This window comes from Diabrotica virgifera, chromosome 7 (genome assembly GCF_917563875.1).
Source record: "Diabrotica virgifera virgifera chromosome 7, PGI_DIABVI_V3a".
Classification (NCBI taxonomy): Eukaryota; Metazoa; Arthropoda; class Insecta; order Coleoptera; family Chrysomelidae; genus Diabrotica; species Diabrotica virgifera.
This window is the reverse complement of record NC_065449.1, coordinates 81,493,245-81,637,423: the sequence shown is the minus strand read 5'-3', so window position 1 is coordinate 81,637,423 and position 144,179 is coordinate 81,493,245. Positions and strand designations below refer to the sequence as shown.

Genomic DNA, 144,179 nt, shown 5'->3' with positions numbered 1-144,179 from the left:
GGTTTTCGTATTAAATTCCACATAAAAAATTGAATAACATAATCAATAATATCAGAAAAGCTTCATCAAACTTAAATAGAGTTGTTCCTAATAACTCCTAATAGTTAAATGTTAATAAAAACTTTCAATTGAAAACCAAAAGGAAATAAGATTCCCATTTGTAAATGTTATGTTTAAGAATAATAAGAAATAGCAAATATTAAGCATTGATTGCCTTTTTAAAGAAAATAAAAAATATTTTGATTATAATTGTAACCCATATGTGTATTTTTTTTACTCTTTTCTTTTCTATCCCGATTAGGAACCATTAAGAAATATTTAGAAGCCACGGAAGTAAGTAATTAATTTATAATTCGCCCTGAGATTGAAAACATATTGATATGTGATCTGGTTAATTAATTAGATTAGTATTAATACATTGATTAAATTAAGTAACATATAAGAATATTATCTCATATCAATAATCAAGATCACATCAATATATATTGATGTGATCTTGATTATTGATATGAGATAATATTTTTATATGTCATTTAATTTAATCAATGCATTAATAATAATCTAATTAATTTACCAGATCACATATCAATATGTTTTCAATCTCAGGGCTTTTTATAAAATTAATTACTTACATACGTGGCTTCTAAGTATTTCTCAATGGTTCCTAATCGGGATAGGAAAGAAAAGAGTAAAATAATAACACATATGGGTTACAATTGTAATCAAAATATTGTTTATTTTATTTAAATGGCAATCACTGCTTAATATTTGCTATATCTTATTATTCTTAAACATAACATTTACACATGGGAATCTTATTTCCTTTTGGTTTCCAATTGAAAGTTTTTATTAACATTTAACTATTATGATTTATTAGCAACAATTCTATTTAAGTTTGATGAAGCTTTTCTGATATTATTGATTATGTTTCTTCAATTTTAAATGTGGTATTTAATACGAAAAACCCATACATTCATGTCCAAAACAAATGAGACTGACCTTTTTCTGGTGAACTGAGAATGTCTTCACACAAAACCCGTTTCCTGCTATCCTTGGCTGCAATCAAAACCTCGTCCTGGCTTCCAGTAATGTTCTCCTCTGAAACTAGCTCGTATAGCTCTCGTTTCCTGCTTCTGTCGTGATGCTGTGTTCTACCTTTTTCGAAACTGCAATCAGCTACCGGGAACTCTTGGCTCAAGGAGGTTCTTTTACTCTCAACCTGGCCTACCTCTCGTTCCACGAAAGATACTCCACACTCACGGAACTACACCGGCTTTCTCACTCTCCGTACACTACCGTCTACTACTGGACTTCACTTCTCGACAGCTCAAAACATTCTGCTCTCTATTTGTCATTCATTCCCCTACTTTCTAAATATCCCTTCCAGATTCACAAATCAAACTTCCACCACCAACTCTCATTCGCAGTATTCCTCAAAACCAATTTTTAATCTTTCTAAATATGCTTAATGGATTTCAAAAGAAAAATAGTTAATTCCCATTCTAAAATTACTTTCTACTAATTACAAAATTTAATGATCTATTATCTACTTCAACTGAGTCTTATTTAGCATAAGCTAATGATCGAACCTTCCGCGAACTACGATAATGACCTATTATCGATTTCACTTGAGTTTTATTTAGCATAGGCTAATGATCGAACCTTCCGCGAACAACGATAATGGTACGCGCCATTCACTTTGTTTGTTCTAAGCGCATTGTCCCGAGTTTCTTTTAATCACTTCTTAAAATTAAATATAACAATTTGTTGTATACAGGTTGTTCTAAATTTATATGCCCGTGGTTGAGAAAATTGAAAATATTTTATATTAAATTGAATTTTGTTTATAATTATTAAAATTTAATTTTCATATCAAATAGAAATATAACAAATCCCCGCCTTGTATTCGATAAAATTTATCTGCATTTTTAAATAAATTTTCTCGAGGCAAAACCAACTCCCTGTATATTTCCTTACTTTAATCTACGTCTTATATCCTAACTTACTATCTACTTCATGTAATTCTGTCTTTTATTCGTGATATTTGTATACATCGTGAATATTATAAATTCCTCGGATCTTTTCCGAGTTCCTGTGCCTCAACTCATAACTATTTGTCCCATTTTCATTATTTACGATGTACGGGCCTTCGAAAACAGGCATCAACTTTGCGCAAATGCCCCCAGGAAGATTTGATACTCGTAATGCCCTCACGAGTACTTTTTCACCCTTTTGGAAAGTCACTGGTCTTCTTTTTCTATTTTGTTCCTGTCTTTGGATATATTTTTCGTTGCTTCGCCGTAACCTTCTCTGTACGGTTTCAATCACCTGTTGATATTCTTTTGGCTCTTGGTCTTCCCATGGCCTTATCGGCAGTACACCCTTCATGATGTATTCTGGGGTCTCTTTTGTTACTGTGCTCGGAATTGTATTTAGATACCTTTCTATTTCCGCCATTTTCCTGTCCCAGTGGCGATGTTGACCATCTGTTGCAATGCGAAGAAATTTCGTCACTTCCTGTATGAATCGTTCCGACGGATTACTCTGTGGATGCCTGATGCTGACAAAATTTGTCTCTATTCCTCGTTCTCAAAGTTGTCCCTTGAAACGATCATTTCGGAAATACGTTGCATTGTCCAGTAGAATCTTTTTTGGTGTTCCTACTATGGCTATAAAATTGTCGATTTTTCTTAATATTTCTTCCCCCTTTGTGGTGCGGCAACTATATAATTTTACGTATTTTGAAAACACATCCACCATTACCAGAATATGTTTGTTCCTTTTAGTGGTCATAATTAGATCGCTTAACATATCTATTGCTACAATGTCTAGTTTGTTTCGGGCTTCAATATTTTTGGCAACATTTTCGTTTTTGAAATTCCGACTCTTATATTTTTGACATACATCGCACTTCTGGGTAATTTCCTTTGCAATGCGGTAATCCTGTCGGCTGATGTAATTTTCCCTAAAAACGAGCCAAACTTTTCTGCTACCGATATGCCCATTGTCCTCATGTAATTTCTTTATTATCTTTTCGGCCAATGTCTGTGTCACTAAATATAGTTCCTTTCCGTCTATTCTCTTAAAATATATGTTATTTTCTACTTCCGCTCTTCTTTTCTCTCTTTCCTCTAGGTCTTCCTGGTTTGTCCTTATCTCATTTAATGAATATATCCCTTCTTCTTGTATTAATCTATTTAGTCCCACCTGTAGAGTAATTGTTTCCTTTTTTCCGGTGTCCTCATCCCGTGTTAGAGCGTCGGCTATTATGTTGTCTTTTCCTTTTATATATCGGAACTCAAAATCATACTCCTGTAATAATAGAATGCCTCTATGTATTCTATTATTTACTAATCTATTCTTCATGATATGTACTAAAGCTGCATGGTCTGTTTCGATTGTGAATTTTGCTCCCAATAAGTAAAACCTCAATTTGTTTACGCAATATAGTACACTGGCAAACTCCAATTCTGTAACACTATATTTTCTCTCATGTGTTTTAGTCACTCGAGATATAAAACATATCGGCACTTCTTGGTCGTTTTGTATTTGAGACAGAACTCCTGCAAATTTTTGTATGGACGCATCAGTTCGGAGTATAAAAGGTAAATTGTAAATAGGGTGGTATATTTTCGTTCCTTTTGCGAATTCTCGTTTTAATGTTTCGAAAGCTTCCTCCTGTTCTTCTTTCCAATTCCATTTTATTCCTTTTTTAAGCAATTTTATCAGAGGGATTTCCTTTTGGCTCAAATCGGGAATCAGCTTTTTAAAATAATTTATCGTGCCAAGAAAACCTCTCAATGTTTTCAAATTCGTTGGTCTTGGGTATTCATCTATGAGCTTGACTCTGTCTTCGGCTAATCTTACTGTTTTGGTGTCCAATTGAAAACCCAAATACATGATTTCTTTTTGAAAAAATTGACATTTTTCAATGTTTAATTTCAATCCCGCTGTGTCCAATTCTTTCAGAATTATTTCTATGTGTTCCAGATGACTCTGAGTATCTTGTGAAAAAATTAATAAATCATCGATATAATGAACTATGAAATCTTCATGGCGATTCAAAATGGTATGTAGAGCTCGGACGAGTGCAGCACAAGCACTCTGCAATCCAAATGGCACTACCTTAAACCGGTAGACAATACCATCAATAGAAAAAGCGGTGTAGATTCTACACTTTTCAGCTAACGGTATCAACCAAAAACTGTGTTTTAAGTCAATTTTCGAAAATATGTGTGACCCGGTGATTCTTCCAAAAATGGCCTCGATGTTTAGAGGTGATTCATATTGTGATACAGTGTGCTGGTTGATATTCCTGGCATCTAAACATAATCTCAATTCTCCATTGCTTTTCTTTACTATCACAATCGGGTTAACATACGGTGAATCACATCTTTCGATGATTTGATCTTCCAACATTTTATTTATTTCTTCTTTCACCTCTTGTCGATACTTGTATGGAATCGGGTAAGTCTTTGATCGAAAATTTCCCAAGTTTTTCACCTCAAATGAATGTTCGTACTTTTTAGCCACTCTGTTTTCCTCATTGATCAAATTTTCGTAGTTTCTTAACATCAACCGCAATTCTTTTTCTTTCCCTTCTCCACATATCAATTTTCTGTCTTTTTTTTCAGATTCTTCACACATGTTTACCATGCATTCTGCATCCTCGTTTGCATATACCTCCTCTTCAAATACCACTGTTTCAATCATATTCTTTTCACTTTCATTTTTTAGCTTTATTTCTTCTTCTCCTGAGCTCGTCTCTTCTTTTGAGGAATCCCAGGTTTCCTTTGTTTCTGATACTCTCAAATTTTCTTCTTCTGGGCTCAACTCTTCTTTTGAGGAGCCACAGGTTTCATTTTCTTTTATCCTTTTCTGACTTTTTCTCCCTTTTCTTCTTTGTCCTTGCTTCGTTGCCAAATTCATTTCCACTGTTTGTTCTTTACCTGATTCGTCCGTATTTTGTTTCTCCTGTTCCTTGTCCTGTTCCTTTTCTTTTTCTTCTGTTAGTTTCATCGTATTATTTTTAAAATCTATCACTACATGTTTTTCTGCCAATTCGTCAACTCCTACTATCATGTCATGTGACATATTTGGCATTATTACACATTGTAGTGCATACATATTCTTACCCAGTCGTACCATTACTCGTATGCCTTCATTTATAGTTGCCAATGTCCGTTTGTTTGCGCCCACTAAATTTACCCTAGGTATTTTGTAAATTAAATTTGTTAAGTTAACTTCTTCTATTAGTTTTCTGTTGACCAATGTTATTTCCGATCCAGTATCTATCATAATTTTAATTGGTGTCTCGTTGATAAATCCATCCACAAATTTTAAATTAATTCCATTTTTCTTTTCGTTGTTTCCTGCCAATTTAATAAACTCCTTGGGGTGACAAAAGATTCCTGTTTGTTTTTTTGTTTTTAGTGAGCGCCGTCGTGAAAAGACGCCGGTTGCTCATTGTTGTTTATATTTTCGTCATAATTTCTCTCTCCGTCATATTCTTCTGTCTGGGTATTATTTACCTCTCTTCTATTTTCTCTTGGTCTGTCGGATCTGTTTCGGTTTTCTCGATATCCCTGTTCATTTTGTCTACCATTATTTCTATTTTCTTGATTTGAGCGTGTGATGTTTCTACTCTGGTATTCTCGATTTCTGTCCTCATTCCATTGCCTATTTCTTTGTTCATAATTTCCTCTTCCGTTGTCTCTATTTTCGTTTTCCCTTCTGGGATTAAAATCTCGTCTTGTATAGTCCCTCCTATTTTGATTTCTATCTCTGTAATCTTGTGTTTCTCGGGGCCTGTAATCTTCTCGCGACTTTCTTGATTTTCTTTCTCTTAGACGTGATTCTCTTATTTGTAGAAATTGGCATAAACTATATATGTCTTTGTAGTTTTGCAATGTGATATGGTCTTCCAGCGTTTCCTCGAAATGTCTTGCAATCAGTTCGACTAATTGTTCCGATGAGTAATTATATTGTAAATGTTTTGCATTATTGTAAATTTGCAAAGCATATGTCCTTTCTGATACACCCATCCTATCATTGTATTTCCAATTTTGCAATTCCTTGTTAATTTCCAATTGTTGGAATTTTCCCCAGAAATAATTCAAAAATTTTTGTTCAAATTGTTGCCAATTGCCGAATTCTTCTTCTTTGCTATCGAACCATAGGCTTGCTTCATATTTGAGATGGTTTCTGATAGTTTCTTTTGCTGTTTCGAAATTTCCGGTGTGCTGTATTTTCTTTTTCAGGCTATTTATGAACGGCACTGGGTGTAATCTTCTTACATCCCCGCCAAACCTTATCTTCACGTCATCTGTGCTATGTATAACCATTTCTCTTCTTTCTCCGACATTCTGTTGCGTCCTGTTTTCGGTGACTTGTTTTTCTATTTCTGTGATTCTTTTTTCCACTTCTTCTCTGTCTACTTGAATAGCATTTTCTAACTTATTTTCCAAATTTTCTAGTTCCTTTTTCTGGCCATTCGTTAACTCCTCCATTTTGTTTTGAATTATCATTTCTTGTTCTTTCATGTGGTCCTTCATTCTAATTTCTTGTTCTTGCATGTGATCTTTAATTTTCATTTCTTGCTGTTCTATCTCGTTTTTCATTGTTGTCAAACATCCTTTTATTTCCTTTTCATACTTTTCTATGCGTTCCTCTATTTTCTTATTGTTCTCTTCTATTGCTTGTTTTGTTTCCTTTTGATTGTCATCCATTTTTTGCTGTGTTTCATCCATTTTCTTTGATGTTTCTTCCTGATTTTTATCCATTGTCCTTTTTGCTTCATCCATTTTTTGTGACTGGAGTTGCATCAGTTGTAATAGTTTATCTATTCCTGATAATTCTTGCTGTTCTGATGCCATGATTGTCGTGTCTAAAATATCTTCTTGGTCTGAATGTTCTTTTTGTTTTTTGTTGTCTTTGCTTTGGCTTCTTGTCACAGACATTTGTTTTCAAGAAATACTATCCCCGCCAAATATGAAATTTTACTAGTATGTTACCAAGACGACTTTTTCTCACCCAAATATTATAAATTGTCAATAAATATATCAAATGTAAATATCGTAAAAATAAAATATTAAATCAGTTATGTAAAATTTGTACCTAAAGAGATCTAAAATTTTATGTTATCAAATGTAAGTATCTCACTTTTTACCACAGGCATATAAATTTTCAAATACCGGCTTTACTCTTTCTATCCTTCAAATTTGCCACTAGAAATACTTTACAATGCTTTCCACGTTGGACGACAGTTGATGTGATCTTGATTATTGATATGAGATAATATTTTTATATGTCATTTAATTTAATCAATGCATTAATAATAATCTAATTAATTTACCAGATCACATATCAATATGTTTTCAATCTCAGGGCTTTTTATAAAATTAATTACTTACATACGTGGCTTCTAAGTATTTCTCAATGGTTCCTAATCGGGATAGGAAAGAAAAGAGTAAAATAATAACACATATGGGTTACAATTGTAATCAAAATATTGTTTATTTTATTTAAATGGCAATCACTGCTTAATATTTGCTATATCTTATTATTCTTAAACATAACATTTACACATGGGAATCTTATTTCCTTTTGGTTTCCAATTGAAAGTTTTTATTAACATTTAACTATTATGATTTATTAGCAACAATTCTATTTAAGTTTGATGAAGCTTTTCTGATATTATTGATTATGTTTCTTCAATTTTAAATGTGGTATTTAATACGAAAAACCCATACATTCATGTCCAAAACAAATGAGACTGACCTTTTTCTGGTGAACTGAGAATGTCTTCACACAAAACCCGTTTCCTGCTATCCTTGGCTGCAATCAAAACCTCGTCCTGGCTTCCAGTAATGTTCTCCTCTGAAACTAGCTCGTATAGCTCTCGTTTCCTGCTTCTGTCGTGATGCTGTGTTCTACCTTTTTCGAAACTGCAATCAGCTACCGGGAACTCTTGGCTCAAGGAGGTTCTTTTACTCTCAACCTGGCCTACCTCTCGTTCCACGAAAGATACTCCACACTCACGGAACTACACCGGCTTTCTCACTCTCCGTACACTACCGTCTACTACTGGACTTCACTTCTCGACAGCTCAAAACATTCTGCTCTCTATTTGTCATTCATTCCCCTACTTTCTAAATATCCCTTCCAGATTCACAAATCAAACTTCCACCACCAACTCTCATTCGCAGTATTCCTCAAAACCAATTTTTAATCTTTCTAAATATGCTTAATGGATTTCAAAAGAAAAATAGTTAATTCCCATTCTAAAATTACTTTCTACTAATTACAAAATTTAATGATCTATTATCTACTTCAACTGAGTCTTATTTAGCATAAGCTAATGATCGAACCTTCCGCGAACTACGATAATGACCTATTATCGATTTCACTTGAGTTTTATTTAGCATAGGCTAATGATCGAACCTTCCGCGAACAACGATAATGGTACGCGCCATTCACTTTGTTTGTTCTAAGCGCATTGTCCCGAGTTTCTTTTAATCACTTCTTAAAATTAAATATAACAATTTGTTGTATACAGGTTGTTCTAAATTTATATGCCCGTGGTTGAGAAAATTGAAAATATTTTATATTAAATTGAATTTTGTTTATAATTATTAAAATTTAATTTTCATATCAAATAGAAATATAACAATATATATATATATATATATATATATATATATATATATATATATATATATATATATATAACAAAACATCTTGGAGGTATCATAGGTCATAGGCTAATGAACGACAAGAACTTATCCACTAATACTAAACCGAAAATATACAGAGTTGCAATCAGTTTGCAAACTTTTGTTTGCACATCTTGGTATTGCGATGCCTTTTGATAAAGTCCTTATTTTTATCTTTAATTCGATTTCTACTTTTATTTGCGTATTCGCCTGTAGTATGTCTGTTTTTTTATTTTTTTTAGCCTCTAAGTTAGGATAAAATGTATCGACGACATTCTAAAAAATCTACTTTAAAAATGATGATAAAAACAGAAATGTTTTTTGAAACACTCAAAAAGACCATAATAAAAATACAGGTGATCAGTGGCGGCAGTGCCGACCCACACATTTATAGATATAGATTTTTTTAAAATTTTTATCTGTGAAATAAAAAAAATCTATCAGATAATACAGACTAAATTTTATTCATGGTTTTTAAAAGGATTTGATCAATCCGAGCGTTAAGTGATCCCTGTGCATAACAGACTTCTCAAAAAATGAATGATCCGAGCCATTCATCTGACTTTTCGGCTAGCCGTCCCCAACTCCGTAGCTTGAAGATTTACACGTAAAACTCAACGAAATAACAAGTCGATGAGCAAGCGAACATTACATTCTCTCCGTGGGCAATAGCAGATACGGCATGGCAGGTTAGCGGCAGGTACGGCATATTTCGGTCTGCCGGTTGGTGTTTCATTTGGAAGCATGCATCGGCAGAAATTGTCAAAAATAATCACGCAGTTTTACGTCGCGTCGTTTAATTGATATTGTAATTTTTTTAAGTTGTCGGGAATTATCATTTAGTGGACATGATGGATCGAAGCATTTGTTAAAAATCAAAGTAATTATAGAGAATTAATAAAATTGTTTTAGAAATATGTACCTATTTACTTTCTGATTCGAAGTGTATTCGTAATACAGAATGAACTAATACATATAATCACATAGTTACATTTTGAATAACGTTGTTGAATCTGAGATTTAGAAAACCATTTGCTTTTCACTGGAAGTAGATAAACTTCTGATTATCATGTCATTCACAATAATTATCAATTATTGTTGTTCGATACGCGTTACGTGGTAATATTTATGAGACGTTTTTAGCTTTTAGAGATTTGAGTAAAAGCAATAAGGCAGAATATATTTTTGGTGTTTTAAAGAACAGATTCAAATTTTTTATATCAAAAATAAATTGATAGGGCAAACTGGGGCAATCTTATGACGGCGTTGCTGTGATGAGTGGTGAATTGATTGGTCTCCAGACAAAAGTTAAAACTATTGCATCACAAGCTTTATTTACTCACTATTATGCGCATATAATGAATTTAGTTTTACATGATACGTGTAAAAAAATAAAGAATGTCGTCTTTTCTTGCCAGTTTAGCACACCTAAACGGATTACTGCTTTAGAACAAATTTGTTTCGAAAAAAAAGCGAACAGTTTGTCAGACACGATGAAATTTTAAATCTCGGTTAGTTTTTATCTATGCAGATTATCTCTGGTAGTTTTAGTATCTGTAGCAGATTTTCGTGAACAGCTTTTGGAAGTTTTTGATTTTATTATCGAAGGCGATGATTTTGAAAGTGGCGATACCTCGATCTCGATCCGTGAAGTAATCGGTTTGAGAACTTTATTAAATAATAATTACTCTTTTAATATTCTTTTAAATATTTTTAAGATAGGGTTTGCCCAAGATATTCCTTGTTGTTCAAAATCAGTCAACTGACATTATTTATTCCAAAAATAGAATACGAAAGCTGGTGCAAAATCTCAGAGATTTTCGTAATGATAGTAGTTTCCAATATATACGCAGTGACGTTTTGGATTCGCTTGATATTTCCGAACCATCCCAAAAAAGACAACGACATGATACATATCTCGAAAAACGAGTAAGTATATCTTGAAATTTTGGATTCCTACTATTGTATGCAAATAGATACTCGTTTTTCGAATTTTGAAGATTTTCAAATTTTTGACCTCTTTGACGATTCAAAATTTAAAAGTTACCTTCGCCAAAGAATTTTCAAGATATTTATTATTACAAGTTAGGTACTTAAAAATTATGCCGATCCAAATATTTTCAAAAAGTGGGATAAGTTACAACATATGTATGTATAATTCTATGTAGTAAGTACTGCAATTCATTACAACAAACTGTTCATCAATTTTCTTATTACCACCAATTTCTGCCTCAAATAAACGGGATTTACCTTGTCTCAAAAGAATCAACACGTATTGTCGAAACACCATGAATCAAGAAAGAATGTCAAGTACATCAAATAAAAAAAAAAGCAAAAAACAACAAAATCTCCTATGATGATTTAAGCCTTTTAGTTTGATGGTATACCTATATGAGGAGACAAAAAAACCTTGCCGACCCTGTCTCCAAGGCCACGAGCCGCCACTGCGGCCCTGTCACCAAATGATCACCTATTTATCAAATTCTTATTTTACAACCTTTTTTAACTTATTTCTGTACTTTTTAAAGGTCATGAGTGATATTAAATTCCATTATAAGTTCCCAAGTTTCTTTTAATATTTTAAGTCCGTCTTATTTGATGGAAAATCTGAACAATTCCTGGAATTTGCTATGCAGATCCTTGTGAAATCTCTCAGAAATATAGTCGTAAGGGTCGGGACCTTCTTTTCCTCGACATACCGCACTTTTATTATGAGAAAGGACTTACGGAAAGTTATGAAATCAAATTTTCCTTTCAGAATTCAATAAAGCTTATAAGTACGCCCGTATTTTCTCCTTAATGCGATTTTGTCGAATAATAAAGAGAAAAGTGCTTCTTTTTTCAATTCTTATTATTAAGTAAATTGGTCACATCGGCTATATTCTTAAAAACATATTGAGATGTTTAATGTTGTAAATAAATTACCTGGAAAAAATCGAAAATGTCTTTATTTTTTTTAATTTAGCTTAAATGTCTCGATAACTAAGGCCAGTGGCATGGTATCGTTGATTTCGCAATCAGTCTTGTTATTTAGTAAAGTCGATTTCATTGTCTTTACAGAGACGCTAATTGTACCCGAACGTCTGCGGTTCCTCCGGTGATTACCGATCCCACAAGAATGAAAATTTCTTTAAAAAGCAAGACTTCAATTAGATCAATAAATTACTTTTAATGGGAAATAAGCCACAATTTTACCAAAAAACTGATTTTATTAACGTTTTGAAGCCCAAATCGGGTTTCGTTGTCAAAATACAAAATACTACTAAAATAAACAAAAATGTTGTTGCTAAGTAAAAAAATTTGTCTAATAATTTATTTACTTTGTAAAAAACGACAGATTGTAATAAATTGGGATGTCAATAAAAAAAAATAATTTATTTAATCTGACTCATTTATATTGGCAATTCAGACGTATATTATATATTTTAAAGTAGAAGACTTTAAAATGATATCGCCAATATTTATGAGTTGCGTTCCTGGGACGACTTTACTAAAAGATAGTTCATTCGATTACATGAAATCAATCCCAACTCAAGAATATCCGTCACAAAAAAATCATAGCATGTGATCTGTCTTTAAAAAGACAACCAAATGCAACGATGACAGTAAAATTCTCGCGTTAGAGATTCCATAGTAAATCATGAGGGAAACCAGGTAAAAACCTCGCGATACTATCCCGACATCGTAAGTAGTTGGTCTTACATTTAATTTACTTTTCATAAATGTTATTGACTTACTAATCGTGGTATTTTCTTTCTATTGACTTCCTCTCTCAGTATGGGTAACCACATCTTACTGCATTCTACCGAGGAATTTGCGACACAATTGGTTTCATTTTGCATAATTAAAGCCGCTTCTTTGATTTTTCTTTGGTAAAATTGTGGCTTATTTCCCATTAAAAGTATTTTATTATAAAAATGCCACAAGAAAATAGCTTCAGAACAACTTCAATTAGATCAGGGGCTCTCAATCTGTGGTACATGTACCACTGGTGGCACATATCATTATTTGCGATGGCACACAAAACACAAATACACAGCCAAAATCCAGCATATTTGTATTTAATTATATTACCTGGTAACCCGGCAGGCATTGGATTTCCAGGAGCAACTAGACTCTTAAACACTAAGCAACCTTCCTATGAGCAGACCCACCACACGGCTCTCAGGTTGACAGGAGCCTCTTGCACGGAAGGTGGAATTCGAAGCCTGGAAAATCCAAGAAAACCCAGACCCGCGCTCAAGGAATCCGTGTCAACATGAATGAATTTTGACGTAGATTCTCCCCCCACTCCCGAGTACCCCTGAACGCAGACAGCCCAACAAGCCCCGATTTGGGTAGAGTAGGTCGCATGTGAGCTTTGTCTAACGTCCAAAGTTTTTTTTGCGGAAGGTTTTTTAATATCCACATATACAAGGTGAGTTTCGTAGCTTCTTCCCATCCTTTTATCTATTATTTGGGAGATGGAGAATAAATTATCTATCGTACTGTGAATTGCAATTCCTCTATAATTATAATAGTTCGTTTCTTATGATTTGTAGTTATGTAGGAAGTTTTTGGAAACTCTTACTGTAGTATCACCTATACCCAGGCGCCGATCTAGAAATTCTTAATAGGGGGTCAGACGTATCGCAAATATTTTATTGCCCTGATTTAGCCATACGACTCACGCTTACTCTAAGGATAAAATTCAGTCATCTTAGATATTACCTACGGTATCAAAAGAATTGAGCTCTGGTTCACAGAAAAAAATAATAAATAATAAAAAAATACTTGGACTAGACTAAAATACTTAGACTAAAAATACTACTAGACTAAATACAATAGGGGGTTCCATGGACCCGTTGACCCCCCTCTGTATCCGCGCCTGCCTATACCTATATATTTATATAAAATATTTTGTACAGCTGGTTCTAGATCTTGATGAGATGGCCTATTTTCAGTCAAAAGATTAGAGAAGTGATCATCCTATTGTTCTAGCGTTATTGGTGATATTATATCCTTTAATTTTTCTTGTCTTAAGAGTAAACAGTAGCGATCAACAGGTAGCAATAAAATATAACTTCGGGAGATAGTATCATAAACTTTGGCAACATTGGTAATCTTTGACATTATGTAAGATTAATATTATTGACAATTTAACTCATAGGCGCGCTAAATGGAAGTAACCGAAAACAATTTTGTTATTAGTAAATAAATATTTATAAAAATAAACCCAAATGGGTGAAAATTTTATGTTAACATAGGTATTTGTACGAAAAAATAATAATAAATAATAATTTCATTGTGAAGCGAAACGAGAGCAGTCTTATTTTATTTAGTTCATAGAGCGCCAAAGGCACTCTAGAACACCCTTTAACCCTTCTTAGGGTCCCATCAGAGGTGCATATTTCATTCTCTTTGAACTACTAAAATTCGGGCTACCGTTATCGGTTCACAACGAAATGATGGCATGAATGCCGTGGCGGTATCTGCTAAAGACGAACGAAAGTTTTACTTCTAATATTAACAATATCAAAAATAAAATAAAACTTAGAACTAGTCTTCTGGTTAAACCAATCGTGGCTTGTGGCTTCTAAAATTTGCAAGCCAACGAATTGCCGGAGCTAAGAAGGCCGAGGGAAATCTACCAGGTTAAGTCGTACTTCATGGAATGATTATTTATTATTTTGATTAGTTCTACATCGTAATCTGAGTATTCGGAACTAAGCTTTGTTGGAATTTTACCGTGCTGGACAGGCGGGAAGTGAGATGCAGCCTGATAGATCTTCCTCGGCATTGTTAGCTCCTGCACTTTTTATAAAAATACACTTTCTTCAATTTTTTTATCCGATGCCTAGATTTTGTGTCATTTTGGAACTACTAATGAAATAAAAAATTTTAGTAGTTCCAAAATTACACAAAATCTAGGCATTGGATAAAAAAGTTTATTTGAAGAAATTGTATTTTTTTGTTCTTCTTAATGGCGGTACAGGCTCGTTTTTTTAATATTGTATTTAATTACAGAGTAATTTCCACATAATATATTTTTCAAATTGGGCCCTGTACCGCCATTCTTTATTTTATTACGAATACGTGTGCCAAATATCTCGAAAAAATATTCAAAATTACAGCCGCAATCTTGGAACGCGTTTTTGCTACCTGTTGATCGCTACTGTATCACCTTTAGCAAAAATAAATTTTTTCGGGTTCAAAAATTGCAATTTTTCGATTTTATGTTCAACCGCGTTTATCTTGAAAACTATGCATCCTACGAAAAAACTTGTCAGAACAGTTTTTGCTTAGAATGACACAAAAAATACAAAAAAAATGTTTTGTTTTGCGAGAAATCGCTGTTATGTAATTCCTCAAGTTCTTTGTTTATAACAATCTTATCGACATCCGGATCAACTGTTACCCAACAAATTCGTGTTCTACGGGTCAAGATACATAAAAAAATCTTGGGTAAGACCATCTGAATAAAGGAGGCCGTTGTACCCCCTTGGCGACAGGACTATGAATATCTACCTAAAAAAAATTGGCATTTGTACTGTAGTCAGGATTTCTGTACCTAAACATAGATTTATTACGAATTTCATTTTCATGGGAAATAACTTTTCACACTTTTTTTATGTATGACAACAGTAGATTACTTCTCATAGGTATTTACATTGTTAAAATTTGTGGTGGCTCCAATTTCGATGTTCTCATAATTTTGGCACGGCTTTAATGGACTTTTTCTTGGAATTATTCGCTTTATTTGTCGTTTGATTAACTTTTCCCATTTCGTTAAACTATTGATAATATGTTAAAAATAAAATATCCTCCTAAATCTTTATACTCGCATTAGAATTCGAAATGTTTTTACGTAAAATATACTTACCTACCTACATAGAACTGAACTAAAACACAATTAACAACAATCTATTATTTGAAACAGACCAACAACTTATACAACAACAACAAAAATATAATAAATAACTATCAATAAACACTATTTTCCTATGAATCAACTATAACGAATTCTTAAATTAACACACTACTGCACTGGACTGATATCAATAAAGATTACAGAACAAATTAGAGAAAATCTGACGCAGGTTTGTCAAAATGACACTGATAATTCCTCTATGTTGCCTAATTAGTTATTTAGTTATAATATGTTCGATTTCTTGTTAGAAATAAAAAATTTTAGTAGTTCCAAGATTACACAAAATCTAGGCATGAGATAAAAAAGTTTATTTGAAGAAAGTTTATTATTTTTTTCTTCTTAATGGCGGTACAGGCTCCTTTTTTCAATATTTTATTTAGTTATAGAGTAATTTCCACGTACTAACATATTTCTAAAATTGGGCTCTGTACCGCCATTCTTTATTATATTACGAATATGTGTGCCAAATATCTCGACAAAATATTCAAAATTGCAGCCGCAATATTGGAACGCGTTTGCTGCTACCTGTTGCTCGCTACTGTAGCCTCTTAAGGCCTGTAAAACTTTTCAGCTTTCTTCTAGAAGTCAAACAATAAGGAATGCACGTAATTTTCCCCTTGTTGCCATATTCTAAATTTAAAAAAATGTATAGGGAATAATCAGATTTTTTTGACATGCCATTCCTATAGGGCTTTTCATTCACAGTCATTTGTTTCGAGCTTCTGTCATATGTCGTATAATCCGTGTATATGGGAAACCACGTTAAAAATACGCGCTAAGGATGTTACACTACCTTAAAGGTGGTGTGGAAACGTGTGCATATTATGACGATTACAACTTTTTGAATCGTTGTATCTCAAAAACGGTGGCTCTTAGGAATTAAAGTAATGACATTTTTATAGATTATTATCTAATCTACATTTTTTGTTGGAACTAATTTTATGATAAAACTTACCGTTTCGCTGAAAATCGCTAAAACCCCATTTTTGTGACCTTTGACCCCGAGTAATTTTTTTTCCTCGGGTCGTATCGATGAGGACATTTTAGATTTCATTTATGATAATGATCTGAACAATCCTACCAAGTTTCAGCTTGCTGCGAATTGTTGTAACCTCACTCCTCTTTTTGGTTCTAACTTGACCGGTCTATTAGGTCTTCATTTCTCTATCAAGTTTTGCAATGCCTTTCCCGCTTGTGACATTTGCTCCTGAAAAATCTCATTTCGATAGTTTGGATTCATTTTAGAGTTTTCTTTTTGCTTCGTTGCTCAGTTTTTGGTCAGTACTTTTAATAAATCAATTATGTGGACATACGCCAAAAAATTAATACACCGCAGTTTATATAAAGCCATTTTCTGAATTGAAAAACGTTGGTAATTATATTTTTATTTTCTTGTTTCTAAGGATATGCTAAGGATCGACTTTTGTTTAAATGCACCCGCATATGTCGTCTTCGTCTGTCGTCATCACCTGTTGCTTTCTGCCCGCAACAGGCTCTTAGCTCGAGGAGATGCTGAGACCGTACTTCTTATTGCTTGTTTCATTTCTTCAAGACAGGTGTTACTGGGCTAGTTCTACGACTGACTGCCCATCATATGTCTGCCAATTTAGTTATTAGCTAAAAGATGCTGTAAAAAGTTCGACAATTAATTGTGTAGAATGACTTAATTGTTGCAGAAGGTTTATAACCTTAACTTCAGCGGTTATGCTCAAGTGGAACAGGAGCTAGTTATTAAGTACATTTACCAAAAATACTAGAAATTATTATGTTATTAGTTTGCTAGTTGTGATAAAATTGATACAATTTTTATTAAGAAACGACTTACGAAAGATATGTAGAAGTAAAGAAAGCAAACGTTTGCCCTAAGATTTTCTCTGGTAGGCACTGAATAAGAAAAGAATTCAAACTCAAACTGCTTTCGTGAAAATTGTGAAAGATAATAATAATAGTCCCTAGTGCAGCCGATATGTGAAACAATTGTGCATTTAATGATAGAAGCATATAATTTGGACCACATATACTACACATATAAAGGTTCAAATTTAGATATGAGGCTATCTCAGATTTTTCGTTTACGAAAATGGCGGGCATTCAAAATGGCGACTATACATATGTGACTAATAGCACGATAACTTTTGAACGAGACGTCCGATTTTAAATAAATTTGGTATATAGGTTCTTTTTTTGATTTATAAGATCGGACCAGAAGAATCGGTTTACCAAAAGTTTAGTTTTTACTGGTTGTATATGTAAAAATATGTTTTTTTTTCTTCAATTTTTTCCCTCTGTATATATTAACTTTTCAAAAAGGTAATACCCCAATTGAGAAGAGCGTAAAAATATTTTGTAGAAAATATTTTGAACTTTTCAGTTATGTTAATTACCATTTAATAAACGCATAACGTCTCCTCACAGTCACCTATGTGTGGTAGATTCGTGCAAATATTATAATATTTATTGTGCATTGAATGTTAGAAGCATATTATTTGGACCACATATATTACACACATTAAGGTTCAAATTTTGATATAAGGCCATCTCAGATTTTACCTTTTACAAAAATGGCGGGCATTCAAAATGGCGACTATACATAATATGTGACTAATAGCACGATAACTTTTGAACGAAAAGCCCGATTTTAACCAAATTTGGTATATAGGATATCTGTTTGATGTGTAAGACCAAGGTCTTGAACCGGAAGAATATATTTACCAGAAGTTGTGTTTTTCCTGATTTTTATGTAAAAACATGTTGTTTTTTTACCAATTCTTTCACCCTGTATATATTAATTTTTCAAAAATTTAATACCGGCGTTGAAAAGAGCATAAAAATATTTTTTAGGAAATATTTTAAACTCTTTAGTTGTGTTAATTACCAATTAATTAATGCATAACGTATCTTCACATGTACCTATGAACCTATGTGCGCCAGATTCGTGCAAATAATATAAGAATTATTGTGCATTTAATGGTAAAAGCATAAAATTTGGACCACATACACTACACATACAAAGATTCAAATTTAGATATGAGGCCATCTCAGATTTTGTCTTTTCCAAAAATAGCGGACATTCAAAATGAATCTGCCGCATATTAATACATGTGAAGATACGTTATGCATTTATTAAATGGTAATTAACGTAACTAAAAAGTTGAAAATCTTTCCTAAAAAATATTTTTACACTCTTTTCAATGGCGGTATTACCTTTTTAAAAAATTAATATATAAAGGGTAAACGAATTGAAAAAAAACATCAAATTTTTACATAAAAAACAGTAAAAACACAACTTCTGGTAAACCGATTCTTCCGTTTCAAGATCTCGATCTCATTCATTAAAAAAAGAACCTTGATGTCAAATTTGGCTGCAGTCGGACTTTTCATTCAAAAGTTATCATGATATTAGTCACATATGTATAGCCGCCATTTTTAATGCTCGCCATTTTTGTAAAAGGTAAAATCTGAGATGGCCTCATATCTATATTTGAACTTTTGTATGTGTAGTATATGTGTATATGTGGTCCAAATTACGAGTATACGCTTCCACCATTAAATGCACAATAATTCTTATATTTGCATGAATCTGCCACACATATGTACATGTGAAGATACGTTATGCATTTATTAAATGGTAATTAATATAACTAAAAAGTTCAGAATATTTTCTACAACATATTCTTACGCTCTTTTCAATGGTGGTATTACCATTTTGAAAAATTACTATATACAGGGTGAAAAAATTGAAAATAAATTATTTACATAATATAAAATAGTTTTACATAAAAAACGAGGAAAAACACAGCTTCTGGTAAACTGGTTCTTCCAGTTCACGACATCAATCTTGTAAATCACAAAAATAACCTATGTACCAAATTTGGTTGAAATCGGACTTTTCGTTCAAAAGTTATCGTGCTATTAGTCACATATGTATCGTCGCCATTTTGAATGCCCGCCATTTTTGTAAAGGGTAAAATCTGAGATGGCCTCATATCTAAATTTGAACCTTTATATGTGCAGTATATGTGGACCAAATTATATGCTTGTATCATTAAATGTGCAATTCTTATAATATTTGCACGAATCTGCCGCACTATAAAAATATGTTGTTGTTTTTTCAATTCTTATACCCTGTATAATATATTAATTTTTCAAAAAGTTAATACCGCCATTGAAAAGATCATAAAAATATTTTTTGGGAAATATTTTGAACTTTTTATTTATGTTAATTACCATTTAATAAATGCATAACGTATCTTCACATATACCTATACCTATGTGAGGCAGATTCGTGCAAATATTATAAGAATTATTGTGCATTTAATGGTAGAAGCATATAATTTGGACCACATATACTACACATCTCATGGTTCAAATTTAGATATAAGGCCATCTCAACAAACATGGCGGGCATTCAAAATGGCGACTATACATATGTGACTAATAGCACGATAACTTTTGAACGAAAAGTCCGATTTCAGCCAAATTTGCCATCAAGGTTTTTTTTATGACTAAGATCGAGGTCTTGAACCAAAATAATCGATTTATCAGAAGTTGTGTTTTTACTGTTTTTTATGTAAAAAAATGTTGTTTTTTCAATTCTTTCACCCCGTATATATTAATTTTTCAAAAAGGTAGTACCGCCATTGAAAAGAGTGTAAAAATATTTTTAGGAAATATTTTAAACTTTTTAGTTATGTTAATTACCATTTAATAAATGCATAACGTATCTTCACATGTACCTATGTGCGGCAGATTCATTTTGAATGCCCGCCATTTTTGTAAAAGACAAAATATGAGATGGCCTCATATCTAAATTTGAATCTTTATATGTGTAGTGTGTGTGGTCCAAATTATATGCTTCTACCATTAAATGCACAATAATTCTTATATTATTTGCACGAGTCTGCCGCACATAGGTTCATAGGTACATGTGAAGATACGTTATGCATTTATTAATTGGTAATTAACATAACTAAAGTGTTCAAAATATTGTTTACGCTCTTTTCAACGCTGGCATTACCTTTTTGAAAAATTAATATATACAGGGTGAAAGAATTGAAAAAAAAACAACAACCTTTTACATAAAAAATCAGGGAAAATGCAACTTCTGGTAAACCTATTCTTCCGGTTCAAGGGCTTGATCTTATACACCAAAAAGAAAACCCATATACCAAATTTGGTTGAAGTCGGACTTTTCGTTCAAAAGTTATCGTGCTATTAGTCACATATGTATTGTCACCATTTTGAATGCCCGCTATTTTTGTAAAGGGTAAAATCTGAGATGGACTCATATCTAATTTTGAACCTTTATATGTGTAGTATACGCAGTCCAAATTATATGCTTCTATCATTAAATGCACAATTCTTATAATATTTGCACGAATCTGCCGCAGTACCCCGTTTTATACCGCTTACGCGGCTTTGGGATTATAGTAGGTTAGTCTGCTATATCTAGGGTCTACGGTATACAAGGAAGGTAACAGGGCCAGTGCTACGCTTCAACCGCCTATTATTACCCCTGGTTTTACCCAAGGTACTCATTTTATTCAGGCTGAGTCGACCTGGGCCTATAGACATTTTAAAAATGTCTACCTGCGTGGAAGTCAGACATCCACCGCTTGAGCTATCCGGGCAATAAAAAAATTGTGAAAGATGACACCGAAAAATAACGCAACAACTAATGCTAGGACCAGATACTGACTTTGATGTGAAAGGGAAACTGCATCAGACATCAGTACTACGCTATTCTCTAAGTATATATGCCTCTTAGACCATAATGATGTCTTACAGAGTTTATCTAAGCAAATTGCTGGTATATTCAACAAAAAACAAGTCATGTTGTAGTTAATGACCAAGATGAACTAATAATGCACCCCTGCGATATACTTAATACTTGGAAACTATGCACAGTTGATTTGTTCAACGATCAAAGAACACAAGTCACCACATTTGGGAGACCATTTGAATAGCCCAAATATTTTGATAGCCGAGGTTGTAAATTCTATCAAACTATTAAAAAGTAACAAAGCTCCAGGACCAGATGGCATGTATGCAGAAACAATGAAGTTACTTAATGAAGAAAATCTAGACGTTATTGTAAAGCTCTTTAACAATATCTACGATATAGGTCAGTTTCCAAAATATTGGCTTCGCTCTGCGAATTTCTGCAAGGATTACCGGTTAATAAGCCTAATGAGACACTTTTTAAAACTCTTTTTGGGAATACTTCACACAAGATTATTTAAGAAATGTGAAAAGGTAAGTGGTTGGAGTCAGTTTAGTTTCAAAAATTAATTTGGCACAAGAGAGGCGATCTTTAGCATGCAAGTATTAACACACGAAACGGCTGCACGAAAAATTTCTGCGGATGAGCAGTCAAACCATCTGGTCTTTAGGTCATTAGGTCTTTCAGCCACCAGTTCTGGCGTTCCTATTGATCTTTCAATTCAAATCTTTCACCTCTCAACACCTGACCCAAGTTTTCTATTTTTGTTTCTTTTGTTTGTTTTTGTTTGCTATTCTGATGTTCCGTTAATCTTGATTCCACCTTGGACCTCGTCTAATGTTTTCATAAATATGGATTTCGAATACAGCTTAAATAATAGTGCTGCCAAGACGCAACCCTGTCGTACTCCTCGTATTTTATGTGCAAATGGCGTGTCCTTTTTTACGAAATTAGGATACAGGATATACATAGAGGCTGGAAAAAGTTACTGGTAAAAAAATAATTCATATAAAAAATAAAATATCCATTGATTGTAATGATCGGTCGAAAAAAACTTAATTAACTAATACCTAATTTAACTTCTGACTCATTCATATCGGCAATATTCAGATATATATTATACATTTTAAAGTAGAAGACTTTCAAATGATTATATGAGTTGCGTTCCTGGGACGACTTTATTGAAAGATGGTTCATTCGATTACATGAAATCAACTTTAACTCAAGAATATCCGTCACAAAATAATCATAACATGTGATCTGTCTTTAAAAAGACAACCACAAGCAATGGTGACAGTAAAATGTTTAAATTATTAATATTTTGTATTTTGATAACGACGTTTACAACATTTTTCAAGTTAAATTGTGGCTTATTTCCCAACTACCATAGTAAATTACATAAATGCCACAAAGAAATAGCTTCAGAACAATATTAGTTAATTCATATACAATGATAAAAATCTTAACACAACATGATTAGACCACTACATAGTAAAATTACCACGACACTGATTGTAGCTTCGTTGGCAGAGTGTATGCTTTGGTACCTGTATGTTAAACTTTGAACCGGTGTCATTTTACCGACAATTCACGGTGAAAAACGCGCCGCTCCACAGGGATCACAAAATCAGGGTTAAGTATTATCTTAAGGATCATAAATAACTGATTTTGAAGAAATTTCGCTATTTCACGTTGCATTAATTCCTGTCTTTAGTTTTTATCTTTTGCTGTTACATTTTTCTATTTCTCAAAGCGCGCGTCAACACGATACGTCGGAATTCTTTTTAAGAGCGAACCATTTTCTCAGGAGGCAATTCGTAACATTTTCACACTGAATACATAATGGAATGTCTTTGTTCGGATTCATATATATGCATATGTATATTTCCTATTTATAACATTTCCTTATGCGATTAAACCGCTGAATTGAAACAAAATTCCGCAATGCATAATAATTAAATTAATTTACTATCAAGTTAAGATAAATGCCTCGCCTAATTAACATTTTCCTAGTCTGTAACAAGCGGATGTTCTTTATATGGGTAACAATCAAAGATTAATACTCTCCCGACTTTGCTAGTCTTCCCAGAGAACTTGCTTATCGTAGATATAAGCCCTCGATTATAATCCGTAGGTCAAGCTTGCTAGTCTAGTTTGGGTTCGAATAGTTCCTTCGAAATATCCTCATTAAATTTGATGGAGTATTGGCCGTAGGTGTATTTCACATATAAGATGCTAACTTCAAGAACTTCTTGAGAATTCTTGTTTATTACTGTAGTTAACTCTTTGATTAATAAGTGGATAGCTTGGATATAGAAGCTTAAGGACTATCATAGGAATAAAAATATTTAATAAATTTTGTTTTTAATATGTATATTATGTTACAGTTTCAAGTTGATTCTCAGTTAGAGTTGACTATTCCTAGTTCGAGTCAACTCCAACTAAAACGAGCAGTAAAAGTTGATTTGAAAAATTTAATTCAACTTTTACTAGTTTGAGTTGACTATTCCTGGATCGATTCAGTAAATGTCGATTATACGATTTATATGAGTATAATCTCACGTACTTTTTTGATGAGTGTGCGTCTCTTTGTTTTGACCGTTTCAACTACTTATCATGATTTGAACATATAGGTATAACAAGAATAAGAAAACTTCTGTTGGAGTGAAAGTAAAAAGAAAGATATACTCCAACAGAAGTAAGGAAAAGGGGAAGTAACTAGTGGGACAAAATGGGACAAGAATGAAGAGAGATTGGATGTAAAGAAGAGAGTGAAGTGGCTTCTACGTGGAGAAACCGCAGTAGGAAAAAAAATACTACTTTGCAGTAGTACTGAAGAAAGGGAATAATAAGGGATAGAAGTAGAAGTGAAGAGAAGGGGATAACTGTATAGAAGAAGTATGAAGAGACAGAGGCAAACGGAATAGAATTGGCTAGCAAGAGATGCAAGAGAACAACTTGACACTCAAGGATGGATACGGCTCGTTTGCATGCCTGTCGAAGAACAGTAGCTCAAAGTAGATAGTAATGATGACTAAAAGATGAAATAATAAAATAAGAGTAATGTACTGAAAATAAATGAAGATGAATAATTGCTAAAGACGAACAAAATAAATAAAACTAACAAATCATGGGCGCCATGAAAATGATCTTCGATCATTCTCCCAGGTATCTTACACTGCTGTCAAATATTAAATATATTAAACCTGTAATAATGAACATAAAGGAATAATAAAAATAAATGATATACAAAATAAGTAAATATTTATTAAAAATAACTACTAGATTTTTGACAATCTCTGAGTTACACAAAGTGCATATCATGTGACTCTAAAATGACCTAAGTTATACAAAAAGTTATATCTCTCTAAGATAACAACAATAATGTTACCTGTTAAAAAATTACATAAGTACCTCTTACTTACATATAGGGTAGAACTCACATGAGTCTTCTACCAAATGGTTATAGTACGCTTACTACGTAAGCGACTACGCTTACTACAACTAAATTAAAACCGACAAAGATGTAAGAAGATATTGTGTGTGACCTTGATGTAGTCTTTAAATACAGAATATGATATTGAGAACAAAAGATTATAGGATAATTATATTGCCAGTGTGATATGAGCATAGCATTAGATTTTTTTTATTCACAATTTATCAAATATTGGGTGTGGACTAACTTTAAACTTTACTACCCCAAAAAAAATTATGAGTATGAGAATTTTCTCCGAACACATATTACACACAGTGGAGTGATTAAGAGAAACCAAATTAAGAAAGAATATTTTACATGAAAAATGATTGTAATATCCCCTACCTTTATATGTCAAAAAAAATTATTTACCGGATAGGTCAGTTGTTCATTTACTGTCCCTCCAGAAACTCTGGATGGATTCTGGGAAAACCACGGGATACCATTTTTACTTCAGTGGAACGTATTTTTCCAAATAAAATGGCTTAAGAAATGAAACCTTCCGCCATTATGGAACCAAAAGTTCGTCGACCGAATTCCAGCACACTTCACAACCAAGTAACGGACGATCGCTTTGTAAAATTTTCAGAACGATCAGAACGTCAACTACCACGGAACACGAATTAAAGTTACCCACAGAGGCGTAGAATATGTTCTGTATAGAATGTGACGTCACATAAGGAGTCCTTTATGAGAAAATTAAAGAAATTAATTAAGCGATCAAGAGAAAATAATTTTTAAAATAATTACAGTGCTAAAAATGATATTATAACGGGTGGACCGTTACATAGGCCAGGAAATAAAGCTGAAAAAATGGAAAAACATCGCAATTTTTTCGCCCAGCATCCATTTGTACAAAAAATTTGGGATTAGGCTCATTTTACTATCTAGGACATTTTCTATATTGAGCCGTTGTACGCTTTTGGTTTTTTAAGGGTGATAACTACCCCTAATTATTGTAAAAAATTATAAAATAACATTTAAAACTTTAACATGGTCAACATTTAGTTTCTATTAGTTAAATCATCATTGTTTTATGCTTTAGGATATAATATTATAATATTTCAACTCTTAAAACACCCCTTGTTGGAGATATACGAGTATATAAAAAATTATTTATCCTAAAAGAATGATTTCGGCTTGCATCGATTTGCATAAAAATTTGGGATTAGGATCATCTCACCCTGTATTTCATATTCTATCCAAGGGCGTTGATTATTTTTAGGGGTGTAAACTACCCCTTATTGTCAAAAATTATATAAAAACATTGTAAACCTTAATATGGGTAACATTTGGTTTTGATTGGTTAAATAATGACTGCTTTATGCTTTAGGATATAATATCATAATACTTCAAACCTTAAAAATTACCCTTAATAACATTGCAATTTTTTTAAGTAAATTAATAGATCTATACAGAAAAAAAGTAGAATTACGTACAAAAACATTTATTTACACAAAAATACGAATTTACAAATACAGATAGTTTTTAAGTCATCTTCATCGAGATCGATGTCATCTTCGTCTTTTTCTATAACTGGTGGGCTACCTTATAGCTATAAGAGCTATAAGACTTTGTATATTAAATTACGTAAGATCCCTTAGTTTTTAAGTAGGGTGAGTTTAAAGGGCTCGAATAATGAGTTGTTTGCTTGTAAAAATAGAGCTTTTAAGCAGCTATGCCTCGCTTAATGTTCACTGCAAAGAAAATCTTTGCAAAGCTTAATTTTAGTTATTAAAAAAGATACAATTTAATACATACTGTATAATTTTTTTTGTATCTCTAATATTTTCATAGATATTTTGAATAAAAGGGAGATATTTGACGACATTTCAAAAAAAATTTATCTCTCCAATCTCCAATTTTATCTCTTTTAACTCCAATTTTTTTAAATGTTAAATAGGTCAAACTTCTTGGGTGTATTGATAATACATTATATGAAAATAATTACAGAAGGCCGAAGATCAATTTGAATTAGGAGGGTAGTTAGGGGTTGTTTTCACTGATTGTTTCGTAGAAAAAAGTAGGTACCGACCTTATTTTGATCATAAGTCGCTCAATTTTTATGCTAGAAACTTTTTTTTGAAAGGTGTAATTTTATACTTAAAAATATGTTCTATAAGTTTGCCTCGAAAAATGCAGAGTTTTTCCGTTATTTGGCTTTGAATATTTCAAATTATGCATTTGACGAAAAAAGCTAACCTTTAACATGCCGTATCTCAGTTTGTATTGGTTGTAGAAAATTATAAAAAAAGGATTTTATTTCTGTTTCTAAAACAATTTTTAAAGCCACAGTTTTTTTATTCACTGTATATTTTTTGAGTTATTCTCAAAAAACCCTCTAAATAGTCGATTTTTTTGTCGAAAAACTGTTACTTTCAACCGCGAATACCTCGAAAAATATTAGTTTTACGAAGAAAACGTAAGGAACAATTATTTTTAGAAGTGCATTTTCCATCGATTTCCCTGGTTAAAATGTAATGAAAAATTCCCGCCCCCGAGATGGGGTGGCAACCACCTCTAAAATATTGCGAGCCAAAATCCTTCATTTCCTGAACTAATATCCAGTAACATTTAATTTCTAAATAGAATCGGTTGTTTATGTGAATCAACTTTTACTAAATGGCATTGGGAAGAGTATACTTTAACTAGTTGAAGTCTACTTTTACTAGTAAATGTTGAATAAAAATTTCATTTTATATTTATAATCAACTTTTACTGAAACCAGCTGTTTGAGTTGACTCGAACTTAGGAACATATGTAACATATATGTAATAATAATAGCCTCCCTTTTATACCGCTAACGCGGCTTTGGAATTACTCTGACCTATCCGTCCGCCGTTTTTAATAAGTATGTAAACTTGTGATAATCAAGACCAGGTTAAAGATATTCTAGAAAGAAAGGGTTGGAAAATAGCCAATAAAAATTTATGGAGTCAGACAAGGTTGTGTACTCAGCCCCATGCTTTTTAACGTGTAACCCACTTTGGGCTAGTATTCCGAAATGTACTTTCGGAAGAAAATAAAATACAATAATGGTGAATAAAATATTCATAAATAATCTAATTCAATGCGGATGATTTTGATATAATCAGCAATACGTACTTAAATATAAACGTATCGACCAGGGCATTTAGCACAAAATAAATAGATTTTTAAATACAGCACCTAATGACATGTAACTTTTGCATTGTGGTCAGGATGATGTCTGGAAAGAGGCTATATAGAAAGATGGGTGGAATTCATAATTGCATTTTAAAGTGCATAAAATGCTTCCAAAAGTGCATAAACATGCTAAAAGAAGTGTATGGTCAGATTATGTTACTCAGGGCTTTTTGGGGTCGCTAAGACTGCATACTTAATATGTGTTTTAACTGGCGACATGCGATACGTGAGGAGGTCATGTCTTATTATACCTTCTTCTTAACGTGCCCTATCAAGTCCCCTTGACGTTGGCGATTAACATGGCGAAACTGTCTCTGTCTCGAGCTATTCTAAATAGGTGTTCTGCTTTCTTTATTCCTGTCTACTCCCGGATATTCTTCAACCAAGAGGCCTGCTTTCTACCAATTCCTCTGCGTCCTTCGATTTTACCCATCATAATAAGTTAAAGAATATTATACCGGTCTCCCCTTACTACGTGTCCAAAATAGGCCATCTTTCTATATTTGATGTTATCAAGCAGCTCGCGGGTAGCATTTGCTCTCTTAAGGACTGCCACATTTGTCAGCATAGCCGTCCATGGCGTCCATGGTATTTTCAGTATACGTCTGTGCAGCCACATTTCAAGGGCCTCCAAACGGTTAATGGTGGATATTTTTAATGTCCATGCTTCGACACCATACAAGAGGACTGACCAAATGTAGCATTTAATCATGCGCTTTCGAAGTTGAAGTTGCAAGGTATCATTACAGAAGAATGACCTCATTTTTAAAAATGTCGTGCGTGCTATCTCGATTCTACATTTTGTCTCTTTATCTGGATCTAGTTGTTCAGTAATATGGCAACCAAGATATTTAAGACTGGGTACTCTTTGAATTATATGACCATTAACATATAACCGTGAATCTTGATGGGCCAAACGGCTAAATACCATGTATTTTGTTTTTGAACAGTTTATATTTAGGCCAAACTCTCTTCCCACTGTGTCAATGGCATTTAAAAGGTATTGTAATCCATTCATATCATCACTTAAAATAACTGTATCGTCTGCATATCTGATTGTATTTATCAGAATTCCATTAACTTTCACACCCCATTCCAAATTATGCAGCGCTTCCTTAAATATTCTATCTGAATATAAATTGAATAACAGTGGGGACAGTATACAACCCTGTCTGACACCTATTTGTATTTTGCATATTTCTGTTGATTTTCCATTTATGCAAGCTGTCGCTGTTTGACGCCAGTATAATTTTTCTATGATTCGTACATCTTGACTATCAACTCCTGTATCCTTTAATATTTTAATTAATTTGTGATGTTGTACTCGATCAAAGACCTTCTCATAGTCAATAAATACAGCAAAGACGTCTTTCCTTTGATCTCGGCATTTCTGCAATAACACATTTAGTGCCAAAGAGTGCGTTTCGGGTTCCCAGTCCATTTCTGAAGCCAAATTGTGTTTCATCCTGGTCTTCTTCACATTTATCTCTGATTCTACTGTGGATGATACGTAGAAAGATTTTCAAAGTTTGCTCATAAGGCTTATCATTCTATAATCGCTACAGTTTTTCGGACGTTGTTTTTTTGGTAGGGTTATGAATTCGGACTTTAACCAATCTTCAGGGATATCACCAGTCGAATAAACATCATTGAAAAGTTTGACTAGTATTCCAATGTTTTCCTCATTTATGAGCTTTAACATTTATGTAGGTATGTTGTCGGGACCAACGGCTTTCTTGTTTTTTGCCAATTCTATAGCTTGTCATACCACTAAGATGAAATTATTTCCTATATATAGTGCGACCGGAACAGTGTATTTAAAGAGAAAAATCTGTGTAATGTACCTCTCGCTATTTAAAGAGCCTCAACGTAGGCACCAAATCCGTATTACTTTCAGGGAAATTCCACCCCAAAACATCACAGAGCCTCCATTAAACAATCTCGTCTGTCTTATGTTGCGCTCTGCATACCGCTTACCTGATCGACAAATTAATAACTCCTATAGGTGTTGATAAGAACTGTTTACCTTATGTGCCTTTCTGTTTTTAAAGTTTTGTTAACAACTGTTATTTTTTATTTTATTGTTAGTTTACTTTTGTTTCAATTAAAACACATATTAAAGAGTAAAACCACCTGTCTTCTTTGTTTCTAAAGATATCAAGGACATTCAAAAAACAAAATGTTCACAAAATATTAGACTACAATACTATTGAGATGTATACTAACATTTGTACCTCGTCCTCCCTACAGGGTGTCACACACTTAACATAAGACAAACATTTCTTTTCTTCCACCCGGTATAAGTACAAAAAAGAAGTTGAATAAACCTTTGAATAACTGTGTAAATACTAAAGAAAAATCTAAAATAATAAAAAAAATTAGCGGAATCTGTTCACGAAAAAATCAAATATGAAAATGAGCATAATTTTCTATATCCCTAACTTTTGAAGAGTAGTTTATACAAAGTATTATAACCGCCTACTCCCAAATAAGTTATTGCACCACATGAAGAAGTGTGAAACCGCAGAGAAGAAACAAAAACAAAGAAACTATCCCAAATACACCTATTATAATCCGGTCAACTTAGACATCAAAATAGTTGGCAAATAACAAAAATTGCCGGAGAGCCAAATTTTGTTGGAGAACTAGAGTTTACCATAACAAATAAAGTTTTAAAAGTCCCCATCGATACCATGTGTGCAACAAAAGTTATTCGGGGTCAAAGGTCAAAATTTGAGATTTTTTTGATTTATCTCGAAAACGGAAAGTGTTTAAAAAAACATCACACCAAAGTTGTAGATCTTAACATTCTCTACAAAAATAGTCCTTACAATTTTTTTCCTAAGAGTTACCATTCCTGAGATATCGCGATTTTAAAAGTTACTTTATACATTATAATATGCACATATAATAAGTCACGTATATGCATAATGTGACACTTAAGACAAGTATAAATAGTGTCTGTTTTATATAATATATTATACTATTCTGAAAATATTTCTTCAAAAGATAATCAGTCCCAAACTGAATTTCTTCTATCCACGTGGCCTTGAAAAACATTTGGCTATACCATTGTTTAAAAAAGAACAGATTGTCTATTGTAAACAATGGCTACAATATTGTCCGTAGGTCTTGTTCATATTATCTGTTTCTTTTAGTGCTAAAGGTTCAGTTCAAGTGAATATAAGTGCTTATTACAAACGTCTACCATTTAGCAGAAATTACGGGCTTACAGTGACAGTGGTATTTGACGGCTACAGTGACTCGACAAAGACTATTAAAGCTGCAGAACAACGTCGTCGAACTACAAAAACATCATCGGGTTCCGAGATTATCTTTGATGAAAATATAACAGTTCCAGCGAATCAACAACAATTTTTCGCTAACATTAATAATAAATCTCGTTTCATTTCCATGTTAACTGACAAATTAACAGCTACGAATATTGAAGTGAAACAAGCTAAAAATGACGCAGATGTCCTTATAATTGAGACAGCAATTGAAAAATTTAAGGCAACAAACACAACAATTGTAGTTGGTGAAGATGTTGATTTCTTAGTACTGCTTACTGCAAGGACTCCAGTAGATAAAGTTATTTATTTTCTGAAACCTGGAAGGGCTCAACAGCGAACAGAGATATATTCTTCGAAAAGTTTATCGGCTTATCCCATATGCCAAAAGTACATTTTATTTTTACATGCGATAACCGGCTGCGACACTACATCAGCAATGTACAGAAGAGGCAAAACGTCAGTACTTAAATTATTCGAAAAAAAAAAAAAGATTTGACTGACTGCTGTTAAGTTTTTACAGAACTTGATTCCACACCGCAAACAATAATTACGGAAGGAATTCGCTTTCTTCTGGCTGTTTATAGAGCTCCAAAAAAAATTAGTTGTCTTGATAAATACCGATACTTAACTTTTGTAAAAAATACGCGAAACAAGAAACAAGTACAACTATCATGTCTTCCTCCAACATCAGCATCTGCTTTTCAACATTTGTATCGAGTATATTATCAAGTTCAAACATGGCTAGGCAATGAACTGAATTCAGAAGACTGGGGTTGGAAATTAATAGATAATAATCTGGAACCGATTAAAACCTTACTCCCACCTGCTCCAGAAAAACTCCTTAACACTATTTTTTGCAATTGAAAAAAAGGTTATAGTGCCAAATGTGGATGTAAAAACGTCGGGTTGCTGTGTTCTCTAGCGTGTACCAACTGCCAAGGTCAGTCTTGCTCAAATGTCCAGTTTAGTACAACAGAGGAAGACTCCTGTGATTTTAATGAAGAGACCAATGACTCAGTCACATTTGAACAATTTTTGAACATCCAGCAAGAGGAAGAGGAAGAAGATAAAATCGAAGAAGACTTGACTGTTGAAGTAGACTTTCAAGAATATGAATCTGATTAAAATATCTAAAGAAATCAAAACAATAGTTAACCTAATAATCAATAGCAATATCAATAATAAATATCAATAATAAGGTAATATCTAGAACTTGACCGGTATTGTTTCCTTAAATTATCCTAAAATTGTCAAAACAGTTAGTGGAGTAGGCCTACAGGGGAAACCAAGGTAAAAAAACGCAATAAGTACACTACCTCACAGGTGGTGTGGAAACGTGTGCATATCATGTATAATGTGACTCTTAGAATCGCGATATCTCAGGAATGGCTACTCTTAGGAAAAAAAATAGTAAAGACTATTTTTGTAGAGAATTTTAAGATCTACAACTTTGGTTTAAGGTTCTTTTTTGATAAAACTTACCGTTTTCGAAAAAAATACAAAAAATCTCAAATTTTGACTTTTGACCCCGAATAACTTTTGTTGCACACATGGGATCGATGGGGACTTTTAATACTTTATTTGTTATGGTATACCCTAGCTCTCCACCAAAATTTGGCTCTCCGGCAGTTTTTATTATTTCAAATGTCTATATAGACCGGGTTATTAGGAATCATTAGACAGTATACCTACATTCTACATAGAGCAGTTTCAAATATTTATTATTTGCGTACTCCGAAATTAAAGACAATACTAGTTATTTATGTACTAAGTCAGTAAAGTTACTCTTTATCGAACGAGTCTGATATTATGAGCTGAGCGAGCGTAGCGAGCAAGGCGAATAACAGGCGAGTTCGATAAAGAGTCTTTACTGACGTGGTGCATACAAAATTTTATCGCCAATCATAAAAAACATTAACACTTACTTAATTACATCCTAATGAAGAAAGAGTGTGTGTACTTGTTACGCCCGTAAGACGTTATACCTACTTCTATTATTATAATTTCAACGAAATGAATATGTTTTAAACAGTTTAATCGTATTTTTATTTAAATATTAAACAAATTTTAACACATAAAATAAAATACCAAAAATTAAAAATACCGTTAATAGTTACGTTACTGTTTATGAAGTGTAGCCTTCCGAAGCGCAGTTGCTTTTCCCTTGATGAATAGTAGAAAATCTAAATAAGTATATTTGCTAACAAATTATCATTAATATCTGTCGCCGTCCTATATACAGGGTGCTTCATCTTATTCGCCTCGGTCTCTGTACGGAAAACCACAGGATATTTAAAAAAAATTTCTTCACAGAAATATACAGGGCCTTTAATACTACAATCTAAAAATAATGTGAATTATACAGGGTGTTCCAAAAAAGAGTGGTATATCAAAGTTATATTTTTTCTTACGGAATGCCCTATATCTGATGACATTATTAAATTGACCTTAAAAATAAGCTATACTTTCATAAGGGTTCCCTATACCTAAATACAGGGTGTTTTGATTTATTTCGATTTTTATAAAAATGTAAGGTTTTAGAAAAAAATAAATATCTACGAATCTAAGAAGCAGTAACAAATTCTTTCTTGGATCTTAATAATAGACTATTTAGCATACTTAAACAGATGCTTATTGCAACAATATTTCTTACAGGGTGGTCAAAATATGAGATTGTTCTATTAACAAATTCAAGCTGTAATAACTTACTTATTTTAAATGGAACACCCTGTATCTTACTAGTCTATCGCGCAGAAAATATACTTAGATTTCAATTCTTATTAGGCTTTCCTATACCTATCTTTTTACAGGGTGGTCAAAATATTAGATTGTTCTATTAACAAATTCAAGCTGTAATAACTTACTTATTTTAAATGGAACACCCTGTATCATACTAGTCTATCGCGTAGAAAATTTACTTAGCTTTCAATTCTTATTAGGGTTTCCTATACCTATCTTTTTACAGGGTGGTCAAAATATTAGATTGTTCTATTAACAAATTCAAGCTGTAATAACTTACTTATTTTAAATGGAACACACTGTATCTTACTAGTCTATCGCGTAGAAAATTTACTTAGCTTTCAATTCTTATTAGGGTTTCCTATACCTATCTCCCTTCATTTTTTAAATATTTAAAGATTTCCTAATTTGTAAGCTTTAAAAATTAGAATTAAGTACCTATGTCGTGTTTATGTACAACACATCACCAACACCGGCAATATACTTAGACAAGATACTGTCATTAATAAAATTGTCATTGTTATCATGTAATCACACAGAGTGTTGTATTATTTTAGTTGATTTTGGCCTACATGTGACATTGAATAATATGTTTATATTAAACTGCAAACCCTATATTAGATGCTGTATTCTGGAAGATATTTAAATTATATTTCATTCCGTATAAATATTTTCCATATATTAACCCAACGGTTATTAAGTAAATTTAAGAACACCACTTTTTGTTTGAATCTTTGAATCGCAATTACAAACAATTAAATGCAATGGCTACTTTGACGAAAACGAGCCTATTGTACAAAAATATGTAAAAATGGGTATTTACAGAATAACATGGAATTTATATTTACAGAATAACATGTGTATTGAGAATATTTACATGGAATTGTAGAGATTTTAAATATCTTCCATTATAAAGAATAGAATATCGAGTATGTCATTTAAAATAAGAACTAAATGACAATAATGTGAATTTTATTAATGAAACTATCTTGACTAAGATATTAAGTATATTGGCGGTGTTGGTGATGTGTTGTACATAACCACGACATAGGTATTTAATTCTAATTTTTAAAGCTTACAAATTATGAAATCTTTAAATATTTAAAAAATGAAGGGAGATAGGTATAGGAAACTCTAATAAGAATTGAAAGCTAAGTAAATTTTATACGCGATAGACTAGTAAGATACAGGGTGTTCCATTTAAAATAAGTAATTTATTACAGCTTGAATTTGTTAATAGAACAATCTAATATTTTGACCACCCTGTAAAAAATAGGTATAGGAAACCCTAATACAAATTGAAAGCTAAGTAAAGTTTCTACGCGATAGACTAGTAAGATACAGGGTGTTCCATTTAAAATAAGTAAGTTATTACAGCTTGAATTTGTTAATAGAACAATCTCATATTTTGACCACCCTGTAAGAAATTTTGTTGCAATAAGCATCTGTTTAAGTAAGCTAAATAGTCTGTTATTAAGATCCAAGAAATAATTTGTTATTGCTTCTTAGATTCGTAAATATTTATTTTTTTCTAAAACCTTACATTTTTATAAAAATCGAAATAAATCAAAACACCCTGTATTTAGGTATAGGGAACCCTTATGAAAGTATAGCTTATTTTTTAAGGTTAATTCAATAATGTCATCAGATATAGGGCATTCCATAAGAAAAAATATAACTTTGATATACCACTCTTTCTTGGAGCACCCTGTATAATTCACATAATTTTTAGATTATAGTATTAAAGGCCGTGTATATTTCTGTGAAGAAATTTTTTTTAAAATATCAAGTGGTTTTCCGTACAGAGACCGAGGCGAATAAGATGAACCACCCTGTATAATCGAATTAACAAAAACACCATTTCATAATTTGCATTAATACAAAACTTAGAAGATTTAAGAATTTTATTAATTTTAGACGAAATAAAAATTTCGTATGACAGTAATGACGATGACAGAATGCTTTTGCATGATGGCCGATTTCGATGTTTAATCGATAGTTGTTCAAGTAATCAATATTGTACTAAATCTGTAAAGTTTTGATTTATGTTTTATGAATATAATTGCAAAATACTACAGAATTTCACTTTCTGACATAAATTTAATTAATAATAACATTAACGTAAATTTTGTACAATATTTTTAATAATTAAATTTTAGTAAATAAATTTTAAGTTTACTCAAATAAATAATCGATTACTGCCATCGACCGCTTACATTCAATCTCAGTTAATTTGATTAATCGCGACAGGTAAAGTAAAATTCTTCTTTCAGTACAATAAAGTGTTACTTTACTGCCGCAAATGGCGTCAACTGAGTACAATAATGAATGACTCTAATATTCAAATGGTTCAAGTAAGGTAAAAAGTAAGAGTAAAAATCGAATAGGAGCTCTGTGTGTACATTTTAGTAATAGTAATTACCATACTCCTTCTTCCTCGTCTTCTTCTTGATCTTGTCTTATTCTTTTTCTTATTTTTTTATTTTTCTTCTTCTTTTTCTTCTTCTCCTTCGATTTTATTACATATTAGGCAATTCCGTGGTCCCATTCTACCCGACAGCGATTGGTCTCTTTGCCTCGTCATTCTTCTTAATATTCGAATTTCTGTTATCTCTAGCATCATTTATATTTTAGATTTTTAGTCTTATGGCAGCTTTGTAAATTTTTGTCTTAGTTTCCAAGTTTCCATTTTAATATGCTTGTTCCTTTATGTATTATTGTTCCCTTCTGTATTGTTTAGGATAGTGCGATGCTTAAATAGTTGATTTCAATTCCTAAGTATACAATATATTAAAGAGGTAAACAATGTGAGTACAGTATAATTTAGAACAGTAATATAAAAAACATTTTTTTTCTTTTCGAGATTTTACGATTTCATTTTACATCGTGAAAAGGTAAACGAGCTAATCAGCTAACAAGCATTACGTTTGAACATCTCGCAATGCAGATTTCACGAAATCTAAACACATAATGATTCACGTTTCGATATAAAAGATTTTAATGTTTATTTCGGGTGGAACTATAGGGAAATAATGGTCCATTTATCAAGTAAATAATGTTGCAATGGCTCAAAGAAACTAGGTTAACGCAGATTACGTTGGAAAGTTAATTTTGAAATGCCTGTGAAAATAATATTTTGTATTTACATTGTTCAATTTATGATGAGCCTATTTCTGAAAAAATTTCAGAAAACATGTTTAGCAACAAATCTATTTTAAATTTTAATCCTCTGCACTTGGAAGTCATCATTCTTGATTATGAAATAGAATCCAACGACCGTTAATAAACAAAGACCTTTCTTAATATATTTCAAGTGAGTCCCGCACTAGAAGTCTGAAAGTTCTAAGACACAACATGTCCACAGGAAAAAAGAACATACATAAGTTAAGAAATAAGCAAGACGACATTGTGACTGATAAGGAAGAAATAGTGAAAACAGTAGAAGACTTCTACAGACAACTTTATGAAACAAGTGAATCCGATGAAAGACGCCCTTTACCAAAAATAGAGAATCAAGGCTCAGAGTTAATGCCGAACATAACGATTGGCGAAATTAAAAATGCGCTTCAAAAAATGAAGAACAATAAATCCCCAGGTGAAGACAAAATAATGACTGAAAGCATAAAACTAGGAGGAAATACACTTTTACTGGCACTTGCTAAATTATTCAATAAATGTCTGTGCGAAGCGATAACTCCGACGCAGTGCAACAACGCAGAAATCGTCTTACTCCACAAAAAGGGAGATATCAGCGACCTTAGAAACTACCGACCCATTAACTTGCAGTCACAAGTATATATAAGCTATTCACAAGAGTTATTTTTTTGCTTGAACTATAGTCATTCAGCCAGTCTCAATCAAAAGTAAATGTATTAAATTTTTGACTGTTTGGTATCTTTCTTGTCGGATAGTAAAATATTATTGTAATTAGTTCTAGGTATTTGTAAAATATGTTTAAAAAAATATTATTCACAAGAGTTATTACCAACAGACTAGGAAGTAAGTTGGATTTCTATCAGCCAAAAGAGCAAGCAGGTTTTAAAGCAGGATATGGCACGAATGATCATTTACAAGTAATTAAGAACTTAATAGAAAAGAGTGTTGAATATAACAAGCCATTAGTCCTGATATTTGTTGACTACGAAAAAGCTTTTGACACCATAAATCATCAAAAAATGCTAAAAGCCTTAACAGAGTGTCGTGTAGAGCATCGCTATATAAACATGATTAAATATTTCTATCAAAATGCGACAGCAAGCGTGAAACTGGCAGATAAAAAGACCAACGCATTTAAAATAAAACGGGGAGTGCGACAGGGAGACACAATTTCGCCAAAATTGTTTACAACATTATTAGAACATATGTTTAAGAACGCAAATCTGAGTGAAAAAGGAATTAATATCAACGGAGAAATACTAAGTCATTTGAGATTAACTGACGATATTGTTTTTTTTTGACAGCATCGATGATGCAGTATCGCAACTGGAGAAACTATACCTAGCCTCCTTACAAGTTGGATTAAAAATCAACCATACAAAAACACAAATCATAACAAATCTTGTGTTAAGCGAAAAGATTTCAGTAAATGGCATGCCTATTGAAGAAACCGCCTCTTATAAGTACTTAGGACATGAGATACGCATAGGAAGAGATAATCAAACGTGCGAACTAAGCCGCCGCATAGGACTCACTTGGGAGGCATTCGGCAAGCTCAGCTATGTCCTTAAGTCAGAACTGCCTGTGTGTCTCAAAAAGAAGTCTTTGATCAGTGCGTGTTGCCAGTACTTACCTATGGTGCAAAAACTTTAACAATAACCAAGAAAGTAAGAAATAAAATTTGTTACCCACAGAGCCATGGAACGCTCAATGTTAGGCATTTCTCGTCGGGATCGAATTACGAACAGGGAGATAAGACGGAGAACAGTAGTGACGGATGCCATAGAAAGAATTATGATCCTAAAGTGGAATTGGGCTGGAATCATAGCTAGAATGTCGGATAACAGATGGACACAGCGAATAATACACTGGAGACCAAGACAAGAAGCATATCGAAGTAGAGGTCGTCCGCCAACCAGATGGTCTGATGACATAAAACGGATCGACAAAAACTGGATGCAAACAGCACAAAACCGAAATGCATGGAAAAGACTTCGGGAGACCTATATCCAGCAGTGGATAGATCCGGGTTGAATGATGATGATGATGATGATGATGATGATGAGTCCCGCACTTGTTGGATACAATTTGTCACGTAAGATTCGAATCATCCTCAGCCTTCTATAAAGCTGTTATTTCTCTTCTAGACGAGTGGAATCTATCATACATGTTCTCCAGTTTCAAAAAAGGTGACAAAAGATCAACGAATAACTATAGATGCATCAGTGTAATGCCTTCAATAGCGAGAATCTTTTCCACAGTAATAAAAGAAAAAACAGAACAGCACATGGCTCATATTAAGGCGAATAACAAGCCGGATTCCGAAGAGCCAGATCATGTCTAGACAATATTATTCATCGCGAGACAAATGATATCTCTCTCTTGTCGTCTCCCCATTACTGAGGATCGTGATTTCTTCCAATATTCCTAACAATGTTTCTCCATTGGTCTCTATCTTCAGCTGCTCTAAGAGCTTCGCAAAATGAGTTTCCAGCTGAATGCTTTATTTGGTTAGACCATCTAGTTGGTGATCGTCCTCTTGATCTTCTCCCCGGAACGTTTCCAGAAACAATTAATCTCTCCAAACTGTCGTCATCTCTGCGAACCACGTGACCAAAGAATTGCAGAATTCGTTGCAGACATATTGTGGACAGCCTTTTTTTTTAATATTGAGTTGGTTTAGAATGGAAACGTTTGTCCTATGTGCTGTCCAAGGTATGCGCAGCATTCTTCTCCAGCACCAAATCTCAAAGGCATCAATTTTTTGGCGCTCGCATGCGCGAAGAGTCCAAGTCTCTGCTCCGTATAGAAATATTGAGAATACAAGGGCATTCACCAGTCTCATGACTCATCTTGATATTTTGAGAGATAGATCTGTCTTTCCAAACTTTAGTTAGGCGACTTATCGCATTTTTTGCCATACCAATACGTCTCCGAACTTCTGCTTCACAGTTACCATCGTTAGTTATATACTAGACCCGAGATAGACAAAGGTGTTTATTATCTGGTATTCCTGTAACATGTTAGTCAGTTGAATAGTGTCGAATCTGTCGATCACCATTATTTTTGTCTTAGCTTTATTGATTTTTAGACCAACTTTATTGCTTTCGTACTCAACTCTTCGCAAAAGACAATGATACAGACTTCGCAGACAAATGATAGAAAAGAACAAAGAAAAAAATATTCAAGTACATATTGAAAAATATTGACTTTTATCGGTTGGAGAAAGCATATTATGATAGCGTGCCCAGGAAACGACTATTGGAATAAATGAGAAGGATGCACGTTAGAGAGAAATTGGTCAGAAATAACACAAAGACTGTATAAAGAAACACAGGTGCAAATAAGGGTAATGAAATAACAAAAACAATCATCGCAACAAAAGGACTCAAACAGGATTGTGGTCTATCACCTTCACTTTTTAACATATACATACATATATCGATCAGGCTTTGAAAAGATAGTATAGAAAATGTGGAACAATGAGAACAATAGACGGCACAAGCTGCAGATGAATAGTTTGAATACTGAGGAGCCGTGTGATATACGTAGCGTTATTGGGGGACACAGTATCAGCACAGATAGCTAAGGACTGTCCGCAGGATACCCCTGGTAATGAGCATCACTTGACCATCTTAGTCCTCGGAAAATTCAACAGACTCTGACTCTAGTTACAGAATGGACTTCAAATGTAGGACGAAACACAAGGTCCCAGATGTCCAAAATCATGAACTTTAAAAGAAGGGAGAATTTAGAGGTATTGGGTCATCTAAGCCTAAATGGTACACATCTTGATCTAGTGTGTGAAGTAAAATAGCTTTGGGTAATATTAGATTCAAGGCTTACTTCGAATCAACAGATAGAAACAATAACCAAGAGAGCTGTAACTATGTTAATAATAGCAAAACACTCATTGAAAAATGTGGGGTTTAAAACCAGTTATGTTATACTGGATGTATAACATGAAGGTAAAACCAACAATTACATATGCATCAGTGGCGTGGTGGCCAAAGATACCTACAGAAAAATAGTGCCATTTCAAACTAAGTAAGGTTCAAAGACATGCTACCCTCGGAATCACAGGGGCTATGAGGACACACCAACGGTAGCTTTGGAGTCCTACTCGCCCTTCCTCCTTTACATATAATCGTAAACGGGACGGCCAGAATGGGATATCATAGACTGTGAGAAAACATGAACAACGCACCGTTTAGAATAGTTTGGATCATGACATGAAATTAAGGATGACGAATAGATGATGATATTTGACCATATGGCCCCCAGTTACAAGCCTGAAGTACCTGTACAACTGAACATTTGCCCACGAGAGAGAAATACCTCATTAAATAAAATTTTCAGGCAGAGATTTTTTAAATCTTGCAGTGTGCAAGAAACATATAAAGACTTTCGAACGGAAATGGTCTTTGGTCCAAAACCGGCCTGTGGGAGTGCCAAAAAGCATCGTCCGCGACTGGAAAAAGCCTGGATCCGAAGGCAACATAACTCTTACTGTGAAAATATAGACAGTTAGACACATGGCAAATTGTATATTGGACATTATAACAGGCTTCCTTATTGGACATATATTAGTCAAGGGCCACCTGTATGCAATGGGAAATATTTTATGGAGATTTAAATATAGACTCTGTAGCAGAGAACCTGAAACAGTCAACCATATCTTTCAAGACTGCGAGACACACATCGCAGGTGGCAAACAGTTTTTGGTGACTCCAAATATGTATGGTTCCCACCAACTAGACTTGTTTAAGCTGATACATTGTTCCAGAATCCAGGAATGGGTATTGTTACGCGATTGACTCTACTATTTTATTTATTTATATCTTTAGTCACTAAGTTTAATTTAAATAAAGGAAGACTTACTTATATTATTTTATTTACATCACTTATTTATTTTTAATGATTACAAATAACACCAACTAACACATCTAATTTATTTACAACTCAAATTTATGATTTAATTAACTAAACCTAACGATAACTAATATATACATTTCATTAGATCCGAATCGAGTACAATTATATTACGCGTCGCGGCTCATTCGTTGACTGACTGGCCTGTGATCGGATTCCTGTTCTTTATATATACTTCGGCAGCGCTCGCTCCGAACGCCGTGGATAGGAATGGTATTGTCTCGTAACGCCGAGAAGTATCGAGAAGAATTAGGCCGGGTTGTGAGGCGTCACATTGCCCCCTCCTTAAAAGATGGTTCCTCCTGGAACCTTGTCGGGACTGGAACTGGATGCTGGTATCTGCAACTGGACCCTCTTTTACAACTCCCAGTTGTATAAAAGTGACAGGGGACGGTCTTCTCTCCGCACCAGTAACTATGCGGATTGCAACAGACTAACACCTGGACCTCGGTGTCTTTAAAAATTTCTTCTACCATATTTCGGATAACTCTCCAGTCTAATTGGCGGCATTCTAACTTTGGCATGGCTAACTTTTGCACGTCGGACTCCAACACGTGCTCTCTCAATTGAATTAATGCATCCCATACATCTTGGTAGGTAGGTTGGTCATGGACAGTGTCTTTTGTTACCAGATAGAATAGGTAACGTGATGCATCTTGGAGTTTCAATGCTTTGCCAGGAGCTGGCAGTTGGCATTGAAGTTCTGCAACTCGACCAAACTTCCTTCGGAAGGCGGATGCCAACCCTCGTGCGTCTTTGATACTGGCCGGGATGGTATGGGCCAGCGAATAGTCATCGGGAAGTGCGAGAAGATCTCGCTTTTCTTCAGTGGTAACACCATGTCTTGCTTTACCGGTACCTCCGTAGGCACCCATGAACTCTTCAAAGGTAAGGTCAGGTATTTCTCGAACTTGGTTGACTTCCACTTCTTCATCTACGTCGTGGTCTCCCTCGTACGGCGCCAACCGGTTATGGTGGACTATCATCGGCTTTCCCCTAGGAATCTTGCTTATTCGGTAGATAACGTCATTGATTCTCTTGACAATGAGGTACGGACCTTCCCAGAACTGCTGCAACTTGGGAGAACAACCTGTTCGCTTCTTTGGATTATAAAGCCAGACTTTGTCGTTCTCCTTGAAACATCCCTTCTCAGCTTGGGTATCGTATCGTTTCTTCATTCGGTCGCTAGCGATCTGAAGATTAGAACGGACCAACTCATGTATATCGTCCATTCTTCTTCGTAATTCATTCACGTAATCCTCACCAGCAACATCTTCTCCAGGTCGACATCCAAACTCTAGATCACAGGGTAGACGCATCTCACGTCCAAATAGGACTTTTGCTGGTGTTTGGCCAGTTGATTCGTTAACAGCAGATCTATAGGCCATTGCGAAGAACGGAAGGTACTGGTCCCAGTCTCGTTGATGATTGGACACCATCTTTGTCAAATACTTGCCAACTGTCCTATTCATACGCTCCACCATTCCATCCGATTGCGGGTGATAGGCCGTGGTTCTTGTCTTCTTCATGCCTAGTTTATCACAGATTCCTTGAAATAGATCGCTCTCAAAGTTCCTTCCTTGGTCACTATGGATCTCCAGAGGTACTCCAAATCGGCTGATGCAGTCTTTGATTAACACATCTACAATAGTGGCGGCCTTCTGGTCTGGAATTGCGTAGATCTCCACCCACTTCGTGAAGTAATCCATTACCACCAACATGTATTTGCATCCATTGTCACTTTCTGGAAATGGCCCGGCAATATCCAAAGCTATTCTTTCAAACGGACTTCCAACATTGTACTGTCTCATAGGAGCCTTTCTTTTCAGGTAGGGTCCGTTACTTGTAGCACAGGTAGTACATTTCTTACACCAGTCCTTCACATCGTCGGAACTATTCATCCAATAAAATCGTTCCCGAATTCTCTGAAGGGTCTTCTTTACACCAAAATGCCCTCCTGATGGACTGTCGTGTAGCTGACGAAGTACTTCGGCTACTCTGCTCTTTGGAATCACCAACTGTGTTCTCCTCACTGAACCATCATCATTTTCTATTACTCGTTTAAGCAAACTGTCTTCCAAGATAAATGAGTCCCACTGGGCCCAATACGTCGTAACTACTGAGCCTAGGCTTGATATTTCTTGCCAAGATGGTCGACGATTTTCTTCTTTCCATTTTCGAATCTTCTGTAAAACTGGATCTTTTTCTTGTTCTTCCTTGATCTTGGTAGGCGTCCACTCGTCGTTGACCACTGTTGTTCTTAGTACTGCTGCTTCCTTCGACTCTGTTTTGTTGCAATGGGAACATTCTGCTGGACACGGTCTTCTAGATAGAGAATCAGCGTTTCTGTGGCTAACTCCGGCCCGATGCTCGATCTTGAAATCATATTCTTGAAGTCGTTCAATCCATCTGGCTATCTGACCCTCTGGATTCTTAAACTGCATTAACCATTTAAGGGCGGCATGGTCGGTTCGGATTAGAAACTTCCTTCCGTAGAGGTATTGATAGAAGTGTTCCACTGATTTTACTACTGCTAGAAGTTCTCTTCTCGTGACGCAATAATTTCGTTCAGGTTTTGAAAGCACTTTACTAAAATATCCAAGGACTCGTTCCTGTCCTCCTTGGATCTGCGACAGCACTCCTCCAATTCCTACATTACTTGCATCCGTATCTAAGATGAACTCTCCTTCTGGCAGTGGATACCCTAATATTGGCGCTGTAATTAAATGCCTCTTCAAAGTTTCAAAGGCCGTTTGGCAGTCTCCATCCCAACAATAATCTCTTGCTTCCTCTGTAAGTCGCGTTAATGGCTTAGCGATATCTGCAAACTTCTTAATGAACCTCCGGTAGTAAGTACATAGTCCCAGAAAATTTCTCACTTGATTTTTATCAGTTGGTTCAGGCCATTCCTTAATGGAATCGATTTTTCCTTTGTCCACGGCCACTCCTTCTTTGCTGACTATATGGCCTAAATAATTGACTTTACTTTGAAATAGCTGGCATTTCTTGGGATTTAACATTAACTGGGCAGCTTTAAGTCGATTAAAAACGTCTTCTAAATTCTTCAGGTGGTCTTCAAACGTCTCCCCCAAAACGATTATGTCGTCTAAATACACCAGGCATGTTTTCCAAGATAACCCTCTCAACACATTTTCCATCAGCCTCTCAAATGTCGCAGGAGCATTACAGAGTCCAAACGGCATAACGTTGAATTCCCATAATCCAGATCCTGTCGTAAAGGCCGTCTTCTCTTTGTCCACTGGATCCATTTCTACCTGCCAATATCCAGACTTCAAGTCCAACGTAGAAAACAATTTACTTCCAGCTAATGTGTCCAACGTGTCGTCGATCCGAGGCAGAGGATAACTATCTTTCTTGGTAACATTGTTCAACAAACGGTAGTCCACACAGAACCTCGTAGTTCCATCTTTCTTCTTGACCAGGACCACCGGAGAGACCCATGGGCTCGTAGAAGTTTCTATCACCCCGTCTTTCTTCATTTCTTGAACAATCCTTTCAGCTTCCTCTCTCTTCGCCTGTGGTAATCGTCGAGCTGATTGACGAATTGGCCTAGCGGTACCAGTGTCAATTTTATGTTTGACAACTGTCGTTCTTCCTGTCTTTCCTCCTTTCGGTACGAATATGTCACGATATTGCCTAAGAAATTCCCTTAATTTCCTTTTCTTCACTTGATTCAGAGATTGGCCCGCAACTGCAACCATTTGGTCGAACTTGTCGTTGGAATTATCTGATGTTGTTGTCTGACGGATTATGGACGTCACGGGTACACAAGTTCCTACTTTTGTCTCCTTCTTGATGGTCACCGGGTAGTCATTGACATTAATCAATCTCACGGGAATTTCTTTAGCAGAAGTAACCAATTCCTTTCCAATTATGATTCCTCGGCCAACCTCCTCGTCGTGGTTCCATGGCTCCATCATAACAGGCGTTCCTTCTTCTACAGTTCCCTGTAGCCGCGCTACGATGATCGTTTCACTCCTCGCAGGTACAACTGTATCTTCTTTAATGGCTGCTAGCACAGTTCTGTCATCATGTGGATGAAGAAATACCTCCTCGTTGCCAAATTTTATTACCCTATTCTTAAAATCCAATTGAAATCCATGCAAATTCATTACGTCCATTCCTAATATAACATCTTCTTCGATGTCTGCAACTATGACAGTATGGACGAACTTTTCTGCTCCAATCCCTAATTGTATCTGGATTTCTCCATGGGTGTTGGCGTTTTCACCTGTAGCAGTCCGCAGTCGCAACCTCGTTGGTAAGAGTTTCTTACGGCTGTTTAAAACTGACGGTCGTATAATGGTCCTGGTCGCTCCGGTATCCACCAACAATGTATACTTTTTACCATTTATTTCTCCATCCACATATACACTATCTTCACGACATTTCAAAGAAGCTATTAGTATTAGATGATCTTTAGAGGAGTTCTGAGTCGAGGCTGCCCCCCTAGGGTCTGTGCGTTCTCTTATTTCCTGCTGGTGAGTTTCTTGATTTGCGTTCTTCCTTAAACTCCGTGCGTACCCCTTTTCACCACAATTGCAGCAATTCATGGTCTTCGTTTTCTTCGATGTAAAGCCTTTCACCATATTTACCAGCTGGTCAAGTTTGTCTTCATCCTCTTCCTCTTTCACGGTCCTAACTTTACTGTACCCGCCAGAGGCCTGGGTAGCTGATTCGTATTCGAGGGCGGCAGACAAGACATCGACCAGCGTCTTGTGACGAGCTAACCGCAGTGTTCTTTGCATTTCATGATCACGAAGGCCATCAATGAATGTTTGAACAGCCAACTTTTCCATCATGTCTTCGGCAGCTGTTGGATATGCATACCGTACTAACCTGGCAATATCGACCTCGTATTCTTGAAGAGCTTCATCTTTCTTTTGTCGTCGATTTTTAAGCCGCGCCTGATAGACATACTCCAAATGTTCCTGCCCATAGCGCATGTTTAGTCTCTTCATAAGTTGTTCATAATCATTAGCTTCCTCTACTGCTATGGTCTCAAGTACATCTAAAGCCTCTCCTCGAAGAGCAATAACCAGGTTTACAGCTTTGACTTTTTCAGACCATCCGTTCGCTCTTGCACCTGCTTCGAACTGTTTCACATAACTGTTCCAGGAAGACTTTCCGTCGAAATTTGGCACCTTAACACGAGCAAGACTCACACTCCCTTCAACTATCGACTGTGGCTCCAACTTGTATTTGGTTTCATCATCTTTAATATCTGTTAAGATGGGTTCCACCACTTTGTCCACTTTTTCCGTTTCCTCCAGTTTCTTTTCTATTTCCTTGATCTTTTCTTCAAAGGTAGATTTTATGGACGATATCTTGTCGTCAAAATCCGAAGTGACTTTAGAGATCTCGTTAGTCATTTTGCTGTCAAGGGATGAAATATCACCCGAAACTTTCTTCTCTAATGATGCAATGTCTGTCGAAACCTTCAAAACATCCGAGGAAACTTGGGAAATTTCACTAGAAACCTTTTTCTCTAACGATGTGATCTCTGTTGAAACTTTGTTCTCCAGCGATGTAATGTCTGTCGAAACTTGGGATATTTCACTAGAAACTTTGCTCTCTAACGATGTAATGTCTGTCGAAACTTTAGAAACATCGGAGGAAACTTTCGAAATCGACGAGATCACAGCAGCATGCTTGTCTTCAAACAAATAGGTTTCTGGATCTTGACCCTCTTCTTGAAGAGCGTTCTTTAGACGTTCGACTAGATCAGCCTTTTTCCCAGTAGTGTCCATGTCTCTCTCTTCTAACTGGTTGCGGAGCTCCTTAACGATCAATTCAGTGATTTTCTTATGTTGTGAAGACATTGTCACACACTTTATTTATTACGATTTATATTTTATTTATTTTTAAAAGTTCCACACTCTATTTAAACCGAAAATTTACGTTAAATTTATGTATTTCAAGTATCCTCACTTCTGCACCATTTTGTTACGCGATTGACTCTACTATTTTATTTATTTATATCTTTAGTCACTAAGTTTAATTTAAATAAAGGAAGACTTACTTATATTATTTTATTTACATCACTTATTTATTTTTAATGATTACAAATAACACCAACTAACACATCTAATTTATTTACAACTCAAATTTATGATTTAATTAACTAAACCTAACGATAACTAATATATACATTTCATTAGATCCGAATCGAGTACAATTATATTACGCGTCGCGGCTCATTCGTTGACTGACTGGCCTGTGATCGGATTCCTGTTCTTTATATATACTTCGGCAGCGCTCGCTCCGAACGCCGTGGATAGGAATGGTATTGTCTCGTAACGCCGGGAAGTATCGAGAAGAATTAGGCCGGGTTGTGAGGCGTCACAGTATCATGGAGGAATGGAAAATGTACAATAAGCCAGTTGGCTGCAGTGCGACCTGTTTATAACAGACGCCTCCAAAAAAAAAAAATGGTTTAGATGTGCATGTATGTATGCTTAATTGTAACGGTGCCGCCCAAAATCCCGACAGCCAAAATCCTGACAGCCAAAATCCTGACATCCAAAATCCCGACGGCCAAAACACCGACACGCCAGAATCCCGACAGGCCAAAATCCCGACATGTAAATTATTATGTATTTTAAAAGAAAAAATTATTTAAACACTTCATTTTATATCATAAAAGCTATACTTATTGAAATGGAAGGTTGTAAGTGACATGATAATAAATCTATTAAATCGTTGATTGAAATATTACACTCGTACATATTACAGTGTAATATTTCAATCAACGATTATATGAAAGTAAACTTGAATTCAGGATTTGATTATACATATTATTGGACTATAACGTTTGGTAAAGAATGGGCCATAGCTTAACCTTAGATTCCTGAGGTTAAAATATGTCGATTTAAGCTAACTTACCTTAGTACTAAAGTTGATAATAACCTAAATACAGGGTGTCAAAGTTAAACTTTTATTTTATTTATTTTTGAATATTTCCTGACAGGCATGGGACAACAAGACGAAATTTGGTAAGTGGTGCTGGTATTGTAAAATCTACTTAATTATGTTAAACAAACGTTTCTGGCTACTACCAGAGGCGTACGAAGGGGGAACGTGAATGGTTAACCCTTCCCAAATTCTACGCCACTGGCGGAATTGCTATTTTAGTGCAATTTTTTGATTCTCCATTACTTTCTATGCAAAAAACATACTCTTCATTCGTAACGATAAAGCCATTAGTTTTCGAGATATTTGAAGCTAAAAACGAAGGAGCATAATACATTAATCAAAATAAGTGTGCCTTTTCATTTTTAACTTCAAATATCTCGAAAACTAACGACTTTATCGTTATTAATCAAGAGTATATTATTTCCATAAAAAGTATTGGAGATTCTAAAAATTATGCTAAAATAGCAGTTTCATCAGTGGCGTAGAATTTGGGAAGGGTCAACCATTCACTTCCCCTGTCGTACGCCCCCGGTATTAACCACAAACGATTATTTAACATAATTTAGTAGGATGTACAGTACCTACACTTTCTGCCAAGTACCATAAGGATATCTCAAATAGTTTTATAGTACCGGGCACACATAGTTCTTAAAGTTTTAAATAAAGAATAAATTATTTAAAAAAAGAATACTTTAAAATAATTTGACATATCCGTGTGATACTTGGCAGAAAGTGTAGGCACTGTACACTAGTGTACACCCAACTAAATTATGTTAAATAATTGTTTCTGGCTACTACCAGAGGCGTACGACAGGGGAAAGTGAATGTTTGACCCTTCCCAAATTCTACGCCACTGATGAAACTGTTATTTTAGCATAATTTTTAGATTCTCCAATACTTTCTATGCAAATAATATACTCTTTATTCATAACGATAAGGGCATTAGTTTTCGAAATATTTGAAGTTAAAAATGAAAAGGCACACTTATTTTGATTAATTTATTACGCTCCTTTATTTTTAGCTTCAAATATCTCGAAAACTAATGGCTTTATCGTTACGAATGAAGAGTATGTTTTTTACATAGAAAGTATTGGAGAATCAAAAACTTGCACTAAAATAGCAATTCCGCCAGTGGCGTAGAATTTGGGAAGGGTCAATCATTCACGACCCCCGTCGTACGCCTCTGGTAGTAGCCGGAAACGTTTGTTTAACATAATTTAGTAGATTGTACAATACCAGCACCACTTACCAAATTTCGTGTTGTTGTCCCATGCCTGTAAGGAAATTTAAAAAATAAATAAAATAAAAGTTTAACTTTGACAACCTGTATTCCGGTTATTATCAACTTTGGTACTAAGGTAAGTTAGCTTAAATCGACCTATTTGAACCTCAGGAATCTAAGGTTAAGCTATGGCCCATTCTTTACCAAACACCCTGTATATTGGAAAAAAAAATTTAATTCATATACCCATGTTAGAAATTTTGTGAAATATCATGGCCCAAGATAGAATTGTGTGGAGAAATGCAATTAAGGAAGCCGACCCCGCATAGGGATAAGGCAAAGAGAATGATGATGATGATGACCCATGTTAGAAATTTTATTTAGAAAATTAGTTCATATTAAATGGTAAATACTTTTGTTTAGTAACAAAAAATAAAAAACGGTTGGCCATAAACAAAAAACAAGAAATAAATGTAATTACATATATATTATGTTAAAAAGAAACTTATCAAACCTGTCGAGATTCTGGCCTGTCGGGATTTTGGCCGTCGGGATTGTGGCTGTCGGGATTTTGGCTGTCGGGATTTTGGGGTAGACCCAATTGTAATACTTATTTGGGAAAAAGTAAATTTAAAAATCATATTTTGTCGATTTGGAAAGATGGTGTTATCCCACAGTGACTTGTGTGGGGGCGTATAAGTATGTGGCAAACATAATTATTGTTTAAGAAGCGATACCAATTTTTTAAAACTGCATCAACATGGCATTGAGGTGTCGAAACTCGTCTACCTACTCATCAGTTTCTACCCATAACTTTCGACCTCTGTTCTTCGTGGAATATTAAAAAACACAAAAGACAGCAAAAATGAACCGCTTAAATAGAACAATTATCAACTAGTTGAATACTAATTAAAAACAGGAAGTCTGACTAAGCCACCTTTAATTCAATTATTCAATTGATTCAAACGTAGACTGTTTCTATTAATATACTACAATTATTTTAAATACCTCACTTATGCGGGTAGGTACACTTTAAAATATGTTGAGTAATTTTTTTATTTATGAAAGATACGTTTTTAATACAACTAAGTAACCATATTCTTATAAAGTGATGACACAATTAGTTCCTTATTAAAGCACAAGTTCACTAATTAATGAAAATTAACCAATCAACTATAATTGCAAAATTGGAAATACTTCATTAACCTGTCGACTTCGAGAATGTTTTTCAAGTTTTATTATTTTTGAAAAAATTAACAAATTATTTTGTATTTGTTACATTATATAAGTATAACCTCAACATAAAGGCACATATCCATTACGTTGGTGCTCCGTGTAACTGCTCCGATAGATACTGCATGCACTCCTCTACATATAAACCGCCAGCAATTGAATCGCCAATGGTGAGCGCCGCTCCGGGAGCACCAACCAACGTATCTACTATGTGGAGCAGTTACACGGAACACCTTCTTCTTCTTCTTAAAGTCCGTCTCCTATCGGAGGTTGGAAATCATCACAGCTATTCTTATTTTACTGGCGGCCGCCCTAAATAGATCGATGGAACTGCAGCCGAACCCATTCCCTCAGATTCCTTAACCAAGATATTCTGCGCCTACCGATACTTCTCTTACCCCTGATTTTACCCTGGATGCATAAATAATTATGCAAAAGTATCGTCAATTTTTCTTTATAAACTTTTTGAATAACTTTTTCCAAAAAAATAAACGTTTTTACCCTGTTTTAAGTGCACAACTACCAAGTAATGTTATCTATATCATAATTGATAAAAAATTGTAATAAATATGTATAATTTCTTATATAACAAAATAAAAAGTTTATAAGAATTTTTACAACAGTTATTGAGAAAATAATTTTTTTGCAATTCCGACCTTTTTTCGCAATTATATTAACGATAAATGAGTATTTCAAACTTTGTAATACGTTATTTTAAAGCTTTTTCCATAATCTCGAAGATATTTGTACTAAAATACCATAAGTTTCCCTGTTTTCCATTGATTTGAAAAAAAAAGTGAAAAATGCCATTTTGTGACACTTAACTGTTTATAAATAAAAATGGCCGCCAGATCCTACGGATCTGGATAAGGAAATAGTTACAATTTGCTCTTATAGGTATTACCTGTCGAAAAAACGCTTCAGTACCCTGACTGTTCAAGTGTCATGGAAAAAACCTTATTACCCTGAACTAACGTAGCATTCTACGGTAAGACCACATCTCAAAAGCTTCAATGTTTTTAATGCTGCCCATCTTCATGGTCTATGACTCAACTCAATATAATAAAGTGGAGAAGATATAACACCGCAGCATACGCACTCTCAGATCAAGATTTATGTCACGACTACAGAGAAATATTTTCATCTTGTTAAATGCTGATCTAGCTATTTCTATTCTTACTCTTATTTCTTTTAGGAACACGGAACACCAACGTAATGGATATATACGTGCTTTTAGTCTCCCGGTTCACCCATGGAACTCTGAAGCTTTTAAGACGTGTTTGTAATACTATATCGCAAAGGCTTCAAGGTTTTTTAAAGAAGCATCAGAAATCATTCAAACCTCTACTCCTTATAACGAGGTAAAAAGACATCACATCTGAGGATGAAAACTTTGGCTCTGACTGGTAATATTGGGGAGACAAAGGGACTTACGAATAATAACAAACCTTTACTGGAATCAAAGAGCACAAATTCTAATACATAACAAACCCAGTCCAGAAATTGAAATCAGGAGTGTTAGGCAGCAATGTGTTATGTCTCCATTACTATTATGTTATGTACTCCATTAGTGTATATAGTGAAGCCATTTTTTAAGAAGCATTACTATCTCAAAGTGAAAGAATAATAATTAACAGAAGATCTATTAACAACATAAGATATGCAGATGACACCGTGATTATGGCAAGCTCTGCTGAATAACTGCAATTATTACTAAACAAAACAAAAAGTTTCGATGAGAAATATGAATTGAAAATTAATATAAAAAGACCAAATACATGATAATAACATTAATAACTAAGAAAACAAACATACAACCAAGCATACATTTGGGAAATCTACCGATAGAAAGGGTTCTTCTTCTTCATGTACCATGTCCTTTCAGAACGTTGGTTACCATCATAGCTATCTTAATTTTATTCACTGCCACCCTAAATAGCATGCTTGTATCAACACCATACCAATCTCGCAAGTTCTTCAACCATGAGGTTCTTCTTCGTCCTGGACTGCGTTTGCCTGCTATTTTTCCTTGCATGATATTTTGTAGCAACCTATATTTGGGATCTCTCATTACATGTCCGAAATACTCCAGCTTTCTCTGCTTGACGCTTTTTATGATCTCAGTAGTCTTGCTGAGACGTTCTAGTAGGTATTGTGGAGTTTCGAATCTTCTCCACCCAGGCAACTTTTAAAATTCTTCTATAGCACCACATTTCGAAAGCCTCAAGGCGATTTAGATCGATTTTATTCACAGTCCAGGACTCGACACCGTAAAGTAGACCGAGAACACGTAGCAGCGATGTAGGCGGATCCTCAATGCCAATTTTAGGTCTCTGTTACATAACACCTTGGACATCCTCCTAAAAGCGGCTCTAGCCTGCTCTATCCTAGATCTAATTTCGCCGTGACTTTCTGCGTTACAATTTAATTGCTGTCCAAGGTAAACAACTTGCTCAAGTTTGGTATTATTTACATATACATATAGACGGTTTTATATGCTGTTGTTTACTTATTACGAGTATTTTGGTTTTCCGTATGTTCAGATCCAGACCTGCCTCCCTACAACTCTCAACGACACTATCAAGTAGTGTTTGCAGATCTTCTTGAGTAGAAGCTAGGAGTACTGTATCGTTCGCATATCGCAAATTATTGATGTCTTCACCGTTCACAAGTATTCCTTCTTGTTTTTCAGAAAGTGCTTTTCTGAAAATTCTTTCGGAGTAAACGTTGAAAAGCAGGGGTGACAAGAGGCATCCCTGCCGTACTCCTCTTTTAATATTAAGAGCCTGTGATTCCACACCATCTACTAAAACTGATGTTGTTTGATTCCAATATAAATTTGCAATTATTCGAACATCTCTGCCGTCCAAGCCAATGTCTTTTAGAGCTTCGATCAATATAGAGTGCTTAACACGATCAAATGCCTTTTGAAAGTCAATAAAACAACAGTATATGTCTACAGATATATCTCGACATATTTGAGCAAGTACGTTCATTCCAAACAGTGCCTCTCTCGTTCCAAACCCGTTACGGAAACCAAATTGTGTGTCATCCAGGTATTCCTCGCATTTATTGTAGATACGACCATGTATTTATTACCTTCAGAAAAATTTTCAATAAATGGTTTAACAAACTGATGTTCTATAATCAGCACAGGTTTTTGCTGTTGTCTTCTTAGGTAGAGCTATAAACAGTGAATTAGGCCAACCATTAGGTAGTTGTCCGCTGGTATAAATTGTATTGAAAAACGAAGTTATAGCCTCTAAAACATTGCTATCATGTATAAGCTTGTATATTTCAGTTGGAATTTCATTAGGACCAGTCGCTCTGCCATCTTTTGATGATTGTATGGCTTTTATTACCTCAGAGCGTGTTATTAGGGGTCCGTCGCAGTTAGTAATATCGGGAGGCGAACTACTCCTATCGTCTTCGAATAGGTTCGTAACGTAATTTTCCCATTCTTTAAGTTTGTTCTCTACTTCAAATATTACTTTACCATGTTCATTCTGTAGCAATGCAGTTTGTTTCTTATTGAAGATACCAGCCGCTTCTTTCACTTTTTTATACATGTTAAACGTGTCGTATCTGTTTTCAAGTTCTTCAATCGTCAATGTCATGACACTGTTTGGCTAGATGTTGACTCTTTGCTTCTCGTATTTTACGTCGAATTTCTTTTTGTATGCTGTTATAAAGTGTTTCGTTGTTTTTCGCTAGTCGCCGTTGTTCCATCAAATCCAATATATATCTTCTGTCATCCAAGTCTGCTTTTTTAGCTTTGACCTGCCTTGTAAATTTCTCACGTTAACGATAAACGACAGTCAAATATTTGGTCTGCAATTAAACATATCAAAGACAAAGATCATGATAGTGGATGGACTACATAACAATCATCCACAAATAACCACAATTGATCGGTTTGAGGTTGTGAGCTCATACTTATATCTGGGATGATCATTAATCACAAACACAGGGTCACTACAGGAAAAATGACCACAATATGGAAGGACTGTCAAATTTCAAGATCGGTATAGATGAGGTTGATCAACTGCTTGATATTCCCAATACTGACCTACGGATGTGAATCTTGGACCCTGAGAAATTCGGAAAGAAGAAAGATAGACGCCACTGAAATGTTCTGTTGGAGACGAATGCTACGAATTCCTTGGACCGACCACAGAACAAATAATTCAATTTTAAGAGAGCTAAAAGTTAGCCAACGACTCTCCAGTAAAGTCCATCTCCAACAATTAAAATACTTTGGACATGTTATGAGAGCAAACACAGAAAACATGGAAAGGCTCATTATACAAGGAAAGGTGGAAGGCCTAAGATCACGAGGAAGATCCCCAACAAGATGGATCGATCAAATTACAGGAATATGCAAAAGACCTATGCATGAGTTAAAAGAAATGACCAGAGACAGAGATCTTTGGAGACGGACCATACACGACATCACGTCGACCACTACACTCCCTCCGGGAGGTCAGGATTAAAGAGAGTAAATTTCTCACACAGATTTCTTTTACTGTTGAGAATTTCTTTTACATAGAAAGGGTTGATAAATAGAAATACCTAGGAACCTGGATCTCATTCAATAATGATCAAACAGAAATTAGAGCCAGGATAGAAATATGTAGCAAGAAATGCGTTTGTAAAAATGAAAACAATTGTCTGCAACGAAGACCTTAAGGCTGTATGACACTATGCATTTTCTTGTATCATTTCTAATATCGTTTCTGATATCGTTTCTTGTATACATTTTCTTGTATCATTTCTTGTACGTACATTTGTGCCCTGTATGATACTATGCAAGTTCTTGTATCGAAAATTGTATAAAATTCGGCACGTGATTGGTCGAAATTTTGTTTGTCACCCTGTGTCACGTTATGGTAGTACTGCATACTGCATCTACAGCTACAGCTGATTTTGAAGATTTTATAAAATTTATAAACTTTTAATTAACATTTTAATGTTGACCAGAATTTTACGTTGACTGTTTGAGGTTGATTATTTGTGTTTTTATTTTGTTTTGATATTTGTGCTAAAATATTTGCATTAGAATTATCTTCAGTTTGATCCAAATTAGGAACTATTGTATTTTCGTCTATTAAAAAATTATGCACCATGAAACCTAAATTTATAGTATGAACTTTACTAGGAGATAAATATATGGTTATTAGTAGAACAGTAGTCCATACCAAACGGTATATTAAGTATCAATAAAAGATTTATAAATAATACCTACAAAAACACAAATAAATTCATCAATACATTATCCCATTTTCATTTCAGCCGCCATTATGAGTAAGTAATTATGACATTTTAGATGTTTTACCAGCAGGTTTTACGTTTTTGATCTTTGCGCAGAAATTGGCGCAGTTCTTGTACAAGAATCTGTGTCTGACTCAAATTCTTGTATCGTTTCTGATATCGTTTCTTGTATCTGTGTATGACACTATGCATTTTTTTGACATATCAGAAACGATATTAGAAATGATACAAGAAAATGTATAGTGTCATACAGCCTTTAGATTAGAACTGAGATGCTACGGGTTCTAGATACTGCAACATGGACTTGAAAGCTGCGCATTGAAGCAAGAACACATAAGTAAGCTACATTCATTTGAAATGTGGTGTTACTGAAGGTATTACAGAAGGATAGAATAGCATGAACACAGAATAAAACGAACGAAATAATAAACACAATAAAAATAAGAAAGTTAGAATATGTGGGACACGTAATGAGGGGACAGCGATATGAAATGCTAAGACTGATAATACAGGGAAAGATAAGAGGCGGAAGGAGTATAGGAAGAAGGAGAGTGTCACGGTTGAAGAGTTTAAGGGACTGGTTTAAATGAAGTTATGTAGAACTCTTCAGAGCAGCGGTAGATAGAGTAAAAATAGTGATGATAATATCCCAACCTCCGATTGGGAAACTGCACTTAAAGAAGAAGAAGGTAATATTGGCAGTTTATGTTGGAACCATGATATGTGTAGCTATCGGCTTTGTCAATTGGCTATGGTTTAACCAAAAGCTGTGTATTTGGTATTTCACGCTTAATGATATGAGTGGTAACATTGACTGTTTAGGTTGGAACCAAGGTATGTATGTGTATGGTTTAACCAAAAGCTCTGTATTTGGTATTTTACACTTAGTGATCTGAGTGGTTACATTAGTTGTTTTTGGAAACCAAGGTATGTGTAGAGGCTATAACATTATACCTGGGAGGCTTCAAGGTTTTTAAAGAAGCGTCAGAGATTGTCCAAGTCTCGAATTCTGCGCAACAAGGTCGAAAAACATAACATCTGAGGATGACATCGAAACTTTGGTTCTCACTGGTAATATTGGCTATTTACGTTGAAACATCGATATGTGTAGGCTATTCACCTTGTCAATTGGCTATGGTTTAACTACAAACTCCGTATTTGGTATTTCACGCTTAGTGATCACTGTATATGCGCAGTTTCTAGTTTCACACACTAAGAATTTTGAACGTGCGATGGCTAGAAACCTTCGGTGAGGGGCGGTGAAGGGAGAATGGTTCTCGAGTCTCGAGCCACTATTGGAATGTCATCGTGCATTTTAATCATCGCGCGTTCAAAATTCTTAGTGTGTGAAGCGAGCGATCTTTCTTAATATCGTTTTATTAAAGCTAGTTGACTGAACTGAAATCAGAATATTTTTTTAAGTTATAATCTACGATTTATTTTTTTACAATTACTTAAAGACCACCCTGTATACATTCAGGAAAATATAACGAATTATTTCAAATCTAATTATGTATAAAAGAAGCAAAAATATAGAAAATTATAAAATCCAGACGGAGGTACATCGACCGAGTTCCTAAAATAAGGCGGAAAAGAACTGTCGGAAAAACTGATAATACTTTTCAAGGAAATTTTAAATTCGACCGTAATTCCTGACGACTGGCACGAAAATTTCGCTGTTTCTATTCAAAAAGGGCCAAAAAAACAAAACCGGAAAACCATAAATTTGTCCCCACTTAAAAACTATTAGATAAAATGTTTAATGCGATATTATAGCGGTGGTCTGCATGAATCAGCCTACTGGTTGTTTTTTCCTATTATCCTAAGCCAAGCCGCACACCAAAGAAACATGAAACGAAAAACATGAAATATGAAACGAAAAACATGTTTCATGAAAAGAAAACACTGCTAAAAAAATCTCAAAGTCCGCCTACTAATGAAACGAGTGTGATTCATGCTCATGACACATTTTTATTTTCGGAGAGTCTCATAAATGGCCGGATATATATTTGTTTAGCAGTGGTTTATTTCCATGAAACGTAATTTACGTTTCATGTTTCTTTGATGTGCGGCCGGGCTAAGAGTTTTAAAAATCTAAAAACTTCTTTAAACATGGTGCAAAAATGGAAGATAATAATTCTAAAGCCAAAGTATCCAAAGAAAATGGCCAACTTATTTGTTGTCAATGCACGTTGGTGACAAACATAGGCGTAACCAGGATGATCCTAAGGGGGGGGTTACAACTACTGGAAAGGGGGGGGTTACAACTACTGGAAGGTCTCTGAGGGGTATGGTGTTAAGCGTATAGAGCTCAAAGTCTATCCCAATGGGGGGGGTTATAACCCCCAAACCCCCCCCCTGGTTACGCCTATGGTGACAAAAGTTTCTAAATAAGTTGCCAACAAAAGTTGTAAATAAATGACAGTATTTCCGTTTTTTATCCCGTAAACATCAAAATAAATAGCCGTATTGGAATAGTGCATTGTGTACCGGGTAGGAAAAGCTTAACATTCCTGGACGACTGTGAAGATTGCTAAGTCGAGGCGCAAGCCGAGACTTAGCAACACAGAGTCCAGGAATGTGGCTTTTCCTACGAGGTAAACATACTATTTTTCCGCAAATCGTTTAAAATTCGACAGATATTGATTGATTTAAAAAAAACGCGATAATTTTATTCCCAAATAAATGGTGCTTTGAAATTCCTAATAAAATTACTTGGGTTACTATGGAAACGTATTGAGGTTGAATTGTCAAACTTGACAATGTTTTCTATCATTTATGTAGAACAATAACAACTGTACGGAAATATCATTTCCTTACAGTAAGGAAATGACATTTCCTTACAGTAAGGAAGTCCTGACTTTTTCTTCAAGAAATTTTGACAGGAATGTCAAAATTTCCTGGCGATTTGCGGAAAATATTATTATTGATAATACGCTCGGTGTGTACAGTCAATTGGAAACATTAGTTACAATTCAATCATTTTTTGCAAAAAAAAACTGTCGTGTGGACGAACGAATTAACGGAGACGTTAATTGGACGGACGCGGGCGATGACCATGGGGCTCTTGAGCATATTATTCGGTTCAACTATAATATTTAAGTTGGCTCTCTCCTATAGGCCTTCTATAGTCCTACCACATCGGCAGTCTATTTTTTGTATACCTGTTAACGCAAAACCAAGATTAGAAGCAAAACAAAGTAAAAGACGCAGGAGAACATGCTGCCAAATTAAAATGAAGCTTCGCAAGACACAATGCCCGACTGAAGGATAAAAGATGGAATCACGAAATACAACAATGGATACCTTGGTTAGGAAGAAGAAGTAGAGGAGGGCCACAAATGAGATGGGTCGATGACATAAAGAAGTTTGGATGACACAACTGGAAACAGGTGGCGCAAAATAGACAACACTGGATTAAATTGGGGGAGGCCTATGTCCAAAGTTGGATTACTGAAGGCTGAAGAAGAAGAAGAAGAAGTTAACGCAGTTCAGCCACAGGTCCCTTCGCTAAACGATGTTTTATGGATCTGCAGAAGTTGATTCTTCCCTCCGATAGGAGCCTCATCAACTGCTTGTTCCAGTTTATTAACGATCAGGGCCCAGAGCACGCCAAATAGAATTCTATTTTGCTGACGTCACAAAATAGAATTTCATAATGGGAGAATCGACGGTTGCTAGGCAACGTGACGTCACTAAAATAGAATTCTATTTGGCGTGCTCCCGCACCAGGGCCCAGAGCACGTCAAATAGAATTCTATTTTGCTGACGTCACAAAATAGAATTTCATAATGGGAGAATCGACGGTTGCTAGGCAACGTGACGTCACTAAAATAGAATTCTATTTGGCGTGCTCCCGCACCTGGTCTGTTTGAGCCTGGGCTTAGAGCACGCCAAATAGAATTCTATTTTGCTGACGTCAAAAAATAGAATTTCATAATGGGAGAATCGATGGTTGCTAGGCAACGTGACGTCACTAACATAGAATTCTATTTGGCGTGCTCCCGCACCAGATCTAATTGAGTATCAGCAGTGGGAGCACGCAAAATAGAATTCTATTTTAGTGACGTCACGTTGGTCGATTCTTCCATTATGAAATTCTATTTTGTGACGTCACTAAAATAGAATTCTATTTTGCGTGCTCTGAGCCCATGATGGTATCTGTGTGCTACTACCATCCTGAATAGGTACTTTTGCCACATTGCTGTATGACCTAGTCTGCTAATTCGAGCTCCTTGGTTTTTTAGCAGTTCTTTGTTGTAGGGGGGTGGGGTGATCTCTTTTACCCTTAGGTGTTGTCGATACTCCGGCTTTAGTTTTCTTATTTGATATGGTCCATGTTCCAGCAGCCATATTTGCCTCTCTTTTTGTTTGTTGAGCTCCAGGGAGGCGTTTTTTGATACTTCGCTCAGTTCGCTCAGTGTCTGTTCCTTTCGGAACGTCTTCTGACGTATTTGGAGCAGATACAGAATCGGCCACTGGATTCGCCTCTGACCGTTTTCGTTGTCTCGTTATTCATATATATTTCCACGAGTTAGGACGAAAGACTGTCAGGTACCTCTTTGAGCTTATACTCACTGTCAGGCTCGATCTTTACTCACTTTTTCTCTTTGGCCATGCACCCATTCGGCTTAATGGTTTACACCTTGATGTTGGGGTGCCGTTATATGAGAACGATGCGTAGTCGCCTGCCCCATTCGTAAATATTCAGTTTTTCTTAATGGTATCTTTCACTGGCCTTTGTGTCAATAGAGGGTTTCTCCTCGAGTATAGGTTTGAATATAAGGACGGGTATGATGAGTACAGCTGGAAGAGGGCCCAAGAGGAAAAGAGTCTTATGATCGTTAGAAGGAAAAGAGTCTTATGATCGTTAGGAGTATTTACTATCACACAGGAACATGTTAGAAACTCTAATACGGTGACTAAATGTACAGTGGACCGCTGCTCCATTTATAGTGACCTTTTACGACAAGTAGGGGAAGCTGTGAAGGTATTTTACTTGAGCACCTCTACACGTGGGATATATTTCCGATAGAGCTTTTGGAGTTAAACATTAAGAATCTAGTTCAGTAAGTCTCAAAGAAAGGAATGCAAGGGTACCGCAAGATAGTGTATTAGGACCAGTCCTATATCTGTTATATTGGTACACCAGCGACATTCCTGAATTAATACATAATACAATAATAATTGCCACATTTGCAGACGTTAAATTGTCTTGATGGCTAAAGGTAAAGGTGATGCAGAACCAACAAGGAAACTGCAATTTTCCAAGGGAAACAAGAAGAGTCAAAGCATTCCTCTTTTTATGAATAATGATTAAATACCATAAGTCAATACAATAGAATATTTGGGTATTACTTACTTTAGATGCAAACCTGCGTTGGAGAGCCCATGTCAAATAAAAAGATAAGCTCAGCATCAAGTATAAAACAAATATACTGGATTTTGGGAAGACAATCAACACTGTCGATCTACAATAAAATACTTTTGTATAAACGGATAATAAAACCAGTATACCCCAGGCTGTGGGTGAAAAAACGTGATATAATTCAGGAATTTTTGAAACCTATCAGGTGTTGTAAAGGACGATGCCAGGAATAACTTCTACTAAAATGTAACCAAAAATATTGTGCGCTTTTTTTTCTATTGCGATTTTCATTTGTTAAATTTTCAATTTTTAATGATTTTTAATTTTGCAGCTTAGGATATTGATTTTCGAGAAAAACTTTTTAATAGAAAGTTGTAGTAAATTAAGAAACCTACAATTTGAGCTATGGTAAGTTTAATTTCGTTAATTGGTTATTGCAAAACAGCCTGGGAAAGGTCCAAAATGGCCGTTTTTACAATTGCATTATTTATTGTACAAATAATTTTTTTTTATTTTTTAAAGCTTTAAAATGAAAATATTTCAATTCCAAATATAAAAAAAAATTGTAAAGCCAGATTAACGAATTTGTTGCTTAAATATTATAAATTGTTTATCCCAAGAGGTCAAATGTCGAAGGCTATAACTTTTTGAAAAAAAAATCGTAGAGTGTTGGTGAAACATCCAATCTCCTTCTAAAGAGTTATATTTTCATATTCTGATGTAAATAAATGCGTAAAACATTTTTAAACCTCTAATTTTTGGGTTTGAAAATAAGGGGGCAAATTTCGTTAAAAACATTTAGAGTTGAAGCGGCCCTGTACATCCTATGAGTTTTTAACTTACAGATTATTGTTGCTGAAGATAAAATGAAGATTTATAAAAAAATAAAAAATTTCTACGACCAACTGAAGCCGAGATAATTTTTGGGTTTGAAAATAAGGGGGCAAATTTCGTTATAAACATTTAGAGCTGAAGAAACCCTGTACATCCTATGAGTTTCTAGCTTACAGATTATTGTTGCTGAAGACGAAACGAAGGTTTATAAAAAAATAAAAATTTTCAACAACTAACTGAAGCCGAGATAATTGTTTTTGTTTCTTAAATCGTAGTGCCTTTATTTATAACAATTAAGAAATTATCTTACAATCATTGACTAAAGAAAGACTTATATTATCTTAAAATAAAAATTATTATAAAATATAATTACATATAATTATTAAAAATTATTTTTTAAATCGGTGCTTTTGCATGCGGCCGAAGTTTGCAAATCGCCCGGCTCGCTTCAAATCCGCACGCTCGGAAAATTTTTACGTAGCTTGTATTAAATTTTGACAGAAAACAATTTGACAATATTACCATTATAATATACAGTCTATTTACCACTGTATTTGTTTTTCTTGATAAACTTTTATAAGTGAAATCCAATAAATAATCACTACAAGAAGAAAAAGTTTTATATTGTATATTATAGTAAGAAGTAACATTATTATTATTATATTTATATAACAATGAAAAAATTAAAAATATAGTTATATATTTCATATATATGTATCATTTTTGTAATATTATTTCTTCAGAAATGAAATTTCCCATATAAAAGTTTATCAAGAAAAATAAATACAATGGTAAATAGACTGTATATTATAATAGTAATATTATTAAATTGTTTTCTGTCAAAATTTAATACAAGTTACGTAAAAATTTTCCGACGGCGCGGATTTGAAGCGAGCAGGGCGATTTGCAAAATTCGGCCGCTCGCAAAAGCACCGATTTTAAAAATAATTTTTAATAATTAAATGTAATTATATTTTATAATAATTTTTATTGTAAGATAATATAAGTCTTTCTTTAGTCAATGACTGTAAAATAATTTCTTAATTGTTATAAATAAAGGCACTTCGACTTAAGAAAAAAAAACAATTATCTCGGCTTCAGTTGGTTGTAGAAAATTTTAATTTTTTTATAAATCTTCGTTTTGTCTTCAGCAACAATAATCTGTAAGTTAGAAACTCATAGGATGTACAGGGCCGCTTCAGCTCTAAATGTTTTTAACGAAATTTGCCCCCTTATTTTCAAACCCAAAAATTATCTCGGCTTCAGTTGGTCGTAGAAATTTTTTATTTTTTTTTTATAAATCTTCGTTTTATCTTCAGCAACAATAATCTGTAAGGTAGAAACTCATAGGATGTACAAGTCCGCTTCAGCTCTAAATGTTTATAACGAAATTTGCCCCCTTATTTTCAAACCCGAAAATTAGAGGTTTAAAAATGTTTTACGCATTTATTTACATCAGAATATGAAAATATAACTCTTTAGAAGGAGATTAGACGTTTCACCAACTCTCTACGACTTTTTTCAAAAAGTTATAGCCTTCGACATTTGACCTCTTGGGATAAACAATTTATAATATCTAAGCAAAAAATTCGTTAATCTGGCTTTACAATTTTTTTTTTATGTTTGGAATTGAAAGATCTTCGTTTTAAAGCTTTAAAAAATAAAAAAAATTATTCGTACAATAAATAATGCAATTGTAAAAAACGGCCATTTTGGACTTTTCGCTTGTTGTTTTGCAATAACCAATTAACGAAATTAAACTTACTATACCTCAAATTATAGGTTTTTTAATTTACTACAACTTTCTATAAAAAAGTTTTTCTCTAAAATCAATATCCTAAGCTGCAAAATTAAAAATCATTAAAAATTGCAAATTTAACAAATGAAAATCGCAATAGAAAAAAAAGCGCACAATATTTTTGGTTACATTTTAGTAGAAGTTATTCCTGGCATCGTCCTTTACAAGTACCTGATAGGTTTCAAAAATTCCTGAATTATATCCTGAAATCGACCTATTTTTCACCCACAGCCTAGGGTAGTAGGGGTATATGACATCCAGTTCCAGTTGTGGAGTTGTGACAGTAAGACTAATTCCAAAATTAAGTGCTAATATACATTGTCAATGCTCCTTGGGATTACAGAAATAGCTACCTCCATAGGGACTATAGCACAACAGAACCAACGTGTCCTTCACCATGTTAATGTCAAGGCCATCCAGCTCCTTGACAACGAGGATATGAGGCGACTTGATGAAAGGAAGAGACCCTTTAAGTTAGAAAAGTGAGATACTATCCACATAACTTAAGATGATTCAGTTGTGATCAACCGTTTTAAAAGCGTGTAAAGAAAAGGAAACTTGAAATAGATATAGATATCGGAAACTAAGTCATATTACCGACACTTTCATTCTTAATAATAAGTATTGTAAAATTATGATTAGATAATAAATTTACAAGTAAGAAATATAGTATATTGTACAACAAGTGAGAAAAAAGACATGTTTCTCACGAGCGCAGAGGCACGAGGCGAGTGCCGCAAATCAAGCGAGGGAGAAATATGTCATTTTCTCATGTGTTGTACACTGTACTTTTTATATGGATGCGGTTTTGTCAAGAGTTCAAACTTCAAAATTAAATAATCTAGGTGCTTTTAGGTATATTATATTATGCATAAATTGAAATAAAATACATATACATGTAGGTAATAAATACATATTCTTAAAATTTATATACGTTATTTATTTAAAATTCTAATTAACAGTTATTTTTGAACAGTTTTGAAAGGCAATTCCTGATAAGTTTTGCTTCAACACATTTTGTTTGACAACATTAATTGTGTTTGTATTGTGCATGTTACCATGGAAACAGCTATCATAGTATCATATGTATGAAAAACCGGCGGAGAACCAGTCAGAAAAATTATTTCTCACTGCAATGGCCGACTTTTCTCACTGCGTGAGAAATGTTTCGTTTTGAATGTATGTAAGTAGTGAGAGAACTGGCACATTGTATAGCATCCATAGAAAAAATTATTTTCCGAAAATAGGTCAGGAATTTAGACATTTTTGACAACATTTTTGAAAGAAACGTTCGATATTTTCTTATATTTAGCCGTTGCCTGGAAACGAAAAATAACTGTACGGAAATGTTATTTCCTTACTGTAAGGAAATATTTTTTCCTTACTAAGCACATTCAAATCTAATGAAGCATTATTTACTACTTCCATCAGTTCTGGAGGGGTACCAGGTTGAAAATTTTAACACGTTTAGGGAGCGTTCAAGTATTACGTAACGCGATTTTTGAAGATTTTTGACCCCCTACGTAATGCACTCTAATGGGCGTTTAACTATTACGTAACGCAATTTTTGAAGATTTTTGACCCCCTCCCCCAACCTGCGTTACGTAATACTTGAACGGTCCCTTATTTTAATATAATTTAAATGTTCGATTTTCGGAAAAATAGTATGTATACCACCTACCTTGTAGGAAACGCCACATTGCCGGATTCTGTATTGCCTTGTCTCGGCTTGCGCCTCGACGGCAATCTTTACATCGTCCGGGAATGTTAAACTTTTCCTACTAGTTACTAGGTACACAATGTACTATTATTGAAATTAAAAATCAAGATATACGAGCAAAGTTAATCAGATTAACAAAAATGACTATGGATGGATCTCGAGCTAAAGTACCTAATGATAGAAGAAGGTAACACAAAACTAATTGCAATAGAAACAGGAGGGCGACAGGGCGATTCCCTGTCAACTACACTGTTCAACATAGCAGTAGAAGGAACAATCAAGGCCAGCAAAATTAAAGGAACTATAAACTATAACCCACTCCTCAACACAAATACTTGCATACCTATATGCAGATGATATGGTTCTTATGGGAAGAGACAAGGAAAGATTAAAAGGAGCAGTAACAATCCTGGCAAAGGAAGCACGGAAAAGAGGTCTAGAAAGGAGAAACAAAATATCTACTCTGCTCTAGAAGAGAATAAGAGAAGATGACATGACGAGAGAAAGCAAGATAGAAAACTGCACTTTTGAAAGAGTTCAACAATTTAAATATTTGGGAATAATAGTGAATGGTAAAAAATAAGAGAAGTGAAGAAGTAACGTAGCGAATACTAGCAGGCAACAAAACATACTGGAGATATCATAGGCTAATGAAGGACAAGAACGTATCCAGAAATACAAAACTGAAAATATAACGTTGCAATCCGACCAGTAGTTACGTACTCAGCTGAGACAATGTGCATCACAGAAAAAGATGAAGAAACATTGAGAATATTCGAAAGGAAAATCCTCAGACGGATTATGGGCCCGATAAGAATGGACAACGGAGAAATGAGAAGAAGAATTAACCATGAACTAAGAAATTTAATGAAGGGAGAAGATATACCTAGTTAGATTTATTAAAGCACAGAGGCTGAGATGGCTGGGACACATGGACAGAAGGAAAACCGACCTACTGATTAAGAAGATCACCAGATGGAAACCAGAAACTGAAAGACCAAGGGGAAGACCCAGAGTGAGATGGGCGGACCAGGTCATGAGAGATATCAAAATTCTGAAAGTGAGAAACTTGAGTTAACTATGCACATATCGAAATGAGTGGAAGAAAATTGTAACGAAAGCCAAGTCAACAACAAACTTTGACAACACACAAGTGGAATGCGCAGTGATTGACACCGCAATTAGAGAATCAGATAGCTCTAAGTAAGAGCGGCAAACATTTCATCCGGAATGAATAGCCTTGGCCTTGATGAATAAATTTACAGACATAGACTTCTTTTTAGTTTGTCTACTTATCAACGAAGTTATTGTTGTATTCAAAAGATTTGTAAAGATCTGAAGATAAGATCCGTACGAATAATGAATAATATCTGAGTAATAGGTCTGGATCCCGCGTATGAAAAAAAAGTTGATTAATAGCAATCTGAAAATTTGTTAATAGCTTAAGGGTGTCTAGTCGGACAAACTTTGATATATGGGAACACTGGAACAGGGGCAGTTTTAATTGTGGAACAGGTTAAAAATTTGGAACGGTCAGACCACGAAAACGGCACATTTATTTTGTCCGACAGAACATACTTAAACTCTCCGAACAGATATTAAACTCTCATGCAAAAATAAGACTGCTATTCATCACCAAATGGGCGTTTTAATGAGTGGAACATGTAGAATATATCAAATGACAGGAATTATGACAGGTGATGAATAGCAGTCTGCTTTTTGCATGAGAGTTTAATCTCTGTTCGGAGAGTTTAAGTCTGTTCTGTCGGACAAAATAAATGTGCCGTTTTCGTGGTCTGGCCGTTCCAAATGTTTAACCTGTTCCACAATTAAAACTGCCCCTGTTGCAGTGTTCCCATATATCAAAGTTTATCCCACTAGATACCCTTAAGCTATTAACAAATTTTCAGCTTGCTATTAATCAACTTTTTTTTCATACGCGGGATCCAGACCTATAATATAATATGATTAGTGTGACCAACTAGCCCGAAAAATCCGGGACATGGCCCTAATTACGAAGTCGTGTCCCGGCGTCTCGGACAAGGTTTCCGGGCCATCCGAATTTTCAACGTTTTGGTAAAATTCTGTTTTGAAATTTTGAATACATTATTCTTCTAAGAATTCACATCAAATTGAATTGGTTGGACGAAAAAAAGTCGACAATTTCTAGAGTGTAATACTAATATGTACCACATTCAAAACGCATGCATTTTATATCGTGGTACTATAGTTCTACGAAAACTCAAACTCTGGACTTTTCCCGTTTCTGTATTTTAATTATCGTCTTCTTAAACGAAGATTCAAAAACATGAATATCAAATAATGACAATTATATTTTTATATTAACCTAAGGTTCTATTTACATGGAAATTCAATATCAGTTGATTTTCTAATTTGTCCTTTTTGAGAACAATTTCCGTGTTGGAGTCGAAACGTCAAAAATTAACAAAAATGTAATTATCATTACAACCCATCCTGTCATCGTGTTAAAAAATTTTTAATGTTTAAAAATAATAATTATAAAAATGTTAAGTAATCAATAAAATGATGATATCAATAAGTACTATACTATAAGTACTATTTTACTTATGTAAAACAAATGGCCCGATTTTCAATGAAAAGTCCCGGATTTTAGGTATTTTTTTCAGCATTGTCCCGAATTCGACTGAATTGGAGTTGGTCACACTTCTTCTTCTTCTTCTTAGCCTTCTATCGTCCACGTTTGGACATAGGCCTCTCCCAACTCCTTCCATCGGTCTCTATCCTGAGCAACATATTTCCAATTCGTTCTGGCTACTCTTTTAATCGGCGCACATGGGTTCGCTCCCAACCCCTATAAAACCACTTTTATTGTACACGAGTTCGCTCCGAAACTCATACCCGAAAGTTAAGTTATGACCGAAGGGTTAGGTCTTCCTACCTGAAGCCGGGAGCGAATCCATGTGCACATCTCATCTGTGGTCTTCCTCTCGGTCGTTTACTTTGGTCACACTAAATATGATATAAAAATTGTGTCCCTTGGTGATAGAAAAAATAATTCAAATCGTTTCATTGACCCTGTGTTCTACTCTGTTTACATCAGAATATCGAAATCGCCCTAAAATCGAATGCCTATACTTTTCACCAACAGGTAAATAGTTACCTTAGTATTAATACCAGGTACCTAATTCAAGATAGGGTGTCGCATCTGCTAAAGGCGGCTGCTGTTCAAAAGCATACGGCGTGCGTCTCGATTCCCATTGGCCAGTGACTCGTGGCTGCAGATGCTACGCTGCCCCCACCACCCGTTCTTCCGGATACTTTTCTCACTGTCCGTTTCTGAATTTGGCCAGTTTTACGCTCACATCGGTAGGGTTCGTATCGCGTTTTCCTCCAAACTTAGTTTTCTAGTCGTATCTACACGTTCTCATGGAAATTGGACTGTTCTTAATGAACTGTAAGTGTTTTTGAAAAACTTTTGTGCTTGTGACTGATGGGTATATTAGAAAATAACGCGTGCAACTGCAACAGTGTTGAAAATAAAGGAGACAAAAAGTTTTCACCGTTAAAAGGGAAAATGAAGGTTCTGAAGAAAATCAAAAGACGCATGGGACTAGGTTAGTACTTTTTATTTAATCTTTTAATACCAACAAAACAATAAATAAAAAAGATCCTGTCATTTATATATTGTTAATGAGATATGAGACAAAAAATATAAAAACTGTTTATTGACGTACTTGGAGGTAGAATTTTAAAATATCGTATATTTCCAAAAATTACTATTTAGAATATTTGCATATAATTTCGTAACACCACAAATTGTCTAAATCTTTTTTATTGTTAATGTGTAAAAACATTCTACTCCATGGCATCCCTTCAAGTGTACATTTTTTTCGCGCTATTTCTTTCATTAGTTTAAATAAAAAATACCTATATTTTATTATATACCTATTATATAAATTGATTATTTTATAGTTTCAAAAAATAAACATAAATCTGGATAAAAAGTAGGTATAGATTGCATACTGAATATTTTATATAGAATACTTCGTAAGGTTGTTATTTTATTTTAGTGAAAAATCAATCGAAAATATTTAAAAATTCTTTCGTCTCTCGTCTCTACCTATAGCCAATGTTACCTTTGTCTTGATGTATTTGGTAGAGGATGTACTAAGTATACCTCGGACACAAAAGAGGGAGACATATTGGCAACATCGAATAGAATTATTATCGAGGGATCGTTAAAAACTGTTGAAATTAGGCATGGGATGTTTGGAGGATGAATCAATAGGCCAAGTGTCCCATGTGTGGGAATGTGTTAATTTTGGCATTTTTGTGTTTCCCCTAAAAGGTTTATTTTTTGGATCAATGTATTTTTTTCATAGTCCTCTTTTCTCTTCATAATTTTTTTTCATTCATTAAGCATTACAATCCCTAGGATTATAGCTAACGCCATGGGCCATGACTCCATGACGTTCAAAATCCTATTCTTGTGTGAAGTGGATTACTCCTCTGTCATTTATAGCTTGCTGCTGTGGTGACTCTTTTCCATTTCCTCCTGTCCTTCCACTGAACGTTCCAGTCTTTAACATTCATTGCTCTTATGACTTCTTCTACTCTACGTCATCCATCCATCTTCTAGTCCTCTACACCTGGGCCATAGTGGTGTCCAGTTAGTTATGCTTCTCAACATATAACATATCTGAGTGTGGGCGCCTCTGTATATGATGTCCTATCATCCATTCTAAAGGAAGAGATTTTATGTATCTGACTAGGTATATTTTCTCTCAATAATTCTTCGGCATTTGTTTTCATTCTTATTTCTCCCTCTCTTATATCTTTGTTCTCTTACTTAGAGTCTTGCTTCTCAGCAGACTTCTAGTCATTCCATATGTTTTTTTGTCTTTCAGAATTCTTTCCTTTGTTCTCTTAGCTCCTGTTTTCCCTATTGTTACTCCCAAGTAGCTAAAGGCGGATACTGTTTTAAATTTATGGTTCTGTGTTATTAGATATTTCTGAGTTGTTGTGTCGTCCTTCCCGATCGTCATGTATTTTGTTTTATGCTGATTTATCTCTAGCCCTATTCTCTTCGCTTCCTTGTCTAATTTTCAACTGCTTTTATAAGTGTCATCTTCGTCTTCACTATGATGTAGATCATCTGCATATTATGTGAAACAAGGTGACAGAGATAAACAGTAGAATAAATAAAGCTAGAAAATTAATTAAATCTCTGAATGGAATATTATGGAGTACTGAAATAGGAAAACAAAGAAAATTGAGAATATATGACACAATGATAAAAAGCACACTGCTGTACGGATCTGAAACGTGGCGTCTGAAAGAACATCAAATAAGGTAAATAGAAGCCACAGAAATGGATGCACTAAGAAGAGCAGCTAGAAAAACGAAACTTGATAGGGTTCGATACAACACAATTAAGGAAGAAATGGGTCTAAAAGAAACTGTGACCGACTGCATAGATAGAAAACAGCTTATATGGTATGAGCATGTTCTTTGAAAAGAATGCCAGCATTCTTTGAAAAGAATGCCAGAAGAAAGACTACCAAAGAAAGTAGCAAAATGGATACCACCGGAACACAGGAAACGAGGAAGACCAAAGAAATCGTGGATGGAAGGAATTCGAAGATCAATGAGCAAACGAGGATTGACAGAGGACGATTGTAATGATAGGACGCGATGGTAATTGGGCATCGGACAACGTCGCAGGACCATTGGCAGGACGTTCTAACCCGAATCTATATATTATTCTTGTGTAAGAATACATAATGTAATTAACTGCTCTTCAAAAGTTAGGATATAGAAAATTCTGCTGAATTTTTATACATAGTAGATTTTTTCGTGAACAGATTAACGGATTCCGCTAATTTTTTTTATTTTAGAATTTTCTTTAGTATTTACACAGTTATGCACAGGTTTACTCAAACTTTTTTTTTGTACCTATACCGGGTGGAAGAAAAGAAATGTTTTTCTTATGTTAAGTTTGAGACGCCCTGTAGGGAGGACGAGGTACAAATGGGAGTATATATCGAAATCGTATTGTAGTCTTATGTGAACATTTTGTTTTTTGAATGTCCCTGATATCTTTAGAAATAAAAAAATAGACGGTTTTGTAATTTAACATATGTGTTTTAACCGAAACAAAAGTTTGAGACACCTTGTAGGGAGAAAAAGGCACAAAGGTGAGTATACCTCGATGTTTTGTTGTAGTCTCATATTTTGTGAATATTTTATTTTTTTAATTTCTCTGATATCTTTAATAACAAAGAAGCTAGACGATATTACTCTTTAATATGTGTTTTAACTGACGACATGCGTCACATCACACATGTGAAACATAGAAAAACATATGAAACAGTAATACCGTCTAGTTTCTTTGTTATTAAAGATATCAGAGAAATTAAAAAATTAAATATTCAAAAAATATGAGACTACAACATAATATCGGGGTATACTCACCTTTGTGCCTTTTTCTCCCTACAAGGTGTCTCAAACTTTTGTTTCGGTTAAAACACATGTTAAATTACAAAACCGTCTATTTTTTTTGTTTCTAAAGATATCAGGTACATTCAAACAACAGCATGTTCACAAAACATAAGACTACAATATTATTCTGATGTATACTCAGATTTGTACCTCGTTCTCCCTACAGGGTGTCTTAAACTTAACACAAGAAAAACATATTTTTTTCTTCCACCCGGTATAAGTACAAAAAATAAGTTTGAGTAAACCTTTGCACAACTGCGTAAATACTAAAGAAAAGGCTAAAATAAAAAAAAGCGGAATCCGTCTGTTCGCGAAAAAATCAACTATGAAAATCAGCAGAATTTTCTATATCCCTAACTTTTGACGAGCAGTTTATATTATATATTATGCTGTCTTCTAGTGATTTAAGGGTAGACTTTTTTTGTTCAGCTAACATCAATATTGAAGACTTAGACTTATGCCATGTAAAGCTGCATTTTTCATACATTATTGCATTATTTATTTATTGTTATATGAGTAAACCAATTAAACAACTTACTGTTTTTTCCTGGGTAACATAGGTATACCGTTTGTTTGCATTTTGCTATTATTCTCACACTTCAACAATAATGTCGATTTCCCTGCACTTTACCTACATTCATTGTTTCAATGTAAATATTTCGTGTAGGAATTATTCACCCATGAGAAAAGTCAGTCTTGCATACGTGCAGTTTAAAATAGAATGTGATCTATTTTTAAAAAAATTGATCAATATTTCGAATGTCGATTTTGGTGTCGGAGGTCAACTCTAACTCACAACGTTTAAAAGTCATTAACAAAACACTTCAGTATGAACACTCACATACATTTCTCTTTCCTATTATTTCATCTAGTGTGGTCCTTTTTTTGGCTCATTTCTTCTACCCATTTTTCCTACAAAATATCTACATATTTTATGCAGAGATTTAGTTTAAAATTAAGTTTAGTAGTTAAGAATGTCGCTTAAAATCAAGATATGATTGATGATAAAAGCATTGAACAGGTAATACCTACACTCCTACACCATTAGAACCTACTTCAATTCAAGAAGTGGGGACACAATAAAACATCTAAAAAATAACAAAACCCCATGAAGTGGATAGTGGAAGCGATAGTCTTACTAATCAGATACATAAAATAATAATAGTAAGAGAGTAAGAGCTTGGAATGAGAAACAAATGCCGAAAGAGTGGTGTACTTACTGGAATTATTTGTCCGTTATACAAAAAGGGTGATCAATTGAAATGTAGAAACTGTAGGGGTAGTATAACCCTTATTAACACAGTATACAAAATATTTTCGAGTATCCTATATGGTCGCTTAAGTGCATATTCAGAAGAGCTTCTTGGCGAATATCAAAGTGGTTTTAGTTCTGGCTAATCAGCAATGCTTCAGATTATTGTGCTGAGACAAATACTGAAAAAGAAACAAATGAATTCAATATCGATACTTATCTCCTCTTCATAGATTTTAAATCAATATATGATAAGTGTTATACGAAGTATTTTCAAAGTAGAAATACAGGGTAAAGCGTTTGAAATGCTTGTCGCACTGTGGCAGGGGGGTGCCTCCTTTTCAACATAGTAATCGAAGAGGATGTTAGAGACGTCAGAATAGACAACAAAGGAAATATTTTTAACAAATCCCCATAAATTACGGCCTATACAGATGATCTAGACCTAATTGCTCATTTAACAAGCAAGCTAATGCATAAAAAATATGGGCCTATACATATTAATGAATACAAATCCAAAATGATGGCATCAACACCCAATAATGAGCTAGAAACATCGGTCCCCAATTCACTGTTAATAACTCTACCTTTGTAGTGCTGAAAGGTAGAAACTTAAACCAGAAAACAAAAATAGCAATATACAAAATAGACATAACAATATAGTTAAAAACCTTGCTGATATTTAAATGAAGAATCCTGGGAGAAATATTCGGTGGTATCTGTGAAAACGGTATTTGGAGGAGGAAGTACAACTGAGATAATACCGCAAACACAAACAGAAATCTGGTTGTAAAGACTTAATGGCTCTCATAAAATTAGGACTAAGATGGGCAGAATATCTAGCAAGCTCACAGCAGAACAACACTTCTACACGAATCCGTATGGCACAACCAGTGGGAAGTAGACGAAGAGATAGGCCAACATTTCGATGGAAGGATGGTGTAGATGGTAATGCTAGAAAAATACGTGCTGCAAACTGGCAACGGTTGGCAATGGATAGGGCTGTCTAGCAAACTAGATTTGGAAAGTTCTAGGCTCTACCATAGGGATGTAGCACCAATGATGATGATGGTATGTATAAACAAAAGGAAACATGTTGGAATCTCTGAAAAATGTTGTGATTAGACAATTTGGTAACAATTGAAAAAACAGAATACAAACACATACAAAGGGTACTAGCGGAGAATAATGAACTAGAGTAATTAATCTCCGAAAAACAAGAATTGAACATCAAAAAATATGGCTTTGCTATTTGAACAAAATTATCGAATTTTTTTGCTTTGGTACCTATACCATAATACACATCGATTGCAATGTTTCGAGATTTTAGTGTAAATGTTATTGCCACACAACTGAGTATAAAATTTAAATAATCAGATTTATATGTTTTCTACATAACAAAATCTTTTGACCATAATAGGTACATACCTAATTGAACTTATTTTAGACTAAATTACGCAACATGGCAATGTAAAGCAAACAGATAAAAAAGTAGATCAAGTTCAATTACGAAAAATGTGAGCAAAAACACAAAGATTAGGAACAACGATATGATTAATTTATCGCAATTTTCAAAAATGGGGCAGTAGTTTCATCTCCGTTTTAGCTGAAATTGTCGTCTGTATTTTTAATCTCCTTCTAATATCTCAAAAGGCTGTGGTATAGTAGTATGGTCCTACAATATCTAAGAGACTCATTAAAATTCAGTTCAGCGAGGTGTTATTGTTTGAAATATGTACTTACATAAACAAGGGATCATTCCATAACATAAAAAGTATATCCCTTGTTTATGGATTTCACACCTCGAACAATAGCACCCAGCTGAGCTGAATATTAATGAGATTAGATAGATTGTAGTACTATATATCACAATTGAGGCCTATGAGCAGTGGATTATATTCTTGGCATCTTCGCCAATTCGCCAACATTTGTGTAAGTGCAACTATGTCACGATGTAGCTGTAGCCATTTGATTGTCCATATTCTTTTTTAATCCGGAATATCAAAAACCAATCCTTTTTGTTGTTGTCGTTACTTCCTTTGAATTATTAGAGAGATATTGCAAATTTAACACAGCCTACGTTGCGCTATTTAAACCGCGCTATTTTGACAGAATTGACATTTCTCAGACGTGTCATAAATACAGATATTGCTCAACATTTTGGTGGCGGTATTTTTACAGCTCAATTAAGATTAGTTGTTTGTCTAATTTGTATGCAATTTTGGATCAATATTTAGTTAGAAGCTCTCATTTTGGCCAATGCTAATGATGAAGACATCTAGTTTATCATCTTGCATAACATTCTGAAAGATACACCTATTACAACATACACCTATTACATGCTAAAAATAAAGAATTTGATTTAAATGGAAGGAAGGTTTGAATTCTCTTCCAAATATCGAGCATGAGAAACAATTGATCCTTGAGTGTCCTTAAAATAAAAAAAAAATCCTGTTGTACACTTCATGTTTTCCTGAACTAACGTCCAATTTTCTGAATAAGTCAATTGATTTTGACCTAAAACTTATTTTAATAAACACAAATCGTCATCAGATGTAAATCTTTCGTTGGCTACTGTCTGAGGTATTCATTTTAGAAAATTATTACAAATAAACTTGGTTTTAAATGAAAGACAAACAACAAACATAACCTTAAAATAAAATAGCGCATCGAATACCGCACAGCGTAACGACTCCCCTATTAACGGCAGGCACTATTTCCAATAACGCAGCGTAAGCCAAATATCACATCTGCGCATGCTCTACTGTCAAAATAACGCGTGCTGTAATACAGCAAGTGCAAAAGTGACTATGCAATATCTCTCTATTAGCCAATTTTAACAAGTATAACGTATTTACCTATAGTTGCCAACGAATCATTTCAACAAACTTTATCTTAAGGGGCTATCCTAGTGTAAAAGTACGAAATTCATATACTTTTTTGGGAATTTCTAAAATAAAACGTACTGTACGTGAAAATTTACATGAGCATTTACTACAAAAAAAGTACATGTAAAACAATTTTTATTAAAAAATATTGAAAATTAAACGATTTATGCGCCATCTACTGGTACGGTGAAAATAAAAACATAACTCCACTGCTGCAGTGATTGAGACTAATAGAGATCATGAAACATTAAATTTTAAAGTTATTATTGAAATATAAATTATTTTCTATACCATCAACTAGGGTTTTTTAGATTGGATAAAAAATGTCCATTCGGCAGTTTTTGAAACTGAAAATGTTTTAGCTAATTTTAAAAAAAATTTCAACACTTCGTCATTTTTTCAAATTTTAATATTTTTTCATAAATCCTAGTTGATGGTATAGGAAATAAGTTATATTTCAATAATCACTTTGAAATTTTTTGTTTCAGAATTTCTATTAGTCCCAATCACTGCAGCAGTGGGGCCATGTTTTTATTTTCACGGTGACAGTAGATGGCGCAGAAATCGTTTAATTTTCAATATTTTTTTATGAAAGTTGTTTTACATGTACTTCTTTTTATAATAAATGCTCATGCAAATTTTCAAAATATTGGTACAGTACTTTTTATTTTAGAAATTCCCAAAAAAAGTGTATGAATTTCGTACTTTTACACTAGGATAGCCCCTTAAGCTTATTACAAAGTTATTTTATGGAAGCGGTGTTGTTGTTTCGAAAGGTATACATTAGTGGCGGCTCGTCAGAGGAGGCAAGGTAGGCTCAGCCTCCCCATAAATTTTTTACACACTCTACACTGTTTTGTTTATCATGAATCGCGAAAACAACAAGCACTCTCACTATTATACAACGTGTAAATTCCATATTATCACTAATTATCCATACGTACGGAGCATTAGCATTAGAACGCATGATGGCCTCAGTTTTATTACATATTATTGTAGGCAGGACCCTGGGTTATCCCGAGATGCATGAACGGAGCCGATAAGCCCAGCAGTCTCCGTTGCTAATGCTCCGTGCAGCGCAGCAGGCGTTTAAGGAGACCCGGTCTCCTAACAGTGGCATCTGCGGTGCCATCACACGCTGCCCGGAGATATACCAAGGGAGGCAGAGTAGCTTCTCGGCTCGGTTGCGTGGTTGCGTGCGTCTCGGGACAACGAATTTTAGAGTCCTGACTAAAAATAATGAAAAATCTAAAAGTGCTAATTTTGTTATGAAATTTGGTATGTGGGGTTATAATAATATTTGGAACAACTTGCTCAAATAACTTTTTCCGATATCTCTAACTCAAAGCAAAATATCGGTAATTTATCGTGTTTTTGAATTCGCAGTAGGCCGCGTTTCGAATTAAATAAATTCAGTTGAGTATCTTAAAAAATTTGAAGCTTCATTTTGTATGGACTGCAAATAGATGGAATTGTTAACAAATAAACGACACAAACTTTGGTATTAAACTTTTACAATTAGACTAACTATTTTTAAAATGATATGATATCATGAAATTATGAATTAGGATGATATTATGAAATGTAAATAAAAAATGTTCAAAAAATGAGGCCTTAAATTACATTTTTTGGCGCATTTTTTTGCTAGTGCAAATTTGTTTAGATATGTTACAGTTAGGTATAGCCTCCCCTATTGTAAAAATCACGAGCCGCCACTGGTATACATATTGAATAGTAGGTATAATAATTAAACGTATTTAAAATAGATTTGTTGGCAACTATAATCGGTGTTAAATTATTTTGACTGTTTGCTTCGTAATGTCTCTTCTATCCAGTGAAATAATTCTGTGACAGCCCTGTAATCCATAAGGCACAAATAAAAATAACGTTTGATCGCATTAAAAACATCGCGTGTGAGGATATCAAAGTACCCCTTCCAGATGTTTTGAGTTGATTATCCCGTCTGGGATATCGTACAATCTGCTATTTATGAATATTTTACTAACGACTTCTTGCAACTAAAAATAATACTTGCATCTATAATTATTTTTTATAGTCAAGGTGTTTTTAACACTCGAAGTGATTTATTTGGGAGTAAAGAAAACAAGGAAGGAACAGAATGAGCCTAATGTTGTTTGTAGATCATAAATAATGAGTATATGCTTTTTTAGGCTGATCTGGAAAAAAGAGTTAAATATAAGCATTTTCTTGACTAGCAGATATGTTAAATGGTGGTCGTAACTCCGAGTTCGATCCCCACCACAGATAAAAAGTTTTTCAATTTATAATTAATTGAGTTGTCACCGTGCTTCAGAGGGCACGTAGAGCCGTCAGTCTCGGCTACGTAAATTGGCGTTAACATTAAAAAAACTGAGCCAGAAGGTTTAACGAATGTAAAATCTACAATAATTGGCTTCTGAAGAAAAAATTGAGATGGCCTTCTTGCCGAAGAAAGTAGTTACTAAGTATTCCTTTTGTCGAACCAGAATTATTATTCCAGTTATTATTCCAGTCTGTATCCAGAAATTCTCTTAAGGCTTCAGGACACTGAAGTCAGAGTTATTCTCACCGGACACTGCACATTCAGATATCATTTCTGTAAACGACAAAATAAACGTTATTACTGTCCATTCTGTGCTAATTTACAAACTTCAGAATGACGTCTGCGTGAGGCAGGGTTTAGATGCAGCGATAAATCCGAGCAATTTATCGTTATCGATCGAGTTGTTTCAGTTTATCGTCGTGTGTAGGAGTTATCTTCATTCTTGATAAATAAGTAATACATATCGACATATCGATGTTGTATATCTAACGAATCTTCATAGAACAGACACAAAGAAGTGAAATATATCAAACCACGTAGATATTCTTCTTGTTCTTGTAGTGCCTATCCGTTTAGGATGTTGGCGACCATCATGGCAATCTGTACTTTGCACACTGCTGTTTTGAAAAGATTTGTGGTTGTTGTGTTGAACCACGTGGGTAGATTTTTCAGCGAGGAAACCTACACCTTCATTGTCCACGTTTTCCTTCTACTTTTCCCTGTAAAATTAGTTGCAGCAGTCCATATCTCTCGCTGTTTCTCATGATGTGACCGAGGTATTCGATTTTGGCTGCTTTTATTGTGGTTAACAGCTCTTCAGTGGCGGCTCGTGGCTTAGGGACAGGGTCGGCAAGGTTTTGTCTCCTCAGATAGGTATGTCATCTAATTAAAAGGCTTCAATTTCATAGGAGATTTTTGGTTTTTTTTTTTATTTTTATTTTTTTTGTTTTTCTTTTGTTTTTTCCTATAAATTTATAACCTAAACCTGTTTATAAATTAATTCTAGTCTATGTTGTTTCGAAGTAGCAAAATGGGTTATAACGTCATAGTAAAATTTATTATTGTTTTGGAGAGATTTTAAAAGTTTTTTTCTATTGACATTTGAGACAAGCTTGACATTCTATCTTGTTTCATGGTGTTTCGACAATACGTTTTTACTCTTTTGAGACAAGAGAAATCCCGTTCATTTGAGGCAGAATTTGCCCACATTTGAGAACAATAATTTATTAATTTCGGGAACAGTTTGTTGTTTGTACCTAATGAATTGCAGTATATAAAATTATAAATATTTTGTAACTTATTTCACCTTCCGAAAATATTTGAATCAGCATATAAAATTTAATTTGATTACAGAATGATGGATAATTTTTAATGAACTTGTCTAATATGTATTTTGAAAATTCTTTGGCGTAACTTTTAAATTTTGAATCGTCAAAGAGGTAAATGACTTATGACAGTGAGTAAAAAAAGCGTGGGTGTAATAGTTTTAACTTTTGCCTGGAGACCATACATCACCGGACATCAAGGCAGCGCCGTCATAAGTTTGCCTTACCAATTTATTTTTGATATCAAAAAATTTTAATCTGTCGTTTAAAACGCCAAAAATATATTCTGTCTTATGGCTTCTACTCACGTCTGAAAACATAAAAACCTCTCATAAATATTAGACGTAACGCGTATCGAAGAACAATTGATAATTGTGAATGACATGTTACCTCTATCAGTAATTTCGTCTACTTCTACCGAAAAGGATCAAAATGTAACTATTAATTGATTCTTTCATTCTGTGCTGTTTTAGGTACGCCGCTAAATCTCTTCGAGACAGAAAGTAAATTAGAAAATTCCAGATCGTATTTGTTAAACAATTTTATTTGTTATCTATAATTAACTTCCTGTATATGTACTATATAATAAAATTTCTGGCAACTTAAAAAAAAACTACAATATCAATAATTAAACAACGTAAAACTACTTATTTCATAGTTTCATCCCGGGCGCGCTAGCAAGGTACGTGCCTTGCTGCCGTTTGCAGATCACCGATCGGCAGATTGGTATCTGCCGGACTTGCCATTCAAATGAATACGGGGAATGTATAATTGGTTGCCTATCGGCTAATATTGCATAGCTTCTTATTACAAGCAAATCGTCAATCTGGGGACGGCTTGCCGAAGCGGGCCTATCTCAATCGGATGCATGGCTATAGAGGATCATTAATTTGAAAAGTCTCTTACGCACAGCGCACAGGGATCACTTAACGTATCGGATCGATCGAATTCTTTTAAAAACAATGAATAAAATTTAGTCTGTATTATCTCACAGATATTTTTTTATTTCACAGAAACGAATATCATCAACTCTGATTAAATTAAATATTTAAAAAAATCTATAATGTGTCCATAAATGTGTGGGTCGGCACTGCCGACCCTAACCAGCCGCCACTGGCTCTTTTTGGTTTCTAGCGAAGATACAGGGGATTGATTAGTGGAATAAAGCTCAATAGCTCCGCTATAGTAATAGGTACCAATAAAAGTTAAAAACAAAAATTTTAGCCACCTTTGAGCTTCACATTACAAAATTAGTTAGAATGTTACAGGGTGTTCGATAACACAGTGGCGGAACATATTTATGTTTTTTTTTTAAATGGAACACCCTATATTTTATTTTATATTCGAAATTCTGTTAACTTCTCCATCACAAAAATATAAAGGTTTGTTATGTTATACAGGGTATTTACAAAGTTATAACCAATTTTGTATTAAAATCGTAACAAGTTCACCTCTATGTATAAATAAAAATAAGCACAACAGCAATGGTTTATTCATGCTATATTTTTTTATTTATTGTCAAAATTTTCAAGAATTATTCACATTGCTAATTTTCTTTATATCAAATACAGGGTGAGTCAAAACGCAAGTACATTATTTTCTCAGTAATGTTAAATGGAACACCCTGTATTTTATAGCATTATTGAAAAGTAACATTACCGTACTTTAATTTTTGTATAACATTTCCTATGTCCAAATTTATTAGTTTTCGAGATACATATTTTCATTTTTCAGAGCAAATTATTTTAGGTGTCTAAATTTATCTAAATGTTAAGTAAGCCATGACTGAATTGACGATTACTGATTATGAATCCGGTAATCAATGTAACAATATAGCAAATAAAGAAATAAAAATAATTTATTAGTAATCCATTTTACAAAAAAAAACACAACCACAACATGCAACATTTTTGAAACAATTAAAAACTACTTTTTTATATAAATGCAACAAATAAACAAAGAAAATTAGTAATAAATACAAAAAAACACACAAACACAAAATACAACATTTTGTGAAGACAATTAAACACTACTTTTGTATGTAAATGTAACAAATAAAGAACGAAAACATAATTTATCAGTAATACATTTTGCAAAAAAACATGTTTGAAAAAATTAGAAGCTACTTTTAATAAAATATTTTTAATATTTAATTACATAAGGTGTTCAAAATTACCACCTAACACATTTATGCACGCCTAAAAACGATCATTGACTCGAAAACTAATAAATTTAGACATAGGAAATGTTATTTAAAAATTAAAGTACGGTAATGGTACTTTTCAGTAGTGATATAAAATACAGGGTGTTCCATTTAAAATTACTGAGAAAATAATGTACTTGCGTTTTGACTCACCCTGTATTTGATATAAAAAAAATTAGCAATATCAATCATTCTTGAAAATTTTGACAATACGTAAAAAAATATGGCATTAACAAACTATTGCTGTTTTGCTTATTTTTACTTATACATGGAGTTGAACTGGTTACGATTTTCATATAAAATTGGTTATAACTTTGTAAATACCCTGTATAACATAACAAACCTTTATATTTTTGTGATGGAGAAGTTTTACAGGATTTCGAATTTAAAATAAAATATAGGGTGTTCCATTTAAAAATACATAAGTTTGGTCTGCCACTGTGTTATCGAAGGCCCTGTAACATTCTTACTAATTTTGTAATGTGAAGCTCAAAGGTGGCTAAAATGTTTGTTATCAACTTGTTTTGCTATCTATTACTATAGCGGATCTATTGAGCTTTACCCCAGTAATCAATCACCCTGTAGAATATATCCAAAATGACGATATAAAAATTCGTCTAGACCGGAATTCACAATCAATTATTAGAATTCGTAGAGGAATAATACAAATGTTAAAAATGTTCACACATAGTCAACACAAATTAAACCATGTCTGTCAAATCAACCAAGTATGTAAATGTTAAAGCGGAGTGATTCATTTCTTGGCATATTTTATTTTTACATACATGATTTTTTTTATTTATATTTTTCTTTTTGTAGGTATACCATTACGTTTTTAGGTGAATTCATGTAGGTCTATATTAATGTTTCATGGTGTATAAATATTTTGTGGTTCCCAACGATTTGGGAACAACGTTCTATAACAGTCTTCTACCTTATTATAAAACTCTCGAGCAATTTAAAATACATTTGGAAATAAAAATGGGGCCGAAAACGCTCATAAAGTATTCCTCACATGCTTCTTGGATGTTAAACTTCTTCAACAATTAATATTAAGTCTAGTACTAGTGTACCTTGGAGAATCTACGCTTAAGGTTGTCTTTCGATTGTTTCTTCGTGACGTTATTTTCACGTTAACTACTTACGCACGACTTTGGCGTGTTCCCACGGTAGCGAATCGCTGTTGCCAACTCGTACTACATTTCATAAAAGATACAGATATCTGCATAAAATATTTTCATTACTTCTCAGCTGATTAGTACATCCGGTTTTTATTTTGAACTCGGATGCTATCAAAGCATTTTCGTAGCTGTTTCGGCGGATAATTCGTATAAAGGAACTTATTCATCGGAGCCATTATAAACAAAAGACAATTTTGGCCTATTCAGTATCGGTGTTTAATAAAGGTGTATTGATGTATTATCCAACAATAATAAAGATAGGATTTATTCACATTAATATAATATAAAGAAGCCGCCTTGTCGGTTAAGTTTTTGTAATGTAAGATGGATCAAATTTCATACTGGTAGATTGTAGTTTTAAAGATAATTTTCACACTAAACTATGGTGGTATTAAATTATATCAAGCCAAATCATTTTCCCACTTGCTGTGTTGTTCATTTATCAAGATATACTCTATAATATAGTTTATAAAGTATCTTTTTTTCCAGGCATGAGTGGGTGTTGGAGTTCAGAATTATTTATCTCTAAAGGACACTGCACACATCTTATGGAAAATATATGTCACCCAAATGAAATAAAATATACATGAATAGATTGGTCTCGAAATTACAATAATTTCATATCATTGCGCCAACTTTGAATTTTAATTAATAAGGGCGTAAATTGTAAAAAGTTTATCGAAATCACATTTATAAAGTCCATAAAACTGTCATTCTTAAATACTATTAGTCTAGTGGCTATTGAAAAGAGTTTACCCAGCATGAGCTAAGCGGATTAGAGGAACTACATACTTCTGTACGCCTGGCGAAATTATACCTACTTTATTATATATAAGACTCTGCGATAAAGATTTATGATGTGGATTCCGATAATTTTTTTCTCTCTTTGACTGCCGTACAATCCCATTTGATTCAAGATTTATTTATATCAATTTACGCTATTATTATTCAAAATTCAGAGTTAACGCAATGATAGAAATGGTTGTAATTTCAAGACAAATCTATTCATATAAATTTTATTTCATTTGAGTGACATTATATTTTCCATAAGGTGGGTGCTGTGTCCTTTTATATTTTTGTTAATAATTTATTTGTATCTTCTTCCACTTATCTTCAATCATGTTTCGTCCTAGTCTATTATTTCCAGGTTTATTTGCATATCGATGAATACCTATCATTAACTACTAATTCCTTTGTTTAAGTATTTACTTTTATGTTTATTAGTTGAATTAAATGTTCTATTAAAGAACAAATGTAAAATATTTATGTAATACAATAATTCACAGTATGGTACATAATATTCCATGGGATGTGGCCATTACAAGTGAAATGTGATAAGGTTTTTAAGACTGTGGAAATTGATTTTTGCGAAAATCTGCAGCAAGATCGATCTCAAGAGGATAAGGAATGAGAAAATATAAGACTTAAAGGTTTTACACCGAATACTTAAAAGGGTAAGGCGTGTCCAATGAATGAAGAAGAAAAGAATACCTACACAAATGCTGGTGTGGAAACCTAGAGAACATATAGAAAGGAGACGACCAAAAATATATGGATTGAAAAAATCAAGTCAAGAAAAAGTGACAATGATATATTGGAAGACGCAGAGAACTTTTTGAGCCCGATATGCATGTACTGAAATATCAATGAAACTTATCCTAGGTTCTATTGAGTGATATCTTTTTGCAGTAATACTGATTTAGATATATATACTGATATTGTAATTAGAAAAAATAAATTGGGACAAAATCTGTTAATAAAAATAGGAGAATGTCAAATTACAAATGCTGATCAGATAATACAGTAGACTTCCTCTATAGCGAGAACTGAAATGGCAGACTAATTACCTCGTTATAAGCGGATCTCGTTATATCAGACAACAATAATATTGTGCATACATATGAATATATAGTTTTCTAAAACATTAACTTTCTATAGTAAAGCCATTCGGAGCAATATAAGATGCTAAATATTGTTTCCTCGACAATAAGGCTTGGCCATCACAAATTGTAAATTTTCTTACAATGTATTCAATATCAGTCGATACATAAACAGAACAGGAAGATGTTTATTACAGCCGGTGGATTTTATTACAGCGCTATCCTCGATAACCGCACAGATGTTGGGGATTTTTGTATACAGGTAGTTGGGGTATTTATTTATAGCCATTACAGCGCTAAAAACAGATAAAAGACACATATTTTACGATTTCATTTTTTCCTCGTTATAACCAAATATGTCTCGTTATAAAGGTGTTACAGTTCAATAAGAATTTCATGGGACATCTATTGTACCTCGTAATAACCGTGTTCGTTATAGGGAGAGTCTACTGTACATTCTTAAAAATGAACAAATAATATTTCATCAATGGAGTAGATAGAGGAGTCACTTGGTCTCTCAAACCTTTACACTTTACACTCAGACCCGAAAGATATTTTGTGTATAGCCTGTATCTTGTATCTGTTTCTACACTTTTTTCTCTCCTTGTGTACATATATTATGTACCTGCTTGCTGGACTTTTTCAATCCGTGCTGAGCTTCATCTCGATTTTCGTTGGTCATGAATACCGATCAGTTATAGTACCAAGGAATAGTAGAAATCTAGATAATTTGGTTAAAATAAGAAGATGAACGGATGCTATTAATTTTGATTTTATTTTCTTTGAATTGCACCTTGATAAAAGTTAAAATCCGGCAACACAGCCGGATTCTTACCGTGAGTAAAAGTCATCGTTACTTCATCATCTTCAGAGTTTGTATGTATTGAACAAAGATGGTCGAGTACCTATCTGTGGGTTCGCTTTCGTAAACTATTAAGTTTCTATTGATCTTGCATTAAGGCACTCGTAACCTTTCCATAACCAATATATTTGGGAAAATCAAACAAAACTGCGGGAATCCACGTATATCATCGAGTGATGAGACATTCTCACGATACCTAGCTTGCAGTCGTATAGATATTTATTTACAGGTGGATTCAAAAACTGCCTCAAATGCAAATGTGTGGTTGAGAAAGCGTGTGAAAAGGACTAGGTGTAACATTTCACGTTACTTAATTATTATTTTTATTTGTAGACGTTTAATTTCTTGGAACTATTATTCAATAGGTTTTTTAACCCTTTTATACAGGGTGTCCCGAAAAGATTGGTCATAAATTATACCACAAATTCTGGGGTCAAAAATAGTTCGAATGAACCTAACTTACCTTAGTACAAATGTGCTCATAAAAAAAGTTACAGCCCTTTGAACTTACAAAATGAAAATCGATTTTTTTCAATATATCGAAAACTATTAGAGATTTTTTATGGAAAATGGACATAGGGCATTCTTATGGCAGGAACATCTTAAAACAAAATTATAGTAAAATTTGTCCACCCCATAAAAATTTTATGGGGGTTTTGTTCCCTTAAACCCCCCCAAACTTTTGTGTACGTTCCAATTAGTTCATTATTGTGATACCATTAGTTAAACACAACTTTTCTAAAACTTTTTTGACTCTTGGTATTTTTTAGATAAGCCAGGTTTTATCGGGATGCGGCTTCTTTTTTAATATGTTTACATAAAAATTTTATGGGGGTTTTGTTCCTTTAAACCCCCCAAATGTTTGTGTACGTTCCAATTTAAATATTATTGTGGTACCGTTAGCTAAACACAGTGTTTTTAAAACTTTTTTGCCTCTTAGTCTTTTTTTGATAAGTCTCCTTTTATCGAGATGTTGCTTCTTTTTCAAAAGATACCTAATAATGTAAATTATAAATACATTTTCAGATTATTAACAGCTCTCTATTATAATCGTACTTAACCATATACAAATATGTGGTGGATTCGACAAATATTCAAAATATCTCGATAAACACTGGCTTATCGAAAAAGTACTAAGAGGCAAAGAAGTTTTAAAGATATTGTCTTTACCTAATAGTGCATCAATAATAATTTAATTGGAACGTACACAAAAGTTTGGGGGGTTTAAGGGAACAAAACCCACATACAATTATTATGGGGTGCACAAATTTCACTTTAATTTTTTTTTAAGATGTTGCTGCTATAAGAATGCCACATGTCCATTTTCAATAAAAAATCTCTAAGAGTTTTCGATATATGAAAAAAAAAATCGATTTTCAGTTTGTAACTTCAATGGGCTGTAACTTTTTTTGTGTGCACTATTGTATATAGGTAAGTGAGGTTCAATCAACCTATTTTTGACCCCAGAATCTGTGGTATAATTTATGACCAATCTTTTCGGGACACCCTGTATAACTCAGTTCAGTTGGTGTGTTTGTTAATGCCTGCTCTATATTATTATGCACTTCTTCTTCACGTGCCTTGTTCGTTGCGGACGTTGGCTATCATCATAGCAATTTTAATAGGGAACTTACATAAAATTTTAAATACGAAAAATATGCTATAAATCACAACAGAACATTATTTATTAAAACATATATCAAAGAAGAAAAGTTTTTTTTTGGTCTTTCGTTTGGCCCCTAAGTGCGATGTCACATTATGCGTTTTGACCGGATACGGTAAAAACGCATCCGTTTCCAGCGCAACCGGACCGACCTATCACACTATGCGTTTAGTCTGGTGCAGTTTGTAAGCGCGAACGATGTCTCAAAACGCATCCGTTTCCAACGCAACCGGACCAACCTGTCACACTATGCGTTTTGACTGGATGCGGTGGAAACGCATCCGGTCAAAACGCATAATGTGGCATCGCACTATGACCATTAAAATCGAGAGAAAATTCAAATTATAGCAGGCAGCCCAAAACGCTCCCTCATTGGTCGTGACGTCATATCCTTATAGTATTTAATGTCCTCGCCATTATTTCATTAGGTTTGGCATTCGTTATGACACATGACACTCAGTTTTATAAATATTTTGATACTTAAGTAGTTGCTATTTCTGACTAATATTTGAGTGTTTTTATTAAGACATATACATACATTATTACAATGACATACGATAAATGCCATTATAAAATATAATGATGTGACGTCACAAGTGTTCGCGCGTTTTGGGTCATTTGAAATTGTTGAAATACACAGAAGATTTTAAATTTGTACTTTTAAGTTATTATGTGTTTTTGAAGCGTGAAATTTTTGAAATCTCATTCTTAAACAAAACTTAACATTATTATGTAATAAAAAAAATGTGCAAGTTACCTATTTTTGTTTGCGCCGTTTCTGAATATCTCGATCGATGTTAGTCCAAACCAATGGCGTAAGTTTTGAAGCCACGAGTGTCTTCTTCTTCCGGATTCGCGTTTGCTCGCTTATTTTACCCTGTATTATCAGTTGCAGTATACGATATTATTTATCATGTCGCATAATATGACCGAGGTATTCAAGTTTCCGTTTCTTAATTGTGAAAGATATTTCTTTTCGACGCAATACCATTCGACGCAATACCTCTACGTTGGTGGTGTGCGTAATTTCCTGAAGTTCATCAATACTGCTGACAAGTACGACTGTATCGTCCGCATATCGGATATTATTTGTCAATTCTCCATTGACTTTAATGCATCCATTTGCCTCATTGAGTGCTTTTTTTTTAAATTTGTTGGGAGTAAATATTAAAAAGGAGAGGGGAGAGAACACATCCCTGTCGCACACCTTTTCTGATCTCAATGCTCTCTGTAAACGAATTGCCAACTTTTACCCTGGCTGTCTGATTGCAGTAGGGACTTGTCACAATTCGGATGTCCGTATTAGAAATATAAGATAATAAAAGGTACAAATAAAAGATAAAAACTATTTTTATTTTAACCGAACCGAATTATTACAATAATATATGCAAAGAAATTAAGAGAGGTGTTTCTTCTACAAAATATTCTAACAGACTAAATATCAAACACAGAACTAACACAGTTCTCACATTCATATGTAACTTGACACTTTTTCGCAATTTTACGCAAGAGGTATATCGAATTGACTTTTATGCATTCGGAGAAGTGGCCCGCCCCTTGAAGACTGCATGTATTTATTTTAACGCTAACAAAAATTGTAATTTATAGTTGAATATTAAATTCCAACAATCCTTATCATCAACTCCTATGTTTTGGAGAATTTAAATTAGTTGGTCATGTCTTACATCTTTATACACAAATAAGGTTAATGTAATACACCATCTATCTATGTATTATAGTTTTATTTACAAAACTAAAGAGAGGATGTTACCATTTTTTGTTCACAAATATACTTCCGATTAAAGCAGAAATTATGTTTTATGTAATGCTCTTATAAATAAAAGAAAGTACCAAATATAGACCGATAAAAAATAAAATATAGACCGAAGTGATTTATAAGTTCGTAATAGTAACTGTTTTATGACAATTACAGATGAAGTGAAATTCTAAAGGTTTTTTTATTTGAACCTTTTAGTGGTTGTCTACCTTACCAAACAATATTATACACGGTTAAAATAAAACAGTATTTTCTAATTTCAAGTAGGTGTGTGCTTGTAGAGCATAAAATTCTGAAAGCGCAAGGCAGTTTTTTCATCGTTGGTCAAATTTCCAGAACATCTTCCGGTTGCGGTACCGCGGCCTACTGATTACTGAGATTAACGCCTCCTTGAGCAATGTTTCGGAGAATTAACATTTTTTATTTGTAGTTGTACTCTTTGTACAATTAATACAGGATTTTTTACTTCGGTCTTACCAGAAATACCGCATTGACCACTATCTCACAATAATCAATCATAGACTCAATTAACTTGTTTATAATATAAAATTATTTTGTCATCAAAAGATTATGTGTACATAAATCAAAGAAACTCCAGTAATACCCTAATCCCTAAAAGAACACCAAAGAGTACATACAGAGCGGTAATTCTAATTTTTTACTTATTTGTGAACATGAATTAATTAATTCTTACAACTAACAGTTCATTTACTGATATCTAGTTGGATGATTTGATTTACGGCATGGCATAATACACAGGGTGTAACAAAAATACAGGTCATAAATTAAATCGCATATTCTGGGGCCAAAAATAGTTCGATTGAACCTAACTTACCTTAGTAGGTACAAATGTGCACATAAAAAAAGTTACAGCATTTTGAAGTTACAGACATTCTTACGGCAGGAACATCTTAAAAAAAATTATAGTGAAAACGTTCCAATTAAATTATTATTGTGGTACCATTGTTTTTAAACACAATGTTTTTAAAACTTTTTTGCTTCTTAGTACTTTTTCGAAAAGCCAATTTTTATCGAGATATTTTGAATATTTGTCAAATCCACCACATATTTTGTATGTTGTTAAGTGCGATTATATGTAGAGACCTGGTAATAATATGAATGTTTATGTTTATAATTTACATTTTTAAGTATCTTTTGAACCATATTAAAAAAGAAGCCATATCTCGATAAAAGGTGCTGCAAAAAAGTTTCAAAAACACTGTGTTTAACTAATGGTACCGCAATAATAGTTTAATTGGAACGTACAGAAACATTTGAGGGGTTTAACGGAACAAAACCCCATAAAATTTTTATAGAGTGTACAAATTTCAGTTATTTTTTTTAAGATGTTCCTGCCATAAAAATGACACATTTTTAATAAAAAATCTGTAAGAGTTTTCGATATATGCAAAAAAATCGATTTTCATTTTGTAACTTCAAAGGACTGTATTAGCTTTTTTTATGTGCACATTATTTGTACTATGGTAAATTATAGTAGAGGATCCGATATAAGGTCGATTTGCACCGATCTGTTTAATGGATAAAAATGATTGGATATGTACTGTCAGACCAGTAAGGATCTGTGAAAAAACGTCTATTTTTGGATGTGAGAGGTGGCATTCGGATTTTTGCAGATAAACAGAAGCAGATACAGAAGGTGACACCTTCAGTAATAATATTTGACTTATGCTCCTTCTCAAATATGCCCGGAACATTAATAAAAAAATTAAAATATTTAAAAATTTTGGAAACGTTTTGGAACAAAGTCGTAGAGAAATAAAATAAAGAATACTGAATTTTGTATGATATACGACTGGTCAAAAATGTCTTAACGTATTACCTTTTCTGCAATATAGCAATAAATACAAAATAAGGGGGCAAAATACGCTTGTTGTTATTCAATGTTTTTAACCACTTTGGTGGCACTTAAAACCTTAGTCCATAATTCGCTTAGGAAATTCTTTGTAACATACTTAAACCGTGTACCAAATTTCATTAAAATCGACCTAATAGATTTGGCATAATAAATTTGCAATCTAAATGTTTTTAAAAAAGTTCAAATTTTTTAAAATCTTTCTGAACAAAAAGTAGACCATTTAGAAGTTGGCTAATTTCTTTTACATATAAAGAGGTGCTCTACCTATCTAATACACTTTACAGAATTAAAATCGGATTATTTAAGGGGCCTCAGCAATGTTTTAAACTTCTAAACAATTTTTTGGCTTATAAAAAAATAGCTTTGTTTAATAATAAAAAAAATAATTTTTAGCAATGCAAATAATTAAAACCGGTATAATTTGACTTAAACTTTCAAATGCTGTCAGCAGAATTGCTATTTTATTTTTTAATCAAAAGTTATTCGCGTTCAAAAATTTCAATTTTTCGATTTTTTGAAAGTTCCACTGCGTTTATCTCGAAAACTATGCATCCTACGAAAAAACTTGTATTAATAAGAACATTTTTTGCTTAGAATTACCCAAGAAATACAAAAAAATGTTTTATTTTGCGAAACATCGATGTTATGTAATTCCTCAAGTTCTTTGTTTATAACAATCTTATCGACATCCGGATCAACTGTTACCCAAAAAAATCGTGTTCTACGGGTCAAAAAATACATAAAAATCTTTGGTAAGTCCATCTAAATAAAGGAGCGCGTAGCACCCCTCCTGGCCACAGCACTATTAACTAATTTGTTTATAAGCCAAAAAATTGTTTATAATTTTAAAACATTGCTGAGGCTGCTTAAATAATCCGATTTCAATTCTGTAAAGTGAATTAGATAGGTGGAGTGCTTCTTTTTTATATGTAAAAAAATTGACAAATCTTTGTATGTTCTAGTTTTTGTTGTGCAAGATTTTAAAAAAAAATTAATTTTCTAAGCGAATTAGTAAGATTCCAAGTGTAAACAGGCTTGTTTTGCCCCCTTATTTTATATTTATTACTATTTTGCAGCAAGGGTGATAAATTAAGACATTTTTAACCAATCGCATCTGATACAAAATTTAATTATCTTTGTTTTATTCCGATACGACTTTGTTCCAAAATGAATCGTTTTAAAGTTATAAACAAAAAAAAAATAGAAAAAAATCGATGTTATTCGAAATTTTTAAATATATGAATTTTTTTATTAATGTTCCGGGCATATTTGAGAAGGAGCATAAATCAATTACTATTAACGAAGTTATCACCTAACTTTATCCGCAAAAATCTGAATGCCACCTCTCACATCCACCTAAAAACAGATCCTTACTTGTCTATGTAGCATGTTAACAATTACAAAAAACAAGGGTTGCCCGATCTAATCTTGTCCTAACTATAATTAGGTAATAATTAAAAAATTTGACCCAGGCAGATATTATTTCAGATTTTTTGGATCATTCTAAACAAAAAAGTTTTTGTGTAATTTTTCTTTAACCTTTAACTACACGCGCTGGCGTATTTTGTACGCCAGATATAAGAATTCTACTGCAAATATATTTAAAAATTTAATTTTTGACCTTGTTTATGTCTCTAACCTATCAGTGGAATGTGCTTTACAATTTGGTTTTAGTTTCGTTATAATCGGCGTTCTGGGAAGATCGTAATTTACAGTTTATTATTTGTTGTTTCCGGTGGTGCACAATATGCGCCACGATTATATTAATATAAGTAGTAATATAAGCACATATTTCAATTGTTTTTTAGTGATTATGGCACAAAATATATTTTTCTATATAAACAATACTTTTTCTCCCGTAAAAAATCACATTTCAAAAAAATTTTTATTAGCAATTTTATTTATCATGGAATCCAGTTATTCCGTAATTCCAGTTATAAATTCCAATTGGCTTACTGAGAAGGAACTCCCAAGTATTCACTGATGCCAAATAAGGTTTATAACAAACAACTAAGTGTATATTTTCAAAAAAAAGGAAATAAATCCGCTGTTATTGTGTATTTTCTTGTGGCGAATAAAGTACGCCACGCGTGTAGTTATGTCCTAACTTGATGCGCGGGTAGTTAAAGGTTAAAGTTGATCGTTTTCGAATTATAAACAATTTAAAACTGAAAAAAGAACGAAAGATGACAATTTTCAAGGCTCAAAAATACAAGTAAAAAATATCATTTCTGTAATCATCAAGTACATAAATTCAAGTTTAAACCTTTTTCTATCAGATCTCGATAAGAATTTTAGCCATGTTTTATTCTAAAACATATTTTTTTAATTGTTAATGATAAAGGTTTCTTATGGGGAGACGGGCATTAACAACTAAAAAACAATGTTTCATAATGAAATAAGTCCAAAAGACTTATTAAGAACTGATAGAATAAGGTTTGAACTTGAATTTAGGTACTTCGTACATTCAAAAATGATATTTTATACTTATGTTTTTGAGCCTTGAAAATCGTCATCTTTCGTTCTTTTGTCAGTTTTAAATTGTTTATAACTAGAAAACCATCAACTTAAGAGAAAAATTACAAAAGACCTTTTTTGTTTAAAATGACCTAAGAAATCTGAAATAATATCAGCCCGGGTCGAATTTGTTTTTTAATTTATAAAAAATGTAATTTTTTAATTATTAATTAATTATAGTTAGAACAAGATTACATCGGGCAACCCTTGTTTATTGTAATTGTTAACATGCTTAATTACATATCCAATAATTTTTATTCATTAAACAGATCTGTGCAAATCGACCTTATATCGTATCTTAGGTCTTAGACTATAAGGTTCAATCGATCTATTTTTGGCCCCAGGATGTGATTTAATTTATGACCCTTGCATAGCTAAATGCATTCTGCATTTTTGTTACACCCTATGTATTACACCAATTCCGTATAGAAACCCCACTACAAGAAAAAAATACTCATAATTGTATAAAAATAACTAATCAAAACATTCTTCCGGGATATACATGCCGGTGATAATCTCAACTTTAAACCGAAAACACCCCTTGCATCTGTTCTAGTTAAGCTGAGAAGGAAAAATCTCCTGAGAAACATCCCATCTGCCGCTATTTACTACGCCACCCCCATAAACTTGGTCTAGGAAAGGATAGATCTAGTGCCCTCATCCCACTGCACCCTAAGGAAATCTAAAACGGCTATTTATTACCTTGTGGTGACTAGTTCATTGTATTTTCGGTGTCTAGGGGTTATAGAAAAGTCGTTTGTATGCATTGAAAATAGAGGAAAAGTCTCGTAAATGGGGAGACCGAATGGAAAAATATTGCTAACGGTTTTCAAGTAGGGGACCTAAAATACTTAAATTCATATTTATTTTTGTTTTAAGATTGTTTTTTGGTAACTTTAAGGGCGTAGGCGCAAAATTTCGGCTCCAATGGAACGGCTTTTTAAATGGATTCATTTTTTCGTTTCCTGAGAAAACTAATAAATATTTTTGAAAAATTTAAACAGAATAAAAGCAATTTGTTTAATGAAATTAAAAATTTAGTCTTTTGTTCAGAGTTGCGTTGTGTGTTGCATATACATTATAAATATTGGCTATGAGACTTTCGATGATCCGTTCTTCATTCGGCTATTGTTGGTATTTTCTTGTTATTGTCTTTTTCTTTTAGTACTGGTAACCAAAGCCTGCTGAATTCTGCTGATAGATTTACTACACATTTTTCCGTTGAGTAGCATGAGGGCTGCTTCTTTTTTGTTCTTTCATTGTGGTCTGTGCTCTTTGTTCCAGACATGTTCGCATATCTGGGATTTCTCAAAGTCTGTTCTTGATGTATGTTTTATGCTCATTAACCCTGACACTTCCTGGTCTTGTAGTTTCTCCTATGTAGAAGTTGTCGCATTCACAGGGTATTTTGTAGATGCAGTTTTTGGATCTTTCTTGTGCGTTGTTGGGTTTGGATTTGGACAGGATAGATCTCATAGTGTTGGTTGGTCTCCTATCCTTTTTTATTTTTCTGATTTAAGTCCTACATAATATGGTACTGTTGTCACCTTTGAATCCCTTCTTTTGGATGGCTCTGGAATGCTTGTAGTGTTTTGTTGTTTCTTTTCTTCAATCATGTAGAATTCCTTGTTTATAAAAGACAACGGGTACAGTCATTTTTTGTCAAGACCTTTAGTAGCAAGTTTTTTTTATTCCTGGAATGCATTTTCTTTGGAGCAGGTGCTTTGGGCTCTATCATATAGGGATTTGATAATTCCTTTCTTGGTATTTGTGGTAATTTCTAGAAGATAACCCCAAACATTTTACAAACACCCAAACCCAATCTCATTACAAGAAATAATCTAGTAATATACTAAAAAGAATTATTTTTACACTGTAAATTGTGTATTTCTTTCCGTAATTGGCGTAATTCAATACTACATGCAACTCACAGGTGGTTAGTTGGCTTTGAAGAAGTTCCACTCACCGGTTGCGGACGTCACACTCACTAATCATGAAACAAAAATGAAACTAAGTAGGCCGAGATTCCCCAACTTCCTGTTGTTGCAGAAGTGAACAATTTTAGGTGAATGCTCTATTCTGATATTACAGTCTTGTGATTATATCCACTTGAATAATTTAACGAACAGTATAGTCGAATGTGATGGTTTCAGATCAGTTACTTAAATTTTATGTGGGAAGGGAAGTCATATTTCACTTGAATAACGTATTTACCGAAAAATATTCGATCATTTTTATCGCAACGTTCATCCTGTTAAAGCCCCGTCCGTATTATATTTATGTATATCGTCGTTCTATTTTTTGAACATTTGTATGTTTCTTGGGTTACAAAAAATAATGATTTGCAAGTGGTAGTGAAGAGTGATAATGTATTAGAAAAGTAATTCGTATATAAAACAAGTAATTGGACTTGGTTTGGTAAGTCCTAGTTTTTTACCCAAAGTGACCGAAAGTAGAACCGGAAGAATTTGAACTCTTCGTGTAACTTTACCTTGATTTCACTAATTTTGAGCCATTTTTACTAAACTTTCGGTCATAACTGTTTAAACGGAAATTACTTCAAAACCGGAACTAAAGATTCAAGCTTGACTTTTCAATACGCTTCGATTGATATGTCACATGTACTATTTTTGCGACTGTCATATGGCACTTCCGGTTAGAACTTTTTAACCGGACATGATATAAAAACCAAAAGTATACATGAAGGGTACAGAGGAAAAACAGCCAAAGTCACATTTTTTCAAAATTGAGTTTTTCGCGCCATTAAACTACCAGAAGTAACTATTCTAGTTATAAAAAATGCAAAACATAGCCTTAGTCCTTAGGTTATTAACGTTTGAAAATATACTGTACAGGCAGATAATAGCCAGAGTCCACAGGCAGAAATTAAACAACAATCAAAATTAAAAGATAATAAACAAAAATTAATTTAACATTTAATTAAACTAATTTAACATTTAATTAAATGTAATTTAACATTAGTTTTAAATGCTTACTGAAAAAAAAATATTTTCACATTTTAGATCAGTTACTTGTATAATAAGGAGATGCCGTTTTAAAGTTAAAAATTAAGAATTACTCCAAACACCAGATTTGTGACTGTGGCTGTTTTTCCCTTGTACCCTTCACATATTTGTTCTGATCTTTCCAAGCCCCTTCGAATAATATATTTCTTATTATACTATTTCGGTGACTTTAAAACGGTACTTCCGGTTGGAACTCTAAAACCGGAAGTTTGAGGTAAAATTTCTCGTGTTTAAAGCCATCCTTTGGATTACAATTATTATAAGCATTCATTCAACACCTCATTTGTCATTCTTTCTATAATAATAACGGAGGAGATATATTTGAGGGTAAACAGTCATGAAACCGGAAGTATATATTTGTTCTCGTCGCTAAGGCTCGTCGAATAATATATCGCTTGTACTATTTCGGTGACTTTAACAATACTTCCTATTGCATTTCTAAAACCGGAAGTCCTAGATCAAATTTCTCACCTTTAGTACCATCCTAGTCCATAATCGTTCGGTCGACGCCTTATTTCTATCTGGTATAATTACGGAGGAATTGTGTTTCAGACGGACGGACAGACGGACGTGGATAATTCAACAAGAGCTATGAGTCCTCCCGATTCAGTACACAAGTTAACGTGTTATTTAATTAACGGGGCTTAAGCTTTATTAACGGAGCTATAAAGGGGTCGTAGCTCTTGTCAAAACCCATTACCTGTGTTATATTATTCCACTACGAAAAAAAAACTCCCAAGAAGTACCTAATGCATATAAAATAATAAATGATATTTTTAATAAATAATAGGTAATTGGTAATAAATCATAATAAGCTGTTTACTGTTGTATCCACAACGGTATTAACTACAAGGTTGAACTACAACAGAACAATTTTAAATACATTATCTGCAAATATTTGCTTTTACATGCAGGTTAAGCGCTAATGGGCAATAGTTCCTATACATATTGTGAAAACACAAATCTAATCATTCATAAGCACAGTAATCAAGACCTAAAAACTGGTTATTGATTATCATCTTGGCACAGCCCGAAATTATTGGAGGTTTTTCGTAACGAACCGACTTCTCAGGAAATCATGTATTCTCCATCTCTTTCTTTCTTCTCACAGTCGGCGGAAACAAAAAATGCGAAGAACTTTTCCCACGCTCGATACAACAATACCAGGTACCGTTGCGAATAAGGATACTGAGCTTTTTCTACTGATAATTCGTCATCATATTGTCGCTACCGCGAGAGAAACTCCGTAGAACGTTGCCGGATCTTAATTTTTCCGTTGCACTTTTGTGAAAATTTTACATCAATAATACCAAGGGTGAAATACTTACTGTTTACCTTCCGGTATATCATTTATTAGAAATCAGAACTCGATCTGAAGATGGCTTTAACAATGGATAACAAAAGAGTATATACATGACATGTATGTATTCTATATATTCTTTCTCTCGTTCTTCTACACAGGGTTACGTTAAGAGGCCAGCCTGTCCCTGTCAGTCTTCATTGAACTGTTATAGAAACGTGAAATATCCACAAGCGACATTCGATTAAATGGGAACAATTACCTACATGAAAAAAATTGAAAAACTTACTTTTCAAGCATATCGTAGCTTTCAGAGCTTTGTTCTTCTTAGATAGCTCGAATTAACACTTCTTCTTCTTCTTCACCTGTCATATCAGAATTATCCGACGTTGACGATCATCATTGCGAAGGCTTCTTGATCTTCTGCAATATGGAATAGTTGTTCTGCATTTGATACCTGAGTTCATTTTCACGAATGTTTTTTAACCAAGAAACTTGTTTTCCTCCTACACCTCTCCGGCCCTCTATTTTGCCTTAATAGGTCAGTTATAATATTTTATATCGATTTCCCCTCACTATAATATGTCCCAGATAAGACATTTTTCGTGTTTAACAGTCTTTAGCAGTTCTCTTTGTTCACCCTCTTTAGTACTTCTTCATTAGTTTTTCTTGCCGTCCAAGGTATCTTCAGCATCCGTCTATGAATACATATTTGCAATGCCTTAATTCTGTTCATGATCGATACTTTTAGCGTCCATACTTCTGCAGCATACAAAACTATACACCAAACATTTCACTTAACCATTCTTTGTCTTAGTTCTAAACTGAGATGATTATTGCAAAGAAATGATTTCATTTTCATAAAAGTAGTTTTAGTCATTGCTATTCTACGTTTTATTTCTATGTCTGGATCTAGTTGATCTCTTATATCACAGTTCCTAAATATGTTGTTTTGTGAACTTTCTTAACTCCATTTAATTGAAGGTCTGCATCTGGGTCTGGGTCACGACCACGACTACAAACTAAAAAGTTGGGTTTTGTTTGAGTTTATTTTAATGCCCATTTCCTCTTCTACCTCGTGAATACGATCAAGCAGAATTTTGAGATTTTCAATATTATCTGACAGAATGACTGTATCGTCCACGTATATAATCACATTACACGAATATCTTTGTCATATATTCCTATATTTTTAGCATTCTGCATTTATTTTACATGCTGTACTTTATCGAATGCCTTTTCGAAGTCCACGAAGCATGCAAATACACCTTTTCTTTGGTCACGGCATTTTTGTAATAGGATGTTTAGCGCAAAAAGTGCCTCCCTGGTTCCCATATAATTTCTAAAACCAATTGGGTATCTTAGAGATCTTCTCATTTGCATCTAATTCTGTTGTGAAATATTCTTAATTTTCTTTTCCATTTTTTAACACTTTCTCTTAAAGTCTTTTTCTGCTTCATCTAACCATCTATTTCTTGGTCGAACTACTCTTCTTCACCCATCGCTGTATTTACTATTTTTATTATTCTTTCTTTTTTTAATTTTTTTTAATGTTCCAACCATCTCAATCTTGATGCTTTTACTTTAAAAAGACTCATGATCTCGACATTGGTTCTTCTTCCATATATAAGTACCTCCCGCTTTTTAACACCTCCAAAAATTCTTCTTATGTTCTTTTCCCATACATTTATTTTTTCTTCTTGTGTTTGTTAATTTATATATGTTAGTTCCATGGTAAGTGAACTTCTCCACTTAGTCAGTTCTAATTCTAGGGTGTTGTCTGCATTCTCATTGATCTTGAAGATTACCTGTTCTCTTAATCTTGTTTGAGATGCTATAAATTTCATGTACTTTGATTCTTTTCATTAATGACTAGGTTGTGTTTTGCACTCTCTGCTGAGATTTGCAATACAGTCTCTCAATACATCTGCAGATGTAGCCAGAATCACAACATTATCCGCATAAGCCAATATCTGATCTCACTTTGTTCTTAAAGTCCCTGTTCTGTTTAGATCTTAGCACCCATTCTAGACACAGATTAAATAGGGTTAAAGAGGGCCCCTGCTTAAACCTTGTTGTTTTCGAAACTGTCTCACAGTTTGCCGTTATAATTCATCTTGATGCTTACATTGTTTATTGTCATTTTAACTAGGTTAATTAATTTTCTCCCGGTTTGCCTTAATGTAAAAATATGATGTGTGACTGATCTGCTTTTTGAAAGCCGCATTGATACTCTCCTCTATTTGGTTGTTCTCTTGGTTGTTCTCTTCCAATTTTGCTTGGCAATAACGTCTCCACAGCAAGGCCATTTCACTACAGTTTGAGCAATATATTAATCAAGATCTGACGTAACAATTTTCATAGCTAAACACTTGGCAACAACGTAAAGAATCACAGTGAGATAAATAATTGGGTAGAAATTTAATAGTCAGCTATCAACCATTAAGAACGAAAATTAAAATTAAAATTCCGGAAATAAATGGTTCACATTTTTCTGCTTGTGAACAATGTCTAAATTGTTCCTAGTTTAAGGTCTTGAAATTCTTTTGTTCCGGACTTTTTGTCGCTCAACATTCGTGATACAAAAGTCGAAGAAATTGTAAGACGTTAGTCATGGTTAATGCAATTTACTTAATTATTTATCGAAGAAAATCGAGAATTTATTGGGAATTTCTTTTCCCACGCGTTGCTAGTCTGGTATACGGCCTTGTTTATGATCTATTACATAGATGTACATTTGACCTTTTGTTCTACAGTTCTACATGAACGTATTATTTTTTCAAGTCTTTAAAGAAAGTAAAATATTCAACAAATTAAATAAATGGGAGTAATATATCTGTCAATTAACTATTGTGTTTATATGGGATTAGCCACGCTTGATTGTAATGCCAATATGTGACGTTTCAATTTTCAATTTCATTCTGGAAATCGTTTTCAAAAAAGAGATTATTAAAGAATTATACGCTCTGGCACTTATACATTCTTTTTAAGATGTGTTGCAATTCTTTTTCTCTTAAAGTGTCCTCTCCTCAATGAAGGTTGGCTACTACAATTGCCAACTCTTCTCTGTCTTCAGCTGTTCATATTATTAGCTGTTCAAAATTTAGCCCTGTCCATTGTCGGATGTTTCTGAGCCACGACAGTCCTTTCCTTCCTAGTCCTCTCTTTGTCTCGATCTTTCCTTCAGCTATTAGTTGAGAATATTGGTAAACTTTGTTTAGCAGTAAATGGTTGACTTCAATAGTCAATACTTGTACTGGTACTTCAATAGTATAAAAGGCCCGGTTTCAGGTAAAATTTAAATATGTTTGAATGTTTGTTTTTCTATAATTTTAGCAATTAAAATAGATTTAGTTTATTTTAAAACTCATTTGAAAACATTAATTTCGGGTATATAAGGCAAAGCAATATATTTTACATCCGTTTTTTTGTTTTTGTCGTCGTAATTATTGTAAATTTTGTGGATGCTTTGCTTTATTATAGGAGTACCGTCTAGTCAGTGTTAATTGTCAAAAGACCAACTCTGTCCACCTCGGTTGCTTTTCGCTCCGGACCTGTCTTAACAATGGGCCAAGTCAACCATTTACTGCTAAACAAACTTTACTTATTATTTTTCAGTATGTGGCCTAGGTATGATGTTTTTCTAACTTTCACTGTGTGAAAAGTTCTCTTTCCGTGCCTATTCTATGCAGCACTTCTTCGTTTGAGGTATACGATGTCCATGAAATTTTGAGGATTGTCTGGTAGATCCACATTTCAAAGGCCTCCAATTTATTTACGGGTGATGTTTTAAGAACCCATGTCTCAACTGCATAGAGAAGAATCAACCAGACAGACGTAGCATTTTGATAAACGTAGTCGAATTTCGAGTTTTTTATTTTTTCGAAAGATTTTCTGCCCTGTTCTATTCTCGATCTTATTTCTAGATCAGGATTTAGGCTGCTATCGATTTAACATCCCAGGTACCTACTTAAATCTTTTGACCTGTTCTAAAATGTGCCCGTATTGTGCAAAGTTGAGGTACATTGTGATTTTTTCGGATTGACATCACAAATTTCTGACAGGTCGAGTTAGTCTTGTCGATGAGTCGTTGTAGACTTAAGTCGGAATCCCCAGTCAACACCGTATCATCGGCGTATCTGATGCTGTTGATATTTACGCCATTCCTCTTGACTCCATCCTTGGAATCCTTCAGTGCCTCTTTAAATAGAAACTCGGAGTAAATATTAAACAGCAGAGGAGACAGAACACATCCTTGTCTAACTCCCTTCCTAATTTCTACTTCTGCAGATGTGGAAGCTTAGTAGGTATTGCAATTAGTGATTTCTTAAGTTTTGCCGCATTTGCGGAAAGTAAGCCGACCACTAAGAAAAAGATTTTTTATTGGTTGCCCAATGTTTTAATTCATTAGGTTTATTGATATCGTTTATGGACGTACATTTTAATACAAAAGCTATGTTTTTTAAAAATAGATTGACAGATCTAATAAAAACAAATAATAGTTTCGAGAGTTTCAATTCAATTAGGGAAAACTTCTCAGAAAAACAAAATTTATAAATTTCTAAACAAATGTTAAATAAATAAATATTTTAAACAAATTGGATTTAATCTGGCTAGTAAAGAGGAATTCTCAAAATTCCATGGCCATGTTGGGTTAAAGTATCATGTCTTATCTATTTTGAAGTTGAAGACTATTATTATATTTTTCCTTTTGATATAGGTCTTGATAATCCTTTATTGAAATCATCACTCAGAGAAGTATCCACAGTATAAATATGTACTATGAATATAAGTTTCATCCATATGTATAATCGAACTTCTTTCATTTCTATACGTTTTGCTCCAATGTAAACAATACACTCTAACCCCGGTTTCACACTCTAAGTTTCACATTTCGGTACCTGGCGAGGTGGGATGCTCCACTACGTTTCTACATTTAGTGAACGAATTTCACATTTTTCCATTAAAAGTTTCCTGTTTGTTTTTGTTTTCCTCCAACCAAAACTCATTGACGCAACTAACTTCCCGTTCCCAAGTGAATTTATTCATTCTATTCCAAGTGTAGGTATATCCAGTTTCAGTTTTAGGTTTAGCTTCCAAAAAATATCAAAACATATCACAATACAGACGACAATAATTATTATTAGCTAAGAAAAGGGAAGCGCAAAAATAAATATATTGGACTTTAAAAAATCTACTGTGATTCTTGATTCAAAGAATTAACACATACTCAGTTCCGTTCTATTTCCAGAAAATCAACTCCCGGTCATTTATATTTCGTTTAGATCGTTTAGAAACAACAGTTTGCATCAATCTAGTTTCGCAACTTTGAAAGCTTGTTGCATAAAACTCTACATACGAAACAGATCTCCACATTTCGGTATTTATAAGGCGACTGTTTATTATTTAAACAAAACAGATGGCTTCAAAACGATAATAAATACCTTTGCTTTAATAGAAATAGAGAGTGAGCAATATGAATATGAAGAGGTAGGCCGAAGACATAGTGAACGGATTAGATGCCTGTAAACACCTTATTAACGTGAGAGTGTCTATTGTCTATGTATCCGAAGCTTGATGTGAATTATTAAAAAGGTGTATAATATTCATGAATGTTATTCCCACGAAGGTGCGAAAAGTAGCTTATTAGGGGGAATATGGTTTGAAATCAACATTTCAAGTACATTTTTGTGATTTTTTTTTGAAACTATGATACAATAATTTTTATTCTATTTTTAAATTAAGTAAGCTTATTAAGCACACTCCAAAGAATTTTTAAAAAGATTTTCAAGGAAAAATATTGAAAAATCAGCCAACGGTGTCAAATTTTTACAGACAGCTCTAAAAAATGGATTTTGTGGCGAACATCAGAACTCATCACTGGATCATGTTTAACAAAAAATTTAAAAATATTTTATTAGCACATGAGTTTCTCGAAACATCTACAAGATCTAAATGTGCAGAAATCCTTACCTAAACCATTTTTTTTAAATATTGATGAAGATATTTAGATACAGGCTTTACATTCGGCTCGAGTGTAATGTCATATGTTGACTTCGTAAGTCAAAGTTCGATTAATTTCTATTTATTTTTAGACTTAACTTAAAAATAAAGATGCATACTTTATTTTTATACGTTATTGTTATGCTTAGCACTCCGGGAGACCGATTATTATGATTATGACACCAAACATATGTTAGAATCACGTGCACGTGCTGCATGCAGTAAACTATTTGTAAGATAGCGTGCCCCTTTTTTATTCCATTGTGTTGGTGATGTGTGTATACCAACGCTGCGTTTAGAGCGGATGCATTTGTCAGAAAATGTTAACGATATTATGGAGAAAACATTGAAACAATAAATTTTTTAAGGGCGTAGGCGCAAAATTTCGCGCCAATGCATTCATTTTTTTGTAATCCTGAGAAAACAAATTTAACCGCAAAATAAAAGATTGCAATATTACCGAGGCCGAAAGTCCCTTAGAATAACCAAAAAGATTCTTAAAATGGGATATTTGAAAGGGACTTTCTGCCCTCGGAATTTAAATTTTTTTAAAATACCTTAGTTTTCTCAGGATTCGAAAAAAAATTAAATCCAAAAATTAGTGTCAAAACTTCATAACAGTGTATTACTTGCCTGAGGTTGGACCAGTTATAAACAAGCATTACGGCGCGGTAAATTTGACTTACTTCTCATAAAAGGAGGTATAGTACGTTCCTAACAAATTTTTATACCTATTTTTATTTTTTATTGCACATTTATATTGTGACATAAGTTCTGTCTGAAAACACATACACCACATTCAAATTTAAAGAAGGAATTCTATAGTCGCTAAAATCGAAATGAAGTGATATCAATGTAGAATTGGATTATAAAATCCTTTGACATTCTTTCAGTCTGAAAAGACAAATCGCCCTCGTTTGAATAGCCGCACTCTCAAACAGCTCAATTTACCCTCTGGAACTGACGTCCCCTTTAATAAAAACGATGACAGATACACCACGAAGTTTTGTTCTTGTTTAAAAACTTCCTGCATATAGAGAGGATTATGTGAGGGTGGACAAACGGTACATTGGCGTCGGGTCCAGTAGATAGATTTGAGACAAGGTTTTTTTTTAGTTCTTTAAGGGTTATCTTCAGGAAACTATCATCCAGTAACTTTTTTTAATATAAGATGTATCTTGATGTAACTTTTAGTATAAAATGTATCTTTTCTGGAAAAAGCATTTATCATCATTAGTGTGACCAATTCCAATTTAGTCGAATTCGGGACAAGGCTGAAAAAATACCTGAAATCTGGATGTTGTTCTGAAGCTATTTCCTTGTGGCATTTTTATAATCAACTATTTTCAATGGGAAATAAGCCACAATTTTACCAAAAAAATGATTTTATTAACGTTTCGAAGCCCAAATCGGGTTTCGTTGTCAAAATACAAATACATAGTAGTATTTTATATTTTGACAACGAATCCCGATTTGGGCGTCGAAACATTAATAAAATAATTTTTTTGGTAAAATTGTGGCTTATTTCCCATTGAAAATAGTTGATTATGAAATCTGGGACTTTTCAATGAAAATCGGGCCATTTTTTAAATACTTATCATCATTTAATTGATTATTTAACATTTTTATGTGGCCAGTGATATTTTTGATGGAATTAAGCCACAATTGGTTGTAACGATAATTACATTTTTGTTAGTTTTTGACGTTTCGACTTCCAATCCGGAAGTCGTTCTCAAAAAAGAAAAAATTAGAAAATCAAATGATGTTACATTTCCATGTAAATATAACCTTAGGTTAATATAAAAATGCAATTATTATTACAACCAATTGTGGCTTAATCCCATCGAAAATTTAATTGTCAAACATGACACAAGAAAACAGCTTTAGAACATTTTTATTTGATTACTTTTTACTATCAGATTTGTCGAATGATTTGAGAAGAAAACCTTTAAAAATCAATCCATTCATATTTTAAATTGACTTCAATGAACTTGTAAATATCAATTAAGTTGCCAAGTTGCGATTTTCCAACTGTCCATATTTTTCGTCCCACCACCCAAAACAGAATTTTACCAAAACGTTGAAAATTCGGATGGTCCGGAAGCCTTGTCCGGGACGCCGGAACACGACTTTGTAATTTGTAACTAGTAGTAACTAGCCTAACTAGTAGTTGGCCATACTAATCATCATATTGTGTTCTCTTATCTGGGATTACTAGATGGTCGGATAAGTAACCTCTTTTGAAATCACAAACATATTTTTCCAAAAAATCTTTTATTTTCCTCGATAGTCTCCTTTTAGCGCAATACTACGATTCCAGCGATTTTACAACTTATTTATGCCGCGCCGTTTGTTTAATATGAAAATGGAAGCTCTGCAAAGTAACTGTTTGTTTCGTCAATTATCTCTTCGTTCGAGCTGAATTGTTTATTTATGAGCCATCTCTTCATATTTTTGAATACATAATAATCGGGATGGGGACAACTCATGGGAATAAGCCTTGTACAGGATTTATATTAGCATCAAAAGAAATAAGAGTAATCCATATCAATTTAATTTTTAAAGGTCTGACACAAACATTATCTACAAGTATTGTTTATAGTAAATAAATGGGTGACATTGATTTCGCAATGTAGGCCACTCGTTTTCGAGAACACCCAACTTTGTCAACCAACTCGTTACTAACGTATGTAGTGATTAAATAAACATAGTATGAGTATTTAGTGTATTCCTGATATCCAACCTCTAGCAGAGGGACGTTCATCCCCTTACAAAAACCTATTTTATTATATGGCGACCCTGCCAGGAGTTTCCTGATTTTCCTTTATTATAGCCGCATGAGAAAGCAAGTCGAAGCCCAACTCATGATTTTTTGCCATTATCTGCCAATCAGTTTCTCCAAAGAAGAAAAGAAAAAACGTTTCTTATATCTCTCCCTCTTCAGTCATGATCCTCTGGAGGGAGTGTAGTGGTCATTGTTATGTCGTGTACATATTCTCCGTCTTCAAAGATCTCTGTATATCTATCTGTCTCTGGTCATTTCTTTTAACTCATGCTCATGCATAGGCCTTTTGCATATTTCCTGTAATTTAATCGTTCCATGTTGTTGGGGATCTTCCTCGTGATATTCAGCCTTGTACCTTTCCTTGGATAATAAGTCTGTCCATGTTTTCTGTGGCTGATCTCATAACACAACCAAAGTATTTCAATTGTTGGAGATGGGCTTTGCTGGAGAGCCGTTTAGTTCATTTAAAATTGAATTATCTGTCCTGTGGTTGGTTCACGGAATTCGTAACATTCTTCTCCAACAGGACATTTCAGTGACAGTTATCTTTCTTTTTTCCGCTTGTCTTGGAGACCAACATTCACATCATATGTCAGTATTGGGAATATTAAGCAGTTTGTAACGTAAAAGCACCCAAAAGGCACATTCGGAATTAAGATATGAAATGATAATAAATAAACAGAAATGATAAACAATATATGTACATGTCAATAGTACAGTAGTGCTTCAAATAACCTGTATTTACTACCTTGTTGCGTGTGTAAACTAATAGGTCTGGATCCCGCGTATGAAAAAAAAGTTGATTAATAGCAAGCTGAAAATTTGTTAATAGCTTAAGGGTGTCTAGTCGAATAAACTTTGATATGTGTGAACCCTGGAACAGGGGCAGTTTTAATTGTGGAACCGGTTAAAAATTTGGAACGGTCACAGCACGAAAACGGCACATTTATTTTGTCCGACAGAACAGACTTAAACTCTTCGAACAGAGATTAAACTCTCATGTAAAAATCAGACTGCTATTTATCACCAAATGGGCGTTTTAATGAGTGGAATATGTAGAATATGTCAAATGACAGGAATTATGACAGGTAATAAATAGCAGTCTGATTTTTTAATGAGAGTTTTATCTCTGTTCGGAGAGTTTAAGTCTGTTCTGTCGGACAAAATAAATGTGCCGTTTTCGTGCTGTGACCGTTCCAAATTTTTAACCTGTTCCACAATTAAAACTGCCCCTGTTTCAGTGTCCCCATATATCAAAGTTTATTCGACTAGACACCCTTAAGCTATTAACAAATTGTCAGCTTGCTATTAATCAACTTTTTTTTCATACGCGGGATCCAGACCTAAAGTACTGTTACTCAAATGTACATACTACATACCATTCCATAAATTGGAATTAAATAAAAAAATGTTTTCATGTTTTCCATTCATTTTATTTTTGCGTCTTACTGACCTCGGGATAAGAACAAAGAACCCGAAATTCCCCGCCTCTGCGTCATCATACATCTGCATGCTTGCGCATTGAAAATCGCTATTATTAGGGGCTATAGTCAAGTGATAGGCCTGCCATTCAAAATAAATTCCCCTAGGGACTTTTTCACCGCTATTGCTTTAAGTGAAGTTGCAATAATACGTTTCAATTTATGATTAGACGTTACATTTGTTCGATGATGAAAATTTATATTTGAAACGATAGAGACCATTAACATGTTGAAGAAGAAGAAAAGTTGGCTAAAACAAAGTTTAGAATAAGAATGTTGGTAACAAACTATAATCAAAGCTACATAGGAGGCTACCAAAATTGAAGATTTTGGTCACAATTTTTTATTTTGGCCACAATTTGAGGATTTTAGTAAGTAAAGTAAAAAATTCATGTATTGTTTCTCGCCCTACGGAAAGCCTACGATAGCGTTCCACTGAAGAAGCTATGGCAATCATTGGAAATTACGAATATTAATATAGAATTAATAAAACCCCTTAAAGTACCTACTGTAGTACTGTACATTGCAAGAAACAGAGAGTTAATGGAAAATGTGATCGCCAACATCCATTAGTGGATTTGCATTTGAAGAAGAAGAAGTAGTACTGTGCTATCAACCCATAACAAAAATAAAAAGTGGAACACAAAAATCACAACACGATTTGTAACATATTTGTAACATCAAAGGGATTGAACAGAGATGTTGCCTGTACCCCACTTTAGTTAAAATATACCTCGGACCTCGAAAAGATGGAATTAAAATGTAGAACAATGGGGATACCATTCACCAACACGATGATGCTCAATTGTGCAGACGATGAAGTAATAGTGGCTCAAGATTATGACGATTTAAACTATATATCCCGAAAATCCCGAGTAGGAAGTAGCACAGAGCGTACAAAAGAATAAACGAAAAATAAAATAGATTTGAAAGATTAAAGTTTTAAATCTTCAATACTAGAAAAATAAAAGCAAACATTATGAGGGGCATAAAGTATAAGTGCAAATAAAACGGAAAGAATGCAACAGATAGTCATAAAAACGATACAGTTCAAAAAAGATGTGGATATAATCAGCCCTGTGATGGATGACCGAAGTTATCTTTAACGTAAAATTATCCTGTAGTTAAGTTATAATCCTCGAATTGTAGCCTAATAAAATAAAAAAAAGTCAAAATGTAGATTCGTACAGGTTGAAACAAATTTTATATCAAAGTTTAGGTGTATACAAAAGATATTTTCAAAAAAGTATCCAAATCATACAAGGGGATCATTGTTTAAATAATTAAAAAGGGGTCATTTTTGCAAAAAAAATACTTCTTTAACTGCTGAGGTCATTCAATTACTAATTAAAGTCAATAGGATTATTTTCTGTAAAGTTGAATAGTAAATCTTTCACATAAGACTTACTTAATTAAATTTGACCCCCTCTTTATTTAAATAATTGTATATAAAACTTTAAAAACACATTTGCAAAAACTTATTTTTAGCGTTTTAAATAAAACTATAAAATATCTTTTTTTACAGAAGAAGTTGTGCTATGTTACCAGTATTAAGCAAAAAAAATTGGTCAAAAAATATTTAATATTTTTTGAGATATTGAATTTGTTTATTAAATGTTACTATATTTTCAATTGCAAAAACGCGGTTGTTGCCAAAGAAATATTCACCTGAATAAGATCTCGTTATTTTGATTTTTATCGATAATTTCGATAAATGTATTTATAAATTCAAATTTCAACGGAACTCCCCCCTAAAATGGCATTTGAAAATTATTCAAATTTGTTTATATTTTGTTTTTTTAATAACGTCGCGGGGATTAAGTATTTTGAAATACCGTTTCGATAATTGGGTTCCTGGGAATTTTTTACTAATTAACAAAATTTTTTTGTCGTTTTTTCTTCTTCTTTTTTTTTTGGAGATATATTACTACGGGCCCTTTTAGGGTTAAATTTTATTAAGAATATTGAATCTGTGAGTTGTAGATTCTAGACATGAAAATATTAAGATTTAACTAAAATCTCTTAAATAAAATGTGGCTACTTACTGAGTTACAGGGTGTTTTATTTAAAAATTTAAAAATTATTGTTACCAAGTACTTTAAAACTATTTGACGTATCCTTATCATACTTGGCAGAAAGTGTGGCTATTATACACCCTACTAAATTGTGATTAATAATCGTTTCTAGCTAGTGCCAGAGGCGTACGACAGGGGATAGTGAATGATTAACCCTTCCCAAATTCTACGTCACTGAGTGAATTACTATTTTAGCGAAATTTTTCGATTCTCCAATACTTTGTATGTAAATAACTTTATTGGTATCGATAAAGTCATCAGTTTGCGAGATATTGGAAGTTTAAAATGAATGAATTATTAATGAATCAAAATAACTATGCCGTTTCATTTTAAACGTCCAATATCTCGAAAACTAATGACTTAATCGTTACCAGTAAAGAGTATATTATTTACACAAAAAGTATTGGAGAATCAGAAAATTTCGCTAAAATAGTATTTTCCTCAGTGGCGTAGAATTTGGGAAGGGTTAACCATTAACTATCCCCTGTCGTACGCCTCTGGTAGTAGATTGAAACTTTTATTTATCACAATTTAGTAGACTGTAGAGTACTCACACTTTCTGCCAAGTATGATAAAGATACGTTAAATAGTTTGAAAGTACTTGGTAAAAATAATTTTTAAATTTTTAAATAAAACACCCTGTAACTCAGTAAGTAGCCACATTTTATTAAAGTGATTTTAGACCAATCTTAATATTTTTAGGTCTAGAATCTACAACTTGAGATTCAACATTCTTAATGAAACTTAACCCTAAAAGGGCCCGTAGTAGTATAACTTCAAGAAAAAAAAAGAAGACGAAAAAAAGACAAAAAAATTTGTTAATTAGTGAAAAATTCCCAGGCACCCAATTATGGAAACGGCATTTCAAAATATTTAGTCACCGCGACGTTATTAAAAAAAACAAGTTATAAACAAATTTGAATAATTTTCAAATGTCATTTTAGGGGGAAGTTTAATTGAAATTTGAATGTAGCAATACATTTGTCGAAAATATACATAAAAATAAAAATAATAAGATTTAATACAGGTGATTATTTCTTTGGCAACAACCGCGTTTTTGCAATTGAAAATAGAGTAACATTTTTGGACCAATTTTTTTTCAATTAATACTGATACTATAGCGCAACTTCTCCAGTAAAATAATATATTTTATAGTGCTTATTTAAAACGCTAAAAATATTTTTTTGCAAATTTGTTTTTAAAGTTTTATGTATAATTATTTAAATAAATAGGGGGTCAAATTTAATGTAGTAAGTCTTATGTGAAATATTTACCCTTCAACTTTGCAGAAAACAATTCTGTAGATCTTCATCAGTAATTTAATGACTTCAGCAGTTAAAAAAGTAATTTTTTTGCAAAAATGACCCCTTTTTAATTATTTAAACAATGATCCCCTTTTATGATTGGGATACTTTTTTGAAAATATCTTTTGTACCCACCTAAACTTTGATATAAAATTTGTTTCAACCTGTACTAATTTACATTTTGATTTACATGTAGTGTAATTTTATTTTACTAGACTATTGGTGTGATGTATCATATTTAACTTAACTACTTGCGTTATTTCTTGACAGTTCTTGAGTTATCTGATATATCAACTGTCACTTTATAACGCGACGTTAAACCTCAAGTTATCAGATAACTCTGTAGTTATGCAAGGATGTGCAAGGTTAGGTTCATCTTTTGACTTGTTTTTAGATAGAAATCAAGTGAATATTCAACAAATAACGCTGCTTCAGTTTGTCCTAGGATTTTGTGCGGCATGTTATTAATTTAATATCAAATATAAAGCAGTACAAAATTAAAAATATCAAAAAAATAGACCTCAAATAACAATTAAAAGCACGTAGGTAATAATAAGATTAAAACAATAATTAACAATAAAAAGTAAAGCTAATAATTTAAGAATAGAAGAGTAAAACAATTTTAAAAATCATTTAAAAATCAAATCGAGATTAATTGTTAAATATATAAGTTGAAATTTATAAACATATGCAGTGTTGCAAGAGAAATTTTTGTAAATGCACTGGATTGACTGAAATAGTGACACAAAATATACTTAACCATTTTGTACGAAAACTTAAAAAAAACGTCGTTTAATGTTATTTGAAAGAAATTTCTTATATCACAAAAATTGAGGTGTTTACTTTAAGATACTTTAGTATCAAAAGTTTGGTTGCTAATTGTATCAAATTGGTACAATTTTACCAACTCTGTCAACGCTGCTTTTATGGTTATCTTCCCATCCTGTCAAGCCTGTGCCATGTTCCGATCAATCTCTCGCACTCACTCCAACTTGTACTATTTCTACATAAGGTTCTCTTTGTTTTTATTACTTCAACCTTTGTTACTCAAATGTTATTTCTCTTTTTAACGTTTAAGAAATAACTCATAAAGTCTCATAACGCTGACGGATACATCACACCGAATTTAGTTAAATAGTTATGGGCATCGTTATCCCTGAGAGTTATCTTAACTTTAAGGTTATAAGATAACTTCGGTCATTCATCACAGGGCTGAATGTCAAGACCTAGCGAAATATTCGAAACAAAAAAAAAATCTTCCTCTCAATAATTAAGGGAAAAACTAAATAAACTGTCATTCACTAGCATCTTATAAAATATTCGAAAAACTAAATAAACTGTCATTCATTAGCATCTTATAAAAAATATTCGCATTGATACTTATTTTAGTGTACTAAACTTGTTGCATGTCACAGTCACAAAACAACTGTAATATGCAAAACAAGTACCAAATGTTATTTAGTTCCATTCTTTATACCGGATTTTGTACCTGAAAGTTCCCCCTCGCATACAGCTGCGCAGACTATTCGTGCCCTTTACCCTCAACATATTGCTGATAGAAGCAACACCTGGTTCTCACCGTAATCATTAAGGGAAGAGTCTTCTTTTCCTTTTACGCTTCACCCCTCGTATCACTGAAATACGCACATATGCCGTATTCCGACTGTTGGCATTTTCGGCAATTTTAAAAATCTGCGAAGACATCTGGTTCTAATACACGAAAGTACGAAGTAATAATTTTCAAAAATGGTTACTATGACCCAGCAACATTAATATGTTGAAATATGTAATTTTAAATAATAAAGAAGGTTCCCAATGTTTTCATTCTGGTGGGGTTTAGAATAGCATTATGTTGTTTTATATGCCATTAAAGTGAAAACTTAGTCTTAATAAATAATTAATGCGTTAATTTTGTCCATAGAAAAAACTATTTTTGATTTTTTATATTTTTTTATTGTGGATTCTTTGACAGTCGCATCTCTGACGATAATATCTCGCAGCACTCAGTGTACAAAAAGGGGAAGAAGGAATAAAAAATATATATTTTCTAGATAAGATCTAGAAAAGATTTAACATATCTTCGGTTTACTGCCAAAACCAGATAAGTTACATTTTGTTAGTTTTGTGAAAATCAAGTTTAAAAGTTTAAGCCTACAGTAAAACAACTACATGAAAGGAAACATTTAATAACCGATAAAATAACATATATTGTGGTACTGTGAAGATAATTAACGCCAAAAATCAGAAGAAAAAAATTAGGAAATGTTAAAGAATTTAAAAAAATGCAAAAAAATCTGTACTTAACCTATTTTGCCTGAACTGATTGGCGTAATTTGAAACTTGTCTTAAAGTATCTTTAACTTAAATGTCAACTTCAGGATCACTATCTTCAAGTGCTGGTTCAGGAATATTGTCTTGAACATCGTCGGAGGATGGTAAATTATAATAATATGAGTGAAATTCATCTGGAATCACACCAGATTTGCACAACTTCAATAAATCTTGTTTTCTTTTGGAACTTATAGGTCGCATCTTCGTATACGTGTCCTTTAGCGTTATTTCTTTCAAATTAGGTATTTTTCGACTTCTCCCAAAAACGTTTATCTCTTTGTATTCTGATGTATGATCATACCTATACTCAAGGATTCCTGGTTTAGCCTTTTGGTATCGAAAACACTTAATTTTTAACCAGTTTACCTTTTCGTCATTCATGTCTCTCGTTTTATTTTTAATAAGCTTAGAAAGGCCTTCTAAGTCAAGAAAATCTTTATATTTGAGTTCCTGCACAACAAACGGTTTCTTTTTTGATAATGTTGTTATGGCCATGCGAAATATTGTTAGCCAATCATGCATTGTATACACAGGAACATACTTCTGGGCTCGTTCAACGGCACTGTGCATACTGTCCACTTCCATGTAGCTGTGTCCACATTCCAGAAACTTTTGCTCTATAATCATCAAGTTGGGATTTTTTGAACCAAATAGAGTAACAAAGCGCTAACATTTTGGTTCCTATTTTGTCCAGTGCAAGTGTCGGAAACACTGATAATATAAGTAAAGAGGCAGGTGCCAATTTCTAAGCTACCCTTTTTCCCATGAAGCTCTGTCCAGCTATAACAAAACGCATTATTTGGCGGTGCTAGCTCATACACTGTCAAATTATAAGTGCAAATTTTTCGACTGTAGTACATTGGACTCACGTCGCTACTCGGTATTTGAAGCACACATTGCAAGTCAAATGTAGCACATACAAAATTGGATTCTTTCATAGCTTTCTTCAAGTATAACACGATTCTTTTCAGGCACCGATGTGCATACAACGTACACTAATACTTAAGGTTATGTTTACAATGTTTACAGAGCCCTCTGCGATGAAATAATATTGCAGCAAAGACAAGATAAGTGTCGTTTTAATTTAGTTTGGCGGTGTAAGTTTTCGTGAGATAATTCACGTAAAAAAAGTTAAATGACACTTAGGTATCTGGTTTTGCACACTTGGGTATGCTAAAGTAACGATAACATAAACTACAAAAACAAGATAATTGCACTTATCTGTTTTATACGCATAGTCATTCTATAAAAATCTACTACACTTCAACAGCAAAAATAAGTTAAATGGCATCTAACCGGTTTTTCTAGAAGAATTAATTTTCTTTTTGCATATGAAATTTGTACTTTTCGTTAAATGTGCACTTAACTTGTTTCAGTTGTACAGTTTTGACCAAAATGAATAATTGCCAAAACAAACCTACATAATTCACCTCTTTTCCATTTTCCGACACTTATATGTTTTACGCAGTACAGTTATATACGGATTTTGATTACGAAAATGCACTTAACTCAAACATGGTAAAAAAAATGCACTTATCTGGTTTTGGCAGTAAACCGACGATATATATTACCTATTACTCCAGTGAGGAAAATGCTTAAATTACTGCACAGTAGAGAAGTAATCAGGAATAAAAAGTTCCTATAGGACATAGGATATAATATGATCGATAGGATTTATAAGCATTTTGAATTAACATAAAATTGATTTAAATAGGCATATGATTTGGAACGGGTTATTACACTACCCTCCTATTATAAATTATACGTAAATGATATAAATATCTATTGAAAAACATCACGCACAAAAACACAACAATGAAGCAAAGAGAAGATTTTCTTCACAACGTTAATGATCTCTATTCAAAAGATTGAATAAATTATTAATAACAAATTCAAGAAGGAAGTGAAAAAATTATAAAACAATGTTCATATACTTATTTCATACATTATGTATGACGAATATACAATATAGACCAGCATTTGTTTTAAATGGCCCTCATTTCTTGGTCATTCTTATAAATTACTATATTTTGCTTTAATAGCTTCAAAATATTATTAGAAATAATAATTTTACTATGCGGACACTTCAAAAGATGGACAATTTGTGAAAAAAATTAGAAACATTCATTTTTTTCCCTTTTGTTGCTATATTTAGGCAGCTATACATTTAAGAAAAATTTTGTAAAGACAAAAGAGTATTGCAATAATTAAATTTCCTACTAGATAATTATGTATAATTGATTTGCAAATTGAAAAAAAAATAATTATTATTGTAAAATTATCAAAAACCAATCAAATCAGGTCATTCAAAAAAGGGTAAAAAAAAATCAATGTTTTTTCAATAATATTTGGCATACACATAGCTAACATGTTAAAGAAAAAAAGTGATATTGTGCCGATGTGTGCTTTTGCCCTGGCCTGGGGGTGAGTTTCACCCTTCTCGGGGGTGAAAACAATGTATACGTCCGGAATTTGATAAACTAACTAATTCTAAGCAACTTTTGTTTCATATAGTTTTTTTATTAAGTCAATATTTTTTGAGTTAGTTGCGAGTGAATATGTTCAATTTTTAATTGAAAAAAACCCGTTTTTAGACGGTTTTTTCGCAAATAACTCACAAAGTAAGTATTTTATCTAAAAAAAATGTTCTTCGCAAAAATATAGCTTACAAAAAAGTGAAAAACATGGTTTATATAATATAAGAAGTCTGTTGACATTGTATTTTTGAAAAAATTTGGTTTTAAAATAAAATTTTTTGTTTAATTTTGAAAAAAAAACTTTTTTTCAAAATAACTTTTATTAGTGATACCAAATATCTTGAGTAAAAAAATGTTGGTTTTGGGTTTCTGAATATTTTGGATTTTTAAATTATTTTAAATTCTTTTTTGGATGGGCCTAATTTTTTTTGTTTGACGGCTCTCGGTTTTTCTTTTTTTAGGATTATTGAATTGATATTTATTTTATTATACTGCTTTGAACCAATGAAACTTACAAATCATTATAAAAAATACATAAGTAAAGTAACTTGTGTTGAAGCGGTAACGCTTAATTTAACTTGGGATACCAATTAGAGCGTGATTTTCACAATTTTGTTTACCAAAAAAAGGGACCAATTTTATTCTGAGCGTAACTTACTTTTGATGCTAGAAACTTAAAAAAAAAAACAAAAATAAAGCTGTTTTAAACACTTAAAAAAAGTGATGAGTTTTTCCCGAAAAGTGCTTCATTTTTTTATTATTTCACGTTGAAATATTCGATTTGGAGTTTGACGAATAAGAATTTACTTTTCATTAGTTACAACTCTGCTTCTACTGGGTTTGCAGACTTCAGATATATACACCATTTTTTTCACCTTTTTATAAGCCATATTTTTGCTAAGAATATTTTTTTCGATAAAATACTTTTTGAGTTTGCGAAGAACCGTCTCAATACGTGGTCTTTTTGTAGAAAAATTAATATATTCACTCGCAAATAACTTGAAAAGTATGGACTTAGTGAAAAAAACTCTATAAAACAAAAGTTGATAGTCAGTTTATCCAATTCCGGACTTATTTTGAAAGTATGTTTTTGAAACTATATTTTTCACCCCCGAGAAGGGTAAAACTCACCCCCAGTACAAAAGAACACATCGGCACAATATCACTTTTTTTGTTGGGATGTCAATGTAATCGGTTTGTTTAAAATTAGGAGGTTTTGCAATATTTTACCGTGAGTGAATGGACTATATTACCCAGGAAATCGTTTTTAATACAAAAGCATTATATAAGCGTATTTGGGCGAAAATATTCTTTGTAATTTTATTCCTTGGTCAAATTTTCCAGTTCATTTTATTTACATAATATGTTAATCATAATTTTCATCCATATGTACGATCGATTCATCCATTTCTGCATTTTCCTATAATGCTTATATGAAAAATAAAGCTGAAGTACGTACTTAAAGTCTGGAACCGAGAGTCGTTGATATGCATAAAAAGTGAGCTACTTTTAAAAATAATAGGGCGGCGGTTACCGCACCTTATATCCGGTGTAAAAACGGAAACGTGTACCACGTGCAGAAGTGCATATAGCTTAGATCCTGAACGGGGTCCTTAGAACTTATAATATTACACTAGAGTGTGTATCAAATTACCGAATCTTCAGGTAGTTCAATTGTACTATAATGGGAAGCTCGGGAAAATGAGAATTATACTCTTCGGCAAAGCGTAACATACGCACTTAAAACAATCACTAGGAGGAGGTGTTGGAAATGACAGTTTGTTTGTTGTATATTATACTAAAAAAATGGTATATGCGCATATATTTAATCCAATGCTTTCAGGACGTGAATTGGAAGGAGGCAAGTGCTGTGTTGCGTGGCCGAAAAATTGCAATGACACTCTTCTTCTTCTTTTTCTTCTTCTTCTTATTCTTCTTCTTCTTATTCTTCTTCTTTTTATGTAGACATGACTCATGTCTATTTTTCAATGTGCCTCCAGTAAGTTCCCACTGTTCATCTTCCTATTGGGGAACCGTCTCTCGACGTCGTTACTACTCTATTTGGTGTCATTCGGTTTTTTTTTTTATTATTTCATTAATGATCAGGTTAAACAATAGAGGCCTCAAGGAATACACCTATCATAATACAGGTGTCTTATCCCATTGCCAGCTTCAATTGGGTCAGTTAGTTCTTCCCTTACTTTTACTTTTATTCATCTTCTATACATCTACAATGAAACTAAAAGGACAATTTTATAAAAGTGCCATGAGACCTATGATGCAAGTGAAGCTATGATGTAAATGAAGCTATGATGTAGGGGATTTTCGAACATTCTAGAAAAGAATGAAGACATTTAACGAAATTAGACCAGAGACAATGAGGTCTAATCCACCTCAGAATATGATAATACGCGAAAGTGTAAGACATAATCCGAAAGGATTGAAAGGCGACGACGATGATGATCATAAAAACAAAGTAATGGGAAGAAGGCAAATGGGATATGACAGAAAGATGACAATGAAACTGATAAGCAAATTCTATAAAACTGTCACAGTTATGATGTCCATTAGTGCTGAACAGTTACAAAGAAAGGCAAATAATGAGGGCCTGTGATAGAAAGAATGGATGAGTGGCGTGGAAAAAGGATGCCATTAAGGATGAATATATGTATAGGTAACGTCCATCTATGGTACAAATTGATACCACAATGATAGTAGGGCATATTATCTAACATCGAGATTATAACCAGCTAATATGATGAAGTGTTGCAAGTTCTTGGTAGGTGTAGGAGAGAAGACCTGATTGGAGATGCTTAGGCACGTCAGGCAGGTCATGTCCATGAATCAGATTAATAGGAGAGAAGTTGACCCCGCGTAAAAAAAGATAATGATAAATGTAACAAAGATAAATCGTAAATAGTAAAACAACTGCATATAATTCAGAAAAAAACAAACTACAAAACTTTAAAAATTTACAATGTGCTGTTTACGATCTATTTACGATGTAAACAGATCGTAAATCTGTTTACATACAGATTTACTTGGCTTATAATTTTTATTGAACATACTGATTTATTTCCAATTTTTTAATTGGATTCTTGATGATTTTCGTCGGCAATTACTACTGAAGATTTATTGATATAAAAATGAGATATTTTATGTTTCCTTCTGTATAATAACACTGTAACATTTTTAGATAAGTATAACTAAGATGGTTAAATATTACCACTCTAAAACTTTCACACGAACATCTATATTTCTCTCAGTGACTCACTTCTGGTTTATAAATAAGTATGCGTATTGTGTAAAATATCGTTTGGTCTATAATTTTACGAACTGCATTTCACTAGGTGTCAATATTTATTTTATAAAAGTAAGTTAAACATAATCAGATTTGAACAGTGCCTATCAAGGTTTGTTTCCTTCAGGGAAGCTATTCCAGATTGGAATGCGCCTGTTCAATCTTAAATTAATCTCTTAATTTGTAGATAATCTCTCATTTTTTCTTAACTTCCTAAACTTTTATAGTTTCACCGTGTATAATTGAAACATTGGGAAACATCGAGTAATATTTGAATAATTAGAGTCCAGTCAACCTGCAAACTTAATAAATTGCCAAATAATATATTTTCCAATTAAACTTTATAAGTTTTGCAATAGCTTCCTTTAAACTGTAGTTGCAATCTTTCAACATGCAAAGTCCGTAGTTCGGTTGTCATGCAACTTATTGATGAATTGTATATTTTGACGAGATTATAAATTAACCAAAGGGACTATTTTGGGTTGCAGTCTAATTGAAATAGTTACCTCATTAACAAGTGCGTAAGTCGTTGTTAGAAGTTACGCCGAGTGTAATTATTATCAGTAGCTGTCATTAAGGGCAGTCTATCATAGAAAGTTACCTGAACATCATCTATAGTGTAATTATAAGTAGCTGTCAATAAAACCATATATTTTTACTCCACACTCAAACATTTATTTACCATCGTCGATCGAGAAGAAGCGGACAAAGGGACATTACAAAACAATTCGATCCTGAGATTTACGTCGAATTGTCGGACACGCGCCAACTCGTAACTTTTAATGACAAAAATTTTCAAATCAAAATGTACACCGGCCAATTGGTAACTTTTCTATTACCTGACTTGCCAACTCGAAACTTTCTTCAGGTGAATTCGACACCATTGATTAAATCTAATACCTTAAATCTAAATCGAATGTTTCTTGGTTTGCTTAGAAATATTATATTTGTATTTTATTATGCACCCATAAAAAATAGCAAAAATTGAAATATCTTAATAAAATAATTGAAACAATATTATAGTGTTTCATTAACACGTGTTATAAATATTATTTCCATCAAGTATGCTCTACACGAGCTTGGTTTTTATCAAGTAATTGTAAATTCAATATTTAGATAGTCCAGAAAGCCACTGCGCATCCGCTAGGAAAAATATTCTAATTCGGATTTTTTGCACAATCTTACTCAAAAAGGACTCCTTTTAACAAATTTGCATGTTGCCAGGGCCAAAAGGTGGTCAAAAATTTTTTAAACGATTTTTTTTTTGTTTTTTTCCTAAAATTATTTTTTTTGCATGGAACAAAGTTTTTTTAGATTTTTTGGATCATTCCAAACAGAAAAGGTCTTTAGTGACTTTTCTCTAAAAATGATAGTTTTTGACATATAAGCGATTAAAAATTGAAAAATTGCGAAATCGGCCATTTTTAACCCTCAAATACTATGTGAAAAAGTTAAAATTTGAATGTTGCCAAAGTAAGTAGATATTCTTTAAACATCGTTTCATGAAATCCCGAAGAGTTTTTTGCAATACAATATTCAAAACTCCTTTGTTTTTTAATTGATAATCAAGCGTGCGCGACACTATTTTCCACCGACAGTATGGTGCAAATAAAAGGAATAAATTCGTTATTTCGTAAACCGGCGACTTTAAGGAAAAATCCCGAAACAGGTCGATTTGTATTTTTAAGTTATGATATTATGGCATATATGATATACTAGTGACGTCATCCATCTGGCCGTGATGACGTAATCGATGATTTTTTAAAGGAGAATAGAGGTCGTGTGCTAGCTCATTTGAAAGGTTCTTCAATTCTCTATTTAGTAATATAAACATTTATATCATTATTTATACAGGGTGTCCTTCTAATTCTTTTTTGTCAAATAATTTAATTTAATAAAAATTTTTTGGACAACCTGTATAAATAATTATGTAAATGTTTACATTACTGAATAGAGAATTGAAGAACCTTTCAAATGAGCAACCGCACGACCCCTATTCTGATTTAAAAAAATAATCGATTACGTCATCACGCCCAGACGGATGACGTCACTAGTATACCATACTCCATACATGCCACAATATCATAACTTAAAAATAAAAATCGACCTGTTTCGGGTTATTTTCTTAAAGTAGCCGGTTTACGAAATAACGAATTTATTCCTTTCATTTGCACCATACTGTATACACATACAACGGTGGAAAACAGTGTCGCGCACGCGTGATTAGAAATTAAAAACAAAGGAGTTTTGAATATTATATTGCAAAAAACTCTTCGGGATTTCATCAATCGATGTTTAAAGAATATCTACCTACCTTGGCAACATTCAAATTTTCAGTTTTTCACATAGTTTTTGAGCGTTAAAAATGGCCGATTTCGCAATTTTTCAATTTTTAATCGCTTATATGTCAAAAACTATCATTTTTAGAGAAAAATCACTAAAGACCTTTTCTGTTTGGAATGATCCAAAAAACCTAAAAAAACATTGTTCCATGCAAAAAAAATAATTCTAGGAGAAAAACAAAAAAAAAAAACGTTTAAAAAATTTTTGACCACCTTTTGGTCCTGGCAACATGCAAATTTGTTAAAAGGAGTCCTTTTTGAGTAAGATTGTGCAAAAAATCCGAATTAGAATATTTTTCCTAGCGGATGCGCAGTGGCTTTCTGGACTAAGATGTTTAGCAATGATACATTATTTAAATCCATCTGATAATTTAAAAGCAAAGAAATTTTCCATATGTTATGATATACATGATTATACCTTATTATTATTTAGTTACGAATTCACCGGTAGTTGATTGGTTTCACAAAAAATTACCTGAGGGCCAGAGTTACCAATTGACCTGTAATTAGGATGGGGGATTAAAATAGTTACGAATTCACCGGGACCCGAATTGTCCAGCGCCATTCTATTCATTTCTATGTTCTATGAAAAGTTCTATTCATTTTATTACGATTTTTTGTTTTTTAATATTTTTATTTGTTGTTTATTCTGTTTTTGTTTTTTTATTATTTTTTATTTTTTAATATTTTTATTTGTTGTTTGTTTGTTTTTTTTTCTTTTTTATATTTACAATGAATTTATTAACGTGTTTCAGAATGTTTTAAACTATTTTAGTTTTGAAAGTTTTAAATAATAAAAATTTAGCGTAATTGAAATGATCATTTTGCATTTTTTATATTTAAAAATTAAAATCTAAAAAAACTTCAAGAATTTGAAGGGTAGACTCCTATGGATATAATGATTTGAAGGCTAAAACTACATAATAAACACTTCGACTTCTAATTTAAAAGAACAATTTTCTAAAGTTTCTTCTCCACCTATTAGTTACGTAGAAAATATTTGTACACAGTGTATAATTGTTATGTACACTTAATGATAGGTTACTAAATACAAGAAAAAGATAAATGATCCATGAAATATTATCATTTTTCACTCCTTCTTAAACTGGTACCTGAGTTTAGTACACACCTATAATTTTTGAAGATTCTTAAATGTTGCTCCATGATAAACATTTTATGCTTAAGTCATGGACGTACCTAGAATTTTTTACCAAATTTTATAGAATTATGATAATAGTTTACTTTATACTAATTCCTGTAAGTTATTCTATGCTCCTTAATATATTTATTTGCTCTACTCTACTCTAAGCAAATTTTTGTTTTTATTAGTGTCTTCACTTGTTTCTATTGCGTCGAAAGAGGTCTCATGCAGTTTTGCATAATATTCTTACTTTACTATCTGCTTCCATGTATCTGTTGTTTGAAATTACATCTTTTACAGTTAAGTTGAGTTGAGTCAATGGTTTTTTACCCGTGCATCATTAATACCTGGCGAGATAAAACACATACTTTTTATCTAGTATCATTGTCTTCCACGTATGAAACTAAAGACAAACCAGCTACCGCCTGTTATAAAGTAAAGACACATGTTATTTTTATGAACGCTCTAGACTCAGTACATCGAAAACTCAGTACTCAGTACAAGAAAGACACTTGTGGACGTTTTCAGTTTTTAATTACAATTTGTGACGTTTCTGGTTTTTTTTACTTGTGGCTGACAGTTTGTTGGATTTTTTGCTGTTTTTTGTCCTGTTTTTGCATTTATGTTATTTATATTACACAAGCAGTTTTTTCGCAATTAATTTTATATTGGTGTTTGAAATTTTATATTAAGTGTATTTTATTTTGCCACTAATTTACATATAAAGTTAACCTCATTCACACAGTTAAGGAATGGTTTTGTTTAAGTTTCCGCAAAAGTGAATTAATAATATATTTTTTTTATAAATTGTTTATTTATTTATTTATCACTAATGATATTAAAAGAATTTAGCTATGTACTTGAAATGTAGCTGCGCCAAAATTTTAAAGCAAAACTAACATTTTACATTATATTTATTTGATAACGTTAAATTTTATAATAATATAATCCGTGATAGGAGCAGCAGCCACTTTCTGCCACTTGTTGCGTGAAGTAAATTTCCGACTTACTTCGTATGCTTTAAATGATGACGCACGGGTAAAGAACCGTGGACTCAACTGTAGACAGTCGCTGAATTTCTGCTAAGGCTTTTTTAATTTTGCGCAGAACTGTGACCACTGGAGAGGTCAATTCTTAATTAAGTGGGTGAAAGTGAAACACTGCTCGCGTAGACAGGGTCACGACCCTTAAGTAGTAGACCTGACTTTACTTGTGCTTAAAAAGACTGCTCTTTGATCACAGTGTGTTTCTAGTTCTAACGTATAAAGTCGAAACACTGACCCTTACCTCAAAAATAATCAGTAAAATGAAAAGGGCACAGAGAATTAAATGACGCAGCCAAAGAAAAATAACGCTGACATGGAACTTTGCAGGTCATGTTACTAGCGTCAGAGATGGAAACTGGACCAAAGTTATTTTAGAATGGAGACCTAGACACAGATTCTCATCGTAATCGAGGACCTCCTTCAACAAGATGGTCCTACGACATCAAACGCATCCAGCAAAAGAGGATTCAAGGTGCACAAGACCGGAAGCAATGGAATTACTCACGGGAGGCCTATATCCAGCATTGGACCCAAACCGACTTATAATTATGATTAGTTCGCTGCTTATCTTATGAAATGTATACAGCTGTCTCAGAAATGAATTGCTGTTATATTGCAAGAAAATATAGGAGTACTGGTCTCTAGAAGATTTCATTACATATTTGAATTCTATAGATAAAAGAAGCAAGAGCGGATTCAGGACCGATTTTCGGGAGGGGCCATGAACTTTTTTTGGGGAGAGGTACCGGGGGGTCTTCGGGTAATTTAAAAAAATTAGGCTTACAATGATGTGTTTTAAGGCACTTTTCACACACTTTTGAGTTTGAGTTCCATAAAGCCAGTCATAACTTATCGCTATTAAAGTGTTTTTAAAGTCAGTACCGATTCCTACACATTTCTTCGGATCCAGTGCAGTTCTTTCAACAAGTTTAATACTATTTTCCCAAAGTGTAAAAATAGGTGTTGTCTAAGAGTCTTATCCCGTGATGAGATTTTAAACCGTAACAATTCCTCTCATTGCTAGGTTAGGTCCAGCATCTACGCCCAGAAGCAGAAGGCCATCATATCTACTCTACTATTGGTCGTAGTCTTTCTCTATTTTCTTGTATCGGTTTAGACCTCTAGTCTATCTGGTTAATGACTGACTTTTGCGGGTTGCGATAACTTTGTAGAGAATCCAGCCCAACTTGAACGCACTCCTTGTGGTATGATGTTTTTTATGGGTTTGTATGGCTCCGTCTTCGCCCATGAGTTTGACGAAGTATGTTAAAGTTTTCGTGACAAGGCATTGGGCTGTCATCCCTTTATTGTGACCATATTTTTCATTATAAAAATAAAACTTAATGCTTCCCTTTTTAATGTGCGAAATTACCATCCAACTCCTTTGTTCTAAGTGCTGGTGACCAAAGTAACGCTTCATTTTTTTTTATTCTTTGTGTGTACAGAATATGGAAATTGATACGATTTTGATGGCTGCAGAGGTCGTTTTAACAATTGGCACTTTGTAAAATTATCAACATTTTGATGTACAAAACATCCTATGACAGTCTCAAAGCTTCCGTTACTGCTTTTGTTCAATTCTAGTCCAGAAGACATATTTATCCCCTGTTTTGTACATATCTACGTGTTTGAAACTAAAAACATACGAACTGCAAATATTTAAATTTATATTTTTTTAAATACTCGGAGGGGGCCATGGCCCCCATGGCCCCCTTCCTGGATCCGCCCTTGAAAAGAAGCCATTTTAATTCGAGTAGCTGTTAAAAACTCCATGCACGTCTACATTAGCAAAAACTCATGATTACGAAAATAGTATTATTTTTTTATTACATAATAGTCTACACCTGAAACTTCTTGAAAATGAACTGACTGAGGATATCCAGATTCGTCGTGGGTGCGCCAGGGGTGTATTTTATCACCATTGTTATTTAATTTATATAGTGAAGCCATCTCAGAATTAGCGTTGGCCGAAGTCAATGAGGGCCTAATAATAAACGGTGAGCCACTTAATAATATAAGATATGCTGACGATACCGCACTTCTAGCGGGAACACTGGAAGAATTGCAACACCTTGCTCAACAACTAAATATACATTGCAACGATTATGGACTAAAAATAAATTTGAAGAAAACCAAGTTCATGGTATTTACAAAAGCACAAAACAGCAGAGTTAGACTAGTACTGGATAATACAAAAATTGAGCAAATATCTTCGTACAAATACCTTGGAGCATGGATCACAGAAGATACTGATCAGACAAAAGAAATAAGATGCCGCATTGAAATTGCACGATCCATTTTTAACAGAATGAGGAAACTTTTCTGTAATAGCAATATCAATATGACGCTCCGGATAAGAATGCTTCGTTGTTATATTTTCTCCACCCTTTTGTATGGGGTTGAGGCATGGACACTAAAACAATCCAACATTAAAAACCTAGAAGCATTCGAAATGTGGTGTTATAGACGTATTCTGAAAATATCATGGACAGATCGTAAAACAAACGCACAAGTGCTCGAACAACTAGGAAAATAATGCGAAGTTTTAAATTCCATAAAAATCAGGAAGTTGGAATACTTGGGGCACATCATGAGAGGTGAAAAATACGAGCTATTAAGGAATATAATGCAGGGCAAAATCAAAGGCAGAAGAAGCGTAGGAAGACGTAAAATCTCGTGGCTACGCAATCTCCGTGAATGGTTTGGATGCAGCTCAATTGAACTATTCCGGCGCGTAACCAACAAAATTATAATTGCCAGAATGATTTCCAATCTCCGATAGGAGCGGAACTTTAAGAAGAAGAAGAAGTCTACACCTTATCCCTTTGTGTCACTAGGGAGCGTTCAAGTATTACGTAACGCGATTTTTGAAGATTTTTAACCCCCCCTACGTAACGCGCTCTTATGGGAGTTTACCTATTGCGTAACGCAATTTTTGACCCCCCCCCCCCCACCTGCGTTACGTAATACTTGAACGGTCCCCTAGTCACTAATATAGGTATTAATATTATTACACGTATTTACATCTCAGCTCATTCTAGAATGCATATCTATCTATTTATGCATAAAATTATCAACATTAAAATCATTTATGGACCATCAATTTTATACTTTCTTTTCTAGAAACCTACCTGTCAATGTCCTTGATGCATCTTACCGTCAATTAATACATTCTTATTATTCAGAATAGTAAATATCGACGTTAAATTCTTATGAAACGTCCCTGCCTGATATTCAAACATACTTTTTTCTTATAATTACGTAATTAGCTCAAGGATGATTATAAGCACGCTGGAGCTGAATAGAGATAAACACAGAAAGAGATGAAGCTCGTGATTTCTTTGTCTGAAATGTTTCCCACGGCATCATCTGGACCAGTGAGAACGTGAAGAAATTAATCGATACGCTCACCTGAAGAGATCTTTGAAAAAGAATCGTAGATTCTGAATTTAAATGTGTAATTTGCACCATAATAATACTTTCCCGTAATCATTGACTTCTCGAATATCTGAAAAATGTAACTAATGTATGTGAATATCTGTTACTCTTCGTAGAAAATAAATAATTTCTCAGTGTTCCCAACACTGGAGAGTGGGATTGTTGTGCCAGGGCCATAAAATTATAGTAAATTTGAAATAGAATATTATGCAACGAGCATGTAATGACGGTCAATATGATGCGAGTATGACGGATACTCGCGAGTAATGAGCCGCGAAGGGGCGAGTGTCGTATGGAAGACGAGCATCATAATGACAATAATTCAATGCAAGTTATATACATGATTTTTTCTACGATCATTCACAACAAAAAAAAAAGAGTGTGTGTACTTTATACCCACTTTAGTTATACTTCTATTATTATGATTTCAACGCAATAAATATATTTTAAACAGTTTAATTTTTAAAAGTGTAATTTTTATGAACAGTAGCCTCCCCGCAATTGATTTTCCCTTGATGAATCGTAGAAAATCTAAAAAAAACGTTAGATAACTTATATCATACAATTCAAATTTATTTATTTTGTCACAATACATTTTATAGAAAATCTTTGTTTGATTTGTTTATTAAAAATGAATAGATAACGGGAAAGGATAAATAATTATTTCAATTTGTTTAAATATTCAATATTGTTTGTTTATATTATCAACTGTCAAAACGAACGAATCTTACCTGACATTGCTCATTACGCATGTGCCATCTTCGAGTCTGAACGTCCTCCCGCGATCCTATTGGTTAAAAATCTGTATCATAGTGAAGCTTATTTAGGGTAGGGGAGCAAAGTATGCTAAATGTGCAGTCACTCGAGCGTTATGGGGACCTATTGGGTTGTGAAGAGTAGGTCTTAAAACAAAAAAAAATTAAGTAAAGTTTTCCATTTTAGTGGGCGCTTGCCATTTTTTAATTTAATTTTTCACTTCCAACAATCGTTTATTCCGATTACAACGCCATTTATCCATAATTCGAAAAAATGTTTCGATCCAAGATTCGAGGATTTGGCAGATTTGGATTCGAGGAATCCAAATCTGCAATAAAAAACGGGGGCTCTTATTTAAGATTTTAAAGTAACCCTCACCCCACCTCCGTGGGGAGTCGTGTTTGGTGCCATTCGATAGATTTTTCAAAAATATTGAATAAGTGTATTTTACAGTTTTTCGATCTGTTGTTCATTTCGCGAAATATCGCGGGATTCGTATTTAAAATATTAAATGTACCCCCCACCCCTCTCCGTGGGAAGTTGCTTTTGGCATCATTCGATAGATTTTTAAAAAATATTGAGCACATGTTTTTCAGTTTTTCGATCTGTCATTCATTTCGCGAAATATTGGCTTTGTTCTTGTGAAATTTTGGGACACTCTTTTGCATGCACTTAACTTACCTTATCTTAATCTGACAATTTCGAGTTTTTTTAAGGATAGATTTTTGTTCGGGCCCCCTTAACGAACTTCCCTGTGTTTAGAGCCAATATATGGTATAGGTACATCTGCAGGGTACCAGGTTTCTCCCCATATGATAATCTGACGCGCTCGAGTATCTGCAAAAATCCCCGCTTGGGCGCCCCTACCATTATGATACATTTTAGTGACATCATAATTGATATATTAAAGTATGAGAGTAGAAAAAAATTATAGGATATGGAGAAAAAATATTCGTTAAATTCAATTTGATCGCATTAAATAAGGGATAATGGTTATTCATTGTTTTTAATTTCAGTAAACATGATTTCTAATCACATTTATTGCATTTAGCTCTATAAATAGATATTAGTAGGATCTCTAGTTCCATTGTCTAAAGTCAATCGGTCTTCATTTAAGCAAGACAAGAAATTTTTGTGCTGTTTTAGCATTGAGTCAAATGTTGTTTTTGGATGGAGTATTTTCATCATCTGGTGGTTTACTCATATTTTATCAATTAAACATGAGAAATTTTATCAACTATAATTTTATTATCTTTACGTTGAATATTAATACATAATATACAAATTTTCCATATGAGTATCAAATTAAAATGTACTATAATATGTAGGTATATTAATTATTTGAATTTTTATCGTAGACACTAGTTATTTATGATATAAGTGTTAAAAGTACACGTTTAAGGCACGCATGGGAAAGTTTGCAGAATGAGCGAAAGCGAGTTCTGCAATTCACATGAGTGCCTTAAAAATGTACTTTTTAACACGCATATCATACAATATTTTTTCTACAAACGTAATTACAGGACAATATCTACAAAAACTTTACTTGAACTTGACTGACATTCCAATTTTATATTTTTTTGACATTACATCAAAATTACATATTCGGTCAATACGCTCTGCAGTGCCTTAATTTTTTTTAAAGCACTAGTGCCTTAAAGTAGCATTTTTAACGCTCGTATGAAGTGCTAAAATTTGCATTTTTAACACGGTTGTAGAAAAAAGTAATATAAACACAGAATATCAAGTATTTAACTAGTTCATAATATTATCACATCATCACAATCGAGGTTTTAGCATTAGCATATTTTAATTTTATCGGGAGTGCTTTTTGGGATTGAATTATTTTATTAGTTACTATTACTTATTAGTTACTAGTAATTAATACCATCATAAAAATATGGTTTATGATACGAAGGATGTAATGTAAGGAAGGATTATTGTAAAGTCATGATACATAATAAAAGTGAGTGTAATAATCATGTAATAATAATAGGGCATTTCATCGACTCTCGTTTGTTTCGAGCTTCTGTCATATTACGTTGTATAATCTGTGTATAATATTCATATAATGTATGTAAACAGACTGCAACGTATGACAGAGGCTCGAAACAAATGAGAGTCGATGAAAAGCCCTATTATAGATATTTATCTACTACATATAAAATTATAGTATGGTTGTTAACACTTTAATATCTTCGTCTGCGATACAAATCTTGTTTTTATAAATTGTTATTATTTTTATAGTTAATGTATTAAAAACTAAAATATTACTTTTGTTGCAGTTTCCCGTTCCTCATCTAATGGAGGTACAAACAATTTACCTCCTTTGCTGTTCCATAATATCCATGGCGAGAATATTAGGATATCAAGGGATGGAACTGTAGCTAGAAGAGTCGAGAGTTTCTGTAAAGGAATTGCCTTCAGTTCGAGGCCCGTCAAAGTAAACGAAAAGGTAATTATTTAAAGTAATTTATACTTCGTGTTAAATGCTATCATAGGCGTAACTAGTGGGGGGTTTTGGGGGTTGTAACCCCCCCCCATTTGGTTGCACTTTGAGCTCTGTACGCCTAACACCATTACTATTCCATATCCCCAGATACCACCCGGTAGTTGTAACCCCCCCCCTTAGGATCAACCTGGTTACACCTCTGAATGCTATGAACTAATGCAGAGCGCAGATATTGTTAAATTTGTAAAGTCACAAAGACTAATCTGACTTAGTCACTTAGAAAGAATGCCAGATAATCCAGCTGTAAAAGTAATCCAGAGATGGAAGCCCTAAGGAAATAGAACTAGAGGAAGGCCACGTAAAAGATGCATAGGCGATATAGAGGAAGATCTTAAGGCCAGGTAAGACCAGGAAAATCAGGCAGTGGCGAAGGAAAGTATACGACAGGGTAGAATGGAAGAACATTGTTAAGTAGACCAACACTCACAAAGTAGCGCCATTAGAAGAAGAAGAACAAGAAGAAGAAGAAGAAGAAGAAGAAGAAGAAGAGTTGGTATTAAATGATTATTGGATATATAAGTGTTGATTTTATTTACTAATATAAAATGCAATCACCTTGAATAACTGAGGAAAAAACATTAGTGGATAAAAATCATTAGACAAACAGAAATCAAATCAGATTGGTTCTAGGTAATATCGACAGCAAGAACGAATCCAAATCAAAAAAATTGTCCATTTTGCTAGTGATTCAATAATAAAATGTAGTGGCTGATGAATTTCAGTGTGAGAGTTCTAATGAAAACACATCACATAGTTAGCAACAGACAACAGATAAATTTAAAATAGTATATTGTGCAACAAGTGCAGAAAGGTACTAATTTCTCACGAGTTTGAAAAGTTGCGGTACGAGCGCAAGCGAGTGCCGCAATTCAAACGAGTGAGAAATTACCTTTCTGCACGTGTTACACACTATACTTTTTCTACAACCACAGTTTTTTCTAAAAATAAAAATCACAATTTCCAAACGAAGATTTATTATAATAAATTATAAACTTTAAACTGTATTTAATTAATACTAAACAATTTAAATTAATTATACCTAAACAAATTACACAGAAATCAGATAAAATATTAATGCACTGTCTTAACTTGTTTGAATTTAAACTGTTTTAAATAATTATTACAAAATAATGTCACATTTGACGATATATTTATGCAGTCACGGAGTTCCACCAAACCTACTTCATTCGACGTATCTTGTTGAGGTTGCTAAATCCTTATTGGTTAATTGATAATTATAACATGTTTATTAAGAACAAAAATTGTAAAATAAAACAGTTGTAACGTCCATAATTTAATTTCTATTCTACAGTTAAATATAATAATTGTCTTATAGGTTATATATTTGTCTAAACTTTAACCACGTATGTAAACAGAATATGACGTTACTCAGAATGAGGTAGTCAACTGTGCAGAATGGAACTTTCCGGCACAGAAACGTCACTTTTCTGCACATTAATGTCAAATATCTTATGCTGTGAGAAAATATCAAGTTTGCTAACATTAAACTGTGCAGAAAAGTGCATTTTGAATAGTGGTTGTAGAAAAAGATTATTTTAGACAGTTCAATAATTCAGTGTTTTCATTGCTCTCTATTTTTAACGTTTAATTAGTTTTAGTTTCTGTCAATAATATTTGTTTTGTTATTAAACTTTGAACATCTACTTGTTAACGTTTTTTTAATATTTTTTTATTTTTTAGGTTTGCATCAAATTTATGGAGATTTCTAACAATTGGTCTGGAGTCATCAGATTTGGTTTCACCTACAATGATCCCACTAGTCTCAGATATGGTCTACCAAAATATGCTTGTCCCGACCTCACAAACAAACCGGGATACTGGGCCAAGGCTCTTCCTGAACGTTTCTGTAGTCAAGGTACCATCCTTTTCTACTACGTTACTTCTACTGGAGATGTCCACTTTGGAATTAATGGCGAAGAAAAGGGTATATTCTTCAGCAACGTAGAAACTCGTGGTCCTCTTTGGTGTTTAATAGATGTTTACGGAAACTCTACAGCTATAGAATTTGTAGATATTAGGCACCAGTTGAATAATTCTTCGAGATATATTACTTCAAACTGTGATAGTAATAGACAAGACGCAGTTGAAAGAATAACATATCCAATGCAACAAATGTCCATACAACCAAGTGAAGACACAGCACTTCCTTTACTGCGCTACCAACCTGCCCAACTTAATTATCAAGCTATGCCGTTGCATAGAACTAGAGGCAGAAATGTAAAGTTTTTGGCCAATAATAGAAGTGTTGCTTTACGAACGGATACAGAATTTTGCCAAGGTTACGTATTCACCTACAGACCTCTACAGATAGGAGAAAGGATAGTTGTTCAAATTTTAGGTACAGAACCAATATTCCAAGGTTGTTTAAGTTTGGGTTTGACTTCCTGTGATCCAGCCCTACTGTCCCAAGGTGATTTACCTGACGATTCCAATTTTCTTTTGGATAGACCAGAATATTGGGTATTAAGCAGAGATTTTGCTAGGAATCTAAATAAAGGCGATGAAATCAGTTTTTGCATATCCCAAAATGGCGAGGTACAAATTTGTAAAAACCTAGGAGCTCCCTTAGTTGTAATGCATGTTGACCAAACCTTGAGATTATGGGCATTTTTCGATATATATGGTTCCACTCAACGGATCCGGGTATTAAGTAGTTCTGCACCAGTTACACCTACTAGAAATCCTGAGAGAAGGATAATAACTCCAACTAGTGAATCTATGAACAGTATTAATAGCCAATCAGAAATCCGTAGGAATTCAGCTATGCAGAATTCAAATTCTAGGGTGTGCTGCGTTGCTCCTGCAGATATTCAAGTCCAACCTAGCGCCAATGGTGGAGCAGTATTGTCAGTCATTCTACCTCCCGCACACGCGAATATAATTAGCACAGCTGCACCAGTTCCTGTTACACACCACCAGCATCATACCTCACAGAATTCAGTAAACAGTCATCCTAGTCAACAAAATTCATATCCTGGACATTCTAATCATCAACCATCTGTATCACCAAGCACAGTAATGGCCCCTGTTCCAACTGCATCTAATTTGCCAACTGGAACTATGATGTCAACATGCAGCAGTAATTACATCGAAGTAAGTATTAATTATTTTATTTTCAATAATTTGTTCTTCAACATTGAACCAACCAACTACGGTATTCAGTGTCATCTTCGTATTCGATTGAATTGTCCCACTACTCAGCACCAGTAATGCTCTTTTTAGGCATATTTTCATCATTAAGTCATGACCGGAGTGACCTCTACTCGAATCTTTCTGTTCTGCCATGAGCAATTTTAGACCGAATTTGACATACACGAATCATTATTAGATTCTCCAAACACAAGTGTTCCGAGGAATTTCAAGATATTTTTTGCGCTCAGTCAAACGAAAATATTCAATTTCAATTTTTTAATGGTTTATTATGTTTTCAACCCTGATATCTCGAATTCCTCGAATTGAACATACCTTCTAATATTAGTATGGTTCTCTTTTGGCGTAATAAGTCTTCTTCCTCTAATCGTGCTACAACCCTTTGTGAGTCTTGACCTGCTTAACAATGTTTTTCCATTTTGCCCTATGAATACTTCGCCACTGCCTGATGTTCATGATTTTAAGGTCTTTTACGTCGTCTATCCATCTTTTACTGGGCCTTCCTCTTGTTCTATTTCCTGGGGGCTTTCATCTCCGGTTTACTTTTACAGCTCGATTATCTGGCATTCTTTCTAAGTGACCAAGCCAGTTTGGTCTTTGTGACTTTACAAATCTATCAATATCTGGGCTCTGCATCAGTTCATCCAGCTCGTAGTTTATTTTAATTCTCCACGAACCATCCTGAAATGGGTTGGTTCAAATATCTTTCTTAGTATTCTGCGCTCAAATATTCTCAGTTGATTTTCATCAGTGGCTAAGAGGGGTCCACGTTTCACATCCATATGTGACCACTGGTCTAATTACTGTTTTGTAGATTCTAAGCTTAGACACACGATTCAGTAAATTACTTTTCATTAAGTCTTTGTATGCATAACGATCCATGCTTGTAATTCTTAACTGGTGTTGTTGCTGTCATTTATTATATTGAGCCTACGTAGAGAGGAGACGTTAATTTGTCAAATTCGTTCCTTTATTTGTGCATGTGCAAGCAATGTCATATTGAATTTCGTGCCAAAATTTAAATCATGTGCAGTGGACCTATCACGGTTAAGAAAAAAGATTATTCTTTCTTCAACTACTAGATTTCATACTTTCATAGTATTCATAATATCTAAATGTGCTTTTAAACAAATGTTAGGGTAGATTTTAATTAAATTATTTATCTTTTAGATATGTGATAGAAATTGATGAAGCAAGTCTAAAATAATAGGTTAGGTTAAATGATAATATTTTCAAATATAGGTATTGGATATTTTCAAATAAGTAGATACGAATTAAACAGGACCGATGCCAACGGAAAAGACGGTAATTATTTTATCAGATTGGACACTTTACTACACATTTATTTTAGAGTGTAGTGTGCTTAAAGTGTAATTAAAACAATTGATGGATTCGATGGTTACTTGGTGGAAATTCATGTCTAACAATAAACACAAAACTTTTGTTTTCAATCTTCCCACAAGATTTATTTAAAATATTTGTTTATTAAGTTGTTGTTAGTTCTCAAAGCTGGTGTTATTCCTTTCTTTTTATGTGTTTGGCTACATATTTGTTGATATCTTACCTGTGATAGAGCAGAAGATAGGTACTGGGTTTTTTATGTGATAATGGGAAGACTAATTTCAGGGCATTTAATGGAGTTTTTGATTTTAGATTCTGTTAATTGTTTGTTCCTTGTACCCATTGTTTACTGCTACATATTTGTTGCATGATGCACAATTCTATCTTCTATCTCGAAGTTATTTATGACATGGATATTTCTGTCAGTCTATGTAACATACAGTGGGTGATCAAATTATTAGAGCCACCTAGTAAAATTCAATGTTTTAGAGAAAGGGTATCATTGACGTGTATAATATATTAATGCGTTTGTTACCATTTGACTGTCTTGTCGCACTTAATGAATGCAATAAATAATAATATATTTATATATTTATAATAAACTTTGAGAGTTTCCATTGCTCTCTAGTGATATTCTGACAGTCATACTATTTTTTTTTTTGAATTTAGTAAACATTGCATGTTCGTTACACTAGTGGTACCAGAACATCATGGGAAAGGCCAAAGACATCTCATCAAGGAAAATAGCAGAAATAAAAACTTTATTATTCAACACTAATCACTCCAACAGAAACATACCATCCATTTCTAAAGTTTCAAAGGCAACATGGATCGTATAAAGAAAAAATTTACATACCATTATTAAACAAAAGTAAAATTTTCTGAGGTGGCTCTAATAGCCACCCTAATAGTTAGGATGAGATGATGAATTGTGTCAGTATTTTGTATTAGATAAAAAAGTAGCAAGTTGCCCAAAGTATTGTTCTCTTCTTGTCTTTTTCCTCATGCCTATTACGGCGTTGGATAAATGGATGCCAAAAGTCTAATATCTTAAAAGCCTTGTTCTTGATTTACAATGATGATTCGGGAATCTTGCTATTTTTTATCTAGTACAAAATACTGACACATTTCATCATCCCATCATAACACAACATAAATAGGACTTTCAACTCTTCTCATTTGATATGAATTTCCACCAAGTAACCATGGACATGGAATCCATTAATTGTTTAAATTGCACTTTAAGCACACTACACTCTAAAATAAATATGTAGTAAAGTGTCCAATCTGATAAAATAATACCGCCTTTTCCGTTGGCATCGGTCCATTTTAATTCCTATCTACTTATCCAATCTATTTGAAAATATTATGATTTAACCTAACCTATTTTTTATAGTTTAAACTTGCTTCATCTGTTTCTACCACATATTAAAAAGATAAATAATTTAATAAAATCTACCCTAACATTTGTTTAAAAGCACATTTAGATGCTATGAAATCTAGTAGTTGAAGAAATAATAATATTATTTATTATCGTTTTTCTTAGCCGTGATCGGTCCACTGCACATGATACATGATTTAAATTTTAGCACGAAATTCAATATGACATTGCTTGCACATGCGCAAATAGAGGAACGAATTGGACAAATTAACGTTACCTACGTAGAGTGGAAGCATATTCGTGAGTATGGTTGTCTATCTTCAGATTCTCATGTTGATTCGACTTTGTGTACTCCATATATTTTGTTTTACTTTCATTTCTATGTGGACCAAAGGTATCAGCTCCCTTTTCTTGCGGCTTATTATGGCAACATCATCCTCATATGCGCATATTTGCGTAGATCTTGTATCGTATGTTGTGCAGGTGGTCTAATAAGTTATATATAAATATTCAAACTACAAATATATTAAATATACTATTTCTTTTTCAGCCCATCTCGGACTCGAGCACTTATTCGACACCGTTGTCTTGGGTAGAACAAAACGGAGCTCCTTTGGGAGCTGGAGCTGAATGTACCATTTGTTATGAGCACCCCATCGACGCAGTACTTTACATGTGCGGGCACATGTGTATGTGTTACGAATGCGCTTTGCAACAATGGCGTGGTAAAGGGGGTGGCCACTGTCCCCTGTGCAGAGCCGTCATTAGAGATGTTATCCGCACATATAAGTCGTAGAATAAACTTTGTTTAAAGCCGGACTTTAAAATACCTCGAAAGAAGATCAATAAAAATGTACCAGAAGAAAAATAAAAATGTTTTTTTTGGAAAATTTTGAAAAAAGAATTACTTTTTGATATGCATTTACGTATTACGGCTAATTATTTTAAATATAATTGTGCATAATTATTGTTTTTAAGCGTTGTTCTGTTAAATTCTTTTAATATACTTATGAAATAATGGGTCGTAATATTGAAATATTTGCACATTATTTGCTAAATATTAAGAGTCAAAATTTTTATTTTAAATAAAAATACTTCCATAATAATAAACATTTTGATTTTTCTTCGTCAAAGTCTGGTTAAATGACCAAGATTTAGATTGTTACCTGTATAATAGTTTCGGAGAATATCGAATTATTTTTCTTAGACGAGTGTATGTCTGAAGTGACTAGTGCTTCCAAAAAACAGATTATGAACTTACTGCCTAATTTTCGTGTTTGTGAAAAAGACTGAGTATATGTTAACTTAAATATATTTTTGTGTCCAACTATATTTTTTTAACGAGATAAAACTTACAAACTGCTTGGCATATTTCTTACTAGTGTATTGGTGTCATTCAATGAACTTTTATTTTTGTAGCATTTTTATAAAATGAACATTTGTACCTGATTTAGCAAAATCGAGATAATAAAGATAAGAAACTGTTCAAAACAGTAAAATTAGGTTTGTTCCTGTATACTTTGTTAAAACCGATTATATATTTTGAATTTTTTTTTAGTAGTCAATCTAAATCTAGCCTTTATTACATCGCCTTTTTGTTACGACATAAATTTAGTTTATTATTACCATGATTCAGTTAGTTCCATCTGCAAGCAGAACTTAAAATATTATCTCTTCTTGACTGTTTGGTATCAGTTTCTCACTATTCTTCTTAAGTCACCCTGTAGGAGCCCATATTCCTTGTGGAGCTTGTGGCTGTGTTCCATGATTTTCTGGTCCACTACACAACATTCTCGTCATGGACCCTGTCGCATTTTGATATTCTCTAGTTTATAACTTCTTACCAATATGGATTATTATATCACACCAAATATGTTTGCTGATCTTTACCTTTCAATTGAAATCTATGGAAATTGGATTTTCAATATGAGGCTCAGTCCATCAAATGATTCATTGATAGAAGTTATACATATTCATATTTTTCTTTCCTTTAAATGTGGCGCGAAAGGGTTAAGGAAAACGAGTAGTTGAAGGATATATTCTTCTTATTTAACCCATTTCTATCCAACTTTGGACATAGACATTCCCTTAAATCTTTCCAGTTCCGTCTGTCCTTGGCTGCGCTGTTCCAGTTAGTTCCTGCAGCTTTTATAATATTGTCCTTCCATCGCATCTGAAGGATGTATAACTGCTTAAATAGCTAAATTTTGAATTTGTCATGGGCACAGCTTTTTTATTTCCTTTTCTCTTTCTATTTTTTTCTACCACCCTCTATTACACACAGTGATGCATAATAGTTCAAAGGTTAGGTCAATTTAGGTAAGAAACCTTAAGTGTTTTACCGCGAGTCTCGAAAACCTCTCACTAGCAAAATTGGACTAAATATACTAATTGAGGGAGCCAGACGTAAAAGGGTTTAAGTGCAGTTTTGATAGTTATGAGATAATCAGCTTCAAAGTTGTTTGAGTTTTATAAATTCTGGGAGTCATTAAACTAAAATATGTCTAGTGTACAATGTACTAAAAAAAGATAAAAATATAAGGGTATATTATTACTCTTACTATTATATCCTTCCTTTTTTTCAATTAGTAAAAAAATGTACTTGAATCGGTACATGGTGTTAATAAATGTTACTGGTAAAACGGTTCAAGTGCAGATGTTAACTACATATTACTAATCATTTTTGTCCCAGCTGTTATTCACAGTGTAACTACAACTGCCACGTTGCATAATACTTAATTAGTCTTCAAAATTGGTCACAAATCTAATATTTATTTACTTGAAATTAGTCCTGTATTAACATGTGTTTACACATTACAGAATACTAAAAATAGTTTTGTGGTAAAATGGTTCAAGCGCACTTAAACTCGTTTATTACTATTTGTTTTTACAGAATACTAAAAATAGTTTTGTGGTAAAACGGTTCAAGCGCACAGTTAAACCTGTTTACTACCAAAGTAAACTGCAATTGTTTTCAGTGATCTAAATGTAATGGCGTTAGATGGCGACTGTAGGACGAAATATGCTTAAATCGTTTTACCACCAAGTTCTAATACCATTCAAGTATGCGAATCTGTACTTAGAGTAGAATTAAAAAAAAAGTGCACTTAAAACCTTTTACTTCTAACCCCCTCAATTGTTCCACTAGTTAAAGGCTTTTAGTTGACGCATACCTTGATCTTGCAACTGTATTTAGTTTGCTATAGTTTGCTATATAACTCTTTTGTCTAGGCTGGTTTTAAACTTGATGTTCTGTCCTAATGTGCCTATTAATAATTAATAGGCATAATTACTGTATGGTATTAATATCAATATTTTTGTTTGCACATACAACACATTTGGTTACAATTGTGTTCCCTGCCTTAATTTTATGAATTATAATGTACCTAATCAGTGTTCAATATACCCAACAACAAGAATTTGAAAATTGTTTATTGGAACTCATAAATACTAAGGCACTAGACATTCTAAATCGGTCTAACACTGTATAAAGAACAAACATTTGTATATCCTAATCACAACAAATTATAGAAGAAACAATGTAAATTGTTTTAATAGTAATATGTCCTCTTTTTACTTTTATAACTTCCTTTGACATAGAAACACGTTTTAGCATAGAATCAACATGTTTTTACGATTTTTCATCTTGTAACCATATGTATTATATAGCCGTATGTAATAAGTTTTGTTGTTGTTGTGTAATCTATTTTGAAGTCTATCTTTTACAAAAGTCTCCAGATTTTCAATGGGATTAAGATCCGGTGAGTTCCCTGGCCAGTCAAGACATGTTTTTGGCCTTGAATTATTCCATCATGAAATTGGATATATGACATAGATTAGAATCTTGTTGAAAAACAGACTGACCATCGTCATCAACTTACCTTAGTTTATGTTTCCAATCTATATCTTTGCGAGTTCATTACGTCTTCTCTTGGTACAATAGATCCGGTATCTTTCTAAGAAAGACAAACTCGGAACATCTTCAATGAATCTTTAACTGTTTCAATAAAAGTTGTGATTTTTTTTCATCTCCTATAAATCCATAGCGCTAAATATTGCTTAAATTCTTGGCTTTTTTTTTCTAAGGTTCAATTTTATGTTTCCCTCTCGTCCACATTCTCCTCTTTTTTTCAGCTCTATTGTCCTAGAATCTCTTTTTGACAATATGTCACCATAACAATATATCTTTGGTTGATGTTTGTTCACCCATAATAACAAACTCGGAAGTTCATTTGGCAAGTAGGTAATGGCCACCATTGAAAACTAGAGGACCGCAAATAAACCTTTAGAACAGCTTAAGTAAATTGTTGCCAATTGTAAAATTGAAAAAATGTTATTTTTTAACGAAAGTGCAGAATATAGCACTAACACATAGCACTAGCACTAAATAAATTGTTTAAAGTTCCTATAAATTTGTAATTCATTTATTGAGTGACATGTAGATACATATCAATAGGACAGATTGTACAACCTGTCAATGTCAAAATGACCATTTTAATAATGGTGCTTTATTAAGAATGTTATTAAGATAATATTATAAATATCCAAGCAGTTTCGCCGGTTCCAATTACTTTGTTTTCAGACAATTTAACCAAAGAGCAGGATTCTCAACATATTGAGGTATACTGCATTCACGGTGGAAAAATTAGTCATTCTATCGTTTTTCTCCACAAAAATCAGTGGATAGTCAATCTGTGACCACACAGTTTAAACTTATTTATTTATTACGTTGTAAGTCCAAAAAGTATATTAAGAAACCTCCTTTATTCTTTATATTATCGTAAATGTAAAAAAAACAAGATGTATATTTTTTGTTGTAAGGGACAAAGGATGTTATATTATATGACTAAAAAAGTTGTTACTGTTCATGTATATCCTATTGTTTTTTGTGTAAAAAGAAAATTTTTGATTACATTCCTAAACTTAACCTGGCCAGTTGTTGGATAAATGTTGCACCTATTGTGAAAAATATTGGGGTTAAATCTATTGTATATTAGAATTTCTAGTCATTTAAGAATGTACTGATTTAGTTCAACAACTTAGTTCAATTACTATTATAGCCCACAAATAAAGTGTTATCTATTATGAAACTATATAAGTTGTTTTATTTTTTTCTTCCCTTCGTCTTGCTAAAAAGAATCAATTATTTTAACTATTCCATTGATCTATCAGTGGAAACGTTCAATGTAAGTAAATGTTGGAGATCAAATCACACACAACCAGTGGCGTAACAAATTCCGTCGCCCCCCCCCCCCCGAAAAATTACTAAATGCGTCTTGTGTAACACAAACGTACATGCGTTATAGCCATAGATGAGGGGGTGGTTATAGCTCAGTAAATGATCGTGAAATACGGAGATACCGTGTAATTTTCTGTGTCACCACCGAAGTGGTCAAGTTATACTTTTCAAGTTATTTGCGAGTTAAAATATTTATTGTTCAACAATAAAACCACGTTTTCAGGGGGTTTTTCGCAAATAACTCAAAAAGTAAATACTTGAACGAAAAAACTATTTTTAGGAAAAATGTAGCTTACAAAGAAATCGAAAAAATTATGTCTATCAGTCCAGTAAAAGCAAAGTTGTAACTCATGAAAAATTGTTCTTATTCGTCAAATTTCAAATCGAATCGTTCAACGTGAAGTAGTCAAAAAAATGAAGCACTCTTCGGAAAAAACACATTAAAACTGAATGTGTAAAAAAGCTTTATTTTTATTTTTTATAAAAGTTTCTTGCGTCAAAATTGAGCGAGTTGCGCTCAAAATAACGTTAACCCCATTTTTTAGTAAAAATCATTGTGAAAATCTCCCCCTATTTAGCACTCCAAATAAAACTAAACATTACCGCTTTACAAATTACTAACCTTTTTTTGTACGACCTGTAACTTTCACCGGTTCAAAGTGTTTATTTTTGAAAAGGTTCTAGTTGAAAAGGATCGAACGAGTCACTAATCACGAGTGTATGCAAAATTTTGAACAGCCATATCTTAACCAATTTTGGTCTTAAAAAAATAAAATAAAACCATAATATTTATGAAAGCAAAACCTACATTTTTGTACTTTTTGAGATTTTTTGTATCACTAATACTTTTTAAGTTATTTTGAAAAGGGGCATTTTTCCAAAATAAAAAAACTTTTCGTACTGTGTATGTATAAAACCAAATTTTTTCAAGAATAAGAACTTTGAACCGGTCAGACTTACAGATTATATAAACAATACATTTATAAAGTAAATGGTAAAGCAGTAACCATT

General features: G+C 33.4%; 1 protein-coding gene across 1 annotated transcript; it reads left to right on the top strand.

Annotated features, from left to right (window-relative positions):
* The first annotated feature begins 69,808 nt into the window (after window positions 1-69,808).
* LOC126888208 (protein neuralized) lies at window positions 69,809-143,027 on the top strand. Its single transcript, XM_050656262.1, has 4 exons — window positions 69,809-70,084; window positions 131,810-131,979; window positions 133,738-135,150; window positions 138,480-143,027. Exons 1-4 carry the CDS (start codon window positions 69,961-69,963, stop codon window positions 138,723-138,725), a joined length of 1,953 nt encoding a protein of 650 aa, XP_050512219.1. The 5' UTR covers window positions 69,809-69,960; the 3' UTR covers window positions 138,726-143,027.
* Window positions 143,028-144,179: the final 1,152 nt, after the last annotated feature.

Excerpts from the sequence above, each read along its gene's own strand:
- LOC126888208 (XM_050656262.1), top strand. The coding sequence starts at position 69,961 with ATGGGTATATTAGAAAATAACGCGTGCAACTGCAACAGTGTTGAAAAT. Across the intron at positions 70,085-131,809 it reads CAAAAGACGCATGGGACTAG|TTTCCCGTTCCTCATCTAAT; the intron begins GTTAGTACTTTT and ends CTTTTGTTGCAG. Across the intron at positions 131,980-133,737 it reads CCGTCAAAGTAAACGAAAAG|GTTTGCATCAAATTTATGGA; the intron begins GTAATTATTTAA and ends TTTATTTTTTAG.